The 124,277-nt window shown below is 37.2% G+C and overlaps 3 protein-coding genes and 1 pseudogene across 4 annotated transcripts; 2 read left to right on the top strand and 2 right to left on the bottom strand.

The window, feature by feature from the left end:
* Window positions 1–19,363: 19,363 nt before the first annotated feature.
* On the bottom strand, window positions 19,364–25,584 carry LOC149841075 (membrane-anchored ubiquitin-fold protein 3-like). Its single transcript, XM_090003577.1, has 3 exons — window positions 25,107–25,584; window positions 21,089–21,259; window positions 19,364–19,844 (listed from the first exon to the last, which is right to left on the bottom strand). The coding sequence occupies exons 1-3, from the start codon at window positions 25,234–25,236 to the stop codon at window positions 19,792–19,794; spliced, it is 354 nt and encodes a 117-aa protein (XP_089859703.1). The 5' UTR covers window positions 25,237–25,584; the 3' UTR covers window positions 19,364–19,791.
* A 10,041-nt stretch (window positions 25,585–35,625) lies between these two features.
* On the top strand, window positions 35,626–82,442 carry LOC149841074 (uncharacterized). Its single transcript, XM_090003575.1, has 9 exons — window positions 35,626–35,860; window positions 40,217–40,528; window positions 40,947–41,069; window positions 41,172–41,211; window positions 41,299–41,381; window positions 51,829–51,906; window positions 52,070–52,123; window positions 79,921–80,055; window positions 80,141–82,442. Exons 2-9 carry the CDS (start codon window positions 40,217–40,219, stop codon window positions 82,232–82,234), a joined length of 2,919 nt encoding a protein of 972 aa, XP_089859701.1. The 5' UTR covers window positions 35,626–35,860; the 3' UTR covers window positions 82,235–82,442.
* A 766-nt stretch (window positions 82,443–83,208) lies between these two features.
* LOC149841073 (uncharacterized) lies at window positions 83,209–85,521 on the bottom strand. The gene is made up of 4 exons (XM_090003576.1): window positions 85,082–85,521; window positions 84,900–84,956; window positions 83,837–84,012; window positions 83,209–83,537 (listed from the first exon to the last, which is right to left on the bottom strand). Exons 1-4 carry the CDS (start codon window positions 85,374–85,376, stop codon window positions 83,343–83,345), a joined length of 723 nt encoding a protein of 240 aa, XP_089859702.1. The 5' UTR covers window positions 85,377–85,521; the 3' UTR covers window positions 83,209–83,342.
* Window positions 85,522–101,504: 15,983 nt separating this feature from the next.
* On the top strand, window positions 101,505–116,224 carry LOC149841072 (ABC transporter G family member 7-like; annotated as a pseudogene). Its single transcript, XR_016431687.1, has 5 exons — window positions 101,505–101,765; window positions 104,417–104,607; window positions 104,750–104,900; window positions 111,689–114,261; window positions 114,360–116,224. The product of XR_016431687.1 is annotated as an ABC transporter G family member 7-like (transcript).
* Window positions 116,225–124,277: the final 8,053 nt, after the last annotated feature.

Here is a 124,277-nt window from a genome sequence, read left to right as displayed (position 1 = left end):
TAAACCTTGTGTTTTTTACGTGCGAAAACACTCTTGTAGCTTCCTAGAATGCATAATTGTGCTTGCCACTTCCAAGTGCATGTATAAAATCCACTTTTTCATGTCTCGTGTGTAAGAATTTACACAGGTTCCCCTGAATTTTCATACAGGAGCAACTTCATATCACCAATATGCATCTAAAACACTTATTTAAAGGCTAAAAATGCATGCATATACAGCAACAACTTGTATAGTAACAATGGATGCATACATATGGAATATTTTATCACATGGTTTTCAGGAATCTAACAGTCCATCACATGGACCTTTTTAAGAGAATCGATATCCATTGAAAATTTTCTCTAAAGGAACACTCGTACAGTAAATAAAAATTCTGATTTAGCTTGTTCAGAAATTTATTTGTTGGAAAGAGGAATAAAGCCAAAAAAGAAACAAAACTATGGGAGAGGATTCATAATCCCTCTTTCATATATTTTAGAGTGATCATATAGATCTACTCTTTTACCATGGTTTTAGATCATGGTATAGCATGATAATTGAATCAGTATTTGATTTCTCACTTATAACAAAAAAGAAGACCCGTACATTTGCTTGGATCGAGGAAAAAACAGAATAAATGATGAAAAATATTGGATAGTCTAGAGAAGAAGGCTTCTCCTTCCTCTCTTTTCCTCTTTTTCTCTTTTCTTTCTTTCCTCTCATTCTTCTCTTTTCCTTCTTTCTTTCTCTTTTCTCTCTTTCCTTTCCCCTTTCCTTTTTTTTTCTTTTATAAAGTGAGGGAGAGGGGGTGACGTTCCCCACCTTCTCTAGCCCTTTCTGAAAGGGCTGGAGAAGGGGGGTTTTATTTTAGAAAACTCTTCTTCCATCCTTTTTGTTTTTGAAACTTCTTTAAAGTTTACTTTTATAAAAAAAGCTTCCAGTTCTTTTTAAAATTCTCTCTTGAGTAGTAATAAGGACTTTTTTAAGGAGTCCTACTCAACCCTGAAATAAAATTCGGAATTAATATTATTTATTTATTTATTAATTATTAAAATTATCTAAAAACTTCCAAAAATAACCAAATTAACCCAAAAAGGCTTCTTAACTTTATTAAACTCCAAATTGAGGCTTTATATTGAATTTAAAACTGGAAAAACATTGGGATTGGATTTGGGTCTGGATTTGAATCTAAGATCCAAACCCATACCCAAAATGAAAATGGATCAAGACCTGGATCAAATCCAGATTTAAATAGGACCTAAATAGAATCCAAATCCATGAAAAATTGGATCATAGACCTTGGATCCAATCTGATCCAACTCTGGATCCATTTCAACAAACTACTCAATTTTTAGAAAAATGTGATTTTCGGGCAAACCGAGACTCTAATTCAGAAAAGTAAAATATCGTTGCGCTCAAAATTCTGAGACGCATCCAACGATATATTATATGAATATCAAATTCTGAATTTCACCTAAAAATAACCTAAATTTTGTTCAAATTTAAAAGTCGAAATTAAAACTCTTTATCTTACTTCGATTGGCTTGTTACGACCTTGTCAATGGGACCTGGTCCAAGCCGAGACTCAAAGACATCAGTCTAAAAACTGAGCCTCAAACGATTTTTCTTCCAAACTTTGCCAAATTTTTGAAAATCTTCAAATTTAACTAAGTGTGAAAATATATGATATTACATCCCTATCCGCTTAAAAGAATTTCGTCCACGAAATTAGAACATACTGAATAGGTGTAGGTATACATCCAAAACATTAAAATTGAAAAAGTTACACCTTTATCGATCCTACCCCCTTGGGATTGATCCCGAACAAATGCATTCATATAGTCACACCAAGGATATTAATTCACACTAAATGACAATTAAACTATGAATGCAATCATTCATAAGAATTTCACTTGCTTTAATTAAAAGTATTCAATAGCCTTACCAGTGAAGGAGACTGCTCTAGAGCACGAGACACGACTTGTTGATGCTTCAGGACAGGGCTCACTTACCAAAGTTAAAAACTTTAATGCTAAAAAGATGATAAAAGTGTAAGATTTTGTGGTGGCTCTAATATCAAACCTATAACGACCCCAACTCACACCCCTCGAAAATGCGATTTTTTTTTTTAAATCAATTGCAGAAATATTCTCAGAGACCTGGGGCCTTTACAGTTTCACTGTCAATTGGATAAACAACTACACCATAAGGGATCTTACATTTATCATCCACACCATAGCAAGTCAAAATTTTATTAAATCATTAAGAATAGTCCCGAGACAATTGGACCTGGGGCCTTTACAGTTTCACTGTCAATTGGATAAACAACTACACCATAAGGGATCTTACATTTATCATCCACACCATAGCAAGTCAAAATTTTATTAAATCATTAAGAATAGTCCCGAGACAATTGCATAAGGAAAAACAGAGTGCATGGATAATTAAATGTAAAGAACATTAAAGAAAAGCAGAGGCACGTTGTCCACCTGTGAAGCTGTCTAACAAACGTGTAGCATTCGTAGCTCTCCCAGATGCAAGTCACTTAACTGATCACCTGAGGCTGCGAAAAACCACAAAAGTAGGGTGTCAGAATCCAAATAATTTTGCATACAAATCTTTCTAATGAATAAATGAGCATAAAGAATACATATACGAGTTCATGTAATAACTTAAAGGAATGCAATTATGACAAATACATAATTCAATTAAGCATTCATGTAATAGGAAATAATTATTAAGCATCAAAAAAAATTTAATAAGTAACAGGGATCACATTTTAAGCAACACAATCATTTAACATGCTTTAGGGAACAATAGTATGCATTCACCAACATTTAACAATTAAGAGAATAGATCAACATGCACGATCTAATGCATAACAAGAATATGCTTGATTTATCTACAATGCATGAACACTTTATTATCTTTCCTTAAAGTTTTTTTTTTCATATGCATGCCCTATTAAATGCATATAATTTAAGTTTCTCTTTTTAATTATTGTTACCCGTGGATACACCAAATGAGTAAAATTTCTTAAGATCAAGTAGGGTCCTCAGGGTAACTTATTACAAGTTGTATTTTATTACTAGATTTCAAACTTAGCCCTCGACTGAATCACCTTCGAAACATTAGACCCCCACATCTAATGTCGGGACACCAGAGACCCTCTATGCCCACAAGTGTCACTTTCTTGGTATACCAAAACAATAATTGTGTCTACACACTACCCTCAGATCAAGTGGTGCACTCTCCCTAAAATTGTGGCCAAGAGAAAGAACCTTAATATCGGGTTCAGAGGTAGTCATTAGTGCACACGAAGTTTTTGTAACCTCGTGGTTCCCAAAAACTAAATCTCTAAGATTCTTATTCTTTCGATGCGAGATCTCAGACCGTATATTACATTGTTCTTATTTATTATCTTTTTATTAAAATCCAATTATTGAGTTTTGCAATTCAACATGCAAAAGCAAAGGCAAAAGCTCGCATCTACTTCTGCAAGAACCATCACAGGACTCTCGCCCGTGGAAAAACAAAAAACAGTGTAATATAATGCAATAAATGTGATTTTTTTTATGCATTTAAAAAGTAAATAAAGAAAAAGTGTCAAGTGCTCGAGGCTCTCTAGGCCTGCGATGATTCACTTGTAACAGTGATGCACCATATGCAAAAATCATAACAATATGCAATATATGCAATGATATCAACGTATTTCCAAATGCGCATTCATTCATACGAATTTAACAATGTGCATGAGTTACCACAGTCATATGCATGTGTTCACCATCCATGTGAAAGTGATTTCATGTAATTACTTAATAGACATGCATTCATTCATGATTCATAAGTACATGTGAACATTTATACAGGATTGTACATGCTAAACACACATCGATTTCACGTATGCACATGCATTGGAACAACTTTCACAACATAATATTTAGGCATGTCACATAAGTTCAAGCATGTGAAATCTTTCACTTTTAGCATCTAATATATCCACGTAGTAAATCTGGTAATCATCGTGCTTATTATTTTCAAATTCCAGATTCAACAAACACAAGGTGTTAAATATACACATTTTTTTTAAGTAGACCTATCGCCTTGCTGACCCCGTCGGCTAGAGGTTCGGGCCCCACTATGCCATGTATATGCTTTCATTTATTAAGTAAGCATGAGACACACTCCCACATAAGCACATATTGTAACATTCCACCTTTGAAGTTGTGTATACATGTGACAGCCAATTTGCATTCAAAATAAAAGCAAGCGAGTTGAGCCAAGTAGGCATGTGAAAAGTTCCAATGTCAGCATGCATAAAGATAAACCCCAACAAAATCTGGAAACTAGATCACATAACTGAACACACTTTCATTATATGTGCACTTGCTCTTGGAACAGCTTGCAATAACATATTGCTACAGCACATCATATTCAGTCCAAGCATATAAAACGAGGTTCCATCCTTTGCATGTAATCATAATTAAAATACCTACACTTAAAGCAAATTGAAAGTTAACATACCTATAACTTTAGAATTCCAGGTTTAAGCCAACACTGAGTCTAAAAAAAAACTCTTTTAAACCCCTCTTATATTATATTTTATATATATATATATATATTATTTATTTATTTTTATTTTTTGCTTTGGAAGGCACTCGCCTACCCAATCGAGCCTACTCAACTCGGCCCAAAAAGGGTCAACAGACCTGGTAGGGAGGTTTGTCAGCACTCGTATGGTGTTATTCCTATTTGTCCAAGTCTAGCTAGAGAAAAAATAAAAAAGATTAAACAAGAATATTATTTTTATAGCTCCCTGCCCAACCCAGCCTAGCCCAGCCCACTCGGTTGGGCCCAGCACACTTGGCAAACCTGAAAAGCCTACCCTGTCAGCCTGCTGGCCAGGTCTGGCCAGCCGGGCCAAGCTCGGCTGATCTGTTGTCCAAACAATTGGCCCATGCAAAAAAAAAATTCAAAAGGACCACATGCCTAGCCAATTGACTGGGCCTGGCAGAGTCTATCAGCACTTACCAAGGGCTGACAGACCTGCCCCCCTTGCCCAGCCAAGTCGTTGGGCTTGATCTGCTAGGTTTTACCCAACCGAACCCCACCCAGCTAGGCTGCCATCTAGACCAACACAGTAGAAATATAAACACTATGTTTCCTACATGCGAAAACACTTTTGTAGCTTCCAAGAATGCATACATGTGCTTGCCACTTCCAACTGCATGTGTAAAATCCACTTTTCCATGTCTCACATGTGTAAGAATTTACACAGGTTCCATTGAATTTTCATACAGGAACAACTTCATATCACCAGTATGCATCTAAACCACTTATTTAAATTTTAAAAATACATGCATATGCAGCAACAACTTGTATAGTAACAATGGATGCATACATATGGAATATTTTATCACATGTTTTCAGGAATCTAACAGTCCATCACATGGACCATCTTAATTAAGAGAATCGATATCCATTGAAAATCGTCTCTAAAGGAACACTCGTACAGTAAATAGAAATTTTGGTTTAGCTTGTTCAGAAATTTATTTGTTGGAAAGAGGAATAAATCCAAAAAAGAAACGAATCTATGGGAGAGGATTCACAATCCCTCTTTCATATATTTTAGAGTGATCATTTAGATCTACTCTTTTACCATGGTTTTAGATCATAGTATAGCATGAGAATTGAATTGATATTCGATTTCTCACTTATAACAAAAGAGAAGATCCGTACCTTTGCATGGATCGAGGAAAAAAATAGAATAAATGGTGAAAATATCAGATGGGATGGAGAAGAAGGCTTCTCCTTCTTCTTCCTCCTTCATCTCTTTTCCTCTCTTTTCCTTTTCTTTCTTTTCTCTCTTTCTTTTCTTTTCTTTCTTTCTTTCTCTTTTCTCTCTTTCCTTTCCCCTTTCCTTTTTTTTTTCTTTCATAAAGTGAGGGAGAGGGGGTGACGTTCCTCCCTTCTCCAGTTCTTTCTAAAAGGGCTGGAGAAGAGAGTTTCTATTTTATGAAACTCTCCATCCATCCTTTTTTTTTAACTTCTTTAAAGTTGACTTTTATAAAAAAAACTTTCAATTCTTTTTAAAACTCTCTCTTGAGTAGGAATAAGGACTCTTTTAAGGAGTCCTACTCAACCTTGAAATAAAATTTAGAATTAATATTATTTATTTATTTATTTATTTAATTATTAATTAATTAAAATTGTCTAAATACTTCCAAAAATAACCAAATTAACCCAAAAGGCTTCTTAACTTTATTAAACCCCAAATTAAGGCTTTATATTGAATTTAAAGCTGGAAAATGTTGGGATTGAATTTGGGTCTAGATCTGAATCCAAACTCATACCCAAAACAAAAATTAATCAAGACCGGGATCAAATCCAGATTTAAGTAGGACCTAAATAGAACCCAAATCCATAAAAATTTGGATCCTAGGCCTTGGATCCAATCCAATCCAACTCCGGATCTATTTCGAAAAACTACTCAATTTCCAGAAAAATGTAATTTCTAGGCAAATCGAGACTCAAATTCAAAAAAGTAAAATATCTTTGCGCTCATAATTCTGAGACGCATCCAACGATATATTACACGAATACCAAATTCTGAATTTCACCCAAAAATAACCTAAATTTCAATTGAATTTCGCTTTAATTTAAAGATCAAAATTAAAACTCTTTATCTCGCTTCAATTGGCTTATTACAACCTTGTCGATGGGACCTGGGTCAAGCCCGAACTCAAAGACATCAGTCTAAAAACTGAGCCTTAAATGATTTTTCTCCCAGACTTTGCCAAATTTTTGAAAATCTTCAAATTTAACTGTGTGAAAATAAGCGATATTACAGTCTTACCCTTAAAAGTAGGAGGGTCTATTTCCTTAAAACGCTTGTAGGTGACCACACCTATGTTCTGCCTCTCTTGGGCAACCTATTGGAGGTTCACACCCATCTGCTGCATAGCAAAATAGTAAAGCAAGAGGGTTCATTTTTGTAGCTCATTCCACAACGTCTATAAAATAGTAATATCAAAAGGTCAGACTCCCCCTCAAGTCACACTAGAAGGTACTAAACCAACACAAGTAAACTAAAACCAATATTCATGAACATGCCTACATGAATTAAAACATCAATTGAGACTAACATCCATTTCATATATATATATATGATATCACAATAGCATGACAAGATAAATTGTCAGAAGTCGATAATAATTTTATGCAGGAGCTGGTCAATAATATACACTCAGCACATTTGATTTATGATTCAACAAAAATAACCAGTATATTTTAAAACCCATCAACAAAAATCACATAACACTGGAGCTAGCCCTTAAACATCATAAAGGATAATTTCAAGAGATGTTCTTGAAAAAGGTTGCTTGTGTTGTTTTCCAAGTTGACATGTTGAACAAACATTAAACTCATTCACATAAGACAAATCATAATGATCAATAACTTTATGAACTATTTTAAGACTAGCATGTCCAAGTTTATCATGCCACCTCTTAATTCTAACTTTTCACTAACTTTATGAATCAAATATACTTTCATCCCCTTCAGATAATTGAGCTTCTTGAGATAATAATAATTTATGGAGCTCTGTCATGGTAACTAGATCATAACTTATGGAAACTAAGACTCTAAATAAGTCATACACAGAGGAAAAACCCCTCAAGATATACAATATTAAACTATTTTTAGCGACCAGTTTGCTTGCCATGACAAGTTGGTGGACTACACTCTTAACCTTTTATACACACTCGTCAATGTGCTTGTAGCCCTTCTTAATTAGAGGTATGCTATTGTTTTTTCATGTGTCTTTGTTTGTACACATTTGAGAAGGATTTGAACTCAAGAGATCTAGGTTGTACATAATGGTAGTATTACACCAACATATTTGACCCAACAAAGTTGTATGAGAGTCTGGATTTATTTTGAATTTGGTTGATACTTTTTATATTTTATCCTATAGTCAGAACCTCATTTCTATTTCAAAACTTGATAAGTTTGGGTTTGCATTTAATTTTAAAATTTTTAAGCTTATTATTGTTAACAATTTTATTTATGTATGTGATGGTTTGTATCATTTAAAAATTAAATTTCAAACTCGGGAATCTCACTCTTTTGAGAATACAATGATTGGCAATAAACGTGGTTTAAAGGATGATCAAACATATTTGCTTTGGCATCTAAGGTTAGTTTACATCTCGAAAAAGAGAGTCCCAAGACTTGTGAAAGAAGAGATTCTTGGATCCTTTGAATTTATAGATACAAAACTATGTGTTGACTGCATAAAAGTTGAGCAGTCCAATACATATAAGAAAGATGTCAAACGTAGCAATAAAAAACTAGATATTATGCATACACATATTTGTCGGCCATTTTTTCTATATTACATGGGTGAAAATTATTTTGACACTTTTATAGATTATTACTCATGGTATATATATATATCTACTTATTATTTAAGAAATCTAAAGTCTTTCGAGTTTATAAGGACTTCAAGAAAGAAGCAAGAAACAGACTGATGAAATAATAAAAGTGGTTAGGTCTTATAGAGGTGGTAAATATTATAGTCGTTTCACATAGATGGGACAAAAGGAAGGGTCATTAATGTAGTTTTTAAGAGAAGAAGGCATTATACCTCAATATACCATATATGGTAATGCTTACCAGAATGGTGTAGCTGAAAGAAGAAGTGGTACGCTTAAGAAAATGGTTCAAGCTATGTTAAATCACTCAAACCTTCTCTTGATCTTGTGGGGTAAAGCTCTTATGATAACAATGTATATACCGAATAAAGTTCCTACGAAGGTTTTCTAAAAGGCTCCTTATGAGTTATGGATGGGTAGTAAACCCTCCTTGTCATATATGTGCATATGAGAATGTCCAATTGAAGCTAAGTTGCATAACATACTTATAAAAGTCTTTGATCCTAAGACAACTAGTAGATTTTTCATTGGTTATCTAGAAAGAATAATGAGTTTTAGGTTTTATTGTTTACCTCATACACCATAAATAATGGAAACAGATAAAGATTTCTAGGAAATAGTTCTATTGGGATAGATGCATCTCAAAGTTTTAAATTTGAGAAATTACAGGACTCGGTTTCCATATCTATGAAGGAAAAAGGCCCAGTTTTCTCTATTATTATCCCTTTGGATGATGCTAGGGAAAATTCGATCATTAAACATCAATCTCAAGTAGAACAAGTTATTGACAAAGATATACAACAACAATAACAATAACAACAACAACAGGATGAAGAGGTTCAATTTGAACCATCTGTAGTGCATGTATAAAGGTCTACGAGGACCAAAAAATTTGCTATCCATCCAGATTATGTGTTTTATTTACAAGAGCTCAATAATTTTATAGACATTGATGATAATCCATTTATATTTGAACAAGTCATCGAAAATGAAAGATTGACATATTTGATCAATGTCATGAAAGAAAAGCATGACTATATAGCAAAGAACCAAGTGTGGGATCTTGTACCTCGACCTGATGGAGTAAGACTTATTGATTATAAGTAGGTTTTTAAGACCAAAATAGACTCCAAAGGGCGAATGAAGAGGTACAAGGCTAGGCTCATTGCAAAAGGATTCACATAGATGAAGGGTATTTATTATAATAAATATTTTTCTCTTGTCTTAACTAAGGAATCGTTGAGAATAATCATGGCCTTCATAGCTCATTTTAATTTATAGCTACATCAAATGGATGTGAAAATGGTTTTTTTGAATGGAGATCTGGAATAAGAGGTATATATGCAACAACCTTCTAGTTTCAGTGTAGATGACTCAAATAATTTAGTTTGCAAATTGAAGAAATCAATCTATGGATTTAAACAAGTCTTTTGCCAGTGGTATAAAAAGTTCAATCAGGTGATTTTAAACTTTGGATTTACTAAAAACATTGTTCATCGGTGTATATACCTTAAGGCTAGTGGGAGTAAGTTCATAATTCTGGTTTTATATGTCATGATATTCTTCTTTCAACTAATGAATTGGGTATGCTGCATGAGACAAAAGATTTTATTTTCTCTCATTTTGATATGAAGGACATGGGTGAGGCCGCATATGTCCTTGAAATTGAGATCTGTCGTGATAGAACTAAGGGTGTCCTTGGCCTCTCTTAGAAATCTTATATCTTTAAAGTTATTAAAAGATATAGGATGGAGAATTACTTTCCTGGATCTGCACCCATAGTAAAAGAAGATAAATTGAGCCTAAAGGACTGTCCTCTAGATAATAATGCAAAGGCTCAGATGGCAACTGTCTTGTATGCTTCGGCAGTTGAGAGTTTGCAATATGTGTAGACCTGCACACAACCAGATATCGCATTTATTGTAGGGATGCTTGGTAAATATTAGTTTAATCCAGGTATTGCATATTGGAAGACAGCAAAGAAGGTCATACATTATTTGCAAGGAACAAAAGGCTATATGTTGACCTACAGAAATGTTGACCACATAAAGGTCATTCGATACTCTGATGCGAACTTAGGAGAATGTCTCAATAGTAGAAAGTCTACTACTAGGTACGTCTTTCTACTGAGAGGTGGTGGCATCTCATAGAGAAGCGAAAAGCAGTCTACAACTACAGCTCATACCATGGAGGCAAAATTTATTACTCTATACAAGACTTCATCTCAAGTTATTTGGATAAGAAACTTCATTACGGATCTTGAGATTATAGACTATATTGAGAGACCACTCAAGATCTTGTGTGATAATGAAGTTATTATATCCTTCTTGAATAACAACATAAGCTCAACCTCATGTTAACACATGGAGTTAAAGTACTTTGTTGTTAAAGAAATGATTGAGAATCATTTAGTGTGTATTGATACAATCGGTACGAAGAAAATGACTCTGAATTCCCTTACTAAAGAGCTAGCACCAGGATTATATTTTCAACATGTAATGGGGATGGGTTTGTTTGATTCATTCTAATGTATGACAATACATTATGGTTATATGTGATCACATTTATGAAACTAAATTGATTTTCTATAATTTTGTGCATTGTTGATTCTATGTAAAGTATCTTTCATTTGGGTAGAGAGAATAATATAATAACAATATTAAAAAGAACCAATAGAATGAGTTAGAGACCAACTCATTTATAAAGGTAATCTTAACATGCTAAAATACTGAAAATGAATAATATTGTAGTGCATAGAAATATGACATCTCGTATAAAGGTGTTCATCTCCATGACCCATATGATTTATTCTTGTGAAACGGGATAGCATGTAAACCCACAAAAAAATTAAATCGACATAACATTAAAGAACCTAGATTATGTATTTTTTTGTATCAATAGGTCAAGTGAAAGAATGTTGGACTTTTAGAGCTGGTCCAACTGGAGGTGACCCGATTTGACACAGGGCACACCAAAAGACAAAGGACAATGATGAGGGATGTTACGTGAATCTGGAGAGCTCACATTCAATATGGGAATGTGTTGACTTGATGGCCTGAGCTCATCGAAGTTGCTGATAGGTTGAGGGGAATGCCGACCACCCATGTCTACACAAGCTTTAATCGGACTGACGATGACTGTTACCCTAAGTAACGTTGTCCATGTTGCTTTTGCCAACAGAACAATCCATGTTGAATAGAAGAAAATTTAACTAGCATTGAAAACTTTCGCAACTCTTTCAAGGAGTATTCCAATGCTTTCTGGGGTTGCCTCCCAAAAAATCAGCTAACAGTGTCCATAGAAAAGGTTGTATAGCATCTCGTCATGGCGTGTCGACGTGATCTCCAACCTCAATTTATCACCGTTAATCACCATAGTTGCCTTGGGAGAGGCCCTGACAACATCAAGCCTTCCACTACGTTTACCCATGATTGTTGGGCAGGTGGTGGAGGGTGCAGACCAGGATTGTGGGAGGTGTCACGTTTTTCTTCTCCGGGAACGAGGATTGCAAGCAGAAGTCGAACGATTTCTCCTCCTCAATTACTCTATTCACTAAGCTAAACTTCCTAGACAAGCTAGGTATTGATCCTTCATCATTTGATCTCCCTAATTACTTGTAAATATTTTTACCATACATCCTTTCTGCACCTTTGTTATGTCATTTGGCTAGATGATGTGGATCCTCAACTACAAATTATAATTCTGCCTCTATGCTAAAGAGCCTTTAGAAAATATCAATGATGATATAGAGGGATACATTAAAGCCTTGTGAGCTATTGTTCCTTTAATTGAAAGGTTGTTTGGTAGAAAGAGTCCGGCCACTTAAGGCAGGTCCTACTCGGGGTTTTCCTTGTTCCTCGTCATAAAAAAAATTGTTGTTTGGTAGAAGTGGGCACTTATAATTTAATTCTGATAATGTGATGGCAGTTTTGGAGGCTTACCTAATTCAGATTGTTCACGTGGATTTTTATCGAAGCAGGTTATATGTCCCCCCCCCCCCCCCCGAACAGGGCAGTTAGCTACATCTCATGTTCGGGGGTCCCAAAGAGCACCACGTATGTAAGCATGTGTGTCTCGTATCCCCATGTTTGTCAACATTAATTAGCGTTGGAGTTTGATGCGATTGCAAAGACTTAAGTACCCTCTTCTCCATTGGTGCCAAAAAAATGACGATTCTTGAAAAGGAGTGGTTGTAAAGACTTAAGTGCCCCGAAGATGATTATTTAAGACCCAGTCTCTGCACTGCAGGATTATCTGAGAAAGAAATCTCCCCTGGAAGAGGCCATGAACATCAACTCTCTCACTCTCTCTCTCTCCCTTCTATTTCTGCTTCTATGCACATCCAACAAAAGATCTTACATTGCTCCATCAAGCACCGGCTGACCTGCACATTGACTGTTGTGGAGCCTGATTCAGAGTTTTTACCCTTACAGAAGGAGGGTTTGGGGGCTCATCCTAGTGTGGGTAGCATCATTCAACTAAATGAGTTGTAGATCCTGATTCAGAGTTTTTACCCTTATAGGAGCGGGGTCTGGGGGCTCCTCCCAACGTGAGTAGCATCATTCAACTTGAAGAGTTGTGGAGTCTGAATCAAAGTTTTTACCCTTACAGAAAAGGGGGGTCTGAGAGCTCCTCCCAGCGTGGGTAGTATCATTCAACTTGAAGAGTTGTGGAGTCTGATTCAGAGTTTTTACCCTTACAGAAGGGGGGTCTGAGGACTCCTCCCAGCGTGGGTAGCATCATTCAACTTGATGAGTTGTGGAGTCTGATTCAGAGTTTTTACCCTTATAGGAGGAGGGTTTGGGGGCTCCTCTCAACGTGGATAGCATCGTTCAACTTGATTCGTTGTGGAGCCTGATTCAGAGTTTTTGCTCTTACAGGAGAAGGGTTTGGGGGCTCCTCCCAGCGTGGGTAGCATCGTTCAACTTGATTCGTTGTGGATCCTGATTTAGAGTTTTTGCCCTTACATGAGGGGGTTTGGGGGCTCCCCCCCGGCACGGGTCCCGGGTGTCGTGGTCAAAAAATGCACAGGGTGTCGTGGTGAGAAAGACATATGTTTGTTTCAAGCAAGGTTGGAAAAAATCAATGGAAAATCCAACAGGGAGCATGCTAGAATCAAGATGTGAATGTCAAGCGAGAATGGTGTTGTGCAACTCAAATAACACAAAATAATAAAGGTCTGGTTTTTAGTTAAAATGAGGAATGAAATGACAATAGAAATTGCTTAAAATTTACATGAATAAACACAAAGACACCATTTTTTACGGATTTGGAATATGACCTCCGGTTAGGGAGATATGGCCCTGACAAGTTGGTCCTAATTCGGGTAGCGATTTACAGCGATTTGCTTACTGAATAACACTATAAATCGCTATAGCGATTTGCGGAAGACACTACAAATCGCTATAGTGAGATTCAAAAATACTATAAATTGCTATAGCGATTTGCGGAAGACACTACAAATCGCTATAGTGAGATTCAAAAACACTATAAATCGTTATAGCGATTTGCGGAAGACACTACAAATCGCTATAGTGAGATCCAAAAACTCTATGAATCGCTATAGCGATCTGCGAAAGACACTACAAATCACTGTTGAAAAGCCGAATAACACTATAAATCGTTGTGGGGCTCGTTGGAGACCCGAAAATACTACAAATCGTTGTAGGAAAGCCCAATAACACTACAAATCGTTGTTGGAAGGCCCCAAAAAATTTTGGTCCGGAGGGCGCTGCCCCCCGAACCCCCCCCCCTGCCAAGGGCGGCCCCCCCTGGACCCCCGTTCGCTGACCGCGCAGCGGGATCCACGCCGGGGGATCCCCCGGACCTCCCTCCTGTAAGGGCAAAAACTCTAAATCAGGCTCCACAACGAATCAAGTTGAACGATGCTACCCACGCTGGAAGGAGCCCCCAAACCCTTCTCTTGTAAGGGCAAAAACTCTGAATCAGACTCCACAACTCTTCAAGTTGAACGATGCTACAGTTAGTGTGCAGGTCAATCGGTGTTTGATGGAGCAATGTAGGATCGTCTGTTGGATGTGCACAGAAGTAGAGAGAGAAGGGAGAGAGAGTGAGAGGGTTGATGTTCATGGCCTTCTCTAGAGAGAACTCTTTGCCTCCCTTGATTTCTTCTCTAGAGAGAAAGAGGGGGTTTTATAGTGTTTTACGGAGAAAGAAGAAGAAGACTTTAAAGAGTCAACATCATCCTCGACTTTCTGGATGGAGGACATGTTTGTCCTTTTTTTGAACAGAGAAAGAAGAAGAAGACTTTGAAGAGTCAACATCATCCTCGACTTTCTGGATGAAGGACATGTTTATCTTTTTTTAGAACTGTTTGTTTTTTCTTTTTTGAATGAAGGGCATTTTTGTCATTTTCTCAAACCATCACTTTATGAGAAGAATAGCAAGAAAGGGTACTTAAGTCTTTGCAACAACACCAGAGTCGAATGCAAAGTTATGTCAACATACACGAGAATACGAGCCCCATGTGCTTGTATACGTGGTGCTCATTCAAAGCCCCGAACACAGACGTGGGATTCAGTGAATCATCGGGGGGGGGACATACACCACCCTCTAGATTTTTATTATTGCCCCAGCACCACCACCATGGCCCCACCTCATCATTCGCAACCACCACTCCCCCTTTATTTTTTTAAAAGAAAGAAAATTTAAGTTAAGAAGATAAATAGAAGCTTAGTGAGTACAAGCGGGTGACCAATTACCTGAATAATATGCAAAGGCACGAGACAATAGAAACCACAACTTTAAAAGAGTGGTTTATGTCACCTCAATATTATGCAAAGTCATATAAAAATAGAAACCAAAACTTTAAAAGAGTGGTTTATGTTGCATATCCTGAACAACCCATTTCTCCATGTGTACAACAAAAGAGAAGAAAACAGAATCATGCGGGATTGTTATTAAGCATCTCAAGTTCATTCCTTCGAGGTCTACGACTCTTCTTGGCACTTTCAAGCACCAGCTTTATATGAGGGAATGAAGCAGTCGTACCAAGTGGCTTCAAGACAAGGTGAGAAAGGGGAGGCAAACGTGTTACGTCCCCCGTTCCAGCAGGATCCGATGACCTCACAAGGGCACCTTGATCATCTCCACTGGTTACCTGTTGGTCCTTTGTAAGAGGTTTACAAAAGCCTAGGGGGAACGGTGTTTCAACATCTGGTTCCTTAACAACTGGCCAAGGGAGAGAACCTGGATCCAGTTGATTCAGGTTCTTCCCTCCATGATTTCTTCTAAGAGTTATGAGAAGAGATGCACTTGGCTGCATAGGGTCAAGCTCTCCACCCACAACCATGCTTGAAAGCTTCCGTGTCATAAAGGGATTGGGCCTCTGCAGTTGATTCTTTGGGTTGGGGTCCTCTAGATTCACGATGGGCATTGAGTCTTGTGGAGGTGGGGAAGAAATTGTCCATAAGCATGCATAGGAGGGCTGCATTGAGCATGCAGGCCATACTACAAAAGCTCCATCCTCTTTGTGCTTGTCAAGTCTTTGGAGGTGGGGAAGTAGCTGAACAGAAGCATGCAGAGAAGGGCTGCATTGATTGTGCATGCCACACTGAGAAAGGTCCTGCCCATTGCAGCTTGCTGGGGTAACTTGGGCACTATTATTGCTTATACACTAGACAAAAATAAATCCGAATAGGTTTTGTTTTTCAGTAATTGCAGCATTTTCTAAATACAAAAAACACTTGTGAAGTGATTGTGGTGAACTACAGTAGCATTCAAGGACAAAGGTGTGATAGGTTTTAGCAAGGAGTGCGAGCCTCTTCTCACTTGTTCATCATATGAAACGAGTACTTTTACATCAAAATATCTTTACATTTGGTATGACTGAAAAGATCGCAACTACAGTATATGTTTAGCCATAAGTTGAGGTTTCCTTCAATGATGGAAAATTAAGATAATAAAGTTCAACTGTTCAGAGCTTCCTAAGAGAGAAAAATAACCCCTAGAGCTGTCTGAGTTGGCAATGATTCCAAGGGAAGTGTAACGCATCTCAGCTCCTAGTGAATCCAAATCTTGAGCCTCTCTCGTGACATGCCCTGCAAGCTCATTCTTCCATTGTTTTTTTTTTATTACCAAACTGGGGGATTAAGGCTCCCCTTCTTGTGTGTGTTTATCTCCCAATCCGGGGGTTTATCTTTCCACAGGGTGCATTCTTCATTCTGCTTTACACGAAAGTAGATTAGCAACCTGTATATCAGGTTGGTCAACCAAAAAACTGCACATGTTTATACTTCCAGCTAGCGATGGGCAATTAGATGGTAGCACTTGTCTGCCTTCAGATGCAGCCTTCAATGTCCCTATCCACCAGCTGTTGGAAGAAGATATGTACCAAGGATGATTTTGGTCATTCAACTGAGGCAAAGTGAACTCCAGCAAGTGGAGCTACGGCACCTCCATTGGTGATATTGAGTTTCTTCGCTGTTATAGTTTGGATATCCCATTACGTGGCTTTATTTCGGTATCTGTGGTGTAAAACTTCAGAGTTTTGTTACTGTTATGGTTTGGATATCCCGTTACATGGTTCTATTTCGGTATCCATGGTGTAAAACTTCACGAATACTCTCCCTTTATCCACCGAGAATAGTTTCCTGTTGATTTTGACTTTGCGGCAAGAGATGCACACCTTAGTCTCGAACTCGCAATGTCCTTTAACTTGAACATCTCAAGCTGACCCACCTAGCCAAGCGTTCCAAGGAGCTGCTGTGGGCTGTTGATGTTGAGCTTGTCATGTAATATGATAACCACGATGCGGAGAGTAGCTTTGCCAAACTTCTGCAATTTTTTAAAAAAAATGTTTTGACTTTTCAATTCCCTCAAAGTTCAAAAGACCTATAATGCCCAAAAAGATAATCATGCATTTTAAAAAATATTAATAAAAGTATTTTAGTTATTTTAATAATGTTGAATTCATCTAATATTCAACACAACTAGTTTTTTTTATTGACAAGTTGGGGTTAGGCAGACCCTGTAACAGTTACATTTGATCAAAAACCTTTCAAACATCATTGTCTGAAGGAATCTAAATTTCATCACAACCAAGGACTCCATGTTTGGTGAGGTTCCTAGGAACCATATTTTGCTCCATTGGAATCCAAATGCAACATCTTCGTCTTTCCGTAAAAAATTGGAGGAGCATGTCGATTCTAGCATTTGTTGATCTCCCTTCAATAGCCTGATTGAAAATTGTCACTAGATCATGTCGTGAGAGCTCAATAATCAGTTGATGTGCTACCACCTCGCCAAGCAATGTTTTCCACCACATCCATTCTCTTCCTCCTGCTAAATTGATGTCGCACAATCCAGCCCATACGATGAAATCTTCCCTTGTTATCCTGAACAGCAAAACCCATATACCACTTGACATTGATCACACTATAAACGAACAGTGTGATCCATCCATTCGTTGGAGGCCTCCAACGATTGGTGAAGATCCAGTTTGCTTTAATGGAATGGTCACTTTTGCTTAAAATGGGTAGCAAGTGCTTCTGAATGCCATTCAAAATGTCCGCTGTCATTCTTTCAACAGACTTGCTTTCTTGGTCAAATACGATGCAATTCCAAACATCCCAATTCTTCCTCACCAACAGTTGAAACACTAATAACCAACCCCTCTTGATAGTCTTGTCACTAAAGTTGTAAGAATTCCATTTAGTGAGAGCTTGCTCCAACGAGATATACGCTTTTATATTTTTACCAAACAGAAACCGAATCCATTTCCAAACCCTTCTGGCCAAGCTACATTTCACAAATAAATGGTCCACTGATTCATTGTCTTTTCTACACAGAGCAGCAACTGGCTAGATGAAAACCCACCATTTATAGTCGGTTTTGGGTCAGCAACTTGTCTTCCACCTCCCACCGAAGAGTGATTGCTGCTCTTGGGATGTGACTTTTAGTCCAAACTGCATTATAAATGGGCCTAACAATTTCTTTTTTTCTCGATTTCTCTCATGCCACCTTAGTTTCAACCCTCCCTGATAGGAACCACAATAATTGGTCCTTCCCATCCCCCATCCCACGTGTAAACATTGATTTAGGAACTTAGCCAATGAAACAGGAGAGATAATGGAGAGTATGGACATGGGCACAATAACATCTTTCAATCAAATTCCTTTAAGGGCCAAATACATTAACCCATATATATATATATATATATATATATATATATATATATATATATATATATATATATATATATATATATATATATATATATATATATATATATATATATGGGTAAATATTGACTACTAATGAAAGTACAAAACTAATGAGCTAAAAATCATAGGTGCAAGTTGTATTGACTCAATCCAACCAAGGATCAAGCCTTGGATCACGCTTTTAGGAAGTGATCTTTTGAGTTGTGAAATTTTGGCACATTGTGGGTCATTGATTTTTTTACCCCTTCAAAAACCTAATTACTTGTCATAATCACATGATTCAAAACAAGTTGCTTACTAAACAAACCATGTAAATCACATCCATAATATCTGATCTAAAAAAAAATAGAAATTTTTGGAAAAGACTGATTTCTACTAATTAGTTCCGTACCTTCATTAGTAGCCAATATTAAGCATATATATATCCCAAACAATAAAGGGCATTGGGGATCTGCAAGGCACTTATTCACAACAGCAGAAGGTGTTGGGAAAACTGCACTACACCTTCATTTCAAGGCTCCCAAACAGTACCTTAAATGCAAAGTTGATTTCTTACGTATTTGACTTCTTTTCAATCAAAGTATTGCCCAGATGGTTTGGCCCAAAACGAGTAAGAAAAATCACAATACAGTTGATTAAACAAACAAGAACAAATCGTAGGCTTTCAAAGAACTAATGAAGAATCCTGGCACCGCAACACAGCATTTACAGATTGACAACTTAAACATGAAGCAGAAAACAAGCAGAAAATCCTAATGGAGAGAATTTTAGTACATGTCAAACACTGAAAAGAATTTGGCTGAAAGGCATGGCCCATCTTCATGGAATTCTGATGCCTCAATTGAAACAGCTCTTGCTTACCAAAAAAGAATAAAACCCATCATCTAGAGTTCGACCACCCAACAGCCACTTCTAGTTCACAGTAGGCAAGAAACCAATAAGCATTCCATCAGATAATGGGGGTTCATCTAGAAAGTGTGGTCTCCCCAAAGAACAGTACAAGACCCAACGAAAGAACGTAAAACTGAAAAACCCCAGTTACTACAACAAATGAACCCCTCAGCAATGCTGCCAGCCATACACAGAATCAAATGCAAAGGCAATAATACACTGGCAAGGCAGCACTGATTGAATACCAGCAAGACTATAAAAGTTAACCAGCTCAAAATGGTGGATCATTCTGTAATTTGTAATCACAGAATCGAGCAGGAACATCTGTTCTTTTGAGAATCAGCATGTGGCTTCTCTGCATCCAAAGTAATACAGGCATTAGTATTGGTATTACAGTTGTACCTCTGATTAGTTGATATTGTTCCAAAAAACATACAAGTTGAAGCTCGCTGCAACAAATGTTCCAAAGAGTCACATGCAATGCTAAAGCCACCAATATGATCCACCCCTCCACAAAGTAAAGGTGCGGTATTTTCTTCAGCCATTGCTTGATAGGTTACAATGAGCAGGAGGATGAATCACAGTTTAGTTTTCCAAATACCACAAATTTCCGGTTCCTAACCTTGCTCTCCACACACACACACACACTTCCATTGCTATCAAGTTTGTGTGGATGCACACTTATTCATGGAATCCTCATAGAACTTTACCACTGCTAAAATCAGTTTAATGCTTTTAACCTCAAGAGACCATCCCAGGGGTCAACCTTGAGGTATCACACTATTTCCCAAGATTTACTGCCCTTTTGAGGGCACAATTCAGGCGTGAAACTAGAAAAACATATGCATGCATGCATTCAAGCCTTTCTGACCACCAGATGTCCACAAAAATATTTCATTCCTATGCAGATAGAAAAGCTTATAAGAATCAGCTCCCAAATCAATGAAATGTCAATCAGCAAAAAGAACAGTCAGATTTATTGTTTGTTTGGTTTCCTGATTTTTTTTTTGTTTATTATTTCTCTATGAAAGGAATAGCAAAAGAATTGAATAAGGCATCGATACAGCAGGGTTGCAAGCTTTTTTGCAAAAGCTACACAAGGAAGCTTCTAAAGCAGATCCCAGTTCCTGTATTAGACAAACCCAAGGCTTCTTGAATCTGGACTGAAAGGCAAGCACAACAAATGAATAACCATTACTCCAAATTGAAGTGAACTAGGAAATGTTGCTATCAATCCTTTTCATTTTCTTCTGTCTTCTACGTTAGACAGATACCCCGTTTCCATCCTGTACCTCTTAAATGCCATTCTCTCAATGGAAAACTCAAACAACCATCTGTGTCCCATATACTCCAGCCAATTCCGTGTCATCCAGCCACAGTCGCTAATTGGGTGTCTGTTCTAAACTTGATTTTGTTGAGATAATTTTTTATAGAGACACTAAAAAGTTAATGCAACAGTCCTTCCAATGTAGCTAAGCAAAAAAAGGGAGAGGGAGAGAGAGGTCACATATATAATCAAAACAATATCACTGTATGATCAGTGATGGATGCAAACCAATATGGAAGTTGCAATAATGACTAGGTCCTTGTCTACATTACCGTTGTTTCTATCCAATACAGGAGGCCTCACAACAACATGCATAGTGATGATGCCACCAGGAAGCTCCCCAACTGGTACCCTGGACTCAGCAAGAGTTTTGTTGTTCTCCAATATTTTACCCGCATTTATGAGCTTAATGTCATTGATTGATTTTGGCGCATTGTCCTTATCTATCAAAAATTAGATGTTTTGGAACTATTAAATTCATCATTAACCAAATAAAAAGTACTTTTCAATCATCAGGCAACAATTTTACAGGAAGTAAAATAATGATTCTAACACCTGAAATTAACATTATAAATAATCATTCTATTTGAAAAGAAGTTAATCCCCTCCAGAAGATTGTTATTTGATAAACGAGCTCAATCATGTTTTTTAATGGAAATAAACAAGCTCAATCTTAAATGTAGAACACAAGAAAATATAACTGTAAATGTACTCAAAGTTTAAACTGAACTGGACTGAAATGTTGTCTATCATCTAAGCCATGCACTACCAAGATATAGAAATAGCTAAATCAAGCAAAACTGGAACATATGCACATAAATATAGAGTGGAAAAAAATACTAGCAATTAAACCAGAAAATCACATGTAACATGGAGAAATGCTTCGTAAACAAGATAGAGCATCACAATGTTCCTCAGCTAAGATGTAATCAAGCAGTTGAAGACAACAATTTGATACTTGGAACCCAATCTCATTCTATAGGTGCAGATGGGTCATGTAGCTAACCAAAACAAGCATGGCAATATTCTCACATATATGGAAGAATATTTATGGGGTCTATGTTATATGCTAACAACAAAAACAAAAACAAAAAAAATTGGTGGCATTTATTTTCAAAACTTCCGTACATCCAAGGGGTTCTTTACATTTAAATCATTTCTTAAGGAACACTTAAATGGTAAACAAAATTATCCAATATTTCCATAAATCAAGTTGAGCAATTGAAAAAAATTTCAAGATGGTGCATGAATCGGTTGATTAAAATGCTTTCAAACAAGCACCATAGAAACATGTTGACATGAGATATTTGCACAATTAATGAAGCAAAGGAGAAAGTTAAATATGAGTAGTTTAGCCTCATTAGAAAAAAACTAGTACAAGAGGGATTTACAAAAAGATTAAGGACTTACCATAATTTTCTGGAAACTTTTATCCATCTAAAAGAAGAATAGGACCTAAAACAAATATTTTCTTAAGTCAATAAAAGGGGGAAAAAGGATTCACTTGTTTTTTTCAAATTGACTTAAGAAAAAAAAAATATTAGTATGTATCAGGTCCTATACTTATTTTGCAATGACATACGTCTTTCACAGATGAATAAAATAGCACTAAAATTCTCTTTAAATTTTCATCATTCCCTTCCTGCTACATCTTCCATTTGGTTGAGGAGTTTCAACATTGCACTAGAAGTGCTCTTCTATTGGCTTCATCATGAGTCTATCATAGCCAGGGAAAAGGAGGAGGATGCAAAAGAGGTAGTACTAAAAATTTGCCTAATTAGGCTCCTAGAATTCATTATTACATTTCAGGCATTTATTCACTTATTGGAAGCCTAGTATGCATCTAATTACAGGAAATCATCTACTGACAATCGAACCATTATTATTATTATTTTTATGATGAGGAACCCTCTTCGAAGCGAAGAAAACCCTGGGTGGGGCCCCACAACCACCCTGCCTTACGTGGCCCACCTCTTAAAACTACAGACACACCTGTGTGCCAGTAGAGGTTTGATCCGGTGCCTTCATCTCAGCAGCCTCACAACCACCCTGCTGGCCACGCGGGCGAACCATTATAACTCAGATAACAGTATGAGGACCTTGAAATGGTTGTAGAAAAATAGGAGGATCACTATCATTATACCTCTTAAAGAGTAAGTAATCAGTATCCCCACAGAGAAATTTCTGTAAGCAGAATGACCCTGATGAATGATGTCAAACTCATCACAAACAGTAAACTAAGCACCATTCTCCAATGGTCCTATTATATAATGCACCAACCAGCATGCTCTAAGATACACCTCAGTGGCAAGATCAGTGATTGTGCATTCTCTTTGTCTGATAACTGAGAAAATATAAGGAGATAAGGTCTGAAGAGGCAGAAACAACCCGACATCCATCTAATAGAGCACTCCTTTAACATTCCCATCAGCTATGGAGATAATGCCTTAAGAGCATCAAGGGGTAAGGCCTAACCCTTCCTAAATCCAGATATGATCTCTAAACAACACCAGGTAGGCCATCAATCAATCAATAGCCCCACAAGCTCTGCCCCTTTGTTTTCTGCATATTCCATCAACTGCTACCATTTTTTTATTGGTGCTTCATTAATTTCTTCAAATCCACTACCATGTAGTCATTGGCGCCTTAGTTTCTTAATAATGGTTTGGAGGATGCAGAAAAGGCAAAAAAAAACATCTTGCTTATAGGAAGATATCAAATATTGCTGTAATTAGAAGCATGCAAGTTGCAAAGCAGGTTTACAACTTTACACCAAATTGTCCACACCTCATTTGTCATGCATATACGATAACCTACCATTCAGGATTTTGTCTTCTCTTTCTTTTTACTAGATTTTCATCAGAACACAATAGATTACTGCAGTGATGCAGCCAAATTATGTACTTCGTGAAATTGTTGTAATATTTGTCTTTGTCAAGATATTATGGTCATTTTACTTTGTCACCACTTAAGGTTAGAAGTTATGCACAATGAAATTGTTTTTCGGTCATGCCACATATGAGTGGCAAGTTGTAGTTGTGGTTAACATTTGTATCTTATGTGTAATTACCCTTTTACTGGTTTTTTATATAAATGAAGATTCTTAGTTGCCGCCCCTCACCTATGAGAGAAGTTTGGGGCTCTTGGCTGCATGTATTTCTTCTGCACTCTGATTTTCAATTCCTTCTCATTCTTCTCTTTCTTTCCTACCTACCTTCATGATTCCCTTCCAACCTCTTCACTTGTTTCCCTCTCCTTCAAGGTGAAACTAAGACACCATGTCAGACACTCATGTGAAAAAATCCCAAGGCATAAAGCATGCACCTAAAGGCAAAAGCTCATCCCACATGCCTATGGTAACAACTCAGTTGACAATGCACCTTAGTTCAAAGGGTATGCCTGGTTTAAACATCATATATTCTGTGTGTGCATGTGTATGTGTTTCCTTTCTTTTTCCTTTCCTTTTTTTTTCTGTGTATGTGTGTGTGCGAGCGTGTGAAAGTGTTGGCGTTCTGGGAGTGTGTGCTGACTGAGGCACTTTGTATGATCCATCAAAAATATCAGCAAAGAGATCCTACACTTGAAAGAACTTGTAAAGTAGAAGACATGCTCACCTACAATCTTAAAATCTAATAAACAAAATCTGTTGATAGTTTCTGTTGACAGTTACCCAATGATACATATAAGAAACATCATGAATGCCATAACATAGTAATTGGAACAGTAAAACATAAAAACTACAAACACAAGGAGCAACATGCCCATATCAGTTAATTACTTGTAATCAAAGAAAGAGTCATCAAACAGATAACACGGCAACCACTTCTAATAGTTAAATCAACCGAATAAAATCTTATTGAGTTCATTGCTTAATTTTATGCCAATTAGCTCTCCAATAATGAACAAGTATCAGATACAGAACAACGGACCAGTCGGGATTGGTATCTCCTAGATTAATCCCAATAAATTTAAAAAATCATCAACGAAGACGGGGCACTAAGAATTACCGCACCAAACCAATAAGAATTCATATCCTTTCAGATAAACCAAAACATAGAACAGAAAAAATTGCAGCAAACCATTCTTTTCTTACAAGATGCAAAAAAAAAACATGGATTCTCATATATTAAAATGAACAAGAAAAATTCATCAAACATATGGACGAAAAGAACCCAATCTCAAATCGGTAAAATATAACACAGCTTTAAAATAACATATGGATCCAGAAATTTGAAAACCATATAAATCAACACTAAAATTATGAAAATCAAGAGGGGAAAAGCCATCTACCCTGCGGCCATATACTGAGAATGATTTCTTTAAGAGAACCAATTGTGGTGGCAGGGGAATACTTGTTAGGACCAATGTCCGAGCCATCGTAGAGCCTGAATTTGAGCTCAACCAATTCTTCGCCTGCCATTAAAGATCTTCAAAGCGGGAATCCACGAAAACCAACATCAAATCTCAACACCCTCTATACCAGAATCAATCGAATTTCACAAGATACAGATCGGAAACCATGATTCTCAACATGGGTATCTAGCAAAGCCCATTTCTCGAAGGCCTTCCCTACAGGTACAGGGGAGGAGAAAATCCAACTCAGTGGGAATCGAAACGGAGGAAAAGGGATGAAGCTATCAATAACGAAAAGACCGAGGCAATGATTAGGCCTTCGTCGTCCCTTGCTGCACTGCAGCGTTACGTAACAGCCACGACCTTTTCCCACATTCTTCTTCTTTCTTTTTCTCGAATAATCGTCAAACAAGCCAAAAATTCTTCCACACCAACATAATGTTTTTAATACAATTTCATGGCAATAAAATAACAATAACCCTTTTTTTTATTTTGGGTCTTTGGGTTATATTATCCCTCAAATCTTAACATGGGACAGATTTAGTATTTGACTTGCTTAAAATGACAAATAAAAAAATATTGTCGTTATTTGATGGAAGTTCTTGGCAAAAGGAAGATCTCGCAATATTTTGAAATTTTTGGTTTATAAAATTTAGACATATATAAAAACATAACAAAGATGTAAATATAAAGGATATAATTTACATATAGGCATCTAATGCATGGTAAATTTATGCTTAGCCATGTCAGTTTTCAAACATTCAGGAAAAATGTCTACTTTTTTTAGAAATTGCTTAGGTTACTTTTTAAAATTGAAAAATAAAAAGGTTAAAAGTGTTATTTTAAATAGTTAATTATAGTTCTTTAGACAGAAAAGATCATAAGAGTTAATTAGAGTGAGGTGTCATGAAGAAATAACTCAAGAGGTCATCTAATCAATCTCTTAAAGAAGCAAGTTTTACCATAAATATCAAAAATTGAAACGACTAAAACGTAAATGTGTCATGTTAGATTCTTGTTGTAATTTGTCCAAAGATAAATATGATATAAATAATATCAAAAACACCACAAATTTGTTTTAGCGCATTCTATCATGATAAAAATGTGATATGTTCAAAATAAGTGATGTTTTGAAAGTTATTATGTTGAAAACATACCAACCTCTAAAAATATCTTAACAAAAGCATAATATTTACAAAATATCAACGATTCCTCTTAGGCAAAATTCCCATACTGCAAGGTTGGATTTGTTAAAGTAGATAGTCAACAGAGCCATGGGTTGCATGGCTTAGGCCACTAAGAATCCTCATGTGTACGACTAAAATGGGACCATTTTAGCTAAGTACAGTATTAAATATTTCTCTAAATAAAATATTGTCATGTTCACTTTCTTTATTTTTTAAAATCATGCAATATCTTTGTTTTTGTTATTTGACAGAACACGTTTAAAAAATTATTAGAGTAACTTTTATGAATTTTCATTCTCAAACTATGAGGAATTAATTTTCAAGATTTTAACTGTGTGTTCTTTTCATATATAAACTAACACAACTTAAAATCTTAGCCCAAATCTTGAGTATTCGGGAAGATATGATTTTTATAAAAAATTTATATCTCTACAGAATCATTGTTAATATAAAATTATTATATCGACTTGCAGAAACATATCTTTTAAACCATGACTCAACTGAGTTTAGGATTTAAACCAGCATTACTTCCATATGACAGGAACATCTCCACAATTTTACATAAATTATGGGTTCATGGTTTGGGAGAATTAAATTTATTATTATGACGGGTTGAATCAAAATACATATATCAATATGCAACTTTTTAGAAATCAAACAAAAACTTTAGAATTTTCAACAAAAACATCAAAAATATGCATCTAATAATTTTGATCTATCAAGAACACATCAGATTCATGCATATAAATATTTAATTATATTGTAGGTACATAAATATAATATATATCATAAATTTACATCCAAAATCAATCATTTTATCAAAGAGAATATGCTTTTTCAAAATCGGCTTTCAAAAAAAAGATTTTGAGTTGTTAAAACCTTTATACAATATATCTTCAGATCATACGTATATCTAGGCTTGTATATGTGTTGATACGCATTCAAGAATCATCTCATAGTTTGCTCATATAACTTAGCACCACACACAAAGTTGTAGTATACCTACTTCAAAAATGTTGAATATACCAAAAAAGTTTTATCGAAATTGTATTCACCAACCAGGTCCTTCTCTCAATTACACACCCAATGGAGCAGCCAAACCAACCTTCAAAGGAGCTCTTCTCCAAAGAAGGGCATGAGGGAGGAAGGAAGAAAGAGAGAGAAAGAGGGGTAAAGAGAGAGAGAGAGAAGGAAATAGAGAGAAAATATGAAGGTAAAACTAAGGAGTGTGTAGGAAGTGGGAGGTATACCCTTTTTTTATAATTTCGTCTAAAACTTTTAGATGAAATAAGAAAACTCTTTATATTTATATCTAATTTGGATTTTCTTAAATTAAAGACCAATTAATAAATCCTAACTAATTAAGATTCTTAAATAATAAGAAAACTATCAAACACATTAGTTAACTAGGTCGCTTAATATAATAAGAAAACTAATTAGCTAGTTCAACTTAGACTAAGTAGAGAATTTAGGAAAGTAAGTGGGGACATCCCCCCCCCCTCCCCCCCCCCCCCCCCCCCGCTTTGGATTGCCTTGGACTAGATAGAGTCCTTCCCATATGAACTCCTAGATCGAGGAGGGACCCACATAGAGGGGTGTCCCACCCTATGGGTTAAGTTTTAATAATCTAATCCAAATTAAATTCCAAGTTGGAATTCAATCCAAATTAAAATTAAATCCTAAATTAAAATTAAATTCAAATTTAAATTAAATTCTAAATTCAAATTTAAATTAAATCTAAATTAAAATTCAACCCAAATTTGAGATATAAATTTTATTTTTATTTATCAAAATTATAAAAAATTATCAAGTGTTACACTAACAGTTTCAAAACATATTACCTACAAAATGATATAAGTCTTTTGCATAAAATTTACCATATTTAGAATTTAGCAACGATATTGGTTGCAAATTCTTAATCATATATTTATGTGCACTATAAGACGTTAAGGTAAAATGAACATTATGCTTGGCATAATATATAATATATATTATTTAACAAGTAATGATACAACATAAATTATGATTGACAAATAGAAATTATCTAAGGATGTATCTTATGACCAACATAATAGAATGCAAGATTTATATTTTTTGCAAAGCCAACCATTGCAACTTGCTTTGTACGTGATAAGAATAAAGAATATAGAAACACTGATTCTACTCATCAAAGGTAAGTCATTATGTTTCAAATTCACATAGGATATAATAGTAGATATATACATCAGCACATGAAGCATGTTCGTACCCAAAGGTTCAGTGTCAAATTGTTTTTTATTACATTATCTACTAGTTTCACCAATTGAAGTTAATTCCTTGATGTTTGAGGTGGCGAAGCAGCCCAGAGTATTATTATTTTTACTAAAGTGAACCGATAATGATTATGTTTGACTTATAAAATGTGAATAATAAAGAGTCTCATGTTTACCTTTTTGATATGAATATCATATAGAGCGGTTAATCACCCATTTATACAGAGAATAACACAGCCGAACATAAAGTTGTTTATAAGAAGTATGAGCACTTAGAAAGATATCTATGAGAAGAATGAGTTTTCAAATAATCTTGCATGTTACTTTTATAATCGCGAGTTGCTAAGAATATTCGAGGTGTCATCTCTTACTACTGAACAATGAAAGTTTTTTTTTTAAAGTCATTGAGATGAAAATTATTAGCACCATTTTTTCTCTACATGTTTCTTTTTCTACTGCTTTGTTTCTTTTTCCTCCTTTCAATAGCAACCCTGAGCATCATCAACAATAAAATGCCTTAATTGCCTTCAAACTCATAACCCTCGCAACCACCCCAATGGACACGCTGGTGACCCTTGCTGTATTTTTTTTACCTTTTTTCGAAAGACAGACTGGGTTAGGCAGACGTCCACCAGTTATTATTCAACGTAGCACTGGGGTTTGACGTGCCCTGACAGTTTCTGCCCACGACTTAGAGCCCAAGTTGATAAAAAAGATATATGGGTGATGTAAAACTCTTAATTGATAAAGAAGTTTCAGAACAAGTTGGAGAATTGGAGTGGGTGTGTTCTTTCGATGGTGGGAATACCGATTTTGATAAAATCTGTGTTTGCTTCATTTCCAATTCCAATCTATTGGATGTCATGCTTCCTCTTATTCTATGATTTACCAAATGGAGAAGATTATAAATCGGTTTTATGGTTTGATTCAGATTCAACGCATCATGTTCATCTGCTAGCATGAAATATAGTGTGTCGTACAAGGGAAGAGGGTGGTCTGTGTATTAAGGCACTTCGTGATCATAATGAAGCATGTCTTTCGAAACAAGGTTGGGCGTCTCTCCAACATCACGAGAGTCCTTCAGTTCGCCTTGTTCACAACAAATACCTTCATGTTTTATCCGTGAGGTATCCTAAGTTCTCTTTGAAAGGGTCACATGGGTGGAGGAGTCTATGCAGTGGCCTTCTAGATATCAAAATAAACTTCACTTTGATCATCAGAAGTGGTCAACAAACTTCGTTTTGGATTGATCCATGGGTCAATGGCTCTCTTTTGATTGTATATCTTGAAAGTTCAATCACTAGGTCGGTTCTGCAATACCTGCACCCTGTCTATTGATGACATGCTATGTGATCATGATGAACTTGCTGTCAAATTACCAGAAACCGTTCAGAGGTTTATCTGGGCATCAGACATTCGCTTGAAGGAGATGGTTTGTTCCCCTGATGTTCAGGACAGAAACGTGTGGAAAGGGTCTATTGAGTTTGGCACCAAAGATGCCTGGAATCACATTCAAAAGCATCATCGGCAACTGGCGTTCTATAAGCTCGTTTGGAACAAGGGATTCTACCCCCGAGTTGCTCTCACCGTATTGTTCACTCTCTACGATCGGCTGCTGACCCAAGACCGACTTCAGTGTATGGGGTTCTCTATGGCCTCCTGCTGTGTTGTGTGGAACTGAGAGCGAGTCAGTGGCCATCTTTTCATTCATTGCCCTATTGCAGCCAGCATTTGCAAACATATACATAAATTGTTTGGCAAATGGTGTATTCTTCTGATTTCCCTGGAGATGTCGTTGAAGAGATGGGGACAACAATTCTTAAGATCCAAACTCGTGCGTCGTGCTTGGGTTATTTCTTTTCAGATTGTTGTTTGGCAACTATGGAAGAACAGAAATTCTATTTGTTTTGAGGGAGCTCAATTTTCTCAACAACAGATCACTTAGAGGTGTTTGCATGATGTTAACGAATTTGCGGTAAGGTTCACAGTCCCGTCATTCGAAAGTGGAGGTTCCTTGATTACTGGACACCTCCTCCTCCTACCTCGATTCAAGTTTCTATTTATAATAGTTTCCGAAGTCAATGACATATAGGCTTTACCATCAGAGACCACTAGGGGCACTGATGAAATGGTACGGTGTGGACTCGATACACATCAATCCACGATTCAGGATCCAAACGGATCCAAACGTATGCAGAAGCTTAAATGATAGAGAGTCTAGACAAAACTCTGAGAAACGGGTATTCGAGGCCCGAGCACTGTACTTTGACAGAAATGGTTCAAATAAAAGTTGTGCGCAACTCGCATAACTTTTCAACGAATCTAAAAACACCAAATTCAGAGCAGGAATGTCCATTCCACGGACTCGGAACTGCTAAATAAATCCAACACAGACTATCGAATTCCACGGATAAACTGTTCGAAGGGGTTTTCGACCCCTCAAACGATAGAGTTTGATGAAATTTACAACTGAGCAATCGAAGGTCAGGTCCAGACCTTTCCAAAACACTAAAAAACAGAATTTTCTGAGTTTTCTACAACCCTCTACAAATTTTTGAATTTTTGAAATGATATAAAATATTGTCAAGGAATTAACACTTTAGATATACGACATCAACAGAGAGATTGATATTTTTGCTGAACAAAGATAATGATTTATTAAAAACTCAAAACATGAAAGATGTAGGTCTAAATCCTATCTTTCTACATAATAAAAAATAAATAAATTTCATGCAGGGAATCTTTAGATAACAAGAAAATACCAAACACAACTACGATGGTTCTGTAACAGGATTGTAACAGTGGACTTCCATCAGTTCAACACCTTGACAGTCACTTTCAGAGGTTCAAATGAATGAATAACAAAAAACTTTCAACTACAAAGTTATAGGAAATCGTTTTAGCTCTCTGAGAAGCTAAAGAATGCTAAAATCTGATTAGTAATGAGTTCAATACAAATGTTTATTCAGAGACACCTCTGTCAACTCGTAACAAAAGTTTGGTCTTTTGACAGGGTCCGAGTTTCATTCACACACATCCATATTTCAAGAAAACTCAAGATCAATAGAGATAAATCATAACATGAAAACACTTCTAACATGCATTCGCAATTCTCTAATGATCTAATACAACTTAGCAACGATAAATCATGAACAATCGCAAAATAAATGCGAATATGAGTGCCAAAGAACTAAAATGAAGAACCAATGGTGATATCTAGGTTGAGATCGATAATGACCGTCGTTGGGAAGCAACCGATGCCACAAGATGAACCACAAACAGTAGGGATGGAATCTCAGCCACCACGAATAACCTCAACACAACCACAACATAATGAACCCTCTCACAAGTTCTACTTCTATACTCACAAGATAACACGTTTCTTCCTTTCTTACCAAAGCACCACCTCAAAAGTTTCTCACAAGCACTCTCCAGCCACCACCAAAACTCATGATTTTTTCAAAGAGAAGGAGTCTCCCTCCTCTTGGTCGACCTCTCCAATTAAAAGCATTTTGGCTTGGGAAGGGCCACAATAAAGAGACCATGGGCCTTCCCAAGCCTTGCACCAAAAACGAGCATGCAAGGCATCATTTTTTGCCAAGAGCAAATAAATATCCAACAACCCATTTTTTTTACTTTGGACTGGTCAACAAGATTTAAATAAGGTCCAAGATGGACCACACTCATGTGGCGTCGACTAAGATCCCTCATTGAATACGAATTTTGATCCAGATCCGGATCATGAAGTTAAATGGATCCTGCACCAACACATTAGAGAAGCGAATATGCGAAAAATAAAAAACTACCCTTGGACCCCATACACCCTCTAGTACCAAAAAAAAAAACCTACAGGGTACCAGAACTATTCGGATCTGTAGAATCCTGCTCCTAAAAAATAAAAAATAAAAAAGATTACATGACACGACAATTGTTGAAACAAAGTCTAAAATACGATTCCACAATAGAATCAAGACAATAAAAGGAGCACGACGAGCATCGGCTAATTGAGAGATCCACAAGGACTAGGGACGTTCTGCAAGCGTGTGGATCACCTTGAGTAGCGGTGTCCGGAATGGGTCTAGAGATTTGGATTGGGATCCAAATCCGCTCCTGTCTTTGGATGCTCTGCATCATGCACCTTCTTAAAGCTGAATGCCTCAAAGATGATGCTCTTTTATGTGATAGGGACTGGAATAGTTGGGGAACTATTCTTCAAGGTCTGGCGCAATGGTCGACCGTGTTGATCACTACATCACGCTCCGATCAAGTGAGACAATTGATCGCAGGGTTGTAAGGAAGAGGAAGGCCCTCACACAGGTTACGATATTTGCTTTCAATTCTGTTTTTGTTTAACAAAGTTAAGGTTCATTTTATTCCCAAGTGTGAGAATAAGATAGCTCGTCATGGCTAGTATTGCTTCCATTGCGTCAGGCAGATTCTGGCTTGACATGGCTCTTGATTGGAGCCCCCCAGTGTAATATTTGTTTAAATGCTTCTTGTTGTTTGTTGTTTGATTAATACATCTGGTACGGGTCTGCCTAACCCCAGTTTTAATTTTCTTTTATCTTAATTGAGGACTAATGGTAATTTAGACCTATGATTTGATACAAGTGTAATTGAACATATATTGAAGAGGTCTCAATGAGTAAAGGGTTAAGAAGACTATATCATCATTAACTGTTTGAGGTAAATTTATTATTTTACTTTTTTATACTTAAATATTTATTTTATTATTTAAATATTACACATAATTTGATAAGTGATTTATTGTTAAAGAAAAAGATAAACAAATGGTTGATGTTGAAGTGGACAGTGAAGACGATAAAGAGACATAGGATAAAGATGAAGAAAAACCAATTTATATGGATGACTCAGATGATGATGACATTGATGATAATGATACACAAGAGGAGCTTGATGAAACTTAGTTTACAACATAGGGCTATAGACAATTGTGATATGAGTTTTTGGATTTTTATTTTTCATTACTTCTATGGATGCTGATTGTTATGCATCAATAACATTAACCGTGTGGAATGTGAATTGTTGCACTTTCAATTTATAAAAAGTGCATTGATTATTATGTTTTTTTTAAGATTGGCAAGTTGGGGTTAGGAAAAGAAAATAATGATAGTATTTAACTAATCTCTAAAAACCAATCTAGAGGTTTATCTTTCCAAATTTGGTCTCCTTAGATCACTTCGAGTTTCACTAAGCATCTAGGATTATAATTCCACTCTTTAGCCACAAAGCAAAATCTGAAGCACACTAACTACTATGTTTAATACCTCTACTTGTCAATATTTATTAGTTTATACTTTATACTATTTATTTGTTTATGTTTGATTGAAATTAGTTGTCTCTTGTTGTTTGGCTAGTGACCATATTTTCTTAGTTGCATCATTTAAATAATTGCACTATATTTGTTGCTTGAAATTCTTTTGGTAATTTATTTTATATTTTTTACTTGTTATTCAATTATTCATTGTTGATTCATAAATAATGCATTGTTTATTTATTTATTTAATTTTTGAAGATTACGCTTTATGCCTCACTTTATGAACAGGTCTTGCACCACACTAAGCTTTAACACTATTCACAACATTGCCTTTTTATTTTCTTTTTGGCTAAGACAAAGGAAAACTCCCATCTCTAACTGCACATTGGCAAACCTTTAGTTGATAAAACCCTTGAAGCCTCCCTCGCCCACCAAGAGTGTACCTAGCTTAAACCTTATGGTAAGAGATGCCTCCTATAGGTTTTAAACTTGTGACATTTGGTGAAATTCACAAATTGCAAGCAGTTATTTACTTGTGCAATATATGTTTTTCGTAATCCTTATCCGTGTGTATTGCTCTATTTACATATGATAGGTGATTCTATAAGGCTTTGTTTGGAAACTAGTGACTGAAATGAAAGTTAATGCAACTGTTAAAAACTTGGTCAAACTACCTTGGTGGTGGACGTTTGGAAACTGGTAGCTGTGATGGGTGTTTATAGATTTGGGATGGGAAGTGAGGGCTCCTCTCCTTTGTATTTACTCTCAAGAATGAAATTGATAGCTGCCAAATCCAGGAGTTGGCAGTTGCCACTTTTCCAATTGCATAAGTCCCATCCGACTACCAGTTTTCAAACGGAGCTTAAAATGAAAATAGAAACCTCCCAACAAGTCACAAAGTTGCATCTTTTGGTAGCAATTTAGTGATATTGGAAGGGTCCAATATCCCCAACTTGCCCTACAAAAAAGTTACTTTCTATTGTTTAAAATTGAGTTGTAAATATTGGCCAAGATTTTATGATATCATGATTTTAGGACGATATTTTAAGAGGCTGAAACATCAAAGAAATATCTTTAAAAGATCGTTTAATTTATCTTGATATAAAGACAAGAAAAGTTTGAACATGTTTTATATTTTTACATTTTTATGACTATATATAAGTATGTATATGTGTATTATATTCTACAAACACTTTTTCTTACCAAAAAACATTTTTGTCGCTGAGATTTTGTTGAGAACAATATTTGTAGCATTGAGTGAAAAAACAACACTATATTTATGAAAAAAGGTAAATATTGGCTACTAAGGAAGGTAAGGAACTAATGAGTATAAATCACTTCTTTCTTAAAAATTTTCAATTTTTTGTAAAATATTACTGATGTAATCCACATGGTTTGTTTAGTAAGAAACTTGTTTTGAATCATATGATTATCACAAGTAATTAGGTTTTTAAAAGGGTTAAAAAATCAACAGCTCACAATGTATCAAAATTTCGTGACTCAAAATATTATATTTTTACATCAGAAAAGCACGATTGAAGGCTTGATCCTTAGCAAACAAACCGTGTTAAATACATCTATGTGGTTAGATTGAGTCGATACAACTTGCATCCATGATTTCTAGCTCATTAGTTCTGTACCCTCATTAGTAGCAAATATTTACCAAAACAAAAACATCAAACTAGATAGTAGCGTAGAGCCTGGCTTGAAAATAAAAGGGCCCTAAAAGAAAGAGACTCCAGTACAGGGTCGGGCGGACCTCGCCTTCATCCTCCCGACCACAATTCCTTGCATTTCTGACGTCGTCCTTCGAGGGTTTAAGAGAGCTCTCTCTCTCTCTCTCTGAAGAAGTAGCGGGGGCAGTGACTCCTTTCTTCCCCGAGTCTCCTGTTTCTGTCCCCTGAAGCATCGTACGAGCCCTTTACCTCTTGTCTCCATAGTCTTGGCCTCTTCGCCGCACGTCTGCTCCCGAAGGTAAGAATCTCTGTCGACTTATTCATCTTGTTTCTTTCAGAGTAAGCTGCAGAGAGATTGGGGGTGTGGGTGTCGGTTACTTTTACGTTTCAGTTCACGATTTTTCGGGGTCGATTGGTATTTTGCTGAATGCTCTTTTCTGTTTATGAATGACGATTAACTGCGGATCGCCTTTGGGTTTCTTTGGTGTGTTAGAAACCCTAGCGTACTGAATTGGACTTGAGAAGTGGTTCAATTTGGAAGGTTGCTGCGAAATACCAATTTTCTGAAAATGACCAAATTTGCGTAAAGTGCTCGAGAAAATTGATCAACAGGAGGGAGGGATGCTTCATTCTATAGGTCCTATATCACCACTGAACATGAGTTTCTTAGAAGTTTGGTGCATAAAGTGGTGGTATTTCTTGGGGCCCTTTCGTTACCCTGAACCATCACCATCTGAAGTTGATAATATTTTTTTTCTGGCTACTGATAATGGCCCTGCCTTGTTTAGATAATCTCCATATTTCAATCTCTTTTCTTATTGGGTGGGCGTCTAGTTGAAAGAACAAATAAAGTAGAAAAAGAAAAAGAAAAAGAAAAAGAAAAAGAAATAGCTCTCTACTGGCTTCTCTAATTCTTACTGTGTATATCTTCGGTAACCCTGGAATGGAAACGGGGAACAAAACGAACATGTTATCCATCTTTAAGGTAAAATTTGGAACAAAAGAAGGTCACCCCCCCCCCCCCCCCCCCCCCACACACACACACACACACCCACACACACACACCCACACACACACACACAAACTGCATAAACAACTGGCTATTCAGTAGAAGAATGCAAATTGCATCTGTATTTATACCTATGAACCAGACATGTGAAAACTGTTCAATAAAACAGATCACGGGATCTTGGTTTCACCGGACTTAAAAAATTCGCGATGCCCTATTCTCTGAGAGTTGAAATCTGATAAAGAAACTACAACCTTAACAAGTTTTTAAAACTTTTTAAAGCTTATATGACTGTTGTCTTGTGATATTACCTGTCATTTGAGAGCATGAATGCATGCTTGGTCTATTTGAAAACTGGTTTTCTGTATTGTTTATCTATGCGAGTGGGGAATGGGGATGGGTTCGTGTATGTGTGGGGGTGTCAGTATGTGGCTTTGCTCTTGAAGTTCTTGTTAATTGTTTGGAAGCATATGGAAGGTTATTCATAGCTTGTGGATTTATGTATCTTGCAAACACAAACTGCAGTTCTTTTATTTTTTATTCTCATATACCAACATGACTGGTTTGTCATAATTAGTACGCTTTGGTTCCTTTAGTGGGAATCACTTGTTCAAATGTGGGATATTTGTATCTCTATGAAGCCAAGTAAATGACAAGGACTTAAAATCAATGGGTTTTAAAAGATAGTTTCATCAGAAGCACATGAAAAGTGTGGATTTGTGGTGTGAAAGCTTTAACTTGTTTCATAATAACCTTCCTTCGATAATTATGATTATGTAAATTTTTCTTATCATTATCGGTTAAAAATTGTATATATATATTTATTTCTATAAATATATTTTTCTCTTTCTTTATTTTTTCCTTTTCTTTTTTTTTATTTTTGTAATTAGACTAGTCAACACATGTTGACTAGTCAACATAAGAGTCCCAATGGCTCTATTTTGAGCCGTTGGGACTCCAATGACTCTCTATGGAGTCCTCCTTTGTGTATAAATATGGGGCAAAACCCCCACATTATGAATGCTTCTTGCATGAAGGTTATCAATAAAATATTATTTATTTTTAGCTTCTTGTCTTGCCCCTTGTGTGGGTTTTGTGAGTAAGCCCATTTGTGGCTTTTGGTGTGTTTTGTGAGCGAGCTCATTTGTGGCTTTTGGTGTGTTCACTTTAGCTTTATGGTGGATTTTGTTGGTAGCTTCTGTTTTCTTTACATGGTATCGAAGCAAGGTTCGCTCTTGACTCTTAAGGATTGCGTATTGCCTCATTTTCCGTGCTTGTGGGAGACAAAAAAGAATTTCTTGGTGATTCAAGTGTACGTGTATTCGTGGTGGTGGTCACTTATGAAAAAAAGTGGAAAGAGTGGAGAATGAGGCATGCCAAGATCATGTCTTGGTTAATCAATAACGCTGATATTAAAAAATGATCTAGTCTCGCAAAATTTGAGCATGCTAACAGAGCTTGAGAATATCTTAAAAATATGTATTGTCTTAAGGATATTGCTCATGTGTGCAATTTTTAAAATAAAGTTTGGACAATGACTCAAAAATACAAAAGTATTAGGGAATACTACAATGAATTGTCCGATCTTTGGGAAGAATTATCTATTCTTGAGCCTAAGTGGCATTGCGTGGAAGATATAGAGTTTTGGTAAAATCAACTTGATGCAGAACATTTCTATCAATTTATAAATGGCTTGAGACCGGAGTTTAAAAGCACCAAATCCGCTCTTCTTCATAGAGGAAAATTACCCTCTATTATTGACACTATTGAAGAATTGAGTATGGAAGAGGATAGGTTAAAGGGTCACTCTTTGAAAAATAAAGATGACTTGGTTTTGGCTGTCTCTAAACTGGGAAACTACATGTGCCCTTGCAAACCACCTCATTGGAAACAAGGAAGTGAGCATGATAACAAGCCTTATTGGAAACAAGGCAATCATTATGTCAGAAAAAAATTTATTTGTTATAACTGTCATGAACTCGGGACACTAAGCCTCAATGTCCAAAGTTTAAAAGAAGGGACAAAAAGAAGGTGGCTTCAGTTGGTTCTTCACAAGAAACTAATGATGCACCCGTATGAATCTCACAACTTATGGAGATTCTTCAACCACTTTTCAAAGGGGTATCTTCTTCAAATGAAGCCTCAACTGGAGCAACAGTTTTATCATTTTATGATCTCGATAAAACTCCTTGGCTTCTTGATTCTGGTGCTTCCTTTCATATGACCCCTAATAGTAAAATTTTATCTAAATGCTATACAAACTCAAGCATGTCAAATGTTTTTACAGCCGATGATACATCTCTTGAAATAGAAGGAATACAAAATTTTGAAAAGATTTTACAAAACTCAAAAAAGAATACCATTCCAAAAGTTAGCTATATTCTAAAATTAAATGTAAATCTCTTATCAGTTTCACAAATATTTGACTATGGATATAATGTCTCATTCTCTTTTGATGGATATTGGATATAGGATCGCCAGTTAGAGAAGCTGATTGGGGAAGGCCATAGAGAAGGAGGTCTCTATTACATGAATTTTTTAGAAATACCCAAGGATGTCTCTTGTTATAATGTTAAGAAATTAGAATTGGATATATAACACAAACGACTTGATCATCCTAATGTATCCAAAAATCAACATTTTTCAACTTTGAACAAATTTTGTAATTTTGAAAATTTTACGTGTAAAGACTGTATTCTTGAAAAAATGAAGAGATTACCATTTAATGAAAACACTTTTTTTTCTTCTGGACCGCTTGAGCTAATACATTTAGATGTTTGGGGGGCCAATACCAGTTATATCAAAGGGTGGATATGTATACAATGTGATTTTTGTTGATGATTTTTCTATGTATACTTTGATCTACTTTCTCAAACATAAATATGAGGTCTTCTCACATTTTCAAATATTTCACAACTTGGTCAAAAATAAGTATGAAAAAGATATTTTTATTTTTTGCACAGATTCAGGAGAAGATTTTTTATCAAAGAAATTTAAAGATTATCTAAATTTGTATGGTATCACACATCAAAGATCTTGCAGTCATACACCACAACAAAATGGTTTGGCTGAACGAAAATGCAAACATGTTAGGGAAACAACCTGAACTCTATTAATAACAAATCAAGTACTAAAAGAATTTTGGGCTGAAGCAGCCCTAAATGCTATGTATTTCATCAATAAAATGCCTTCTTTTTTATAAAATATAACACCAGTTGAAAAACTCTTTAAAGTATCCCTTGATTATGCTAGACTAAGAATTTTTGGGTGCAAATGTTTTGCTTTTACTAACAAAAATGATAAACTCTCTCCTCGTGGTATTCCTTGTGCCTTCTTGAGTTATGCAGATAACCAAAAAGGCCATAGGTGCTTTGATCTTAAAAATAAAAAATTATGTCTCACATAGTGTGACCTTAGAAAAAAAAGCTTTTTTGACTTTGAAAAGGGGAAGGAAGTAGATGAGTATTCCTTTTTATTTGATTTAAGTTCAAATCATGAAAAATGTGATTATGAATGTGATCTTGATAGTGGTTTTGATATAATAGATGAATGTGTTCTTAGAAAAAGACTCTTGTTATTATGATTATTATTATTGATTTGATGTGGCTTTTCTTTTCTTTCTCCATTAATTGGTCAAACAACCAGATGACTGCAACAGTCAAACTGTCTTCTTCTTTGGAACCTCAACGTGAGCAACCGCCAGGGTCAACTTCTGTGCCTTCTTCTGTAGCAGCTAATAGTCCAAAGATCTCTATGTTTGGTAAAAAAACAGGATTTGTTATACCAAAGAACAAATTATCAGGTTCCCTTGTTCCCATCATTAAAGGCAGCAATAAGTCAGAAGTAACTGATGGATCCAAGGAAGAAAGTGCTAAACAGGTGCTAAGGAAAACAAAATGGGGGATTGATCTGACACAAGATACTGCTGTTAGAAGAGGCAGGGCTTTAGCTTATCAGGTAATGAATATTGCAACCACATAGACTCATTCCGACCTCTATCTTGATTTTTCATTTCAACAATTAATCTAGCTGCTAAGCTCCTATACTTGAACTTTTCTTCTTTGTAGTAGATGGGTGTCACATTTGCGCATTTCGATCCTTAGTTTTTGTTCCTTTCTTTTTGACCAATATTGGTCTGTTCTACATTTTTTTCTCTTCATTTGAGATAGCTTTTCAAATTTTCAGAAATGGGTCCATATTATTTTTATCTCCTGTTTGTGGAAATGAAAACAATTGCACCTTAGCAATTGAAGCCCTCCTTTTCCCATTGGGCTCCAAAATGCATCTTCCTTGTGATTATTTCACATGGAGGCTTCCCATTCCAGGTGGCATTAAATGATATTACTGCCTTTGTGGTGGTACAAATTTTGAGCAGACTCGGGTTGAGCAAATCACAAAGCAACTGGAGTCAGAAGCTCTGGAGTTTGAAGATGATCACAGTGCACAGTCACTGTCACCAATTCCAAGCCACAATTCTGGTCATCAAGTTGATAAAGAGGTACTGATGGATGGGAGTCAACAAACTCCTACATGTTTAAGAATAGTTTTTAGTACTGATTTGTAATGTAGTAGAGTTTCTAACGCAAAACGACTGTTCCAGCTAAATAGACTCTTGGAATTGGAAAGGCAAGAAGCAATAGGTATATTTCATTATCATCTACACACTCTTGCTTTTCAACTTTGTAACATGCTGACTAGTAACCCCTGGTAACTGTGCAAAATTTTAGGTGAGTGCATAAGGTTGAATCCTATCTACAAGGCCCCACCAGGTTACAAGCCGGTGCTGAGAGAGACTAAGGTTCCAGTCCCTGTAAGTCTTTACTGTGCTGTATTCTTAATTCACTTACTGAGTAGTAGGCATGCTTGTCTCTGCTGTACTTTGAGCAAGATCTCATAAAGTTCTCCCACACATTTTTATGTTTTGGTCTTGGGTGGAACAAAATGACAGCTAAAAGATAACGGTACATATATTCTTAATATCCCAATGCTTATGATTGGTATGTGATAGTTTTAATCTGAATTAATGTGTTGTGATGTGTGCATGTGTCCTAAAAACAATATGTTCAAATAACATGACTAACTCACTAGGAAGTTTAACCCCAAGAGATAGACGATGCATGACTCAAGAGTTAACAATATTCCTACGAGCAACCAAAAACTTGCACTAACTTTTCCTTTTGTGTGTGTGTGACTCACGATGTTTAGCCAGCATAATCAGTGTTTGCAAGGTTGGGGGGGGGGGGGAGCAAGGTGCACATGTGCATGCCAAAGAAAAAAAAAGTTTAGATAGCATAGCCATTCCACTATAAAGCTTGAACCCAAGGGATGGACAATGCACAACTCAGGTGTTCAGGAACATACCTTTGAGTAACCAAAAATATGCGGCAACCTATTCTTCCCATGTTAGGTAATATATTCTTCTTTGGTTCCTTGTTAGGTCCGATAGTAGTAACCTCTTTCAGCAATGTGGTTGTATTTGCACAATGTAATTTATTGACATTCTTTAAGTTCAAGGGTATAAATCAGTGTTGTGAAAAGCGTTGAGCTTTAGTGAGTCGCTCCACCAAAATCTGAGGCGAGGCATAAGCCTCGAGGCGTAAATCGTAGGCCTCAATTTTTTTTTGAAAACTAAAAAAAAACTATAAAAAATATCTAAAATTATAAATAAAAAAATGCTTTATTGATGAAGGAATTATGCTTTATACCTATGCAAGAATAGCCAAAAAATAATAAACAGAGCATGTTTGGGCTTGGCTCATTTACCAAGGGACCGAGCTAGTGACTCATCTTCTTCTTGGAAGGACATAGGACATTTAGGAAGATGGTTTCTTGAGGGAACCATCCTTACAGGTTGCTGGTGTGTGGTGTTGGTTCAAGTATCATCTTTTCATTAAATGAAAAAATAAGAAATTCTTTTTCCTATTCAATAACCATGTTATGTTGACATCTGCAGAGTTTGCTAATTTCATAATATTAGTTATTTGCATTGATCACCTAAAGTTTCCCTCTCTTTGCCTCATTGAAAGGCAAACCAAAGAAACTTAAGCCTCAAGCTCCTCTTCAGGACAGAAACCAAAAGCAATTCTATGAGCAATACAAGTTCAGGTATCCAGCTTCCAAGAGGACCTGTACAAGTCATAGTGGAAAGCTACATTATCCTTCATGAACTGCAGAACATGTGCCTTATAACTAATTTCAAGAAAAATATGATCAAAATGACTCATGGTTATCAGGAATGCTTACAGCCAGTAGAAGTTCTACATTGTAGAAAATCTGAAACTGTACACATGAGCATTCAACATACCAATCACCTTTAAGGCTATAAAAGAACTTGTCAACCTGAAGCTGAAAAGTTTCATAAACTCGGACAAAAATCTACTCATAAATGTTCAAGTGGATTAAATATATAGTCAACAGACAAAACAGAAAGAATGAGTGGAGTGGTTCCAGAATCATGTAGATACAACATAAATCAAGGGAGGAAATAGGCATAACCCCAAATAACTAAAAACCATACATCATACACAAAGAACTGGTATATGTGAAAGACACATAACAACAGTATGAGGATAAATTGAAATGAGGTGATAAAATGTTCTTTTTAGGGCTACAATTCAGTACAACTCATGCAACATCAAGACCAACCCTTAAAGACCAACTTTTGAAAGCTCGGGTTAGGTTGACGACGAGACAGAGAGAGGTGGGAGAGACCGAGATGAGAGGTTGGAGAGAGCAGAGAGACCAGGGAGAGACGAGAGAAATCAGACGAGTGAGAGCAGACGAGTGAGAGACGAGAGAGAGAATGAGGGCCCCCGACCCTAATTAGGGTCGTGGGCCCTGATTTGCAATCCTCAATTTTGGTTGACCAAAAAAACGAGGGGCATATGCCTCCCCTTTAGGCGCGCCTCACCTTGAGGCGTACACCTCAAGGGTGCAATCCTCAATTTTGGTTGACCAAAAAAACAAGGGGCATATGCCTCAAGGCGTATGAGGCGTACACCTCAAGGGGTATGAGGCGTACGCCTCGGGGCCTTTACGCTTTATACCTGCGCCTCAAGGCACAAAGGCCCTCGCCTTGAGGCGAGGCGTGTTTTTTGAGCCTTGAGGCTCATTTTTAATAACACTGGTATAAATCCACCACGATGTTCTGTAAAAGCTTGTCCTGTCGAAGGGTTCTATATCTGTATGTACTTGTAGCTTGATGACCTATTATCAGTTGTATCTGGGCATTTTTGGGGGCCTGGACCTCAGTCAACAAGGGACAAAAAGAAAGTATGCCTACTCGTGGACATTTACTTCACCAGCTAGTGACTATATAAATTGGGATGCCAACTGTACAGGTTTGTGTTGAAAATGCGACTGACCTGAATCTGTTTAATTGGGTTTAATAACACAATGTACATCTGAATCTGTAATTGGGTTGATTTTGGTATCACATGGTAAAATCTAATCGTATTCGAACTCAGATTTGGTTTTAGATAGCAACAGATTGGGTCTTTACCATTTTAAATGCTTACGTGTGGAAACACATGTTTTACACTTAAAATTTTAAACCATTCCAAGAAAATGCAATGTGTCTCACATTTGTAAGGTGCAATGAATACACCAAGACAATTTGGTATTGTCATTGTTCTTTTAAAAGCTTTCGCCACCTGTAGATGTGTGCCCAAGGTGGAATAAATGCAAAAAGAAACACTTTTGGAGAGTGCCTGTCCATGTGTCTATTTATTTTTCTTTTTACTATAATAAATTTTATAATTGACATTGACACAAAAACATCTTTTTTGGATGAAAACTCAATCCTATTAGTTAGAGTGTTTGGTCGGATTTGAATTTTATTGTAAAAACTGGACTGGAAATCGGTTGGATTGATTTTACATCCATCTCTTACTCTGATTCTGAATTTGATTAGAGGAAACTGGATTTGGTATTGCCAACATCTGAACCGAATCTGACCTGGTTACATCCCTATACATAAATCATGTCGTAGTAGCATTTTTATTCTCCTTGTAGTTGCACTTCAATTCTTATTATTTCCTTTATGATGAACTAAGTATGCTTTTTATTTATTTATTTGTTTTTTGTTTCATAAGATTGGTGGAAAAACTCAATGGTTCAAAGTTCAAACCCCAAACCGTACTGGCTTCTACCATGTAGGAGGCTATTTTATTTGTTATTCTTCTTTAAGGTTTGCAGGTTTCTTTCAAAAGAATTTCTAATGTGTGCGGAGTTTATTTGAGAGATAAAACTGTAACTATGAAAACTGTAATGAAATGATGGTGCTCGCACCTCGCACAAAAACACAACCCAAAAGGCTTCACACAACTCAAATATGGGTTCAAAAGTTCAAGAGCCACTAAGGGCCAAGAAACACTCTTAAAAATAATCAATTTATTGATAAGGGAATACACAAAAAATAATTGACCCATAAGGGGACTAGAGGTCCCTATTTATACATCACAAAGGGGCAACATGGACCCAAAAGAGCTCCAACGACTCTATGGTCTTAAACTATATTGCCCTTAATAAAAAGGAAAAAGAAAAATACAAAAAATGCCCCTAATGGGCTGACCCTATTACATGAGAATAATTGGCAAAATACCCCTAAAGGATATTCCCTATTTCAATATTAGAATATATATATATATATATATATATACATGTTATATGAACACAACATATTTTAACACCCCCTCAAACTCACGGTGTCATAACTGAGAGTTTGCCAAGAAGGAAGTGAAATCTTGGAGACAAAAATGCCTTTATGAATAACTCCGCCAGTTGATACTCAGATAGTACATATAGCAATGTAGTGGTCTTCTTCAAGAATTTTTTTCTAACATAGTGGCAATCCATTTCTATGTGTTTGGTTCTTTCATGAAACATGTGATTGCCTGCGATGTAGACTACATTTTTGTTGTCACAACATAATCTTGAAGGTTCTGATATGTGAACTCTCGAGTCTTCTAATAATTGTCTCAACCACACTAGTTTAGAAGTAGTGGTGGTCATATTACAGTATTCTGCTTCGTTAGAGGATAGAGACACCTTTTGTTGTTTCTTGCACTTTCATGATATTAAGGAGTCTCCTATAAAAACACAAAAACCTGTGGTTGAGCATCGATCATTCATATCTCTTTCTCAATTAGAGTTTGAATATGCAATAACTTTCAATGAAGATGATGACAAAAATAAACCATGATTAATAGTATTTATAATATATATATATATATAAATTGTCATTACATCATTCATATGTACTATAGTGGGAGAATGTTAAAATTGACTAGCAAAATAAATAGCATGCACAATGTAGGATAAGTAATAGAAAGATAGGTTAGAGCTCCAATCATTTGTCTGGATGGAGTTGAATCTTTCAAATGTTCTCTATTTTTCTTCATCTTTGTATTGATGACCTCCTATATATCAACTCACTTTTCATCAGTAAGTCCAGATCTTTCTATTATCTTGGCTACATATTTAGTCTTTAATAAGAAATACCCACGAGGTGAATATGCAACATCAATTCTAAGAAAATAATGAAGAAAACCAAGATTTGTCATATCAAAGTTAGCGTTGAGGACATTTTAATATGATTAACTTTTTGCTTATTACCTTCTGTGATAATTATATCATCTACATAGAGAAGTAGAATTATTATACCTCCATTAAAAGTCTTAACAAACAATGCAATGTTTGTGTAACAAGATTTAAAATCTAGTCATCACACTACTAAAATGATTATACCAAGCCTTAGGAGTTTGCTTCGGACCATATAAGGCTTTGCATAAAAGAAGGATTTTTCCATGTGCCAACCCTAGGGTGAGGTTACATATAAACTTCCTTGTTAAGATTACCATTAAGAAAAATAATTTAAACATCCATTTGATTAATAAGCTATTTTTTAATAGATTCTATAGCAATAAGTGTTCTAACTGTAGTCATTATAGCTACGGGGGCAAATGTTTTTTTGTAGTTTATTCCAGAGTTACCGGAAGCGCCCCTACTATAGGGGAAGCGCGCTTCCCCGATACGCGCTTCGAAAGCGCGAAACGCGGCGCTTCCGAAACGCATGGGGAAGCACACACTTATGACAGGAAGCGCCCCCCCCCCCCTCCCCCCCTTTAATGGGGTATGCATACCCCTTTAATGGGGGACGTGCACCCCTTTAATGGGGTACACGTACCCCATTAAAAGGGGACGCGTACCCCATTAGAGGGGTACGCGTACCCTATTGAAGGGATACACATTTTACCATTTTACCCTTTTTTTTAAAAGAAAGATTTTTTTTCATTAAGGGTAAAATGGAAATTTTCAAAAAATCGTGAAATAAAAACTCGAAAGAGAGGCTTAGGGTTTTTTTTCATGCCTCTTTCGAGCCTCTCCTCCTCTCTCGCTCAACCGATTTAGCAACCTTTTCCGGCGACATTCTCCGACGACCTTCGACGTCCGACAATCAGTTGAGTGGTTGATTTTCTATCGATTTTTTGGTGATTTTTGGATATTGAGGTTTTTTATGTCCAGATTTGGTTTTTTGTTTAATGTAATCCAATCGGTGAGTGTTTGGGTCTCGAATGGATTGTATTTTGGTCGTTTTGATGTATACCATCAGACAAACGTGATTTGGGTTGATATTATTCATGTTTGGCTGAGTTCTCGTGATGCTTATGAAGTGGTACTAGAGGCGGTAACCTGGATTTGGCTTGATGCGCTTATCAGAATTGTGAGGTAAGTTCATCTCATTGTATTGATGGCTTGGATATCATGTATGATATTTGTGGTAGTATGGATGTGATATACTCAGTTTGGATGTGAATTTATTGTTAGTTCTCGCTTACTTTTGGTGCCTATAGTTGAGTATTCATATTCATATGAAGCTAGTTGTATGATATTTTATTGGTGTTATCGTGTCGAGTTTTAGATATATTCTGCATATTTTTTCTTGGTGTTCTATTTGTGTGCAGGGACATTAACAACAAATACAATATCTCGAATCTCCAATGCTCAGCCAATTTTACAATGATGAACACTAAATTCATGTATACGATCTGGCAATCAACATAAAATAAAAAAAAACAATAAAAATTGGGAATCATATCCCAAAATCGCTTCCCTTTCGCTTCTCATTTGAATCCTATGTCGCTTATTTTTTCGCTTCTTAGGTCGCTTCCTATATCGCTTCTGAGACGCTTCCTAGGTCGCTTTCGAGACGCTTCCCGGTTCGCTCCTAAGTCGTTCCGCGCTTCCCGCTTCCTAAAATTTTAGAAGTGCCTCGCTTCCGCTTCCGCTTCCCGCCTCCGCTTCCCGCTTCCTCGACTGGCAACTCTGGTTTATTCTCTATTCTTGACTGCAACCCTTAGCTACTAACTTAGCTTTGTATATTTCTAATATCTCATCACTTTTAGTTTTAATTTTGTAGACTCATCTACACTCTATTGTTTTTTTTCTATAGGTGATAGATTGAATTTTCCAAGTTTTTGCCTTTTCTAGGGCTTCTAATTCAGTGTTCATATATTTAATCCATTCTTGATGATTCTTAGCATTTATTATAGGAAGATCGTTTTACATATGAGTGGATGACCATAAGACATGTTCTATACTTATGTTCAAAGGATTTATAGGACACAAATCTACTAGGTACTTTGAAAATCCTCATGTATCTTCTAATACTAGATTGATCTATGTCTTGATTTTACAAATACTTTTCTAAAACACATGGAGGATGACCATCGGTACGACGAGTATAGACTTGTATTTCATTGTGTGGTTCAACCATATCATCTTGAGTATCATTATCATTTCCTGTTCTACAATTGTTTTATATCAAGTTTCCTAATTTCAACCACATGGAGAGAACTCCCCTCACTGATCATGGTGAGCCACCGGCTCCCCCACCCCGCCTCTCCTCCCGAACGAATCTACACTAGAACCTGCTGCTGGGCCTCAGAAATCTTGGGCAGCGATAGTTGAAGGAGATGGCGCAACGACTAGAGGGTCGAAGAATCTGCCTCCGGTGATGAATCAAAGGGCCCAAACAACAATCAATTGTTTATTCCGGCATCCAACTATGAACACATGCTTCATCCTGTTCGATGGAGTGCAATAGTGGGCCTCTCTGGCGGTGAGAGATACAAGAGGATGAATTTCAAATTCATTTTTTCATCATTGCAAAAGTTGTGGGCCAATGTTTCTGAACTCCGATTTATAGAGCTTAGCAATGGTTTGTTTCTTATCTGAGTAGCCATTGATAACGATCTGAAGATGTTACTGCAACGACGTGCATGGCTTATAGGAGGGCACACACTTACAATAAATAGGTGGATGCCTGGCATGCCTCTGAAACTAGAAGCCCAAAACAGAGTTCCTTTGTGGATTCGATTACCAATTCTTTCGCTGGAGTTATGGAATATGGAGTTCTTTGAAGGCATGGCAGAATATCTTAATGGGTACCTTATTGAAGTTGATCACTTCACTCGTACCCTTGGAAGAGGACACTTCGCTCGCATCTGCATTGAAGTTCTTGTGTTGCAGGCCTGATGATGTCACTGATAACACCAGTGAATTGTTTCACAGCTAACATCAGCTCACCCTCTAGGTGATGCCAGCAGGTTTTTTGTACAATAGATCTTTCAATCATGGCCTGAGTTTTGAAGTTTCATTTTATTATATGCATTTGCTGGCATCTTGAACATGAGTTCTTTTGCATCCACCATGATGGCAATCCAAAAATATGGCTCCCACATGGTTTGTTGGAGCTACTCCCTCTCCTTATGATATTAGGGCTACATTTTTAACAGTAATAAGGGTGATATGAGAGAGTGTGTGTGTGAGAGAGTTGGGGATCCCTAGTAAATCGAATGGGAAGTCACCACCTTCATGAACTATGGCAATTCCCATGATCATAATCGCAGATCTAATAAGTATCAATACTTACATAACAGATACAAATAACTAAAAATGTGGTTTCAAATCTTCATGAAAGGATTATAAATTCTCAAGCATCAACACATCACACATTACGAAAATGCTAGGAAACAAAAAGAAATGACATGTGCATAAAATTTTGGAACCAACTCATGGTCTACTGTGTAATTAAAATTTTCTTTTCAATGTTAGCAACTTTTTTTCTTTAAGGTTTTCGTAACATCAACATGTTGGGTGGTACACAATGTGCAACAAGACAACACAACATGCCTAGGTTATATGTCTAGAGTTATGAGCATTGCCAAACTAAGATGAATGGGTGTGATACAAGAGATTTAACTGTTCACAATAGAAGAAAAAATTGAGGAACAATTTACATTAGTTTAGCCTTGCTATTAACAAACCTAAAGCAACTACTTTATAAAGGTCTATATATGTCGAAAGGGCTACAAGGAGAGGAGGATATATATGACTTCACGAATAGTGAGAGGTGACATGGAATAAGGACTATGATGATGCTCTGACAATACCAATACAGTTATCATTCAATTCAATAATAACAACTTGGCCAGTGCTTTGATTATTTGCACTATCATCACAACTTACCATTAAATCCCATTAAAACACTTTCATTATATTTAAGCAAGGGACATTGTAATTCATGAAAAATCTTGGAAAGCCTTTACATCTGATACATCGAATGCTTCCTTGCTAGGGATCCTCTTGAATGAATGATCTTTCAGTTGGAAGCTATGAAAACCATTCTGCCAACATAAGTGCAGTTGATAAGTATGTTAAGGAAAAAGAAAAAAAAAGATGAAATCTAGTGAAATCCTACTAGTGCAACATGGTAACCTGACTCAGTTGGGTTTAGCTGGAGGCATGTACTGTGGAGATGAAATGGCTGCTTATAGGTAGCTTATAAATGAACCTATCTGAATCTGAACAGAGTCCCTATTTTATATATGGTTGGTTTAGATTTGTACGGCTTAAACCCCACCTGAACGTGATACGACCACTAATAATGCTAGTGCATAAGATCATTTGCTTGAAAGGGACTTTGACAAGAGACTCTATGATGACATCTTATATTGAGTGAGCTTGTCAACTTCCTTGGGCATCCGTTTGTCTATGGAACTGCTAATGGCCATGCTGCCATACTAGAAAGCAGATGTCTGTGTTTGGTGACATGATTAAGATATGTTGTTACATTGTCTCTTAGCTCTCTCTCTCTCTCCCTGTTTGTGCGTGTGTGGGTTAACCATTTTCTATCTCACAAAGTAAGAAGTATACCATGTCAATATGTATCTTATTCTTGACACAGGTGGTGGGTTCACTTTAGAAAGATGCATATATGGATGGTGTTTAAGAAAATACTTGTAAGTAAACATTTTGATCTGATGTCATATTATCAGTCACTTTCCAATCCATCAGGAAAAGAAAATCCAACAAATCATCCTGCTCACCATCAGTCATTAACTTCCTCCAAACCACATCTCAGCCATCAGGTTCACACAAACAATATACCATTAATTGTACCTATAGTTGACTAAAGTTGGCATAAACATATCTAATGGTGCCCCACCTGTCCAGGTGTCATGCTGAGAAGGAATGTGTTACCATTTCCAAAATTTGCTCAAATGTTCTTTGAAGGCTGCCAAAGACTTAAGCCACCTATTTTAATTTCTGGCTAGAAATTCCCTTTTGACTCTGAATGCTAGCTCCTCGATCTGTGTTCCTCCCTGATTAGAGTCTAGAAAGGTCCACCACCTGTCCTCATGGTGAAGCAACCATAGCACTTGAAGAGAGGCCACATTCATCAGTTCATCCATATTGATCAATTTTTTCTTGGAATCATCAAAAAGAAAAATAAAACATATGGATCAATATATATTTCTATTGATATTTTCTAAAGGTTGAATGGAAGGGCTTGATGTGCATTTTGAAAAGTTTTGTTAGCATAAAAATTAAGAATCTTCTTACGTCATTGGAAAACATTTTGGCTAGTTTGCAGCTATATTTTGTTCTAAAATGCATTTTGATCACCTTGAGGTAGTATTGCTCATAGGTGCTTATTGCATGTATTTTTTTTACTTGATGGAAAACTCGGCATAGTAGGTGGTCCCTCTGGATGGTATTTTTTTTGTATGGTGAAAACCGAGTATAGTCGATGGATATTGTGGAGAGTACTTGCATATTTGTATGGTAAAGGTGTTGGGCATATTCCTTATGTCCATTAACAGTTACATTTGTATTATGATATAAATCAAGTAAATCTGAATGCACATTCTATCTTCCAGTTTGGGACTTACTGAGTTTTTGTTTTTGTGCAGCTGAAAACATATCCCAATATCAACTTTGTTGCCCTTATATTGGGTCCTGAAAGCAGTACGAAAAAGCGGCTTGAAGAGGTAAATTTGATGTATATTGCTGCTACGGTGTTTGTGTTTGAATAGATATTCTGTGACAAATGCCTCGGTGAGGTTTTTGGTTTGCTATTTAGTCCAAATGTTCGAAAATTACTTTACGAGGTATGGTTCCTTTTAATATTCTCATGTTTTGCTTATTAATCAGGAAACTGGAGCCAAGATACAAATTCATGGTACCAAAGTTGACACAGGAGAGAAGGTAGTGTTTAATCAATACAAGTTTGTTGATGAATCCTTCATACCACATTTCTATGCTTGAAATGGATAAATTTGTTTTCTTCCTTTGAATGTTTGTAAATTTCCATTCTGTCTTGCTTATACTAAAGATATTTTGACATGATAGCCTTGCTATATACTAATTATATATGTATTGTCATATTATCATTGTTTCCTGTCTATTTTGTTTCTATGATTTTGGTTTGTTTCTTTTTTTGTGCATTAAATCAAACATTTGTCTGTCTATTATTTTGATGGAATTAGAAATAAATAAATAAACAAATTATATATATATGTGTGTGTGTCGTACTATTGGAGAAATCTTTGTAGAATAAGATGGAGGAGCAAGTGAAGCCTTGGCAGCCGAGAAAGCAGGGAGGTCTTTGACATCCCTTCTATTAGAATCCCTTGTATAAGGTGTCTTGCTTTACTTTACAAATATGCTCTTGTAAAATACACATGTTTTATAATTGTACATGCAGCAAATTTTACATAAAACACCATTGGCTACAAGACTGTTATTGATCACATAATCAGCTGTATAAAGTATTAAGAGATAACAACAACTTGATCTGGATATTGGATTCAGATCCAATAATTTATGTCTCTTGCTGTCCTGTTTATGTATGCCTCCTATTTGTGTAGGTTTGGTATTTGTATAAGATTTCCTACTTATGCAGGTTCCTATTTGTACAAGGTTTCCTTTTTTAGTTTGTCTCTCTTGTCTAGAGTTGTATTTGGGAAGGTTTGTATTTCATATTTTATAAATAAAGTAGCATGTCACACAATTTCCCTATTGGGAATTGTAGGATCAGTGAAATAGCAGTCCCAAGCTACAACGTCTCCCCTTCTTCGTAGCTGTTCTGGACACACACAGGTACCGGATTTATTATGCGAAGAACACGACTCTTCATAGATAAATTTTCATAGTCATGGCCTATTCAAATGCTGACTAGTAGGAGACTCAGATGCAAGGAGATCAGTTTCAGGTTATTGTGTATTTGTTGGGGTGATTTAGTTTCTTGGTCAAGTCGTAAATAGAGAGCCGTAGCTCGGTCAAGTACTGAAGCCGAATACCGAGCTATGATAACAATTGCCTTAGAATTGACATGGATAAGGAGTTTATTACATGAACTAGATGAAATAGTCCCTAGATCAATTTTATTATGTGACAGTCAGAGTGCCATCAAGATCTCCTTGAATCCTATTCATCATGGAAAAACTAAGCACATAGAGATTGATCAACACTTTATTAGAAGAAAAATTGAAGATGGGAAACTTGAAGCAAGGTTCATTGTCTCAGAAAATCAAATAACAGATCTCTTTACAAAATGCTTGACAAAACAAGGGTTTTGGTAGTTGAAATCCATGGTGATTACCATGTACAACTTAAGGAAGGTTATTAAGTAACGGCAAAATCCAGATCCAATATTAATATTCATGTAACGCCCCTGGATTTAAAACCAGAAAAACACGTAATTTTTTTTGTATGACAGCCTTAGTCATCAAAAGCTATGCCTAGGCGCCACCGTCTAAGCTTGTGGGTCTAGGCGGTAGGGCCCCTTTTTTTTTACCTAGGCTAATTAGGCAGTCCATGCTTAAGTTGCAAAGACATAGTTGTCATGTTTTTTTAATTTTTTTTTGTCTCTTGTCTTTCATTTTTTCCTTTTCTTCTTTCTCTTGCCCCAAAAGTTTTTTTTTTATTCTCTCATTTTTTTCTTTTGTTTTTTTTACCTTACATCTTTTCTTCTTCCTCCTTTCACCCCTGCGCTTAGTTGTCAAGGGCGGAGCCTAGGCGCCGCCTAGGTGGCCTAGCTGAGGTAGTCTCTCGGTTTGATGCGCAGTTGCACACACACATATTTTTCCTGAGTAATTGTATATAATTATATATATTAACATCTCATAAACACATATTATAAATTTACAATATTATGTGCTTATATTATATATATAATTATATATATACATATCTATGTACTTAATTCATATATAATCTATAAGCTTATGAGTTATCTATTTGACTGTTTTTATGTAATATAATTGCTTTATAGTGTTTGACAACATATTATTTGTCTATTGCTTATTGTTGATTGATTTTACATTGTATACATGTTTGTTATTAATTTTAGTAGTTTGTTTACATATTTTTTATGTTTTTTATTTTTTTTATTTGGGGTACCGCCTAATCTGCCTAGGTCTCGGCTAGTATTTTTAGGGGCTCACTTCCTAGCGCCTTTGACAACTAAGATGGCATCAGAAAGACAACCTTTTTTTTATTCCAGTTGAAAACCTCGAGCGGGCTATAAAATCAATCGATAACAGTGAAACATAATAACACTTATAAATGATTGAAATCAAAATCAAAGTATTTTCATTTCAAAATGAACCATAAAGTTTTTACAAAATTAGTATAAGTACTCCTCAAAACTCCAGTTGTTGAGAAGAGACGGTGACTGACTCTCGACAACGCTATAACTTCCAATACCTGTAATTTGTATGGGGTCAATATCCACAAGCCCCCAATAGGAATACAATAACATAACATAATTGCAATAAAACAGTCATACATGAAATGCCACTATTTTTCATGTAAATAAATAATTTTTGGTACAGTCGATATCATATGCAATAACCTTATTCATGCATGATCATTTAATTCATGCATGACTTACCTGTGCAAGAGAACATTCACAATAACCATGGATAACTTATATTTCTTGTTGAGAATAGGTGGTTTTAAGTTTAAGTCTTTTTATATTAGAGGTTATTTGAAATTTTGTTTTAATAATGGGCTTAGATGTAATTTATTCTTTTTAGCCTCTCTCTATTTAACATAGAGAGAAGCCCTAATAACATGAGTTAACGAGTTTTCTATTGTGCAACCGACTCTCTCTCTTTCTCTCTCTACACAGGTGGTTGTGCATCGCTTCTTCCTTCTACATGGTATCAGAGCCCTCGATCTCGGGAGCGTGATCAATAGGGACTGATCTTCACCAACGAAAAAAAAACTTTTCTTGAAATCAGGTTTGCTGTTTTTTTTTATCGTGGAAGATCTGATAACAGATCTGGGATTTTACCCAGATCTGTCATCAGATCTAAGGGAGCAGATGTGGAGCCGTAACCCTTAAGCTCCTCAGTTTGGAGTTTTTTTTTTCTCTCTGCCGTGATCTCCTGCCGTGATTTCCTGCTGTGATCTTTTGTTGTTGTCATTTTCTGTGCTGTTGCGTGCCTGCCGTGATTTCCTGCTGTGTTCCTGTCGTGATTTCCTGCCGTGACGTGATTTTTGTTTGTTGCCGAGTTTTGTTCCTGCTGTTTGGGAGCAGCAGAATTTTTCATTTCCTGTGCTGTTGCGTGCCTGCCATGATTTCCTGCTGCTGTCATTTCCTGTGCTTTTGCGTGCCTGCCATGATTTCCTGCTGTTTGGGAGCAGCAGAAATTTTCTTTCCTGTGCTGTTGCGTGTGATCAAGATTCATTTAATGTGTTGTTGCGTGTGATCGAGATATGATTAATCTGTTTAACTGTGCCCTGAAGACTTATTGGCTGTCGAGCCTTATATGTTTGGAGAACAACAGTTGTCGTGATTTCTTTTCTGCGTCTGCATATTATCGTTGGTCGTGATGTGTTTGGGAGCAGCAATGGTCGTGATTCCTGGACTTTAGTTGGTTGGTTTATTTCAAAATATGGACTTTAGTTGGTTGGTTCGCGTTTTTTTTATGCGTGCTCTGAAAGAAGCATGTTAGTTTAAGTTATCCTTCTGTCGTGGAAACAACAGGCGTGATTCCCTGCTGTGTTGGAAAATTTCCCTGTTTGTGGGCTGTTTTTTTTTTTTTCCTGTCGTGGAAACAGCAGGTGTGATTCCCTGTTGTGTTGGAAAATTCTTCTTGAGCACTTGCTGTTCAAGTGAGGTAATCTGATTTTTTAATTGAATTACATCTTCAGTATGGCTGAAACTTCGAAATGTGATTCCAAAATGGAACATATTGGGGTGTATAAGGCTTTTGCCAATCCCTTCTCGTACGACTCTTCCGTAAGGTTGAATGAACCAACTATGCCAGGTGGTCCAGAACTTTTATGATGTCGGTATCTGGACATCGTCGAAAACATATTTTGTTGGAATACGAACCCACTGAAAAATTGGGAAAATATGTTACTTGGGATGAAGATAATGACATAGTTATGTCATGGATCATGAATAGTGTCGAGCCCCATATTGAAGATGGTTTAATTTACTATAATACAACTAAACTGATGCGGGACAATCTTCGAGATACGTACTCACAAGAGACTAATGTGAGTCGTATCCTGCAAGTCGAACAAGAGATATATAATTTGCAGCAAGGAGATCAGACCTTGGCCCAGTACTATGCCTCTTTCAAAGTTGCGTTTGAACGACTTAATGCTCACATGCCTTTTTGTTGCTCGAAGCAAAAGGATCATCAAGAACAAACCATGGTTGCTCGCTTTCTTACAGGTCTCTCTTCAGAATTTTCTGTTGCAAAAGTTCAAATGTTGACTGGATCAGATGTACCTACTCTTGCTGATGCATACAATCGTCTGAGTAGACTTGCGATCTCTCTTCCACAATCTCAACCTATGACTCAGTCATCTGCTCTTGTTGTCTCATCTGGTTATGGGCGTGAAAATATTCAGAATATCAGAGGATGAGGTCGTGGACGTGGTATGAGAGGCAGAGGAAAGCTTCAATGTACATTCTGTGGAAAATCTGGACATTTAGAAGATCGTTGCTGGGATAAGCATGGTCGGCCAACCTCTTCTTCATCAAAGTCATATGCTCCTAAAGCAAATGTTACTACTATCGAGGCAACAAATGTACAGGATAATATCTCCGCAAGTGACCATAGTATCACCCTCAGTCGTGCTGAATATGATGAGTTGATAGCTCTTCGTCCTTTGAGTTCCACTCCTGTAGTTGGTGTTGCCTACTCAACAGGAAATCATCTTCATCCGACTGACAGTAAGTGAATTATTGACTCTGGTGCATCCAGACACTTGTGTGGAAATTCACTTGTTTTTTCAGATCTAAAGGATATTACTGTTCATCGAGGAGTCTCATTAGCCGATGGGAGTTCATCTCTAGTTGTTGGTCAGGGAAATATTTCTATATCCTCCTCCTTACAGTTGAAAAATGTTCTTCATGCTCCAAACTTTCCTCAAAGTTTACTATCTGTTAGTTGCCTTACAAAGGAACAAAATTGTAGAGTAATATTTGATCCGATGGGTTGTCATTTTCAAGATTTGCTGACGGGGAAGAAGATTGGTGGAGGCTATGAAGAAAATTGAGTCTACTACCTACATCATCCAGTGGGTAATGTTCATGCTGCAATGGAACACTCATTCAGTCCTGTTCAGTGGCATCGTCGTCTTGGTCATCCTTCATTGTCAAAGCTTCGGTCTGTCTTTTCTCAAATTCCTTCCACTACATCCTTTCAGTGTGAAGCATGTCAGCTGGGCAAGCATCATCGAAGTTCGTTTCCTTCGAGTTAGAGTCAGTCTAGTAATAAAGTTTTTGAACTTCTTCATGCAGATGTATGGGGTCCTAGTAAGATTCCTATTAGGACTCAGTGTCGATATTATGTTGATGATTTCTCTAAGTTGTCATGGGTGTTTTTAATAAAAGAACGATCTGAAGTTCCAAGTATTATCAAATCCTTAATTCTTGAAATAAAAACTCAGTTTGAATCTATTGTCAAGATTGTTTGCACTGATAAAGCTCTTGAGTTTAAATCAAAAGTTCTGTTACAATTTTACCAAGATCATGGCATCCAACCCCAAACTTCCTGTGCCTATTCATCTCAACAAAATGGGGTGGCTGAGCGAAAACATCGGCACCTGATTGATGTTGCCCAGACCATTATGATTCAATCCAATATTCCTGCGTTATACTGGGGTGATGCGATTACCACTGCTTGCTATCTGATCAACCACATGCCTTCGTCTTCTGTGAGTGGTCAAATTCCATTACATATCCTAAAACCTAATGCTCCACTCTTTTCTTTCTCACCAAAAATATTTGGATGTGTTTGTTTTGTACACAAACTCGGCCCTGACCGTGATAAATTAGTTGCTCAAGCTACAAAATGCATGTTTATAGGTTATCCCAAAAATCAAAAGGGATATCGATGTTATGATTCTATTTCTCGCCGAGAGTATGTCAGTGCTGATGTATCTTTCTTGGAATCCACTCCATATTACTCTAGTACCGGTTCCCCGCTGCAGGTTGATCCAGCCGAGTCTTTTCCATTACCTGTACCTCCTTTTTCTTTGGAATTTGTGCCCTCATTACCGAACCAAACTTCATCCTCTTCCAGATTCAATAATCCTCCATTGGTATATGTGCGTAGAGCTCCACCTCCGCAAGTGCCTTCATCTTCTTCTTCCCCTGAGGTAAGTTCTACCGACAATAGTGATCTTCATGATGATGATAACAGGCCTATTGCTCTACGCAAGGGGACACGACAATATACCTTATATCCCATATCTCATTTTGTCTCCGATGCCAGAATTGGAAATCAGATGAAAACTTTTATTTCAGCCTTATCTGCTGAAACTATTCCTCTGAACTATCAACAGGCAGAGCGTGATAACCGCTGGAAGCTGGCCATGCAAGAAGAAATGGATGCTTTAGCATCTCAACATACATGGGATCTAGTTGATTCCCCAGCAGATGCTGACATTGTTGGATGTAAATGGGTATATACAATAAAGTACAAATCTGATGGTTCTATTGAAAGGTACAAGGCCAGATTAGTAGCCAAAGGGTATACTCAGACATATGGTATTGATTTCTTTGAAACCTTTTCTCCTGTTGCACGGATGAGTACCATTCGTTTTGTTCTCTCAGTAGCTGTTCAGCATGGTTGGAGCTTGTACCAATTAGATGTGAAAAATGCATTTCTATATGGGGATCTATCTGAGACCGTTTACATGCAACAACCTCCAGGATTCGAGGTTGAGGGGGAGTGTCAGAAGGTGTGTAGATTGAGAAAGGCGATTTATGGCTTGAAACTGTTAGTTTTGCAACCTGCAGTTCGTTCCACGCAAGAGAGCTGCGAAACAGAGAGAGATAGAGAAAGGGAGAGAGAGGTTTGGGAAAAACCGATACCCTGCAATGTATGGGTCGGCTGCTGTGTATTCCTTTATGTTAAGATGTGATTACAAACAAAATTAGGGTACTAGAATACCCTTTTTACAATAATCAATATTACATAATGCCATTAATGAAGAAGTGGGTGTCACGGGTCTGGATCTTCAGATCCATGACCCGTAACCAGAGAAAACACTTCTTTTCACCCTCCCTCAAGTTGTGCATGATCTTGAATCATGAACAACTTGCCTTTTAACGTCCAAAATCTGTCTTTAGTCAATCCTTTTGTAAATATATCCGCCACTTGATCTGTAGTTTGAACAAATTGAGGCTCAATCTCTTTCTCTTCTACCTTTTGTCTCACAAAATGCTGGTCTATTTCAATATGTTTGACACGACTGTGATGGATTGGATTAAAAGACATACTAATGGCACTCTGGTTGTCACACAAAAGAAGTGATCGAGATATCGATTCTCCTATTTCTGTCAATAGATGTCTAACCCAAGTAGCCTCAGCAGTGGCGGCTGCCATTGTCCTGTATTCAGCCTCTGTACTGGATCTGGCAACAGCCTTTTGTTTCTTACTACTCGAAGAAACCAAATTCATCCCAACAAATACACAATAGCCGGATACTGATCTGCGTTCATCTGGATCTCCCGCCCAGTCCGCATCAGAATAAATAGTGATCTCATGTGCACTTTGCCCATTTGTCTTTCGCTTATATATGAGACCATCCCCAACCGTTTAACTGCTTCCATATGCCCTTCACATGGGGCATGCATAAACTGAGAAACTTGATTCACCGAGTAGACTATATCAGGGCGAGTAAAAGTAAGGTATTGTAACATACCCACTATGCTACGGTACTGTGTGGGATTATCAAATGGATCTCCGTCTTGAGAGCTAAGCCTTTGATGAAGAACGCTAGGAGTGCTTAAGGGCTTGCAGTCTTTCATACCCGCTTTATTGAGAACATCAATAGTATACTTATGTTGAGTGAGAGTCATTTCTTCAGAGGAACTGTCGACTTCAACTCCAAGAAAGTACCGTAGTTTGCCAAGGTCCTTCATTTTGAACCTCTGATTCAAGAGATGTTTCACTTCTTCAATGTGCTCATTGGAACTACCAGTGATGATGATATCATCCACATATATCAACAACAGAGTAATTGTGTCTTGGTTCTTAAATATAAATAAGGAGTGGTCAAGAAGAGATTTCTTAAAACCATATTTTTGTATTTCAAGAGAAAAGCTGTCAAACCAAGATCGAGATGCCTGCTTCAATCCATATATCGCCCTTTTTAGTCTGCAGACATATTTTGTAGGATTACCTTCTGCGTAACCAGTGGGTTGTTCCATGTAAACTTCTTCTCTCAAATCTCCATGAAGAAAAGCATTCTTCACATCAAGTTGGCTAATGGTCCATTGGTGTTCAATAGCTAAAGAAAGTATGACTCGGATTGTCCCCATCCTCACCACTGGACTAAAGGTTTCATCATAATCATGTCTTTGCTCCTGTGTAAAACCTTTGGCTACAAGTCTCGCCTTGTATCGCTCTATAGTCCCATCTGGTTTATACTTTATTTTGTACACCCATTTCGAACCAACAACATTTCTTTCAGGTGGTCTTGATACGACATCCCACGTACCACATTCATGTAGAGCTTCCATCTCCTCATTCATTGCTTCAATCCATTTTCTGGAATTTGATGCTTGAGAGAACATTGTGGGTTCATCTTCTTTATTCAAGGCTGTTAGAAAGAGTTGAAAATCTAATGAGAAATTTTCATAACTGACCCACCTTTCAATTAGATGGCGAGAACGTGTGGATCTCCTAGTATAAACAATGTTGGATGTTGAGGATGTGTCCATGTCTGAATCAACTATGGTGGGTGACTCTCTTTCTCGTCGAGTGTAGACAAAGCCTCTATATCTTCCTGGATTCAAAGTTGAGTCTGTATTTTCATGATCAATCAACCCATCAGTAGACACAGGTATCTTAGTGCAATTTGAGCAAGCATCACTAGTTCCTGCGAGAAGTTCATAATTCAACCAAGGATAATAAGCCTGAACTTTATGTTTTGATTCTGAAGAACTAGTACATTGACAATCAAAATTCAATTCATTGAAGATGACATTTCTTGATATTTTGATGCGCTTGCTCACCGGATCATAGCACCTGTACCCTTTATAGTCATCGGCATAACCCACAAACCTGCACTTCAAAGCCTTGTCCTGAAACTTATGTCTCCTTGAACTGTCAACATGAACATAGCATAAACAGCCAAACACATGCAAATCATAGTAGTTGGGGTGGATACCAAAAAGAGAAGTAAGGAGACTTGTTTTCCAAAATAGTCATGGGCAATCGATTTATCACATGAACTGCAGAATGAAAAGCCTCTGTCCATGAAGTGATCGGAAGATTATTATCATGCATCATGCTCATCGCACTCTCAACAATATGGCGATGCTTTCTTTCAGCAATCCCATTCTGCTGAGGTGTGTGCGGGCAAAACACCTTTTTTCTTATCCCATTACTTTGAAGAAAGTTAGTAAAGTCAATGGAAGAGAATTCACCTCCTCCGTCACATTGGAAACTTAGGATGTTTTCAGAAAATTGGTTTCTGACAAAGGAATGGAAGTTACGAAACAACTTGAAAGTCTCAGATTTATGTTTCATGAAAAATATCCAGGAATAGCGAGAATAACTGTCAACAAATAAAAGATAGTATCTAGTTCCAGACATAGAAGCAACTGGAGCAGGTCCCCAAACATCAGAATAGATAGTCTCAAAAGGTCTTGAAGCTCTTTTATTGATAGAATGAAATGGTAAAACATGACTCTTACATAAGAGACAACTAGAACATTTGTTGTCATTAACATTCATTCCTAAACTTGACTTGGGAATGAGGTTACTTGAAACAAGCTTTTCAATGAAATTATTATTGCAGTGACCTAGACGACCATGCCAAAGGTTTGGCTTATTGATTTCAGAGACACTAAAAACGCAGGTAGGATTTTCAGAAGACAACGATGATTGGAGCTTCAAGTTTGGGTCTGCAGAGCGAATATGTGCTGAAGGATCTTCTTGAAAAACATACATATTGCCTTGCCGCTTTCCTCTAGCGAACGTCTTCTTCGTGCAGAGATCCTTAACAAGAACAAAAGAGGGAGTAAATTCAACTGAGGCTTTGATATCATCAACAAATTTAGAAACTGAAACAATGTTTTTCTTGATATTAGGGGCATAAAGAACATTTGAAAGATTGATGAAAGATTCAGGCAAGGGTATGATGGAGTTTCCAATATGCGAGACAGAGTGGTGTGATCCATCTCCAGTAACTATACTACTTCTACTAATGTAAGAAACAAGTTTTAGGAGCTTACCTGCATCACCAGTAACATGAGTCGCTGCGTTAGAGTCCACATATCAAGTACCTTGCTCATTTTGTTTCAGATTCAATTCTGCTAAGGCTGACAACAACAACTCTTTTACTTCTCCGTTGGTCCTTGTATTGTCTGTGTCTCTTTTTGCTTCAGTTTGTGTTGATTTTCCTCTATTTAGGGGATTGAACCAGCAATTAGCTTTGATATGCCCCCTTTTATTACACAGAAAGCAAGTAGGAATTGGCCTCTGTCTTTGTGGGTTGGTATATGAGTTGGGTGTAGGCAATAATCCACGACCTCCATGACCACTTCTACCTTGTGCTCCTTTTCCCTTAATATCATAGTTTCCTCGTCCTCGTGCATAAGTGACCCCTGTAGCAAGAACTTCTTGTGCCCCAACATGCATAAATGATTCTTCAGAAAATCCCTTTAGATTCATCTCATATTGTAACAATTTTGCGCGCAGATCTTCAAAATTGGGCAGCTCAGGTAAACATAACAGAGAAGTGACAATCATATGATAGTCGTGTCCCAATCCACTGAGGGTTTGTTGTACCAAATCTTTATCAGAAACTGTACTTCCAACAACTGCTAACTGATATGTGATAACCTTTATTTTGTTCAAATATTCCATGATGGTCATGGAATCCTTTCTTAACATTTGAAATTCTCTTTTAAGAAACATAATTCTGGCCTGAGAAACCTGTGAGTATGTCTGAACAAGCCTGTTCCAAAGTTGCATGGCAGTGCAGTCATCTGGAATGGCTACAAGAACCTCTTGTGACAGTGTTGATGTAATATAAGCAACAACCGCTTGGTCTCTTTTCATCCAAGCCACAAATTCAGGATTTCTAACATATACGGTAGTAGATTCCCCTTTGCTGTCACTTTCTTCTTGTGACATGAACTTAGGAGGAACTGGAATAGATCCATCCAGATGTCCAGAAAGATCCTGACTCCTAATGAAAGGTATGATTTGCCTCTTCCAAGTCAAGAAGTTACCATTATTTAATTTTTCAGACACAAGTTGGCTGAGGAAACTTGAAGAAAGAACTGACGGGCTAGGAAGAGAATTCATGTTTCACAGAATGAAGAATGTATTCAGCACAATCTGCTTACACCTGCTGTAACGACCCCAACTCATACCTTTGAAAAATGCAGATTTTTTTTTCTAAGAGTTGCGGAAAACTTCCCAGAGACTTGGGGTCCCTACAGTTCCAATTTCAGTTGGATAACCACACCACAAACCAACTTACATTTATCATTCATAACCAACCAACTGAACTATTTTATTAATGAATTAATAAAAGTCATATTTAATGTCAAAAGTGAAATATCAAATTGCAGGAAATAAGAAGAACTAAAAGAAAACACAAATAGAGCCACGTTGTCCGTAAGTGAAGCCGTCTGAAACAAATGTGGCCCTCGTATCCCCTCAGAAGCGAGTCAATTTCATTGATCACCTGCGTCTGGGAAAAACCAATAAAAGGAGAGGGTCAGAAATCCGAAGAATTCTGCGTACAGGTTTCCCTAATGAATCAAATAAGAAAAAGAACATAAATAGGATCCATGTAATATTTTGAGGAATACGATTATAATCAATTCATAAGACAATTAACCATTCATGCAGAATTGAACATAAGGGAACACAAAGTAATTAACATTAATCACAACTTAATCAATAAGGAAATTAAATGCAACAGAGATCAACATCCTCCAATGATCAACATATAATAACCAAGTGGACAGGTAAACATGCATGAACTAATGCATAGCAAGAATATGTATGATTTATGTGCGATGCATGAACCCTTATTATCTTTCATTTAAGCTTCCTCTCTTTCCATATGCATGTCCTATTAAATGCACACAATCTTTAAGTTCCTCTTTTTAATTTACCATTGCTCGCGGATACACCAAACGGGTACAGTCCTCGAGGTCAAGTAGAGTTCCCGGGGTAACTTAACACATAATTTGTATTTTATTACCGGGTTCCACACTTAGCCCTCGACCGATATCAGGAAACAACACCATCCATCGGAACCTTGGAAAACAGCATCCAAAGTCGGGGACACCACGGAAAACAACATCCACTGGCGCCTCTTTTTTGGTATACCAAAACAAACTCACAGCTCTGACTAACACACCACTCCCGGGTAAAGTGGCGGATTCTCCCTAAAACCGTGGCCAGGAGAAGAACCTCAATATCGGGTCTAGGGGCAACAAAACGCACACGGAGTTTTTGTATCCTCACGGTTTCCCCTAAACCGCAATATCCAAGATTCCCACGCTAAAGCAGGGACATCACGGAGAAAGTGAATTACACTGTTCTTTATTTTCTTTTATCTGGTTATTAATTCATTCATTTTACCTTTGCAAATTTACATGTGGAATTAATAACATAAGCTTGCACATCAGCATGCTAAGCTTTTCACGGGACCACAGCCCGTGACAACATAAAACAGTGCGGTAAAACAACAATATCACATATGATTTGTTGCAATGCATCAAAATAATTAAAACGGAGAACAACTAGTTCTCGAGGCTCACCCAGCCCCTGATGATCCAATTTGATCATCACTGCATTCATAAGCAAAGAATCATAAAGAGTATGCCACTTATGCATTCTTTTCACATGCTTTTCAATGCGCATTCATGTATGCAAGTTGTGCATGAAACAATAATTTCATAGGCATAAGCATAAATTCACACACCCACATTAAATGCATGTTTTCATGACATCACATACTCGTGTCCAATGCAAGAGTTCATTCATGAATCAATCCAATTAAAACATACGAACAACCATGCCATTTTGACCCTGCAAAATCATCTAAATTCCATGTGTATATGCACAAGTACACTCACTTACAACAATAATTTCGAACAAGAATTATTTATCAAGTTTAAGCACATAAGGAAACATCACCCTGAATAAGCATAACACAACCAATAGGCAGGTGGAACATACATAACACCAGTAGAGGTATACATAGTCAAAACATGAGACTTTCCATTCGTAACATGTATTGAAAGACAACTTACCTGCCCACAACTAGGGTCTGGAAATTTAGAACACACACTATGAGTCAAATTATGGATTTAAAATAACATCAAGTTTATATAAGTTTTTTCTTGAAATTGACTATTCAAGCTTTGCCGACTTAATTGACTAGGGTTCAACCCAGTTTCATTATCCAGAGACATGTGGTCAACCTGGCATAATGGTCCGTGAAAAAGTCAATCCAACTAAATAATGAATAGCATCTGAGTTTGTACGAGTACCAATCAGACTAAATGCATGACATGATTTATAACAATCTGCAGCTTAACTGCCAATAGATAATAAACGCTCAACAATATTACTATGATGTTGGCTGAACCCAGCATTATATGATGTTGTAACTTAGAAAACCTTTTGAACTAATAATTCTACAGACAGCTGAAAGAAATAAAAAGACCTCAAGATGCAAACCTGCAGCTATAACACCAGGCCAACCAACTGATCAGAATCATCAGATGCACATGCAGTTCATAGTTGTAATTCAGCAGAAAACATTTTTTTTTCCAAGTAAATTTTTTTTTGAAAGGTTTACCTGATTTTCTACATGTAATAGTATCAGTCACGTATATTTACTTAAACAGAATTCACACCAGTCCATCTACATGCATCTTACAGAAATGGGTTTCACGATCACATGAAGAATCGGTAGACGCTGCCAGATTAAACATACTAACTCTGAATTTTTCATTGATAAACTTCTCATGACAATAGGGTGTAAATATGTGTATATTCTTTCCACTCACCGGACTGTGAGACATCACCAAAACTGGTAATGAATGGGTCCAATTCATACTAATGGATTATGATATATGTATAAGTACACACACACATACACACACACACACACACACATATATATATATATATATATATATATATATATATATATATATATATATATATTCCAAACAGACCCATGTATCTCGTACATGGTCTGTTCCAGGTGTGTTGTACAAGACCAGATTTATACCGGTACATACACTTATGGTAAATCATATCTATGCATACATAAGGCTCTTATGCATCTACGTGAGCTGTGAGCATAGGCCAGAACAGAATGTGTGTTTCAAAACAACAAAAATGTGCACAGAAATTTTTCTCTATCTACATGCATAAAAGGTCATTTAACTCGAGTTTATATGCATCCCTACTATCCATAGCAAGGATCCTCCACAGAAGGACGTGAATATCATGGTGTAAGCATACAATAACCTTTTTTTTTCCATGAAATGTATTTTGTTTAGCACAAAAGAGAAATATATACCCGATTTTATTCCCTTTTTCATAGATCTCCATGGAGGTGCTACATGGAATTCAATCTACATTCCATTTCTCATTTGATTTCAAGAGAGAGCCCGTACCTTTTTAAGTTTTTCCGGCGATTTTTCCGGCGATCGGAGGCTGGGAACACAAAGCAGGGCCGGCTGGTGATGCTCCTCTCACTGCCGTGACAAAGGAAGCTCGCTGGAGGTCGGCGATGGTGGATGTGGGCTGCCGCAGCTCGCCGGCGACCTCCTCTCACCCAACTCGACAGAGAGATAGAGGGAGAGAGAGATCGAGGGAGAGAGGTGAGGGAAGGGAGAAAGAGAAAGATGAGGGAAGAGGGTGAGACCCCCTCTTCCACCCGCTTTTTTAATGCCGACCCCCCCCCCCCCCTCTTGCCGAGATGGGGGGGGGGGGGTTGGTTACGCCTTGCGTAACCCCCCTCCTGCCCCCTTTCTTTTCCTGTTAGGGTTTTTATCGGGCAACCCTTATCGGGTTGCCCCTTTCTTTAAAAGGGGTTACACAGGGGCGCGGCTCGGGTCCGGACTCGAGGCCCGTAACCCGACCCCCAAACTATATGGATCCACCAGTTGGATCCGAATGGATCCAACTGTGGATCCTCGGATAAATAATAGTAAAAATTGTAAATTTTATTTATTTCTTATTACTATTATTATTATTATTAGTTTTATTTAAAATTTACCCTATCCATACCAATTGACCCCCATCAATATGGATTCGCAAGTCGGATCCATGTGGGTCCAAATGTGGATCCTCGAGTTTGCTATATATATATATATACATATGTGTTCATGTATATTTCTCTTTTATTACTAATATTAATATTATTTTAGTATAACGCAAATATTTAGGCATAAATACCCCTTTATGGGTCCCGGATCCGCGACTTGGATCCCGGGCCCAAATCACCTTGTTATGAAATATATATCATAATATATTTAAGTAAAAGCCTAAAAATTAAGGTTATTACATCTGCAGTATAACTCTTTTTTTTTTTTGCAGGAACTAATTCAGAATGCTGATATGAAACAGAAATTGAATGTCAATCAGATTTCTGATTTGTATATGAAATGGAATATCGGATATGAAAATCCAAAAAAAAATATCAATGTGAATATGTATTCCTAATGTATCAGCCATTTAATGGCTGAATGATGAAATCTGGGCTGAGTCACTCAAGAGACAAAAAGAAAACAGTGGCGAAACCAAGGTTCGGTCACCACCGAAGTAGGAGAAAAGGAAACTATAGGGAGAAAAGTAATGAATGAATGAAACGTGAACCAAAAAAAAAAATAAGTTGGCTGGGTGAGAAAAGAAGGGGATGAATGAGACGTGAATCCAAAAAAAAAACTGAGTTAGTTGGGTTAGTCGTGAGTCCCAGAAACCAGAAAAAAATCTGAGTTGTCTGGGTCAGTCGTGAACCCAAAAAAAAAACTGACTGGGTCAGTCGTGATTCCAGAAAGAGGCGAGAAACAGACTGAGACTGACTGGGTCAGTCGTGATTCCATAAAGAGGCGAGAAACAGACTGAGACTGACTGGGTCAGCCGTGATTCCAAAAAGAAACGAGAAACAAATGTAGGATGAAAAGAATGAGACTGACTGGGTCAGTCGTGATTCCAAAAAAAAAGGGAAAACAAGAACAGACGTACCTTTTTGGATTTTCAGACTTTAGAAGAGGAAATAGAGGAGAAAATGATCTTCAGACGTGCCTTTTTTAATCGATCCCAGTTTCAGCTGAAGCGTGGCTCTGATACCATGTTAGTTTTGCAACCTGCAGTTCGTTCCACGCAAGAGAGCTGCGAAACAGAGAGAGATAGAGAAAGGGAGAGAGAGGTTTGGGAAAAACCGATACCTTGCAATGTATGGGTCGGATGCTGTGTATTCCTTTATGTTAACATGTGATTACAAACAAAATTAGGGTACTAGAATACCCTTTTTACAATAATCAATATTACATAATGCCATTAATGAAGAAGTGGGTGTCACGGGTCTGGATCTTCAGATCCATGACCCGTAACTAGAGAAAACACTTCTTTTCAGAAACAAAGTCCTCGTGCATGGTTTCAAAAGTTGTTTGAAGTGATGTCACGCTTTGGCTTTAATAGGTCAGCAACAGATCATACCCTGTTTATCAAGAAAACTAACTCTGGCATAGTTGTTATGGTAGTATATGTGGATGACATCATTCTTACAGGAGATGATGTGAAAGCTATTGAAGCCACAAAGGCTCATCTTCAAAAACACTTTGTTACAAAAGACCTTGGTTCACTTAGATATTTTCTGGGTATAGAAGTTGTCAGGAGCCGTGAAGGGATGGTTTTGTCTCAACAGAAGTATGTTCTTGACTTATTAAAGGAAACAGAAATGTTGGGAGCTAAACCAGCTAATATTCCTATGGACCATAAAGTTCAGTTGTTTGAAGAAGGGTCAAAACCTGTTGATAGCAAAAGCTATCACTCTCTAGTAGGGAAGCTACTGTATGTAACTGTGACCAGGCCGGATATTGCTTTAGCAGTAAGCAAAGTTAGCCAATTTATGGACAAACCAACTGAGATACACTGGAATGCAGCTATAATGATTCTCAGATATCTAAAATCTTCTCCTGGAAAGGGGTTATTGTTCAGGAAAGGTGAAACTCTGGAGATAGTGGCCTATTCTGATGCTGACTATGCAGGATCTGTAGTGGATAAAAAATCTACCACAAGATTCTGTGTATTTCTGGGAGACAACTTGATTTCTTGGAGAAGTAAGAAACAAAATGTGGTTTCTAGGTCGAGTGCCGAATCAGAATATCGGGCTATGGCCCAAACAGCTGTTGAATTGATGTGGGTTCGTACTGTTCTTCATGATCTTCAGGTGAAGGTTTCCTCTCCTATGACCATGATGTGTGATAACAAGGCTGCAACATATATAGCGAACAATCCTGTCTTTCATGAGAGAACAAAGCACATTGAGGTTGATTGCCACTATGTAAGAGATATGGTTCAAGCTGGTTATATCACTACCAAATATCTAAAGTCGGAAGACCAAGTTGCAGATATGTTTACAAAGCCTCTTGCTAGACGAAATTTCTCAAAATGTTGTGACAAGCTGAGCATGATTGATATCTATGCTCCAGCTTGAGGGGGAGTGTTGGGAATAGGTGGTTTTAAGTTTAAGTCTTTTTATATTAGAGGTTATTTGAAATTTTGTTTTAATAATGGGCTTAGATGTAATTTATTCTTTTTAGCCTCTCTCTATTTAACATAGAGAGAAGCCCTAATAACATGAGTTAACGAGTTTTCTATTGTGCAACCGACTCTCTCTCTCTCTCTCTCTCTACACAGGTGGCTGTGCATCGCTTCTTCCTTCTACATTTCTTTCATTTATGTTTTGCTTTCTTAGATGATGCATGCCATGCATCACTATATGCATGATACACTTTTTGTTTCTCTTTCACAATATTCTGTGGGTACAACATAGAGAATATTCGAATTAGAGGTGTGACCCAAGGGATACATTCAATCAATTGATGGCTTATTACCCTGGTCTTGCTCATCTTTTTTGGTTCTAGGTGTGGGACAACAGTGTCGAGAGAAAGCTCCCACCACCCCCAACCTGATATATCAGAATTACTTTCACCAGAAACAATCTCACTACCACTCTGCGACACCAGTGTTGCAGACCCTATTGAATTTGAGCCAAGACAAGAGGAAAATTCGGTTGCCGCACAACATAGTGGACCAAGACACGGGCAGGCAATGACCAGCAAGCCGAGTGATCAAGCAGCGCCAACACAGTCAGTACATCAAGGTTCAGACGCAGCAGTTGGGTCAGTTCAGGTGCACAACAGATCAGTCAGCTGAGTGAGGTAGGTGCAATACAGGGTGGACAACAATAGAGAGCCATGGCAGTGTGGTCTCAACATCAAGTTAAGGGTTGACGCCAATCAGGTTTGAAGTGCGGGCCACCCAAAGCATTGGCGCCAAAGCTCAGGTCAAAACTATAAATACGTGAAGTTTTGTGAAATGCTCATTATGAAATTTGATAAGAATTTGAGATTGGAATGAAATCAAGTTTCCTTTTGACTCCTCTTATGGAGATCAGCCTCTCTTGAGGATTTAGGCTAATTAGACTAATTCAATTAGTCTAGTTAGATCATCTTTCGATCTTCCACTTCCTATTCTCTTCTCTTCTCTTGAGTGAGAGTTCAATTGATCGAACAGAAGATGCATCACTCAAAGATCGTCATCAACCACGCTCTCCGATGTACCGCCGACGGATGAAAGAGCACTCAATACCGCAGCGCAAGACTGCGCCTGTGCACAGAAAGAGCATATTCGCTCTTGAGCGTCCGTGTCAACTGCAGCTGAGTGCAATCACTTTATATTTCATCTTTTTCAGTTTCTGCTATTGAATCTATCATGATCATCTTGCAAAAACACGCCTGAGCAGATCCTGATCCTCTAAGCCTCTGCGCCAGTGGCTCATGCACGTCTATCGAGCTCTGCGCTTGAGGATAACGCATATCCATTGAGTTACGAGGTGTGCCACTGAGCGCTAAATACCGCAGCGCCTACGCATGCTCAGTAATGCATTGCGCTTGGGCATGCAAGTCACTGGCCTGCGTCTGCGTGCACAGAGGAACAACGCGCTCCTGCGTGCGTTGCGACCTTTCCGAGCGCCTGCGTGCACTGCATCACCTCCACGCCTGTGTGCGCTGTATGCGTAAGAGCGTCTGTGTGCGCTGTATGCGTAAGAGCGCCTGTGTGCGCTGAGTGCGGAATAGCACTTGTGTACCCCAGAACGAGTAGTGCATGTGCGCGATGAGGGAAGTACTGCACCTGCGTGTGCCTAATCAGTTGTGTGCCTGCGTGCACCAAACGATTGAGCTCGGCGGTGAACGATCCACAGCCGGACCGCATCACCAGTGACAGTTATCCCTTATCTTCGTGGCTGGAAAAGCAACCCTTCGTTCTTAACAATATCCCACAGAGCCTAGTGTAGCGCTTACCCTCTCGTTGTAAGCTATAAGATAATTAACATATACATTTTTATCTTTTAATTTAATTCTCTTGATATACATGCATAATTTACATATTTTCAAGCACATATTATTTCAATTAACCCATCAAAAGGGTCTCGGCCACCCATCTGGGGTATTTAACACATATCGGTCCAATTGACCGTGCACAAGGTCGGGAGCCACCCATTTGGGCTCGAGCTTTTGTAAAACAATAATTGCATAACACATTCTTTATTTTGGACATTATGCAAATCATACATCATTCAATATTCGGTTCATCAAACATCATGTCATGAGCATGCTAATATGTATCTTAAATATGTATTGTACTTGTGCACCAAAATCTTGTCTTTCATTCATATGCAGGCTTTAAGACAAATATGATTCCGCAATAATTCAGAAATATGCATATTAAAAAGCATGAACCAAATACATACATTTGTTCATAAAATTCTGAAATACACTCATCGGAATATGTTCGTAAACTTGAACATATACGTATTTTCATTTGAAACATATTTGGAATTCTTGCGTATGGAAAGTTTCGAAAACTTTTAGATGCTTTCTACTACATGAAAAAACTAGACAGTAGATTGTCCCAAAAATGCACAATAGCCCATGATAGTAGACATATTTCTAGTTCAGTCAACATCAGAATAAGGAACTGCAGTGAGTTGCAACCCACACTTTCTTCATAAGATATCTTATAGCTAATCGCAATCAATTCCAAGGCTCATCCTAAACAAATAGGTGGGCATCTAAATTCATGACTTACTACCCATGGGAAAAGTTGGGGCTTTTTCTTAATCAACACAGCTATTGAAGGCTCTAGGGCCTCTAGAGTCAAGAACATGCTCAAGTTTGCTTCGAGTCCTTTCTTCTTGCTTCATAAGAAGTTCTAAATTAGATTACAGGAGAATATCAACTTTATATGCAATGAACATTTCTTCCTCGAGGAGCCAATTTGCATGTATCCTCATGTTAGGATTTGCTATTTTAAGGATTGAATATTTGTAGCAATATAACTTGATAGTGTGCTGCACATAGTTGCGGAAGCTCCCTACGTCCTCAAAAACATGCTTCTTAAGAAGTGCACTTCAAAAATATGAACTACATGATTCCTAAGCTTTAGGGGAAACATGCTTTCAAAAATGGGAAGCTGGATTCCCCAATACAGAAAATGAGTCTCCTTATTCTTGGAGGTGTGCATCCCTTGGTACAGGACCATACTTCCCTTTTAAAAAATTGCGATTTCCCTATAAAACTTGTTGTGACGAGTATTTTTTGGTAAAAGCTTAAAGAATATGTCCTAAGTAGAGTATTTTTGGATTTCTATTTAATGCAGTCAATTTTAGTTGGAATCTCGCGATGCAAGTTGTTTTGTCTGAATCTAACCTCGTAGATGTGGTCAGCATGCTCGATTTAGTGGGAAATGACCATTGGATCATGTTTCAGTGAAAAAACATGTTTTTTTTCTCGAGTAGGGAGAAATCAGTGAATTTTCCAACTTAAGTTTTATATTGCCAGAAAAACCTGCACACAGGTCGGATTCCGACGATTCAGATGTCGGTTCCCACAGGTCACATCCATGTGGTCATATTGGTTGGGTCCAAAATAAGATACGTATAGTAAAAAAATCATAAGTTTTTAATAAATTTTTTCCAAAAATTCCCAAAAAATCATGAAAAATTAGCAAAAATTATAAAAAAACCCATAACACATGAAACAATGATGAAATGCACAAAATACAACCATAAAATCACATATGAAACATTTATCTCTATGAGATGCATAAGACATCATAACCAAGTTTTTTAAAAATAACACATGAAATAATAACTAAGTTTTTTTTTAAATATACCATCAATCATCATCATCATTATCTTCTTCTTCTTCTCCTCCGACATTCATATCATCTTTAATGTACGTGGGTTCTTCATCATCTATGTCGTGAGCTCCTTCTACGTTTATCCATTTGAATGTCCTCTTCATTCAGAATGTTTGCTTTTTCTTGAACCCATGCATCCAATATATCAAAAAATTTCAAACTAATGAAATCAAATTTTTCTTTGTGCCTCCTTGATGATAACTTTCTAGTTTCCTAAAACGATGACATGAAAAAATTAAAAATAGTGTGTTTTGTATGATATTAAAAAACTTTAAATAAACACATGAAAAAGCCAAATAAACTTTATAAATTTATATACTTTTCCCTCATTCGTAAGTTGTAGTGAATATAGATGAGGTCATTGAGCCTTTTGTGCTCCAATCTATTTATTTGTTTTGTATATATTTGCACGGAGACACTCCAATTTATCTCGCATCCATTTGCACTACATGTTTGACTAATAATGTGAATGGCAAAAACTCTCAAGTTTGGAACAACACTTCCAAAACTGGTCCACCACATGTCTGAAAAAATAAAACAAGAAAATGAAAAATCAATAAGACATTAACGATTACAATCATACAAAACATCATAACTAAATAAAATATGAAATTAAAATTGAAATAGACAAAGTAAATTACCTGGATGCTTTATGACACGGTTTCACACTGCTAGGGGTGGGTAATGGATCGGGCGGCCTGATGAGCCAAGCCGACCCGACCTGCCATATGCTGGGTTTGGGCCATGATTTTAGGCTCGGGCTTGTTAGGTACTGGGCCAAAACCCGGCCCGGCCCGGTCCGTGGACTACTGAGCTAGCATGATGGGCCTGAGTTATTTATTAATTTTTAATAATATAAAAATTTTAAAAATTAATTATTGCATAGTAACTTGGTAACTATTACTATTTACCTAATTAGTTGCATTAATTTTATGAAAACTAGAAAAATAATTAGTTCAGTACGTGGAAAGTTGGGAACTTGTTAATTATTACTATTTATAAATGGATTTGGGTCGGGCCAGGCTGAACTCGACATGCTTCACATTGTCGACATGCTTCACATTGACCCGTTGGGCCAATGGGCCGAGCCATGAGATGCACTTCAAACTCGAGCTCGTTAAGAAATGGGCCAAAACCCAGCCCGTTAGTACCCGTTAGTAAATGGGCCGGGTCATCTTCGGGCTGGGCCGCACTTAAAGCCCGACGGGCCGAGCTCTAAATGGGCCCGGGCCGACCTGATGCCCAGCCCTACGCACTGGTGCAGGTCTCCCAATATTATACAATGCATTATCATAAATTTTTATTTTCTTATGAATTTGATCTTGAATGCTATAATCACGGTTCAACTTTTCAATGCAATCCAAGAGTCTCTTATTTACTGTTTTGTTCGTTTTAAATGTAGGGGAGTATCTAAATGCAAGATTTAAATAATATGCTCATGAAGAGGTTGATGAAGTTTTTCAATCCACCTATGATCAATGATGTTGCATATAGGGATATACAATTTTTTTTCCATTGAAATTATATTTAATGACCTCTTTTGCCTTGTCCATGGCCTCGTAGAGGTAACCCATAGTTCTGTTTTCACTGTCAACCAATTGAAGCACCTTCACCAAAAGTATAGTGATTCTTAACAACTTTACGCATGAATCCCAAAATTCACTTCTTAATACAATATCTACAAATTTTGTTGACTTTTTTTTTTGTGTGTATGTGGATATACATTCCACTCATCTGATGAATACAATTTTTAGTGCAGTTCTATTCTTTACTAAAATTTGCATTGTAAAAAAATTCGTAGCAAATCAAGTAATTGCACTACAAATCAACTCAACACCACTAGTGTACTTTTTCATCAAGATCAAAATCCATTTATGATTATAAATAAATTTAATAACTTTTTTGGAACATCCAATTGTGTGTTTTATCTCATTCATGCTACTGATATCTTCAAGCATGATGTCTATGCAATGGGCAACACATGGGTTCCAAAAAAATGACCCATAATTTTCTGCCAATTCTTTATCTGCTGCATTCAAAAAAATTATCAAGGTCCTTGCCTTTCCGTCTGTACACCTATCTACCATGATGCTACACCCAGTTTCTCTCTATGATAGTCTCATCTCATTACAATATGCCTTCACTTCATTTACATTAGTATCTAAATTTTTTTCTCTCAAAGCATGATATGAAAACATTTTATATTAAGACCCGATACTGATTATGACATTTTCTATGACCTGAAAATAAAAAGAATTCGTCGCATTGAAAGGAATGCATGCATCATAGAACCATTTTCCAACTGCGACATTCTCTTGTTCAACTAAATGTTGAGGAGTCATAGCAGGATGAATGTCGTGTTGCGCCCGAAGGGCAGTTTAGGAGGGAAAAAACTCTTAATAGAGCTAGAAGTTCTACCTCTCGAAGAACTCCCTCCTCTTCTTTTTGTGCCCGCGACACTACTACTACTAGCACTAACCACACCTTTTTCCTTCGTTGCAGAACTTTCTATTTATGATGCTATGTTAAGGGTTGTATGATCAGAAGTAGTGAGCTCATCTTCGTCCTCTTAGGACTACGCATATCCCATTTTTGCCTCACTCATCTTTTTTTTCTTGTCTTTTTTCTCTCAGACCAGTGAGTAATTACCAGAGTTACCGGAAGCGCCTAGGAGTAAGGGGAAGCGTGCTTCCCCGATACGCGCTTCGGAAGCGCAAAACGTCGCACTTCTGAAACGTGTGGGGGAAGCGTCCCCCTTTTTTAGGAAGTGCGCTTCCCTTTTATGGGAAGCACGCTTCCCCCTCGCTTCCCCATTTTTTTTTCATTTTTTTCGCTTCTCCCTCGCTTCCGGTTCGCTTCCTAGGTCTCTTCCGAGACGGTTCATAATTTTCTTCTAAGTGGTCCCACGCTTCCCCACTTCCTAAATTTTTGAAAGTGCCTCGCTTCCCGCTCCCGCTTCCCGTATCACTTCCCGCTCCCGCTTCCTCGACTGGTAACTCTGGTAATTACTTACATTGTCATTTCACGGCATTTGACAAATTTCTTGATGTGTATGCCGCAACATTAAGATGTGTTCCAAATAAATAATGCTTCAACTGAGATACCACCCGAAAAAATAGTATGAAAATAGTTGCACTCGATTTTCAATCAGTTTTCACTCATTACTTGAGTGCCCCATTGTCATGCTAGATCATTTGATGCCATCTTCTCTAAAAAAAGCTCAATAAGAAGCAAATAATAGGATTTTTTTACCTTAACCCACTTACTTGAGTGAAAAAATGGTGAAAATGCACTCTTAATTGAACAAACTGCAAAAGCTCTCTTCCTTGTGTACGGATCACCCCCCAAATTGTTCTCATGAGTCCTAGGGTCTATGGTACCCAGACACTCCATTTGCCATTCGTACCCGTGTTGACACGCGTTGACATCCGGACACACCATTTTACCCTCTGTACATACAAGTTTGTATTTAATTTATAATTATATTTTCAATTTATAACTTTATATTTTCAGTATTTAATATATATTGTAGATATTACATATATATTTAGATTATATTCAGTTTATTTTGAATTTATGTGATATATATATATATAGCGGTATCCCCGTACTCACATTTTTTGGAATTGTTGTGTCGTACCCTCCGTACCTGCACCCGTACCCTGGTGACATAGCCTAGGGTGTGTAGATACCTCTAATGGCTTCTATACAAATGAGAAAGTTGGCCCTCCAGAGGTCTTTAAAAGTCAAAACTGAAAATTACGATTCGGCCCTTTTTTAAGTGCGTCGATGGTGTATCGTATGATACATACAATACAAATAACTTATCGATATTTTCCATAGTAACGATATGTACCGTACTGTATTGTACGATACATACAACATTGGTTTCAATGACTGTTCTGTGTCCCTTCCTGCTTGCTTCGGCTACCATTTCCAACTTCGTTCCCCTCATGATTACTAAATGCTTAGTGCACTTGCTTTTGCACTCACTTATTGCTCTATCAACTATGGTTCTGAACTTTTAGATTCCATAATTTCTTTTTTCAGAGGATGCCTACAGCAGTACGCATTGACTTGATTTGGGATCACTTTAGGAAAGTCAACTAATAATGAGGTTTAAATTCTCCAACCACATGCCTTTTAATGAATTCATTTTGGGAAAAGATCAATCATTATGGAGGAAGATTGACTTGCAAAGCCGAGCCCATAATGTTGGGGCAAGACTTATGAAGTGAGACCATATATTGGAGTAACTTAACAATGATGATATCTTCCTTTCTTACCATGTATTCTACATATCACTGAAACTATAGCTTTCTTCTTTTCTTTTAATTTTGTATGTGAATAGAGGTATAAGGGTTCTTTTCATGCTGTCATCTTTTCCATCATTATTCCATGCCATGACCATTATTTGGCATTTTGTTCATCATGGTTTATCCTTTGCCATTTTTCATCACCATACCCTCATCACCATTGTCATATCAGGATTTTTTATGTAACATGTTAAACACCTCTTAGAGTCTTTATTAGCTTGGCATGATCTGTAACTTTTTGCTAGTTTTAACATTCCATATCTACATTTTTGTGTCAGTCGCTGCTCGCTTTCACTATCCCTTCTCTCTTAGTAAGAACACCTAATTTTGTTTCTGCAATATCCATTCACTTATAACCTTGAGCGCCATGATCCAACGATTGCTTGAATTATCTACTCAGTACCATCTGGACCCTTCAATTTTAAATGAATTATTCTCTTCATGGCTGTAATTCGAACACCTTTCTTTATTTTTTACCCTCAACTTTCTGAAGAAATGAAAATGATCATGTTTATTTTCTGTTATTTTTTGCTTTTGTCATCATTGCATGCCATAATGATCTCAGCTTGTGCCTTCATCTTTTGTCCTTTGGCATCATGATCTGTTGGGCATGCCATAATCATTATACTCGTACCATTTTGTCTTTGTATATGTTATCTCATGCTATCATCATCTCCATCAGATGATCCCATCATCTTGTGCCGTCACTATTTTGTCTTTCTACATCAAGAGATTTTTTTCCCTTGTTTGAAAATGAAAAACAAGGGAATTTTTAATCTCTATGTTATTCATTCAACTCTTTCTAAAGTATTACCTGCATTCCTGAAGATTATATTACAGATTTTTCTTTGCAGCATTTTGTAGAAATTAAACAAGACTCTTTCTTTTCTTTTCTACATGCAGTGTATCTCATATTCCACCATGTCTATCTTCCCGTAAAAACTAAAAGGTCCCTTTGTTAATGTGTTCTAATTTTTTCATTTATGTATTCATCTGTCTTGTATCTTGCTCTTTGTTAATGTGTTCTAATTTTTTCATTTATGTATTCATCTGTCTTGTATCTTGCTCTCTTTTTTTTCCGAGTCTAACTGGATGCCCTACACATTGCTAAATCGGGTAAGTTTTCCAATTTATTTTCTGTGTGCGTACGACTGCTGGTATTTTTTCTAGTTTCAGTCATTGCATTTTAATAGCAAAAGATGTCACGTTTCAATAGTCTCTGTAAAAATCATGGACATGCACACGTGTGTGTGTGTGTGCACATGTAATTGCAATTTGAAGCCTCTCAGAATCCCAAACATTTTGAAGATATTTCATCATTAGTTTCCCTAGGGTGTTGAATCTTCTTTAGAAGTTTTTAGAATGTGATGATTGCTATCATGCAAACAATTATTAGAGATATTTCTGGGACTAAGCTGTTCCTGAGAGAGAGAGAGAGAGAGAGAGAGAGAGAGAGAGAGAGTAATGTTGAATCTGCTCTAACATCTTTGTGGGATTTCTTTTATGCTGTAAGATAGTGGTGCATATCTTGAATTGGGTCCCATTTTAAATCAGTTGTTTTTGTCAAATTATTCATTTTTTTTCAGGAGAAAAGCAAAAGATTTTGATCCTTCTGTCTCATGCTTATAGTTTCATCTTGTTTTAATAATCATTGCTTGGTTCAGTGCTAGAATGATTCGCTAAAGGTAATCAAACAATCATATTCAGTTTCACGATACATTGCTAGGTGGAAGTCAATCAATCAGATGAAATCGAAGCTCAGGGTGCTTATGAAGAATTATACGTGCATGTATCTGCAGAGACATATGAGAAAGTTGATGCAGCTGTTGCTTTAGTTGAATTGCTGGTCACCCCAGTATCTGTAAGTTATCCATGCTCTATTGCTTCTCCTTTTACCACTTTTACACGGCTTACTTGGCTCCCCTTTTTTTACTCTACAAAACTAGGGAAAATCTGCTTCTACGACGGATTCAGTTTCAGTTTCTGGAGATGTTACTGCATTGGATCAAAATCAAGTGGCGGCTGCTGGATATATGATGCCGATGGCAGCTGGTAACGTGGGGATACAACCTGGTCCTCCACAAGGTCCATACCAGCCATATCCTGGACCTTGGCAGCCACCTAATTTATACATGCGCCCAGTCCCTTCCTATGCTTTTACTCCAAGCACGATGCCTGCGGCCAATGTCCCCCCAAGATTTCCACCATCCACCATTACTCCTTTCAATGTGCCTCCATTGTTGAGGGCTGGTCCTCTTGCTCCATCAGGTCTAAAGCTGGATTTATTTCATAATAGACCACAACCTCCAGTTCCACTTTTTCTGCGCCCTTATGCACATGAAGTAAGACCACAGTATCAAATGGGACCTCCCAGCCATCCTGCCCCTGTTCAGCAACCCCAACCATTTGTCACTGCAATATCTCGACCAAACACAGTGCTGCCTTCGACTTTTCCAGCTGGGCAATCCTTACCAGCTCAACCTGTGGGGATGCCAGTTCCAACTGCACCACCACCTGTGCGACCAGCAGTGATGCGACCAAATCTGCCCATGACTAATGGACCACTACCTAGCAGACCTCTTCCTGGAAACTCTCATGGATGGTCAGGAGCACCGACAACTGTTCCACCGGCAAGGCTGCTGCCAAATATGATTCCTATGGCCCCACGCATGATGCCAGGGTCACCAAGTCCTGTTCCTTCTGTTACTCAACCTTTACCTCCAACGGTAAACAATATGCCAGTAGCACCAGTCCAACGTCCAGCAGAAGCACAAACATTTTCTTCATCCTCTTCTGTTGGAAAACTTGCTGTTCAATCACATGCGCAAATGCTGGTGCCACCAACCATATCACAGCTCCCTCCTGGTTCTGCAATAGCACAGCCTTCAGCTCCGTTAGGGTTAAGGTCAACACCAGCATTGCTTCTCACACCATCAACTGCACTAGGCCCATTGCCAGCACAAGCATCAGGACCTGCACAAGTTACTGCATCATCGGCACCAGTAGCGTCTCCACAGCCAACGTTTACACCTACTCCAGTATCATCAACTGCATCTCAGATTCTGCCACAAATGTCACCATCTCTGGCACGACCTCCAGCACCACCAATACTATCTTCACCAGCTGCAACATCTATGCAACCTGGATTGGCACAAGCATCAGCACCTGCACCAGGATCCATCCCACTGCTTTCAACTGGACAAGGATTGCCGCAGGTGCCCATGGCATCTCTGCGCCCAGTTTCTGCACTTGTTTCTGTTTCAGGAAGCTTTCCAAACTTGCCTTCCTCAAACATCTTTGCTGTATTGCCGAAGCCCCAACGCCCTAGCTCTAGTGACTTTACTTTTCAACCACAGAAACCTCAAGCATCAACTTCACAAAGTGAGACAAGACCAAGCATCCAACCAGCTCCAAACACTTCGTCCAGGCCACTTGCTCCACTTATCCAACCCCCACCTGCTCCTCAGGCTCCATGGTTCCGGCCAGCAGCACAAAATCTTCCACAACCAGGAGGGATGCATGGATTTCCAAGGCCGCACATTCCAGTACCTAACCAAACAATCCTTCACACACCTTCACAGGTTGCTGGCTTTGGAGGTAACCCTACCGTTGCCCCACCCTCACCCTTTATCAACTCCCTTGGGCCACCTAGGCTACTGAATCCAGTTTCGCAGATGGCACCACCAAACATGGCAGGATCACACTCATCGAATATGCCATTGCTGCTGCTTGATTCTGTGCCTGTTCGTCCAGGTATTCCACAGCACATACAGAACAATACACAGACGCCCGGGACTCAGCCAGCAGGCTTCATGGTTACAAACCAGCAAACAAGTAAAAGCCCTGGCTATTTGCCGGTGACAAAACAAGCATCAAGCCCGTCAGGTATTAACCAGATATATGATCCTTTCTCTCCCACATCGGTTTCATCAACTCAAACACAGCAGGGCAGCAATGCGGCCAAGGCAGGAATTGAGAACAGACAGCCAGAAACCGATGCTGAGTACGAGGATTTGATGGCTTCAGTTGGTGTAAAGTGATTTTGGTCCGTGCAACTCTAGGACAGTAACATGAATCCGATACTTGTCACCTTCAAAAGCCTGACCGGTTTAACCTGTCATATAAATAGCTCCCTTAGGTAAAAAATTGTGAAAAGGGGAAAATTTAGTCAAAAGTACCTCGACTCTGAAGTATGTGTACCTTTCAATAGTTCTGAGTTACCAATCGGCCAGTCTTTGATTGTTTTTCTTTTTGGTGGTTTATGCTAGCAATTCAATTATAAATTGGTAGGTATAGAAGAGATGAAAGCATGTTTACATGCCTATCGTTTTGTCATTCAAATCAGCAAGAGTTTGTGATGGCTCATGGCATGGTGGTATAGTATATCATTGTTGTACAGCGCACAACCATCTGCCTCAACATGGAACATAGTATCACGTTGAAACAAAGTAAGTTCTACCCCTCCAAAAAGGATCCCATCCTTTGACATAGGATGGGTTCCATCCTATGTCAATCCTAGCTGTTGAACTGAAGCATCTGGATGGCTAGGATCAGTCCACATCCAGGTGAAAATGTGGACCAAGCCTAACCGTTTGGATGGCTAGGATTGAATGCAGGACGGAACCCATCCTATGTCAAATGATGGGATCCGTACTGTTTCTCTGGCTGAGATCATTCCATTTTATGGCATGAAAAGGCAAGAACTCACCCTTAAAAAAAGAAATGTAGCACATCTTTCCATTTTTTTGCCTTGTTTATTACGTGGGGAAACCGATGCCTGGTCAGCTGACCTGCCGGGCTGAAAAGTCCTGTAAGACCGCAGCGTAAAACCCCCAGGCTGCTCCATTTGCTGCTAGCAAGGGAAGCACACCCCGATTATAGAACTGTCCTTCAGCTTAAAGGCCTTTAGCCAATCCACTTAGCCAGGCAAGTAGTGCCCTTGTGGGCTGTTTTCATCTTGAGATGATAAGATTACACGGTCTCTCTCTCTCTCTGAATTCGAACAAAACGAGAATTGAACAGAAATGGCTTCAGTGAAATGATCATTTATTGTAATTCGATCCAGCCAAGCAGACGAGAAAACAGATCCTTCGGCTTACATAAGAAAGCGGAGGAAGAATGAATTTACAGGAGAGAGAATCTGAAACTTCAAATTGAAGCGCCGGATCTGAGCACCTTCTCCAGTTTCTCAGCTTTGGCATAATCCTTACCTGTTAAAGGGCCAGCGGGAAAAGGTGTGATCTCAACCACCAGATGTGGAGTAGGAAGTTCATCAAACAAGGCCCGCACGTTGTTACAGCAAACAGTTTCACCATGAGCACTCTCCCTCCTAATCTGACACCCCTGTTGAATGCCCACATGTTAGTTTCTTTTTTAGTGAAATGAAAGTAATATAATTCCCAAAATTCAAGAGCAGTGTTTCAGTGGTTTAGGGGTTCAGTTTCTCCAACATTGCTGATCAATGGGAAATATTTGCAACCCTTCATAAAGGATGGGGCCTCAATACCGAGATGATGGCCAGCACTAACCTCATCATTTTGTTCATATGCCTATGATGTATGAAGGATGAACTCCTTGTATAAGAGAAAACCATGAAGAATCAAGTTTAGCTCCGCTTTGCTTCTGGTTTATAGCTACTCTACCTTGTGGGAAGTGGCGTCTACGATATGGTCATCTTCTGAAAGCAAGGATGCGATTGCTTTAAGCAGACGACGGCCTTCTGATTTCGATGGAACCCTGTAACTCCTCTTCAGTGTACCCTTTGTTGTAGGATGCCATTTGCTCACTAATTTCCTTCTCTTGTTTGCTTCGTCATCCTCTGTTTAACCATAAACAGAGTACCAAGGATAAGCACTCCAACTTTCAGGCACAGAAAACAGCTTACAAACTACAACCTAGATAACAAGAAGAGATCACTTTCACAAATTATACTCCTCATGGCCCCTATAGTGACAACTGCCAATATGGGGAAACCGAAAAGAAAACAAGGGTTGATTTCTTAACAAAGAATTTCAGCTAACAGAAGCATTCTTGTGGCACTTATGAGGTGAATTAGGAAGGATTGATTGACGAAATATGAACCAGAGACTGAATCCTGATATAACCCAGAACAACACATTTTTGTTGCCATGAGATGCATTGGCTGCTGCCGATCATTTGATCAGAGTGAAGTTTAGAGTGGGTTCGCTTCATTGACTATATGAATCGCTTGAAAAACAAATGTATTAATTTCGAAGCGAATCTGTTACAGGATCAAGTCAGATCGGCTTTGTTGGCTTGGAAAATGTGGTTCGAGGAACCATACTTGAAGCAATTCGGCATAAATTGATACTGACTACTCATAATTTGGTAACTTCAACCTCATTCCCTTATCTTCGCCACGAAATAGCCTATATCTACTAATTGCATAAGATGAAAAAATCTGCAAGTATGATGGGCCAAGGTGTTTTTTTATTAGTTTTAGTCCCTCCGATGCTGATAATGAAGTTCACACAGGGACCTCACAAGTTCGAAACCCATTCGAAACTGGGTGTACTCCCCAGTGGGCAGGAGGGACCTCAAGAGTTTTACTAACGGAAGACCAGCCAATGTGCGGTGGTTTTTTTCCCTTGGATTATGCAGAAAAAGAAAAAGCTCTCTTTCTCTCTCTCTCTCTCATACACACACACACACACACACAGAACAGCTTAGGCAGAAACCATGTACCTGATTTCCCCATGAAGCTCTCAAGCCACCTAGTGAGCGGCACATCACTCCCTGAGTCTGCACATCAAGAAGGAGTCATTTCCTAGAGGCTGTACCCCAAACGATTGACACACAAAAAGAAAGAAAAGAAAGAAAGAAAGAACCAAATGGAGGTATCCTAAGGAGAAAAGAAGGGGGCATACCAGAAATGAGTGGGATGCTCTGAGAGCCAGCCAATCCTGCCTTCAGCAGGGCATAGTAAATGCACAGTCTACCTGCCCACAGCACCGGCGTTTCTAGAAATGACGCCTGTGGAACACCCGAATTTCTACTGCTCCTGGAACAAAACCGCTGGTCCAGAGTGCTGCTAGTCTTGAGGGTGGTGTTCTCCAGAGAAGGAAACAGGGATTTGGTCAAGATGTTCGCAGGCACGTCCTTTCTTGGGAAGTGGGTGTTGGGGAAAAGGGAAGAAAATGGGATTTGGAGAGAAGAAGACATCGGTAACGAGGGATCAAGGTTGGATCTCTTTGTCAAGGACGAGAAGAAGCAAGAGATGGATGGTGGGGGGTTGTGAAGTCGGGAAAGGCAATGGGAAAGTTCAGAAGCCCGTTTTGATAAACCCCGGCCAGGATATTTTCCTTGCTGGAAGCTGCTGCAGGAAAAAAACGAAAAGAGTGGAGACCACGTTGGGGAGGATTAGACCAATGAAAACGCCCATGGTTTTATCGGTATATCCCAAAACACACATAGTTCCATGATAGGTATATCCAGAAGAGACGGATCCGAATCCAATTTCATGCGAAAAACAAGATTCAGTATAAGCTCTTTCACCATTTGCATCAGAATCTGAATCCAGCCAACATCCTATTAGTCAGATCTGGTATTGTTGCACCCTCTTCAAACTCCGACGAAATCGGTTCGGAGCTTGGACTTGAAAGGAGTCTCGGTCTAGCAATAGACAAGTGCTCTAGTTCGAGCGAGAGGATCGTGCCTGAAGTTCTTAATCCTTCGATAATGGGATGAATGTGTCTGGGGTGTAGACCTCTTTGGACACGATGTGTTAGATGCCTAAGGGTAACCGTGGTGTAGGGTTTAGGAGGTTCTGAAAAAAGATCTAAAGAAACAAAAAATTGAGTAGGAGTCAAGAAAGAATTTCAGTTTAGATCCGATATTGACTAAACCAAGGGCTTGCTGAACACTTACAGATGTGTGTTAGGATTGTGATAAGTTGTTGGATAACAGTAAAATAAGTTGTTGAGTGACTGAGATAGTCAAACAATGAAAACATGGTTTTTGGGCTAATCACATGAATGATGTTTTAGTTCTAGGATTGTGAAAAGCAAGATAAATGTCTGATTACATGTTTAAAATATTGGTATCAGGGGTTTATAGAGTTGGTTACCTGAGTTAGGCTTCAGAGAGGGTAGTACAACATAAGTACGATTGTATAGGCTTTCGAACAACTTTCTCGAGCAGTGTAGCCTTCTATAATCTCTGAAAGGAATACGTGAAGAGCTTGAGTCTTTGCTCAAGCTGGATCCACCACCACACATGTTATACCAGGTGAGATCAGAGAAAGAAAGAAGAGAAGAATACCTCAAAAGAGGAAGAGACATCCAAGGAAAGAGAGAGAGATAAGAGAGAGAAGAGAAAGAGAGAAAATGATGGCTAGACCTTTAGAGAGAGAAAACACAATTCAATTACCATATCCCCTAGGGATTCTCCAAGGCTTCCTTATATAGGTAGATCTTGGATTGAGTCTTAATTATATAAAATATGTTCTAATTAAAAAGTCAAAAGATTAATTAGACTAGGACTCCTATCGAGCTAAGGACTCTACACTAATTAAAGAACAAACCAAATAAAAGTCTTATCCATAATAATTAACCAAACTTAATTAATAATTAATTAATTATATAACTAGGGGATATTCCATAGGTCTATCTAGAAGGACACACCTCCTAGGTGGACCCCATTCCTTAATTATCATGCCTTCTGGGGTTGATATGTGTCATGCTTCTTCTCTTTACTTGGACTCTGAATCTTTGACTTGACTATCATTAGAGAAGCCATGCCAACTGTCATATCATCATCCTGAGACCCACATTGTTCTGGTCAACCCCTTTAAGGTTCTGGAAGTGATGTTTGGATCTTGGGCACTAGATCTAGATCTATCATCATAATCTGGACTGTAACGGATCTACCACACTCTGAAGTACCTTGCCCCCAAGGTCTAAAATTTGGGAATCTCCTTTTCAGGTCAAGTTCCTACTCCCATGTGGCAGTGTGTTTTCCTTTGCTATCCCACTTTACGAGATGTTTTTGTATCATGTGATCATACTTGCAGAGTCTCTTGGTCTTCAAAGGGCCAGTGGGCAGGGGCTCTCGATCCTCATCATGGGGAGCTTCTACTACTACTGACAACTCACCATGAAATGACTTAAAGTGGGACACCCTGGAACACAGGGTGTGTGTGCACCTCACTGGGCAGGGCTAGGTGGTAGGCTAGCTTTCCAACCCATTCTTCAATATTATATGAACCGAAATACTTCGACAGGAGTTTATGGTAATCTTGAGCAAAGAGGGTCTTCTAGCCTCTAGGCTTCCTCTTCAACCAAACCCAATCTCCTACCTGAAACGACTTATCTAAACAACCTTTGTTATAGATCTACTTCATACATTGTTGAACCTTAGCAATATTTTGCCTCAAGATAGCGAGAATCTCATCCCGCGTTCTCAAGTCTTGGTCAACTTCGGGAGATACAACACTCTCGTGCTCATAGGCCATCACCAACGATAGTAAAAAATCATACAATACCTCAAAGGGAGTTATATCAATGGTTGAATAATGACTTGTATTGTAGGCATACTCCTCCCACGAAAGGAACTGGAGCCATTTGTTCAGGTGGTCCTCCACAAAACACAAGAGATACGTCTCAACTGCCAAGTTAATAATCTTCGTCTGACCATCTATCTTTGGGTGATGTGATGTATTGTAGTTCAGCCTGGTACCACTCAAAGTAAAGTAGGAGGTCAAGAACTAACATAGGAAAATCGTGTCTCGATCACTGACAATGCTTCTGGGCAAACCATGGATCTTGACCATATGACTCACGAACTAGCATGTGACCAACTCGGTGGAATACTCTCTAGGCAGTGGGATAAAGCGAGCATTTTTTGAAAATTGATCCACCACTATCATAATCACTTCATTCCGCCCACACACAGGTAAGGCCTCCATGAAATCCATGGATATATCCAGCCAGGCATGCTCAAGAATAGACAATGGTCGTAACAACTCAGATGGTTTATTCGTGAGATATGACAAGATCCAACTCAGTAGGAGTTGGTATTGTTTTTTTCACTGCACATAAGAAGGGTTCACGATAGGAGAGGATTGCTTGAGTTGACTAAGAAACTTATCTGGACATGGAGTAGTTTCATTGACAAACCCAAGAAGCTTGAAGCTTTTCAATAGAGGGATGAACTGTGATTCCCAGAGTAAGAAGTTGTCATTAGATAACTTCACGTTCAAGAATAATCAAAGATTGATTGAGGCAATCAACATGTTAAAGAAGGAAGATGATACCATTGTACCAACGACCCTATTAGATGCACCACTGTCGTTAGCTCTGCTAGTGTTAGACGTGAGCTCTATGGATGCAGGTCGACACTGCTCTGATATCAAATTAACGTAAGAAAAATATGAGAAACTACACCAGAAAATAAGGTTAGAAAATATGAACACACAAGGGTTAACATGGTTCGATTTTAATAGGATCTATATCTAAAAAAAACAGGAAGATCTAAGACACCACTCGTGAGTCTCTCTTCTCCATTAACTTCTTTAAATAGAGGCATAGAAACTTTCAGACTTTGTATTCATCATTTTTTAAAGCGGGGGTGGCTGAGTCCACCTCAGTATGAGGCATGGATGGAGGCCTTTTGACCTCTACTTAGAAGAGAGTCTGAGTTGAGCTATCGATAGCTCATGCCAATCATAGCAGTGAGTAGGTCGAGGCATTGAACCTATCGATCACCAGTTCCAGAAGAGCAAAGAAAAAGGGGATGCAAGTGCACACACTCACATCAGGCCTAGTGGAATCATAGTGTAGATCGAGTGAAAGAAGATAATGCAGAGATTCCTCTGAGAAAGCTATCCAAGACTCGGCGAATGGCGAGTGAAGTAGCCCTATGAGACTCCATCTGATTTCGTGATCTACTCTGCGATGAGTAAGATCATTAGTGGATACGATTGTTGATCCATCGCCAGTTGCATGATAAGCATATCGTATAAATCAAACAAGACTCTAAAGGCCTTCTACTACTATGGATGGACTGAGGTACGCGAAGGTGTGGAGTAGCGAAGCTAGATGTCATGATTCATCTCCATCTGCCAATCATGGGAACTGAAAAATGAATCTAACCCTTTTTTTTAAAGAAATCATCGAAGTTCCTCTTGGATTGCTACTCTTAACGAGGGGTGAGAAAACCCGCTTCAGAAGCTTCCTGTCTTGTGGGGCGCTCCAAACCCTGATGTGCTACCTTCTCCTATCTTATATCTTTAGTAAGAAAAAAGCATAAAGCAGCTAGTAGGCATCTTTCCATTTCTATTTCTATTTCTTTTTCGGTAACCGATGAGCTACAATGATGGTACTCTCAGGGAGAGGCTTTGAAAAGAGACCGTATTACCCGTCATTTAAACACTAGCATGAGCATGACTAACCTCCAATTATTTTCAATTAACGAGCGGCACTGGCTCTTCCTTACTTCAAATGTTTACATTGGTTACAATCCAAAATCAGATTTTTAGGAGACACCATTCTTAAGAAGCTGAATATTAGATTTATCTTTTCTCTTATCATTAGATTCACTGTTACAAGAATCCTTGAGTTCAAGATTCGTATTCTTTATCTTATTTTAATCCTCAATACTCACCAAGAAACAATAATGATTGGATGGGTGTAATACCTACAATTTTTTTGGTAATTATTTTAATAAATAAAGATGATCTATTGTTTTAACTATAGCTTTTATTTATTTAAATATGCATGTGAATTAGAATTGATGTGGTACATTTATTCAAAATATAATTTTAAGAGAATTAGAATTTTATCCAAAGTTAAAATAAAATTCGAGTTTAACCCATGGTTAAATTCATGTAAATTGGAATTTAACTAGAATTTAAATTTAATTTGGGTTTGGAATTAATTTCACTTAAATTTGGACTTAGTATGTGGGTTTTAATCCAAATTAGGTTTGGAAATTTATTGGTTTTATATTTGGTATGAAATCCAAGACTTAATATGGATCCAAGATCCAATTTGAAAATATTGGGTTTTAACATAATTAAATAAATATAATTAATTATTTAATTAAGCAAGTTAGCCTAAGAGGGTGGGACGTCCCTCTAGGTGGACCCACTCCTCTTGACTGGATTTTGGATTTCCTAAAATCAAATCCAATTAAAAAAAATAAATTAAGTAAATAAGCATAGATAGAAAAGTCAAAACTTGCCATCTTGGAATCAAGGCTTGGTTTGAGAAGCCATGAGACCAATATGGATGCCAAGAGGCAACCAAGGCAAGAGACCTACATGGGACAATCCTACTTGCTGGAAAAGAAAAGAAAGAAGATTAAGAAGAAAGAAAGAAAGAAAGAAGATGGAAGAAAAAAATTAGCAAAAAGGTTAGTTTTGGAAATAAGGTTTGTGAGAGATTTTTGGATATAGAAAAGAGGCAAGGAAGGAGGTTGACCCATTTAGGCTGCTAAGACAAGCCCAACGACTTGCCTTAGCAAGTCCTTAAAATCCATAAAAGGAGGGAGCCAAGGAGGGGTGGGGGGCGTCCTACCCTCTCTCTCTCTCTCTCTCTCTCTCTCTCTCTCTCTCTCTCTCTCTCTCTCTCCTCCTCCTCCTCCTTCAAGGTTGTGGAGGAGGTTCCAACAGCCATTGAAGCTACTTACAGAGGTCATCAAGAGGAGACATTACAACCATTGAAATTCGCATTCGAGGTAGGTACCTCTATCGTATAGGCTCAAAAATGAATTTCAGGTACGTGAAGAATGCAAAATCAAGATCCATGGTGATCCATGATGGATCAACCATAGATCTTACATTAGAGAGGTTTTAAATGTTTGTACTTGACATACCTCATGCTGATATGTTTCAAAAATATTGATTATTTGAAAATCAACATTTGATTGGGGGTTTTACCAAAATTGGTTTCGAAAAAATCACAGTCTTATAGTTTAGATGCAAATCAGTTTTTTATATGCATGTTTATTGATTTGTATGCATGATTAAATGATGTATGGTGTTGAAATTGATGTATAAGAGGATTTAATAGATCTAGAATAAAATCAGTTTTATTAAATCTCATGTTGTTTCATGAAAATTATATTTTTCTAAAGATGTGATTTAGATCTTAGCAAAATCATGATGTTGGTTATGTTTTAATACATGAATCAATTTTTATAACAAGTTACAGTATCTTGCTTGTTAGGTTATGTGTGTACCACGCTTAGAAATCCATGCTAGATGTATTTTTCATATGTATTTTCATGAAAACGTTATAGTTCAAAAATTTGCATGCAGTTGATAAGTCACTAATTAGACGATGTCAGTTGGAAAATTATACTGCTCAAACAAATTAGATTAAGACAAAATCCTTTTATGTGGGTCGTGTAAACATATAGACAAAGTCCCAATAAATAGGGCTTTGGCAAAAAGTCCATCATTTAAGGGTTATAGCTTTTGTAGCATGAACTGCGAAATTTGACCTGTGCAAAGAGCTGAATTTGATAGATATTACCACGAAAAATCCAGTAAATCTATTTTATGGATTTTTCATCTAATTTTTTTATATGTTAGACATCTTGAATATCCCATGAAAAATAAGTAAAAATTTATAACTTTCGTCAGTAAGTATCAGAACTTCATCCAAGATGATGAAAATCTATTACTTGCAGAAAATCATGCCATGTACAATTTCTTGACAGGGATTTGGTCCAGAATAATTTTAAAAGTAATGGTATATAGTTTTGCTACAAGAATAGACTATATTGAAAGGTAACAAATAAGACTATTATCAGAAAAATTTAAAATATTATAGGCCTTGGAATAGGTGTTGAATCACTGTTTCTTTAGGGAGCAGAATTTTGCACCTTTGTCTATTGACAAAAAAACCAGTTTCAGTCAGGGAATTTCTATTGTAAAAATATAAAAGGCTTTTCGGGTCTGTGAATTGAAGATGTTGGGGGACACATGTAGGTGTTATCCAAAATTTTTGCTTGTCAATATGAACTCTGTGTGAACCGTGACAGCGCCTGTGATAGTAGGGTGATTTATGCTATTTACTGTTTCTAAATAATGAATTGTGAACCTATGTGATTCAATATATATCATGCTTTTTTGTACATGGTCAATTTGGGGAGCATTGTACAATATAAGAATTTTATGAAATTGATGTGTGATAGCATAATAAGTGTTTATGCATGATAGCCATGATGAATGCCATGCTTACATGATGTGATATGCATAATGATATGAACCATATGTAATAGTGAATTGCAAGAGGGATGCATAAATGGTTTATGTTATGATGCGAGCATCATGCATTATGTTAAGTGGTGTATGCATAGCATGTTGGATGTGTTGTGGGTTATGAGATGCCCTATGTGCATGTGGCTCGTGAGTGAACCTGAGTTCTGTAGAACCACTGCAGTGTTTGTGTGCACCATTTCATAATAATTGTTATAAATGTTCACACACGTAAACCTCAAGAGAGGTATAACTTAGGAGTACTTCTGAGGGGAGTATATTACCGCGAGTCAGGGCTCTTGGGTAACCTGAGACAAGGATAGGTTTCTGAGAGCCTGATTTTGAATGGGCTAAGGTTTATCTTAAGTTAGTTGTAAGAGCGTCTTGCGTGGAGGCTCGGGCTAGAGTGCCTTTGGTACTGAGGCACTTGAGTTGACTGTTGAGTCTAATTAAACAACATTAAGTAACCCGTTCAAACCAATTATCTACCTTAAAAAGGGTAGGCAGTACACACGTCTGAAGAAAGAAATAGTTGTTTTGGAGAGCAAGGCATCTTCCCAGATCTCCATTCTTGGTGTAGGGAACCAGAACTACCTAATAAAGCCTAGGTAGGTAGATCCATGACTATACAGAGTAGGAATCTATTTTCTGAACCACTGAAGTGTCTCTTGGCAGTTGGCCAATTCAATGAGTGTTTACAAATCTTTCTGAGTCCATGAGGTTAATAAAATATATGGCATAACGAACCTCCCATCAGATTGGTTGGATCAAAATTGAGCCCTAGAGAGTATACCCTTACAAGGCGAAAAAATAGAAATAATGCATTAGAGATGGGGTTAACCTGGTTCACATGATTCACATGTTTTATATTGAGATGTATTAAATGAATATATACAATGATGCATTATATTGCATTGATGAGTTTGAATGCAAGTAGCAAATCATAGAGTAAGTTACTATTGTTTAGTTACTTGTATGCTCAAATGTGTATGCATATAATCTGGAGCAATGATATGTGCTTGATTCACATGTCCATTGCATGCTTTGTGTATTTGAAATTTATTTCCTTGTTTATATGGTAGAGTGTTACCTACTGAGGCACGGTTTGATCCCCAACTTTTACTATTTTTCAGGCAATGAGTAAGTTGGTGATGCAGTATGCTTGTGGTGGTGCCTGAATGGATGTCATAACTCTCTTCTTGAATACTTGGCTAATGTTTTGGCTATTGGGCATTATAGACATTTTAATAATGTGATATGACTTTGCTTTTATTATGATTGAACATTTTAAATTAATGAATGATTTGTTTAGAGCTCTATATTTGTCATGTGTGTGTTGTGGTTTGATTGTAACTCTCCCAGGTTTATTCAAGTTTACATATGGCTTGTATAGCTCTTTCGCTAGTTAAAAAAAAAATCTCTAAAATTTCCCAATATAAATATGAGGTGTTACAATGGGAGGGCATCATCGATGGAAACCCTGTCAGAATCTATCCTTTGGCAGGAACCGTCCAGCAAGACCTGCTTCAACCAGAAGGTGTGCTTTCCAATTTTGATCGACGGTTGATGGCGAGTGTTACACGACCCACCACCCCTCTCACATTGGCAGGGCAAAACCCCACAAGTTGGGTGGCAGTCACTAGTTGCGTTCTTATTGGTGTATGTCCATTGGCTGACTAATGCCTCCTAGCTGGTCAGAGGGTCGACAGACCGATACACATGGTAGCCGGTGGGAGTCATCCCCAAAGCCTTCCCTAACTTGGGTGGTGGAAGACTGCCATATAGGTTGGCAGGTCACAGTGTGACCACATAATGATGTAGCGAACTAGTTTGGGTTTGTCTTGTCCAGTTCAGGTCATCTCAGATCCAATTCAACCCCATTCTTTGTAACGACATCAACTTATCCTCGTGAAAAGTAGAATTTTTTTTAAACAATTGCAAAAACTAAACCCAAGGATCTGGATCCTCACAGACTTAATAATGATCAAACCACGAGATATCATGCATTGAATCAACAAAGAAAATAACCAACTTTATTAACCGATAAAATGAATATCATGAAACAAAAATAAATAAAGTCTGTAACATAGAGCTACACTATCAAGAACTTCAGAAACAAGTCACGCAAACTCGCAGGCTTCATGTGATAGTCGCCCTCATCACTGAGTTCCTGGCCCTGAAAAATAATTTGAAATACTGGGTAAGAACCAGAGATTTTTTGTACGAATTTATTTAAAAAATCTAAACTAAATGGAAAAAGCATAAACCAAATTCATGCATAAATTCAGAGTAATATCACCATAACAATTTCATAATCAATTTACCATTCAAGCATTTAAAACAAGTATCATGCTATAATAATTTTCATATGAGATAAAATAAGTAAGAATGCATGAACTAATGTAGAACAGTAAAGATACATGATTCAATGCACATGCATGAATAACCTATTAAATTATTATCAATGTTTTGTTTTGCATGCATGTCCCTATTAAATGCACATAATGTTAGTTCTACTTTTTATTAAACCTGCAAATACTCAAAACGAGCACAACAATTTTCGAAGTCCAAGTTAGGTCCCTAGCTATAGCTTAACACACAATTTGTATTTTATTAATGGGTTCAACACTTGTTCATCGACCGATATCAGGAATCAGTACCATCCATCAGAACATTAAAAATCAATATCTAATGTCAGAACATTTTGAAAATCAGCATCAACTGATACCACTTTTTTGGTGTACCAATAGCAACAATTGTTTCAACAACAACACCCCCCAAGCAAAGTGGTTGAAATTTTTTTAAAATCATGGTCGGAAGGTGAACCACACATCGAGGTCAGGAGCACAAATGCACACAGAGTTTTAGTATCTTCACGGTTTCCCCAAAACCACCATCCAGGATTCCCACACTGTGGAAGGGATACCCTGAAAGAAAATTAATTACATTGTTTGTCTCTTTTAATTTTTTAACAAAAAAACAAGTTCTTTACACAAGAACCGTTTTGCAAATCCACATGCAAAACCCAACATGGGACGTAGCCCGTTACCATTTTAACAATGCAATTATATTAGAAAGCCAATAATTTTAGAATTAATTTTGCCAATGCATAAAAATAAATTTTTGGAGCAACACATGCTCCTGGCCCACATGGCCTGCGGTGGTTCACATCTGACCATAAAAGCATTTCATGCAAAATCCTTAGTGAACATGAACGTACAGTTGTTCAAAACATGTCCACAATGCACATTCGATCACATACAACAAGAATGCATATATAAAATAATTTGGGTACACATGCCAACAAATGCTTGCAACATAAAATATCATGATCCATTTTATGCATAGCTCTCAAACATGCACATGATCATATTCATGCATACAACAAAATAAACTTCATAGTTTTTCATGCATATGACATAAGCATTTGCAACATGATAATTAAATCGATACATATTCAATACAAGTACTCTGCACTCACATAACATAACTATATTGACTAAGAAATCATAACATACCAATCATTACCAATTTGATCAAAATCCATGTGTCACACACCATGAAATCAGATTGTACAATAGTCGAGTAAGGGCAAATCTGGTTCAAATTTTTCTAGACTAAGCTCCAACCGACAGGCCATGCCTATGTCGCAACACATGTGCAAGACAACATGCTGTCGTTGGGCATTGGCATGTTGTTGGCAGCATGTTTCTACTATAGAAACCTGCAGCCATATGCTGTGGACAACGAACAATGTTGCACAAAAATGTACAACACTATCCTGCCCTACAACATCCCACATAACTCATAAGTACAACACATTTAACAACACTTATGAAAAAACACACGATAGCATTGAGAATGGTTTAGTATTCAGCCCTCATCACAACATAGAAATGTATTTCAGCATAGTACTAACAATAATCGACGACCTCAAAACTGTTTTGAATGCCAGTCCATATGGCATCAAACAATTTTGTTGTCGGCCATATCATAGATGAAAAGAACATGAACAACTTGCTCATAACCCTCATAGGGGTCGGTTTTATGAACTCTGGAAATGAAACAGTAAATTTAGAAAAATCAGCGCTAACCAAGTATAAACAGATTTTTGTTTCTTTTCCTTTATTAACAATCAACTGATTTTTCTGTATAAAAATTTCTGGATAGTCCTCACACAGGTAAGTTCAGTGGTCAAGTCAGATTTGTTTTCACAAAATCGGGTCTGAGGACTGACACATCATTGACAATCGGCTAGACATTAGATTTAATAAACTCTGATTAAATATGATATCAGCCAAAGATATAACTCAAATAATCAGTTTAATGTTAAGACAAAAGAAACGAGTCCAAATAACAATATATAAGCAGCTTAGTAGTTCCTAAAAACAAAACAGAATTACAATAATTCATGTGTCAATACCAAAAACAATTTTGACCAGCCTAACGACCTCAAATGCAATTTTGATATTAAACAGTTATGATAGCCTCAAAATGGCTTTAATATGAAACCAGGATAATGCTGGAAAAAAATTTTGGTATTCATCATAACAGAAATCAAATCTTCCTTTCTAACAGCCAACAATTTTCAGCGTATGTTTATATGTCTTGATGGTAGTTTTAATCATAGTCTGATAACAGTTCTTAGACAACATATTGGGACCCTGCGGCATGCCTGGTTTGGATCAGATTTGATCCCAAACCAGAGCCTCGATGGATCATCCAGATTCATGGTTGATCCCTACATATATGTATGTATTCAACATGTTGTTGCTAAGAAAAAGAAATCAACAGTTTAGACATAGCGTTATACATGAGTAAATAGGAAAAACAAGGGCATGCTTTCATCAAAATCGAATTACATGCAATTCTACATCAAGGTATGTGTTTGAATGTCTTTTAAAAATCACGTTTATTATTTTTTTCTAGCTAGAACTTCACATGAATCTGATTTAGAACTATTTCTCTCCATTCGAATCAAGAGAGTTACCCGTACCTTGGATTAGAAACGGAAAAAGATCGAAAAAGAAGTCGTCGGATGATCGACACGGGAGATGGACTTTCTCCTCTCCTTCTTCTTCCTTTTCTTCTTTTCTCTCTCTCTCACGAGTTTCACTCCCTCTCCTCTCTCTCCCTCTTTCTCCCTCTCTCTCTAGAATATCGATTCTAGAGAGAGAAAATACAAGTCCTTAAATAGACTTTCTAGATTTTATTTTTATTTCTCCTTTTTTTTGTGTTATATTTTAATAAGATCCTCTAGAGGGTGACACTCCCTCTAGAGGCCTTATTTAATAGAGGATAAAGTTCTACAAATGTAGAAATCTCTCTCTCTCTAACTACTTCTCATTATCTATTTTTATTTTATTTTTTATTTTTAATAAATTTTGAGATATATGTAAAGGGTGACGCCCCCTCTAGAATCCCCTTACTAGGTAGAGTTTTACCAAATGTAGAACTCCACCTTATCAAGATAAATAAAATTCAAAATTTATTAATTAATATATTTTTATTAATTATTTAATATTTAATTATTAAATAATAAATTTTAAGAATATTTAAGAGTGTGTCACCCCCCTCGGGAAGTCCTCTCCACATGGAATTCTTACTCAATTTAACCTTTAGATTAAATTTTAAGTTTTAAATTGGTTGGACTTGAATTTTGGATCCGGATTTAGATCTAAGATCCAAATCCATATCCAAAATCCATATGGATTTCAACCTGAACCAGATCCCAGTTAATGTGAGTCTTGAACTAGGATAAAATCCATATCAACTCAGATCAAACAGATCGGATCCGATCCAATTTAGAAAATGGTAAAAATAGAGGCGGGTCATTTTTGAAAAACGCAATTTTCGAGCCAACCATAACCCGATTTTAGAAAAACAAAATATCAATGTTATCAGAATTATGAGATGCATCTAACGGTATACTTACCTGATTTTCGCTTCTTAATTTAACTTGAATTTTACTCGATTTTTGCTTGATTTTAAAGATTAAAAATAAAAAGTTTCTCAAATATTATTTGCCTTGTTTTGGTCTTGTCAGTGGGCCTTAGGCCATAACCAGACCCAGTTGGTTGACGTAGCCTAAAATTGATGATATTTTTCATATTTTTTATCAACTTTATAAAACACTTAGCCAAAATTTCAGAAATACAGAATTTAAAACTATGAAAAAATACACGATATTACATACTTAGATCCAAATCCCTGTTCCTATGGTTCTGAACCCGGGCCAACCTCAACTCAACCGGATTCTACTCTGATCGACCCATTTTCTGCTCCAAACCCTAGGTTGGATCCAAAATCCAAACTATAACCCGTTTTCCATAACCCAAACCCAGAATGAGCCTAATTGGACCCATTCGAAGCCTTAGTTTCTATTTGGACTGGGTCAAGGCCAGACCCATTATCATTTGGGGTATGGATCAGGCCTAAGCCAAGCCTTTTATCCCTCAAACCCGATTCATAACCCAACCCAACCCAACAAAAACTGGGTCTAACAATGCATTCAAATCCACATCTGATTATGATCCAACCCAAGTTTCTTACCCAAACCTGATAAACCTAAACCAAACCCAAAACCCACCAGCGACACAAGCATCATAGAGTGGTCCTGTCTTAGCCTTGAATCAAGCTCTATTTTGTCATTAACTATGGAGACTTGCAACAGATAATGGTTTTTTGACATCCTTTTAAATCAAAATACAGGTTATCGGCTGAGGTGGGATTTTGGATGCCCACTACAACAAGCAGGCATGTCACATAATTTGAAGACACTTAAAGAGGGTTTTACCAACTTTCAAACATTGGGTTGTGACTGAGGCTGCCTCTAGTCATGTTGCTTGGTGCCTCAATAAAGATGGTATATTCTTGCTATCGAGCCTCTTTGGAGGTGGAGTCAAACCCTCCACCCTCTTCTACCAATTGGATTTTGTTGAGCCTTTATCTTGTTTTAGACAGCTTATCATTGGTCCAACAAAACTGCGGCAACCTAAAAAATGGCTCATCGTGTGGACGTGGTACTGAACAAATGAAAAAGGATGCCATTTTTTCCCCAACTCAAATTCACCATGAGATTCAAGGAGATATCTTTCACTCAAGTTGTGGGGGTCTGTTCTAATTCGGAGCTCAAGTGGATAGGTCCTCCAGGTATTGGATCCTACTACTGATGTTCTTTTGTATTTGGTGACTGCACATCACCTCTCTATTACTTATTTTTTTATTAACGAATTCTTTTCCTTCCCTTAAAAAAAAAACAAGAAATTTTAAGGAGTTTATCATTTTGTTTAACAACTGCTACTTATATAAATTGAAGAACTTGGAATGATTAAAACCATGCGAGGAGATCAAAATTATAGAGATTTCAAAAAATCTTGGTTAATGAAAATCTCATGATATTTTTAAAATTTAAGCAAAACTCAATAAAGTATTTGTATGGATGGAAATATAAAATGTATATAAATAATAAAAAACTACAAACTAAAAGTTGTTTCTTTAATGCATTAGTACCACATTGAAACAACAATAACTTTAAATATGTGCTTTTTGAAATGTCAAAATTTTCTATCAACCTTTATTCCTTTTAATTTATATATCTCTTGACAAAATTATTTCTATTAGACATGTTTGGATGGAAAATTGACCTGCTTCCTTTAAAATATCTGGGAGTTCCCATCTTTAGCGGTCGACTTTCCTCAAGCTTATGTCAACCACTAATGGACAAGATGCAGCAGAGTTTTGATCTATGGAGTGGAAGACTTTTGTCTCTTGGAGGTCGCTTTTACTCATCAAATCAGTTTTATGTTCATTTCATATTTACTGGTTGATGAGTTTCAAAATTCCTAAACAGGTTATCAATAGCATGGAGCGTATGATTTGTAATTTTCTCTATAATGGTCTGAAATCGTCTAATTCCTTTCATCTTTTGGCCTGGGAGAATGTTTGCTTGCCTTTGCAGGATGTGGGTTTGGCCATTAAAAGCCTCGAGGACATGAATTTGGCGCTACCAGCTAAAAACTTGCTTGGTCAATAGATTCCAAAAGAGAGAACACATGGGTTCAGTAGTTAGTCTCCACCAAATATATCAAGGACAATCCCATCTGGTATAGATGGAATCTCCATTTTTATTCTTGGGACTGGAAAGGTGTGGTTAGTAGCATTCTTCTAATTCAAACAGGCTCCAAATGAGATGGTCTCAAAGTACTATTTTGGTATGATCCGTGGGTTGACTTCGGTCCTCTTATCCAACATGTTGGTACTAATAGGGATATTGGTTTATCATCCGAGATCCAAATGGTAAAACCGGCCCTCCAAATGGTACTCATTTGTTCATGGGGATATTAGTTTACCCACCCCAGGAGCTTCAATATGAATTGATTGCATGAAAATATATTTTGAGCTTCGTTCCAACTTCTAGTAGTAAGGTGGTTGTCGAATCTTCAAGGTGGGACATTGCTTCTTCGGCTAACAAGGTCTTAGAAGGTTGGAATACTTAGTTTGATGTCGAAACATGGTGTGGCAAACGCCCTCTTGAATATTGAATGTGTTTATCGTCTTCGGGTACAATGGAGAAGAACTAATCCATTTACATGTACAAAAAAAAAACAGATCTGGCTTTTCATCATCCGAATCCAAATCCGTTTTAGCCAATATCCTGTTGGTCGAATATGGTATTCGCCACGTCCGATCGGAATCCGAGCCATTTATATCCCTATGGTACAGGGTCTAACTGGACCTACCATACGAAAAGCCACACCCGAGAAATAAGGATTACATAAATCAGACCTGGTCCGGATTCGTATTTGAATTTGGATCAACCATCATCAGGATTCTGGACCGCCACCTCCTTATCCGACTTATTCTAGGCGCGGACCCGTCATCTTTTTTTACTTTGATGAGTTTTGTATTAGGTGATTTTTGCAAATCTTACGAAATAAAAGTAACTGCTCATTTAGTCCTTCGTTGTCTGCATAATACTCATTTTTATATCCACTTGGTACTACTCTCTTCCTTTCTCTCTGCTGCTAAGCATTTGGCGTTTTGCTGCGACAGCAGCAAGAAGAAGAAGAAGAAGAAGAAGAAGAATGGTGGGGCTGTCGATCAAGGGCATCCGTCTCGAAGGGTTGGGTCAGATTGTGGCCGCTGTAGCAGTTGCCTTCGTCGTCCGCATCATCACCGCTCCGGGCCCCGAACTCCCGTCCGGCGTTGAAGAAGCAGAAGACGAGGCCGATGCCGGCGACGACGAAGGGTCGGCGGACGCACCACCGTTGCCGGGGAAAGTTGTGCCGGTGACTCTGCAATGGAGCAGTATCACTTGTTCCCTATTGGACAAGTCGGGGAAAACGGTAAAACTTCTTCGTCCTTGCTGGTTCTGTTCTGATTTTTCTACGTAGTTACGCTAAAATGGTTTTTGGATTCACACTTTGTCCAAATAAATGGGACAAGATGGGATGTTCTTTTGTGGACCGTAATTTTGATAAGTTTAATGAGGAAAGTTAGTTTTATAGATAGGATTCTTGATGAATGTTTGGGTTGATGATCGAAAGGAATGAAAGATCATCATGGACTTGGTTTCTGGAAATTTACGAAGGCGAACCGAGTTTGTAGCCTGACTTTCCAAGTTTTTTGGAAGTCACTGAATCTGATTGAGTGCTAAAAATACTGTATATTGTAAATTTTGAGATGATTCTAATACACATCGTAAAGTAGAGAACTTTGTTTGTCTTGATCGAACGAAAATGCGGCATCGATAATTTTCTTCAGCATACACTACGGCCCTGTTTAGGAGCCTTTCATTGGGATGGAAACGCCATTTCCATGTGTTGCCACAATATGGTTTTGCCTAAACGTGCTGTTGCCAAAAACATCCTCTTGTGAATGATACCAAAATGTCGTGTTGGGGCTGCCAACTCCATTCCTAATGCAGTGTTTTGGCAACACCATTGCTCGCAAACAATCAGAGAGCATGAAAGCACTGGGGAAACCGCAACACACCTCCTATTCAAGGCTCCCAAACAGAGCCTAAATATTTTTCAAATGCGGAATTCAGATATTCACTAGTTCCTCCCTGTTTTCAGCTCTACTGCTCATAGCTTTTGCATGTTATACTGCCTAAGGTCTATTGATATCCTCATAGAATTTGGAGATAATTTTTCAGGCTTCTGAATTTGAAATGTATATGAGCCAATATATGACAAGTACTAGTAAAACTGGTGCTGTCATAAGTTCACCGAAGAAAAGCTTTGAAGGGAATATATTAGTTTAGTGTGTGGCCTACAAAATGTATGCGAACGTGGGTAGTCTCTTTAATCAACCATGTCCATAGACTAGGTTTTCACTAATTGAATTTTACCCATCTGTGGGACTAGGCTAATTTCTTGGCTATCTTTTTCTTTTCTCATAAGAGGAATGTTATGCAATGAGTTGGCAAAGTACATGAGTGACACAAATGCATAACAAAAAGATAGACAATTGCCATTATGAGATATTTGGGTGCAGGTCCTTTAAAATTCATATTTTAGCTAAAGATATTTTCTTTTTCTTTATTTTGTTGGTGCACATTTTTTTATCTTGAAAGAAGTATTGTGACATGAGGTGAGCAACGAAAAAATTGCAAAAAAAAAAGGTGGAAGAGTATCATCATGAGATAATTGAATGCAGTTACTTTGCATATCATATTATAGCTAAAGATCTTTTCTTTTTCTTGATTTTATTGGTGGACCTTCTCCTTTCTTCCTAAAAGGAATATTATGGCATGAGTGGCTGAAGCCCATCAACCAGGGATAACAGAAAGAACATCAGACCATGGATTTTAAATGTTCTTACTAAATTATGTCAAGAGAGTTTGATATGAAAAGGTTGAAGGGAAAACTCGATAAAATGAATGAGGGGAGGGTCAATTTTTTGGAGTAGAAATTCTTTTTGATGCTGCTGCCAGCTTCAGAGATTCACTGTGAAGCTGAAGGTGTCAAAATACAGCTTTACTTCATTGTATCTGAATCCCAGGTGTGTCTGGACCGTAGCATGGAAATCAGTAAAAGGAAAAAGAGAAATGATGCTTACTCGTTCAGAGTTTGATTTATTAAGGAAATCCACAAAACTGGCTCCAGATTCCCTTAAAGATATTACAAAGTGAATGCACCTTTTTACATGAATACCTTTTTCCAAAGACTATTCATGGAAGACTTGATATAGATGGTATTTTAGTTTGTGAATGAGAAGGAAATGGTTTAAAATCATATTTGGCAGTTCGGTCTCCTTCCTGTAATAATATTTTATTTTATGTTCCACCGGTCACACCTGGTTATTATTGAATATCTCTAGTACGAAGTTCATTTTCTTCTTCTAGGATGTTGCTTATTGTAAAAGATGCAATTCTTTGACATCATCTATGCTCATTATGAAATTGTTTAAGTAGGTCCGATTATTTTCTAGGGAGGAATGGATGAAAGAATTCAAAAGTAGAATTCAGCGAGCACAGAACACATAATGCTGAAGCCAGTAGACATTTCTACTACTTAACATGGCTGAAAATTGTTTTCGTCATGGTGGAAAATATGAGATATTTAAAAGACTCCAATTTCTCTTTTTCCCTGGAATTGACCAATATTTATTTTTCACCATAAGACCACTTTGGCAAATAGTATTAGTCATTAAAAAGTAGAAATAATATTTTTTTTTGGGTTACATAGTTTAATATTATCAACATCCTTTACGATGATTGCAAATTGGGTTAACTTAGCTGTGTATACTGTGATAATTCTGTCTAAACTGCAGTGTTCGTTGGTCGCTCTTGTTTTCTTATTCTTCTCTCATCATCTTTTGGATTTTATTTCCAATAAGTTGGCGTGCCTTTTTTCATCATTGGTTTATTCAATTGTAGTTTATGTTTTGTCCATTATACTTCTTAATGTTGATTGTATTTGGCCAAGAAGCATGAAAAGGTTTTCAGTTTATGGGAATTATACTAATAAGTTGTATTTGTATACTGTTGTAGGTCAGGTGTTTACTTACTGGTATTAGTGGGGAAGCAAAACCAGGAAGGTTACTTGCAATCATGGGGCCTTCAGGATAAGGGAAAACAACATTACTAAATGTTTTGGCTGGTCAACTGGCAGCATCTCCACGATTGTGCCTAAGTGGGATTTTGCATGTCAACGGGAGGCCAAGATCTTTTTCTTCATATAAGTATGTTTAATGGCTTGGTTTGATAATGAATATATTTGCATAAAACTCTTTGTTTAAAATTTTACCTTATACATCATCATGCTTTTTCTTAGAATCTTTACATCATGCATTTTCACATCTCTCTCTCTCTCTCTCTCTGTAGGATTGCTTATGTAAGGCAAGATGATCTTTTCTTTTCTCAAGTGACAGTTCATGAGACCCTTTCACTAGCTGCTGAGCTCCAGCTTCCTGAATTACTATCATCTGAAGACCGAAATAGATATGTGGACAAGCTTATGCTTCGTATGGGTCTAGTAAGTTGATAAACTTGTGTAGAATAGAAGAATGCTACATCAAAAGATTTCTATCTGCTTTTATACTATTGTACCTTTTTTTCATATGGTTATGAAATTAAACTTATTATACATTTTTATCTTGTTTCTTCTGTTGGTCATCCTATTCATATTTCATTATATTTCCTATAATTTTTTTGGATAATGATGAGAAAAGGATAGAATCTTAGTTGCACTTAAAAAATTAGGTTGTAGGAAATTACTGGGAAAACTCTGTCTCATAATTTACAAATTCAATTTGAGAAGTCCATTTCCAAAAGTGAAATCAAGAAGGGCAGTTGGCCCAGATGGTATACCTATCGAGGCTTGGAAATGTTTGGGTGAGAAAGGTTTAGAATGGTTGACAAATCTTTTTAACAAGATTTGGCGGACAAATAAGATGCCTAATGAGTGGAGGAAGAGTACTTTGGTGCCTCTATATAAGAATAAGGGTGATATACAAGATTGCAAAAACTATCGTGGTATAAAACTCATGAGTCATACTATGAAACTTTGGGAGAGGGTGATTGAGTATAGGTTGAGGAAGGTTGTCATGATATCGGAGAATCAATTTAGTTTTATGCCCGAAAGATCAACTATGGAAGCTATACATCTTCTTAGACAACTTATTGAGAGATATAGAGAAAGGAACAAAGATTTGCATATGGTTTTTATTGATTTGGAGAAGGCATACGATAGAGTAACTAGGGATGTTCTCTGGTGGACAATGATGAAGAAAGGTGTTTCTCTCAAGTACATTAATTAAAGATATGTACGAAGGAGTAGTAACCAATGTCCGCACTTGTGGAGGGGTGACAACCAATTTTCCTATAACGGTTGGGTTACATCAAGGATCTGCATTAAGCCCTTTCATATTTGCTATAGTAATGGATGAGTTTACGAGACCAATTCAAGAAAATGTACCATGTGTATGTTGTTTGCTGATGATATTGTTTTGATTGATGAGTCTAGAGCTGGGGTTAATCCTAAGTTAGAATTATGGAGACAGACATTGGAACCAAGAGGTTTTAAGTTGAGTAAGAGTAAGACATAATATATGGAATGTCGGTTTAGTAAGCAACGAAGTAGTGATGGGAGTGTAGTGAAGCTTGGTGAGCAAGAAATACCGGTGGATGACTGTTTCAAATATTTGAGATCTATCATTCAAAAGTATGGAGAAATTGATGGAGATGTAAATCATAGGATAAAGGTTGAGTGAATGAAATGGAAAAGTGCAATTGGAGTGTTGTGCGATCGTAGAATGCTATTGCGGTTGAAGAAAAAGTTTTATAGGACGACAATTAGGCCCGCTTTACTATATGGTACGAAATGTTGGGCTGCCAAGAGACATCATATTCAAAAAATGAGTGTAGCTGAGATGCGTATGCTTAGATGTATGTGTGGAAATACAATAAAAGATAAGATTCGAAACGAGGAGATACGTAAGAAGGTAGGCATTGCATCCATTGGAAATAAGATGAGAGAGAATCGTTTACGGTGGTTTGGACATATTCGGTGAAGGCCTAATGATGCTCCAGTTAGAAGGATGGAAAATGGGAAAATATATTAGTTAAAAGAGGTCGGGGTATGCCTAAGAAGACTTGGATGGAGATGATAGGAAAGGATATGAATGCTTTGAACCTCACCGATGACATGGCATTGGATAAAAATGATTGGAGGAGAAGGATTCATGTGGAAGACCCAGAATGATTTTCTTTTTTGGTTCATATCGCCGACCCCAATTGTTTTGGGATGAAGGCGTAGTTGTTGTTGTTGTTGCATTTTCAAAAGTAATTTCAAGAGGTTTGGTGCCGCCAAACCTAATATATGGAAGAAAACCTTACCAAACCAAGTGGCTTAGTTGGGTTTGATTTGATGACTATATGTGCTAACATAGGAGGGAATTTCTCATTCTACTAGTTGTGCTGTTCCAGAGGCAACATGATTGAGAAAATTTAGAAGATTTGTGGCCATGTTCAGCGATGTAAATGCTAGAGATACAACTAGTGCCATTCTTATGAGTGACACATACCGATCTAGGTGGATTTAAGGATGATCTGAAGCATATGATCGAGGTTTTATTTAAGGAGCATATGATACACTCAAGTATGACATAGCATAACTTGGCTACTGACATCAAAACAGAATGTTCTTCTGCAGTTGGAAAGCTTATTTCAGGGGTAACTCTTGGCAAACTGACTTTGTCACAGGCCGAGTCAAGGTGTTTTATTGGGTCATATAGTTCGGTTAAACTTTGGCTTACAGTAGATAGTAATACTTTTGGTATGTTGAAGTTTGACCAGACTATACTCCATTATCTGAATAGTTTTGGAGGTTGATCCAGAAACCAAAGTTAATGTATATGTTGAACTATATTTAAACCATAGTAACAAATATCTCCGAGAAATTCAATTTCTATCGAAAAAAAATAAACTTCCAGAAACTTTACCATATTAAACGCGATATATTTAAAATATCGCTTCAACTTAATATCTCATGGTTAAATTGTGCATTTTTCCAAAAAGCATGATATAAATGCACGCTATTTCCTGCTTTGCCTTTCCTAGGACGCATTAAATGGCATCTTTTAAATTTGCCTTAATTTTTTTTTCAAAAAGGATGCATTAAATTCTGCTTTCCCACGTCACGTGTGCAGGGCGGGCACTTGAAAGGCCAAACCGATGAAGCCTTCTATTTATAAAACTATAGACAACCTTCCTCTTCAGCTTCCTTCGATATGGAATATGTTTTTATAAGGTTTCAAAAATCAATGGCCTACAATTTTATAAATTTTTGAGGCTCCAAATACCATTTTTTTCCATCCAAAATGCATGATCCAAGTGTTGATTTCTAGTAAATCAATCATGCTGAACACATCTGTAAGGTCAGAATTAAAAAAAAAACACTGAAAATCTGATAAATGTTTCTTATTGGGTAGGTTTTCAATTTCCTATATATATATATATGTATGAGAAAATATACTTGCAATTTTATACATGTTGAGATTTTCTCGAAATTTTTCCAAGAAAAACTCATTTTGTTAAAATATCCCGAGATATTCCCTTGCCGAGAATATCCCGTGATGTGAATTGTGACTATGATTTAAACATGATTGTTTTGTAGTGCGGTTCTAGCTTCTTACTTGGTTTGACAAGTATCGTTTCTTATAACTAGAAAATGGGTTCTACCCAATTTTATCTTATACATACTTAATTACATAAATAATATATATATATGTATAGGGATGTAACATCGGATGCCCCTCTCGTCAAACAGGGTCGGACGTGCTCAGTGCATCCGATTTTCACAAAATGACCCTTCAGCGACGGCCAACGTTCATAGCTAAAGGGTCATTTTGAGTGCACTTAGTATGCACGATCAATGGCGCACGCCACACGCTCGTTCAACATAATGTCAGACACTTTAAGTGTCTAACATTACACCCTTTCATATATATATATATATATATATATATACAGTCACTAGAATTTGAGAACTATCATATGAACCACAATTTTCATGGGTTTTTTGTTCCTTTCTCATACATCTAACCATATGGATGTGATCTACATGCTTGATTTTATAAGGAACAACTCTTGAATCATCCGATTATGATGCATAAGCAAGATTTTTTAAGACTTTAAAATCAATGACTCAGAATCTTCATAAATGTTCAAGCATCCAAAAATCATGTTTCATTGAAAATACACGATCCAACGGCTGTTTCATAGCAAATTTACCATGCCAAACACAACACATTTGCATGGTCAGATTAGCAAAAAAAGTGTTAGAAATGCACAGTTTGCACGATAGTTCTCATATTCTAGTGGTATATATATATATATATATATATATATATATATATATATATATATATGGCCACTAGAAAATGTTATTTGGAAATATGTGAATGGGAGTGTGAACCAAGATCTTTATGGGTTCTGCTTTTTTCTTAAATTTGACCATATGGATGTGATCTACATGCTTGGTTTTATAAGGATCGGCTCTTGGATCATCCAATTATGATGCATAAGCAAGATTTTTAATGCTTGAAAATAAAAAAATCAATATTTTCACAAATATTCAAGCATCCAAAGCTCATGTTTCTTGTTGAAAAAACACTTTCTAATAGTTGATTCCTAGTAAATAGACCATACTGACACATTTGTTGGGTTGAATTTACGGAAAAAACGCCGGCAATACCTAGTTTACACATTTTCAGTTAACATATTTTAGTGTCCCTTCATATATATATATATATATATATATATATATATATATATATATATATATATATATATATATATATATATATATATATATATATATATATATATATATATATATATATAGAGAGAGAGAGAGAGAGAGAGAGAGAGAGAGAGAGAGAGAGAGTTTGAATATGAAGAATTTATTCCTCCTACCATCTATATGGTGAGGACAATGCTGATTTTTAATGTTCTATATCATGCTTTGCAAAGGTTTGTAAAACTCCTGCCATAGTGGGAACTAAAATGAAGATTGATGATGGTGTTCCTCTTTCGGATCCTATTCCTTACAGACAGCTTGTAGGATCATTGATGTATCTGAGTATAACCAGACCAGATATCTCTCATGCAGTGCATACTGCAAGTCAGTTTTAGCATGCACCAACATCCGTCCATATGAGTGCTATCTTACGAGTCGTAAGATACATTAAGGGTACTCTAAACAAGGGAGTTTTTCTATCCTCTTCGTCTGATTTAAAGTTAATTGTTTATACTGTCTTTGATTGGGGAGGTGACCTAAATAACCGTCACTCCACCATTGGTTTTTGTGTGTTCTTAGGAGATTCGCTAATTTCATTGAGATGCAAGAAGCAGCAAAAAGTGTCTCTATCATCAACTGAAACCGAATATCGTGCCATGACAACTACTACCATGAAAATTGTATGGATTCATCAGTTGCTGGAAGATATGGGGATCACAATCGAAGGACCTACCAAGCTATGCTGTGACAACAAAAGTGCAATTTATATTGCTAAGAATCACACTTTTCATGAGCGGACCAAACACATAGAGATGGATTGTCACTATGTTCATGAGGCGTACCTCAAAGGAGTCATTGACCTTTCATATGTCACGTTAGAATATCAGTTGGCAGATTTCTTCACCAAAGCTTCGTGTGCTCCGCGCTTCAACTTCCTTCTTGGCAAACTCTCGGTCATACTGCCCTAAGTTTGATGGGGGTGTTAAATTATGTAATGTTATATATATATTATATTTATAAGGTAATACATGTACATATATTAATATATATGTATATGTATCTACTTATTATATATAAAATATATATTTTTAATTGTTTAGCCATAAGGGTAGTTTAGTATTTTTACACATTCTTTTCGGAATATGTTTTGTAATTCTTTTTCTTTTTATTTTTTATTTTTTGTGTAAAAGGTGAAAAGTACCTTGGAGGGGCCCACCATCTAGTCGTTGGGCCCCTTCCAACGGTCACATTTGTGACCGTTGGAGGGGCTCCAATGGCTAGAGGTGGAGCCTCTCCAAGGACTCCACCTCCTCTATTTAAAGGGGCTCTCCCCTTGTGTATTTTTATGCTTTTGGGATTATAGCCCAAGCACTTCTTCAATCTTATGACTCTTGGGTATGCTTTTGCGCATTTGTGAGTTTGTGTTGTGCTTTTTGTGCACAAGTGTTTCAAGTGTTCTTGTTGTGCATATGTGTATGCATTTGTTTCCAAGAATATTGTAATATTGCTATTAGTATCTTGTTGAAGATACTTTTATAGCTTCCCCCTCCCTTCCCTCATTTTTTTTAATTTTTTTTTGTATTTTTTATTTTTTTCGCTTCCCCTTCGCTTCCTAGGTCACTTCCGAGACGATTCTTGATTCACTCCTAAGTGGTCCCACGCTTCCCGCTTCCTAAAATTTTGATAGTGCCTCGCTTCCCGCTTCTGCTTGCCGTATCGCTTCCCGCTCCCGCTTCCTCATGTGGCAACCATGGTCTAAATAGAAAACTCAATCACAAATGCTTCTTATGAGCAAGAACAACACATAAAAAATATAAGAATTTATTGGATAATTGCTTGAGAACAAGCATGCAACAAGAAGGGTATTACTCCCCTTTATATAGAAAAAAGAGGTCATATAGAGCTCTTGGGAACCACCCCAACAGCTATAAATATAGCTGTTGGGACCTTGGGAACCACCCCAACAACTATATTTATAACTGTTGGGGAAATCCCAACAACTCTAATGGCTAACGACCATTATGTCCTTAGCTAGATATTAAAAGACAAAAATAGAAAAGAAAAAAGAAAAAGGTAAAAATACTAAAGTGCCCCTAATGGGCACAGCCTATTGCACAAAGTGAAGTGACAACAATACTCCTAATGGGTATTACCTATTACAAGAACAATAAAAATATATATACAACCATATTATACACCTATATATGTACAATTTAACAGTCACTGCTCACTAATCATCCCACTAACCTTGCATTTTTGTATATTATGTTTTCCTTGTACTAACTGTTGTAACCTTTTTTCCCTAGGGCATGCACCAAAGTTATAGTTTCTCGTGAATTTTATGTTGGCTAATTACTGTGTCATCTGTAGACAATATATGGGACTTCTTATATAAATAATATTTTCTTCATCTATGATTATGGGCTGAATGCAAACCCCTAATGCAGCCAAAGTGTAAATAGGACTATAATGTGATGAGATGAAATCTATGTACTAATGCATCATTTTTATACTTGTTGAAGGTTGCTGCCATAAACACTGCTATGGCAGCACTTGCTAAAACCGTTGGTGTATTCCCGAAGGAGCGTGCCATAGTTGATAGAGAGCACACAAAGGGGTCCTATGCTTTAGGACCATATTTATTTTCTAAGCTGTTGGCTGAGATTCCTATTGGAGCAGCATTCCCTCTGTTATTTGGTACAATTTTATACCCGATGGCACGCCTGCATCCCAGCCTATCTAGGTAAGTTCCTGCTTTTTTTATGGTTTTTTCACAATGAGAATATGCAGCAATTTTTTATATGTATTTTATGCATCAATCTGTTTCCCTTATTTGGATTTCAATGTGCAATTGAAGAAATTCCTTTCTCAAATGAAATGATTCGTCTTGTGCAGTTAAATATGATGAAGGCAGTTTTAACTTTTATATGATGTGGTCGAGATGAGTTTTGAGACATGAAACAGGAATAATCTTTGCTTGAAGGTTATCTCCTAGATCTGAGAAGTTTATTCGTGCGACCAAAACTGAGTGAAACAGGTACTGTTTGTTGTGTGTCTAGCTTCAAGCAGGCTTAAAGAAAAGAACAACCATATAGGCTTGCTAAGCTATCTAGAGAGATGGATTGGGATAAGTCAGTGCATCATGAACCAGTTAATTGAATTGTTGTGGGGATTATTTATTATATTTTAATCTTGGTTGCACTTGCACCTAAATAAAGGTTTTAAGTGTTGGGTTATGACTTGTAACTGGCTTTAGCTCTTTTCAGAACTGAATACCATTTTTTCTTTCTTTTTCAGTTAAGCTGCACATTGATGGTTCAGTTTTGGTCTAACTATTTCAAACTGAGCTTAACTAAACCAATTTCCATGTTGAATGGAAAACTACATGATAAGTTTGCATAATATTAGTTTATTTGACCTCAGTGTTTTTTTTATTGGCCTTCAGGGACAAGCAGTTTTTTCACCATGGTCCAGGACTGAATAATGAAATGCAGTCATATCATATGTAATATAGTCTAATGAATGGTGGTGGTAGGATTCCTGTTATTTCTATATAATTAAGTTCCACCTGACTGATTATCTACAATTAAGCAGCAGCAGACTTCTTGCTCCTTTGTGTGGTGTGTGCAAGTGTGACAGTGAGTTCACCTATTCAGAATTTTATTATGGTTTGGATCAGGCTCACTGGGGAAGGATAGATTGTTAGTGTGGATGGTTTAGAACTAACTGGAAACATATGGTTAGGTTCCATTTTTATACTTGGTCTTAACTGTTAATCTGGGATGACCACACATCAAATGGGTTCTATAGTTGGATTTGGGTCGTCAAGTCATTTATGTGTTTAAGTTGAATCCGGGAAAATAGATATAATAATTTTTTATAGAATTTCTTTTAAGTTGGCAGCTTGTTCTTTCAAGTCCTTGTGGTCAAAGATCAATCCTGGTTCCTTGCATGTTTATCAACTGGTAGGATTGGGTCTGTTCTGATGGAATTGGATATCTGATGAAATGCTAAACTCTAACCTGATCCAACTAAAATTCAGGTGTACCCAAATACAAGTGTTAGAAGAAATGAGTTTCAATAAGAACTTTCTTTTTAAGCACATAACCAAGCTAACTGAATCAGGATTTGGTGGGTGTTGTACTTGGAACTACCTACTTATTAAAAGTACTTGATGAGGAAAGTGTCAAATCATGATGTTCATCTTGTTATGAGATTGTCAGGCTTTAAATTCTCATAAGCATTAACTTTTCTTTGAGACCCAACTCAGCTGTATTATTATAATAACAAATAGTAGTTGATCACTACATATGGCCAGTAATTGGTAGGATATAAGGGGACTGATGGATGGTTGATAGCTATGTAGTTTCTTGTTATTTTTTTGGAAGGGTTGTTTCAATAATGATGACCTCAGTTGTTGTTACTACTATTATTGTTATTGTTATTACTGTTCTTTAACTCAAAACACTAGAATCCTTGTTGTGGAAGATGGCTAGGTTGCATTTTTCTCTCGGGACCTCTGGTAAGATTTTCAGGCTTAAATGATTGGTGGTTATTGACCTTAGTTTAGTTTTTCGTTTTGTAAATGAAGAAACTTTGTTTTTTTTTTATTTCTTAGTAATAGGTTTAACCATTAAGTGGCCCCTTTTCCTTTTGCTAGTCTTTTAGCTGTATGACTGGAGCAGCTGCCTGCTTTATCCTTACTGAATCTAAGCATTTCAATTGTTGGCATGTTTTATGTTTAATTTCCTATTTCACAACTACCAGATGTCATAAAAGCATTTCAGATCTCCCTATGATGGTGTTTACTATTTTTGTGTACATGCAATTCTATAAGTTATTCTGAGGAAATGTTTGTTTCTATTGTTCTATTGATGTACAGGTTTGGGAAATTCTGTGGCCTTGTTACGGTAGAGTCCTTTGCTGCATCTGCTATGGGTCTAACTGTTGGGGCTATGGCGCCAACAACAGAAGCTGCTATGGCTGTGGGGCCTTCTCTTATGACAGTTTTTATTGTGTTTGGAGGTTATTATATAAATACTGAAAATGCACCAGTGATTTTCCGTTGGATCCCTCAAGTTTCTCTAATTCGATGGTAATATTACTTATTCTGCCTTAGCTCCTAGATATCTTTTTACAAACAGCAAGAAATGAGCCAGCAAACAGCCATTTAATGGTAATTCATAATATCAGGGCCTTTCAGGGGCTTTGTCTCAATGAGTTCACTGGCCTTCAATTTGATCAACAGCAACCATTTGACATTCAAACTGGAGAACAGGTAAAGTCTAAATCAACTCACCTTTCTTTTTGCATTTTAAGAAAATATATCCACAACTTCATCTATTTACTCCAAGTGCATCATTGATTGTGTAATGACACCAAGTGGTAAATGTCTCTGGAAAAAAATATACCTTGGTACACATTCCTTTATATTGATGGAGAAACTTGCTAAAAACAAAAAAAAAAATACAAAGATTTAAACTAATCAAATAGGTTAGTTTGGTCTCTGTCTGGCAGCATGTCATAACTACCAGAAAACACAAAAATAGCTAAACTTCCCACTAATTAATTCAATCCATGCCAGTGACTTGCAAATGTTCTTTCAAAGTGTTCATCATGTTGCTTCTTAAACCACTTGCAATCACTTGTTTCAACTGATAATGATTAGTAAGTGCGCAGTATATGGTCATTGATATAGTCTATGCACGGATGCCTTTAAGAGTGGCATCTTTCCAACTATTGAAGATGTATGCGAGATTCCTAATCAGATTGGGTAATAAATCAGCTAGAGGCTTTCTTTTGGGGGAAGCCATATTCGGCAGACAGTTTTGGCTCAAGGCAGAATACTTATGTTTTGGTACTGGGCAAATTATGTGTTACTACATAAAAACAAGCCCAAATACCAGCAGTTAGAGGCACCCATAGAATCTCAAGAATGGCCGTAATAGATATAATGGATTTTGTCTCCCTTCCTAACAGTGTTAACGGAACATCTAATAAAGCAAACTATGGGTTTTCCTTGCTAACTAGTATTTGACAACTTTTATCGCTGCTGTATGTTCAAAGTTGAATAGAAATGCTGGAAGTTGCTAGCACTTCTACCTCTGTCATGCTGATCAAATTTGCAGAAAGTAATCCAGTTGAAATGACGGCCAAGAAACTGGAATTCATTCAACCATGAATGCAATGTGCTAAGAAAGCAATATGGCTGTAATTAAATTATAATCAGCATAAATATATTGTGATCATTAAAGAAAAAAATTTATTTGAAGGGATGGTAGTTGTGTCTGTGCCACACATGTTTCTGTTATTTCACCTTTGTAACCAAGTTGATCATCTATAGGATTCTTGGTGAATATGTGTGTGGGTGTGGGTGTATCAAATCATGGCCAGGTATCATTATTTTAAAATTATGTAAGAAAATCGTATGCATATATATATATATATAGATGCAAGTTGTAATATCACGTATTTTCGTACTTGGTTATTTTTTGATTTTGCCAAAAAATTGGTTAAGTCTGAGAGAAAAATCGTTTGAATCTCGATTTTTCATCGACGCTTTTGAGTCTGGGCTTGGCCCAAGTCTCATTGACAAGGTTGAAACGAGCCAATTGAAGCGTAAGAAATAGTTTTTTTTATCTTTAAATTCAAGCAAAATTCAGGTTATTTTTTAGTGAAATTCAGAATTTGGTATTTGTGTAATATGGCGTTGGACGCGTTTCAAAATTCTGAGTGCAACGATATTTTACTTTTCTGAATTCGAGTTTTGATTGGCCCAAAAATCGTATTTTTAAAAAAAAATTGAGTTGTCGAACTCGATTTGGATTTGGATCAGATTGGATCTAGTAGATTTGATTCAAATTAATATGGATCTAGATTTGGTCCAGTCCAAAATCTATGTGGGTTTTTGGAGTTAGATTTGGATCTTGGATTCAGATCTAGATACAAATTCATGCCCAACGTTTTTCTAGCTTTAAATTCAATAACAAGCTTTAAATTAGAGTTAAATAAGGATAGAAAGTCACCCCCTCTTTGGCCTACTTAAACAAAAAAAAAAAGAGGAAGGAAAAGAGAGAAAGAAAGGAAAAGAGAATAAGAAGGCGATCATTAGATCTCCAACCATCCAATTTTTCACCATTATTGTTTGTTGTTGTTGTATTCTTCAACAACAAACAATAATTTTAGAGAAGGCATATGGTTTTTATTGATTTAGAGAAGGCATACGATAGAGTACCTAGGGACGTTCTCTGGTGGACAATGATGAAGAAAGGTGTTTCTCTCAAGTACATTAGTATAATTAAAGATATGTATGAAGGAGTAGTAACCAATGTCCGCACTTGTGGAGGGGTGACAACCAATTTTACGATAACGGTTGGGTTACATCAAGGATCTGCTTTAAGCCCTTTCCTATTTGCGATAGTGATGGATGAGCTTACGAGATCAATTCAAGAAAATGTACCGTGGTGTATGTTGTTTGCTGATGATATTGTTTTGATTGATGAGTCTAGAGCTGGGGTTAATGCTAAGTTAGAATTATGGAGACAGACATTGGAAGCTAGAGGTTTTAAGTTGAGTAAGAGTAAAACTGAATATATGGAATGTCGGTTTAGTAAGCAACGAAGTAGGGATGGGAGTGTAGTGAAGCTTGGTGAGCAAGATATACCGGTGAATGATTATTTCAAATATTTGGGATCCATCATTTTAAAGTATGGAGAAATTGATGGAGATGTAAATCATAGGATAAAGGTTGGGTGGATGAAATGGAAAAGTGCTACTGGAGTGCTGTGCGATCGTAGAATGCCATTGCGGTTGAAGGAAAAGTTTTATAGGACGACTATTAGACCCGCTTTACTATATGGTACGGAATGTTGGGCTGCCAAGAGACATCATATTCAAAAAATGAGTGTAGCTGAGATGCGGATGCTTAGATGGATGTGTGGAAATACAATAAAAGATAAGATTCGGAACGAAGAGATACGTAAGAAGGTAGGTGTTGCACCCATTGAAAATAAGATGCGAGAGAATCGTTTACGGTGGTTTGGACATATTCGGCGAAGGCCTAATGATGCTCCAGTTAGAAGGTTGGAGAAATGGGAAAATATATTAGTTAAAAGAGGTCGGGGTAGGCCTAGGAAGACTTGGATGGAGATGATAGGAAAGGATATGAATGCTTTGAACCTCACCGAGGACATGGCGTTGGATAGAAATGATTGGAGGAAAAGGATTCATGTGGAAGACCCAAAATGAATTTCTTTTTTGGTTCATATCGCTGACCCCAATTGTTTTGGGATGAAGGCGTAGTTGTTGTTGTTGTTGTTGTTGTATTCTTCAATCTACAATCAAAAGTATAGGTTCTCTCTTTTGGATCAAGAGAGAAATCGAATGCCGATTCGATTTTCATGCAATTTTTTGCATGAATCCATGGTCAAAGGGTGAATCTATATGTTCACTCTAGAATACATGGATGGGGAACCATGGATTCCCCCATTCACATGTGTGTTTTTTTATTCTTTTCACACTTTCAAAAATATATATATAAATTTTTGTAGAATTTTTTTTCATGGTGAAACAAAATTTATTTTATGAGATATGTGGCTTGTTACATGCTTGCCTTATGGTGGTTTTTGATGTTTCATGAACACCCCTTTGAAAGAGCAAACATACGTTTAGTTGTGCCTAGAATTAAAAATTTGTTCATGCATGTCTGCCTTAACAAGAATCTGTACAAGTGTGTCATGAAATAATGCTTAATTGATTATTGACCATGACATGAAAGCATATTCCATGGTGAGTTAATGTTTCATGAAAAACATCAATAGCATGATCATTTGATTTGGTTCTAAATATGCATATTTGAGCCACGAATGTTGTATATGCATGATGGTACAATTTGAATAGGTTTACAACATGTTTCACCCATGTAGCTACACATTGTCTATGCATAGTTTTAAAGAAAAAAAATATTGGTAGTATAGAATGTGTTTTTTTTTTGGGTTTCACGGTCTGGCTGATAGGCTAGCCGAGTTCGGCTCGACTGGCTAGGTCTGGCTAGACCTGGCAGTGCCTGGACAGGCCTGCCAGGTCCGGCTGGATTGGGTCCAGCAGGCCTGGCAGGGCCTGCTGAGCCACAGGGCTCAGCCGAGTGGCCGGCTCAGGTAAAAAAAAGATAGTAATAAAATAAAAATAATTTTTTATGTTCTTTTTTTTTTATGTTGGTGGGTTGCCCAGCCCTGATAGCACGCACACAGGTGCGGGTTGGGCCTGTGCACGAGCTGTCAGGCCCAGTCGATGGGCTCAATCGGGCTGGTTCAGCTAACCCGGGCTGGCAGGGACCTGCCAGGCCTAGTCCAGCCCCTGGACAAGACTGGGACAGGCCTGACAGTCACTGCCAGGCCAGGCCTGGGATCTTTTATGACTAAACCCAGCCGATCAAGGCTGGCTGAGCCTATCTGGAACCCCAGCCGACTAGTTCGGCTGGGTGTAAACCCCTTTAGAGAAAAAAAAATCTTTATATACATACATATATGGGTATACATGAAGATAACACAATCTGCATGTGTTTTTTTTAGTCCGAGGAATCGAATTGAATGTATATACAGATTTTAGCTTTGATTATGAACATAATCTTCATGTGCCTTTGTGGAATGTGACATGCCTATGTATTACTCTAAGTACAAAGTTTTTGTATGGTGCATGAGTATACATTGAGATTTTATTTATTTGAACTGGAACTTGAAATACATGTTAAATCTGGGTTTTTAACTAACTAAACATGAGTTATTGTAAAACATGTTTTAAATCTGGATTTAATTAAATCAATCTGGGTTTTTGTTAAACATGTAGATATGAGGTTCTTCAATTTGTAGACCTGGGATTTTATTAAGTAAACTCGAGTTATCGTTTAAACATATAAAATCTGGGATTTTGCTTACGAATCTGGATTTGTCTGAGGTATAGTTATAAAACTTGATTTTGGGTTGTAAAGATAAATTCAGTTTCTTTTTAATATGGTCATAAATCTGATGTGATTTTAGGCCAAACGACAACTTCAATTAGCATTGCATTCAAGGGCTTCATGGGATTGATTTCTTTCTTTTAAGTTCTTTGAGGTGGATTATTTCTTTTAATGCCTTGTAGTCTTAAGAGATGGCACGACAGGCTTGGGCAACAAGCCGGCTGAGTGCAGCTCAGTCGGTCAGGTGCGGGTAGGTGTGGCCACTCCTTGATAGACCGCAGGCCCAACTGAACCCATTCAGCTGGCCTGACTTGTCATGTTGTTGGAGCCCAGCCGAGTGGCTCAGCTGACAACAAGAAAAAAAGGAAAAGAGTATCTATATCTATATCTATATATATATATATATATATATATATATATATATATGCCTTGTGATGTATCTAAAATTTTTCAAATTTAACTGAGTGTGCATTTTGAGTTGAGCACATGTCGAAAATGAGAATGCTTTATTCACATGTTTTAGCTTGATATGACATGGTTTAGTATTATGTTACTTCCGGGTTGTTATCAATGCATATGCAAACCTAGAGTGAATGGGTTTGGCTTCGTCATAAGACTTTGAGCTTATGCTGTAAACATGCACTTTGAATCTCATTTATATTGTGAATGTGATTTTTTACTGGCCTTGATGGGATATGACATAAGTATAATGTTAATATGAAGCTTGTTTTCAATGTTTGAGTATACATGAAATTTAGGTGGGTTTATATGTATATAGTTGCATGAATGTTCACGGAAGAAGGCATTGACATGAATATGTGCATTAAGTGAATGCGTGCACTTTTGCATAAAAGCATATGAAAAAATGACTACACTTAAACACTTGCACATGAATGGTGAGCACATGCATATGATTATGGCAGCTCATGCACATTATCAAATTGGTATGAATGATTGTGCATTTGGAAACATGTTAACATCATTGTATATATTGCATATCGTTATGATTTTTGCATATTATGCATCGATGATCGAAATGAATCATCGTGGGCCTGGTGGGCCTCGAGCTTTGGTTCGCTCCTTTATTTATTTTACATGCATCGCAAAAATCGCATTAATGTTGTTGCACTGTATTGCAATGCTCTATGCTTTTTCGCGGGCGGTGGTCCCGTGATGGTTCTCATAGGAAAATATGTGAGCTTGTACCTTTGCTTTTGCATGCTGATTTGCAAACTAAATAATTTGCATCTAATAACAAAATAAAGATAAAGAAACAATGTAATATACGTTCTGAGATCTCCTGTCGTTAGAATGAGAATCTTAGAGTTTCGGTTTTGGGGGACCACGAGGATATAAAAACTCTGTGTGCTTTATTGATTACCGTCAAACCCGATATTGAGGTTCTTGATCCTGACTACAGTTTTAGGGAGAGTCCGTCACTTTACCTGGGGGTGGTGTGTAGACACAGATGTTTTGGTATACCAAGAAAGTTGCACTATTAGATATGGAGGTCCTTAGTGTCCCGACATTAGATGTAGAGGTCTAATATTTTGAAGGTTATTCAGTCGATGGTTAAGTTTGAAACCCAGTAATAAAATACAACTTATATGCTAAGTTATCTTGGGAACCCTACTTGACCTCGAGAAATTTTACCCGTTTGGTGTATCCGCGGGCAACAGTAATAAAAAGAGGAACTTAAATTATGTGTATTTAATAGGAGCATGCATATAATAAGAGAACTTGATCAAAGATAATAAAGTATTCATGCATGTGCACAAACATCATCATTTTTCTGTTATGCATTAGATCATGCATATTCACCTGCTTCTCTACTTGCCCTGTATGATTAAATGCAAAATATTTTATCTCGTTATATGCTGAATATTCTAAATGCTTATCCGAACCATGTTTTTATTGCAATAGTATTTCTCTAAATTATTGCATGAATTCTTATCTGTATTCTTTATGCATACTTGTTTAATTAGAAGGATTCGTACACAGAATTCTTCAGATTTTTGAAACCCCTACTTTTATGGTTTTTGCAGCCACAGAGGATCAGTGAAGTGACTCGCTTCTGAGAGAGCTACGAGTGTTATATGTTTGCTAGACAACTTCACATATGGACAACGTGGCTCTGCTTTTCTTTACTTTTTTCTTACATTTAATTGTCTATTTACTCTGATTTCTTATGCAATTGTCTCATGACTATTATTTCTTAATTAATAAAATTTGGTTTGTTATGGTTTGGATGATAAGTGTAAGATCCATTGTGGTTGGTTGAGTTATCCAATTTTGGGTGGAACTGTAAAGGCCCCGGGTCTCTGACAGTATTTTTGCAATGGTTAAAACAAAAATCTGTACTTTTTCTTGGGTATGAGTTGGGGTTGTTATAGGTTTGGTATCAAAGCTGCCACAAAATCTTACACTTTTATCATCTTTTTAGCATTAAGTTTTTTATTTTGGTAAGTGAGTCATGTTCTGAAATGTCAGCAAGTTGTGCCTCGTGCTCAAGAGCAGTCTCCTTCACTGGTAAGGCTATTTAATACTTTTATTTAAAGTATGTGAATTCATTATGTATTCATGGTTAATTCTTAATTTTTACAATATGAATTAAGAAATTGTGATGTGCTTGTATAATTGTATTTATTGTATTCGAGATCGATCCTGAGTGGGTAGGATCGATCGGGGTATAACTTTTTTTATTTTTCATGTTTTAGATGCATACCTACACTTATTCGTTACGTTCTAATTTCATAGACGAAATTCTTTTAAGGGGGTAGGAATATAATATCACATATTTTTGTACTTAGTCGTTTTCTGATTTTGCTAAAAATCGTTTGAACCTCGATTTTTCACCTATGCTTTTGAGTCTGCGCTTGGCCTAGGTCTCATTGACAAGGTCGAGATGAGTCAATCGAAGCGTAATAAAGAGTTTTATTTTTTACTTTTAAATTCAAGCAAAATTTGAGTAAAATTGGGTTATTTTCAAGCAAAATTCAGAATTTGATATTCGTGTAATATGTCGTTGGATGCGTCTTAGAATTCTGAGCGCAATGATATTTTACTTTTCTGAATTCGAGTTTCGGTTCGCCCAAAAATTGCATTTTTAAAAAAATTGAGTAGTTTATCGAACCGAATCTAGATTTGGATCGGATTTGATCCAATAGATTTGATCCAAATTAATATGGATCTGGATTTTAACCAAGACCCATATTAATCTGGATTTGGTCCAGTCCAAAATCTATTTGGGTTTTTGGAGTAAGATTTGGATCTTGGATCCAAATCCAAATCCAAATTTGTGCCCAACATTTTTCTAGCTTTAAATTCAATAACAAGCTTTAAATTAGAGTTAAATAAGGATAGAAAGTCTCCTAAATTAATTTGGTTATTTTTGGAAGTCTTTAGATAAAAGTAATTAATATTTAATAATTAATTAATTAATTTTTAATTTCAAATTTGAATTAGGGTTGATTAAAGACTTCTAAATGGAGTCTTTGTACTTGCCTAAGAAGGCTAGTGTTGAGTTTAGAAAGACTCTTAAAAATATAAATTTTTGGAAACTTTGAAAAGTCAAATTTTAGAAGAAATTTGGAAAAATCTTGAGAAAGGAAAGTTGAGAGGGCCCAAGAGAGAAGCTCTCCCTCTCCAGCCCATCTAAAGGGGGGGGGGGGGTTCACCCCCTCTTTGGCCTACTTAAATAAAGAAAAAGAAAGAAAAGGTAAAAGAGGTGGAGAAGAGAGAAAGAAAGGAAAAGAGAAGAACAAGGAGATCATTGGATCTCCAGCCATCCGATTTTCCACCATTATTTTTTCCCTTGATTCTTCAATCTACGATCAAAAGTATGGGTTCTTTCTTTTGGATCAAGTGAGAAATCGAACACCGATTCGATTTTCATGCAATTTTTTGTGTAAATCCATGGTCAAAGGGTGAATCTATATGTTCACTCTAGAATACATGGATGGGTAACCATGGATTCCCCTTTCACATGTGTGTTTTTTTATTCTTTTCACACTTTCAAAAAATATATATAAATTTTTGTATAAGTATTTTTTTTCATGGTGAAACAAAATTTATTTTATGAGATATGTGGCTTGTTACATGCTTGCCTTATGGTGTTTTTTGACGTTTCATGAACACCCTTTTGAAAGAGCAAACAGACGTTTAGTTGTGCCTAGAATTAAAAATTTGTTCATGCACGTCTGCCTTAACAAGAATCTGTACAAGTGTGTCATGAAATAATGCTTAATTGATTATTGACCATGACATGAAAGCATATTCCATGGTGAGTTGATGTTTCATGAAAAACATCAATGGCATGATCATTTGATTTGGTTGTGTGAGCATACATGAATATAACTATGGCTAAATATGCATATTTGAGCCACGAATGTTGTATATGCATGATGGTACAATTTGAGTAGGTTTACAACATGTTTCACCCATGTAGCTACACATTGTCCATGCATAGTTTTAAAGAAAAAAAATTTGGTAGTATAGAATGTGTTTTTTTTGGGTTTCAGGGTCTGGCTGACAGGCTCGGCTCGCCAGGTCTGGCCAGACCTGGCAGTGCCTGGACAGGCCTGCCAGGTTCGGCTGGATTGGGTCCAGCAGGCCTACCGAGCCACAGCTCGGTTGAGCCGGCTCAGGTAAAAAAAAAAATAGTAATAAAATAAAAATAATTTTTTTATGTTCTTTTTTTTTATGTTGGTGGGCTGGCCAGCCCTGACATCACGCACAAAGGCGCATGTTGGGCCTGTGCACGAGCTGTCAGGCCCAGCCGATGGGCTCGGCTGACCCGGGTTGGCAGGGACCTGCCAGGCCCAGTCCAGCCCCTGGGCAAGACTGGGACAGGCCTGGGGTCTTTTATGTCTAGACCCAGCCGACCAAGGCCGACTGAGCTTGTCTGGAACCCCAGCCGACTAGTTCGGCTGGGTGTAAACCCCTTTAGAGAAAAAAAAAATCTTTATATACATACATATATGGGTATATATGAAGATAACACAGTATGCTTGTGTTTTTTTAAACCTGAGGAATCAAATTGAATGTGTATACAGATTTTAGCTTTGATTATGAACATAATCTTCATGTGCCTTGGTGGAATGTGACATGCCTATGTATTACGCTAAGTACAAAGTTTTTGTATGGTGCATGAGTAT

The sequence above is a fragment of the Nuphar pumila genome, chromosome 4 (assembly GCF_984573655.1).
Source record: "Nuphar pumila chromosome 4, dmNupPumi1.hap1.1, whole genome shotgun sequence".
Classification (NCBI taxonomy): Eukaryota; Viridiplantae; Streptophyta; class Magnoliopsida; order Nymphaeales; family Nymphaeaceae; genus Nuphar; species Nuphar pumila.
This window is presented reverse-complemented; position numbering and strand designations above follow the sequence as displayed.

Excerpts from the sequence above, each read along its gene's own strand:
- LOC149841075 (XM_090003577.1), bottom strand. The coding sequence starts at position 25,236 with ATGGCAGGCGAAGAATTGGTTGAGCTCAAATTCAGGCTCTACGATGGC. Across the intron at positions 21,260-25,106 it reads TCTCAGTATATGGCCGCAGG|ATAAGGACAATGCGCCAAAA; the intron begins GTAGATGGCTTT and ends AATTTTTGATAG. Across the intron at positions 19,845-21,088 it reads TGTATTGGATAGAAACAACG|AGAAGCCACATGCTGATTCT; the intron begins GTAATGTAGACA and ends CTTTGGATGCAG.
- LOC149841074 (XM_090003575.1), top strand. The coding sequence starts at position 40,217 with ATGACTGCAACAGTCAAACTGTCTTCTTCTTTGGAACCTCAACGTGAG. Across the intron at positions 52,124-79,920 it reads AAGTTGACACAGGAGAGAAG|GTGGAAGTCAATCAATCAGA; the intron begins GTAGTGTTTAAT and ends ATACATTGCTAG. Across the intron at positions 80,056-80,140 it reads TGCTGGTCACCCCAGTATCT|GGAAAATCTGCTTCTACGAC; the intron begins GTAAGTTATCCA and ends CTACAAAACTAG.
- LOC149841073 (XM_090003576.1), bottom strand. The coding sequence starts at position 85,376 with ATGTCTTCTTCTCTCCAAATCCCATTTTCTTCCCTTTTCCCCAACACC. Across the intron at positions 84,957-85,081 it reads GAGCATCCCACTCATTTCTG|ACTCAGGGAGTGATGTGCCG; the intron begins GTATGCCCCCTT and ends CTTGATGTGCAG. Across the intron at positions 84,013-84,899 it reads GAGCTTCATGGGGAAATCAG|AGGATGACGAAGCAAACAAG; the intron begins GTACATGGTTTC and ends ATGGTTAAACAG.